The sequence below is a fragment of the Gigantopelta aegis genome, chromosome 6, assembly GCF_016097555.1.
Source record: "Gigantopelta aegis isolate Gae_Host chromosome 6, Gae_host_genome, whole genome shotgun sequence".
NCBI lineage: Eukaryota > Metazoa > Mollusca > Gastropoda > Neomphalida > Peltospiridae > Gigantopelta > Gigantopelta aegis.
Window position 1 is genome coordinate 58,393,863 of NC_054704.1, and position 114,348 is coordinate 58,508,210.

The 114,348-nt window shown below is 35.5% G+C and overlaps 2 protein-coding genes across 2 annotated transcripts; one reads left to right on the plus strand and one right to left on the minus strand.

Annotated features, from left to right (window-relative positions):
* Positions 1-12,763: 12,763 nt before the first annotated feature.
* Positions 12,764-57,266, minus strand: LOC121374646 (GPI ethanolamine phosphate transferase 2-like). Its single transcript, XM_041501753.1, has 12 exons — positions 56,973-57,266; positions 46,623-46,832; positions 41,494-41,682; positions 40,750-40,885; positions 39,821-40,030; positions 37,396-37,613; positions 35,797-35,916; positions 34,438-35,091; positions 33,768-33,994; positions 25,458-25,770; positions 17,938-18,128; positions 12,764-15,865 (listed from the first exon to the last, which is right to left on the minus strand). Exons 1-12 carry the CDS (start codon positions 57,117-57,119, stop codon positions 15,655-15,657), a joined length of 2,826 nt encoding a protein of 941 aa, XP_041357687.1. The 5' UTR covers positions 57,120-57,266; the 3' UTR covers positions 12,764-15,654.
* Positions 57,267-63,189: 5,923 nt separating this feature from the next.
* Positions 63,190-106,919, plus strand: LOC121375751 (protein KRI1 homolog). The gene is made up of 18 exons (XM_041503366.1): positions 63,190-63,304; positions 68,476-68,543; positions 69,430-69,529; positions 70,064-70,184; positions 71,855-71,935; positions 72,477-72,561; positions 76,207-76,284; positions 76,744-76,847; positions 80,486-80,606; positions 80,964-81,059; positions 86,377-86,547; positions 88,828-88,915; positions 89,872-89,963; positions 90,362-90,467; positions 91,085-91,215; positions 102,292-102,356; positions 105,264-105,362; positions 105,680-106,919. The coding sequence occupies exons 1-18, from the start codon at positions 63,208-63,210 to the stop codon at positions 106,341-106,343; spliced, it is 2,367 nt and encodes a 788-aa protein (XP_041359300.1). The 5' UTR covers positions 63,190-63,207; the 3' UTR covers positions 106,344-106,919.
* Positions 106,920-114,348: the final 7,429 nt, after the last annotated feature.

The following is a 114,348-nucleotide window of genomic DNA, read 5'->3' on the forward strand; positions in this document are numbered from 1 at the left end:
CTGCCTGATGCAATACCCAAGTTTGACCTTGTACATGCCTTTTAATCCTTATGGTGAAATCTTGTACATTTCATCTATGGACTTGATAGCTGTAAGGCTGTGCTTATGGTGTGTGTCTTGTATCATGATTTTATACTGATTTATGAGTGTTTGTCATCACAGACGTAGCCCAGTGGTAAAGAGGTCGCCTGATGCATGGTTACTCTAGGATCAATCCTGGTATTTGGGCCCCATTAGGCTATTTATCATTCCAGACAATGCCGCACAACTGGTATGTTAAATGTTGTGGTATGTGCTATTGTCACGGTACATGCTCTTAATTTGTTTCGCCTGTGGTGATTTTAATTGTGTTAGGGGGCCGTGTGCAGTTTATTGCCCGTAGCCCAGGTGGACAACTTGTTACGTAAGACTTCTGCGCGACCATCCTCGATCTGGCGTTCCAATATGCACTTAGCGAGGTGTGGAGGCCATGTGGCGAGTAGTTACGTAATATCTCCGGTAGTGCTGTTTATGGCCAGGAGATTGCTCGCGGTTGGCGACAGCCAGACTGACGATCAGAGAGAAATATACCGAGGTAGAATATGAGATGATACGTGAGGTGCCGCCTTGTTCCCCCAGGCCAATTCTGATTTTGGAATAAATAACTAGGATTTAGAGATATCGAGGAGAACGATTAGGAAGGCTCCGGAGGAACGTTAGTCCGTTTGGACTTTGGTAAATATCATTTCTGCTCTGTGTATAACCTTGATGTGATTGATGTGACTTAAATATTTTAATACTGTATTATACCAATATTCTTTAGACAGTGTCTTCGGTCATCTGACGAAGTAAATCGTAGACTTATTGTTCTAACATTATATGAGTATTTGGTAATATAAAGCTTAGCCAGTCATCCCAGCCGACCTGGGTAAACTGTAGGTTATTGTCTTTATTGTGATAAGTATTAATTCTGTGTTACAAGGTTACTGAATGAGTAGTTAGGGTTAATTAAAAATTAACCCGTTAGGAATAGAGCTGTAATTCCTTTATTAATTAAGTTCCCCAAGAAGCGTTCTAAATTATCACACGTTACTGAACGAGTAGTAAGGGTTAATTATAAATTAACCAGTTAGGAATGGTGTTGTAATTCCTTTATTAATTAACTTCTCCTGTAAGCGTTTCTCAATTATCACACGTGTGGGTGTGGTGTAACGGTGAAGTGATTCGCATATTGTGTAACTAGACACCTAGAGATTAACTAATTAAGTGATCAGTTCTGGGTTGTTATTATTGCTGTTATTAATTTACTACTACGGCTGTACATTTGTCAGCGTAGATTAATACAGATTCCAAAGTGTATTGTGTTTTTGTTGTATTTCTAGAGAACTAATGTGCTATAATAATATATACTTTATATAAGATCGTATCTCTGATCATACCTAGAGACGAGCCATACTAGGTTTAACAGCCTGTTACAGAGAGATCTAATAGATATACAGTTAGGAGAGATATTTTGATAATCGTGTTTTACTCAGTTACGGGAATTATAGAATCCCCGTGACAGCTATACTGCCATATTAAAAGATCCCTTGCTATTAATGGAAAAAATGTGGCGGGTTTGTTAGAGTTTATCGATACAGTGCATTTACATAGTACCGTTTCCATTTACCGGTTAGCAAGTGCAAGTTTTTTTTTAGCATGGTGAAATCATAAAACATGAAGCTTTTGGCTTCAAGTACACTTTGACAATGTCAAACTTTCTATAGTAATCCGCTTGAGAAAATGCGTGTGGAATCACATGTAAGAATTATCAAATGTTTGACGTACAATAGCCAATGATTAATAAATTAATGAGCTCAAGTGGTGTCATTAAACAAAACAAACTTCAAGGATACATAACACTAAAATTAATGTCCTGAGGATATTAAAAAAAATTGATTACAAGCAACATTGTCGTTACATCATAGTAATTTATTTGTCATCTGGGTAAATAACCAGTTGCTACAGAAAATGTAAAATAAATTCAATATCTGGTTTAAACCATGTTGGCATGAACAACTATAGTACTATCGGAAATAGAATAAAAATGATTTTCGTCAATTATTTCTTTCATATTAAACTGACATGTAAATATTTTGTAAATACCTATTTAATGATACTCTACCTAATTTAGCATTTACTTGTTTGGGCTCTCATTTATGTACAAGGTGGTGTTTACTCTTGAAATAAAAATAAAAATATCGGTAAACAGATTTGTGACCTTTATTGGAACAGACTATAACACATATTGATGGATATGTGTCAATTTCATTTACCCTTAAACAAACTTTTAATTTAAAACTGCAAGATAACGGATTATTTTGAATTGCAGCATAAATTATTAATTTTGACCAGCATATTTAGTGAATATAAATTCAATATAAATACAGTAGAAATTTACACAATCTTGCAACCACTTAAAGGTGCTATATCAGAAGTTATATGTGAAGCATCTGTTCATGATAAAGATTCTCCAATAAAAATGTATTTTCTACTAGTAGATAAAATCATTTCCTATAATCATTTATGGGCATATAGTTAAAGGTGTAGTCTTTAAATGTTAAAACAAAATTTACTTTAAAAAAAAACATGATTTGCAATAGCTGTCATTATGCAACTTTGAGATAGCACCTTTAATACCGGAAAATAGATCACAAACTCAAAATGGTTCTTTAGTTTTTCTCACAAGTTACTTATAATACTTTGTTTTGGAGAGGAATTGGGGTAAACCATCATCAGAAAGGGTCTCTCGCATATTGTAACAGCAATGAAATTGACATATGTTGACCAAACTTTGTTCCAATAACAAATCACCTGTTTACCGACATATTTCTTTTAATTTCAAGAGTAAACACCACCTTGTACATCAATGAAAGCCAAAACAAGTAAATGCTAAATTAGGTAGACTATAATTAAATAGATATTTACAATATATTTACTTGTCTGTTTAATATGTAAGAAATAATCGATGAAAATCATTTTAATTCCATTTCCGACAGCACTTTAGTCCTAGATGCCTTTTTGGCAACTGTACAATTCTGGTGGTGCTAAATTAATTTCCAGGTATATAGTTTTCACCAGTAAGTCAATTTATGCCCCCCCCCCCCCCCCCCCCCCCCATGTCAAGCACAGCAGCATCTTCTTTTGTTAGAAAAATTAACATTATATTATTCATGAAAGGGGTTGAAGGAAGAGTAAAAAATAACAAACTGATATTAAGTATTGCAACAATTTATTTACTGTATATATTTATTAACAACTAAAGTCCAAACCACATTGTTAACAACTATAATAAATTACTCTCCTACTTGTAATTACTATTAACATTTTGTCCAGACGGAAATCGTGAAAAAGACATTACATTGGTTAGATTCCATGTAACCATGTCATCTACATTGACTTCGCTGAGATCTCTTCGAACAAGAGTACCGGTGAGGTACATGATACGCCCATCAGGAGTTTGATGAAAAAACATATCTATATTAATGAATATGTTTCGGGTATGGTTCAATTCTAATTATGTAAAATGTTTGCAATGGGATGGATAAACAGTTTGTTTTGGACCAACCACCATCCCAAATTGTTCCTACATGTGGTTTGATGGTCCAGTATGCATCTGTATGCAAGATATGATCTGGACAAGGATTCAATGCTATGTGATGCTATGTGCAGTAGACCGTGAAAAGTAGGTCAGTGACCTAGTAATAGAACGTGATACATTGCCATCCCAAGTTGTTCCTACATGTGAGGTTTGATGGTCCTGTATGCAAGATATGGTCCAGACAAGGATTTACTGTTATGTGCAGTAGACCATGAAAAATAGGTCACAGTGACCTAGTAATAGTGCCATGACACACCCCCTTCCCAAGTTGTTCCTATATGTGAGGTTTGATGGTCCTGTATGCATCTGTATGCAAAATATGGTCCCAAAAAGATTTACTGTTATGTGCAGTAGACCGTGAAAAATAGGTCACAGTGACCTAGTAATAGTGCCACGACATACCGCCATCCCAAGTTATTCCTACATATAAAGTTTGATGGTCCTGTATGCAAGATATGGTCCGGACAAGAAAAAGGTAACAGACGGATGTATGGACAGACAACGTCATACCATAATACGACCCATCATAGATGGACGTATAAAAAGCATGTAATGTTTTTGCCGTCTGAAATTTTGCTTTTTATGGAATACTCTTTAAGAAGGGTGGAAGCCTCTGAAGAATGTAACATAATTAATATGACGTGATGACGACTGCCTATACCATAACAAAGCAAAATGGCACCTTATATGTTTTTTGTCTGGACAAAATAATGGAAAAAGTTAAAGGTAATTAAAGGGAGGAGAGTAATTTATTGTAGAAACTTTATTAACAATTTGTTTCGGACTTCAGGGAGGACAATACATTTTTAAATGAATAAATCTGTAAAAAGATACAAAAAATAACATATTCATTAAAGGGACTGTCCCGAGTTTGCAGCCATTGTAAGATGTTTGCGATAACAGAGCCTTGTAGGCGACTACTATTCCATACTAAAAAACATTTTCGAATTTAGAATACCAGTGTATGTATACTGACACACAATGAAAACGCAAAAACAACTTTTCATTGCAAGTAACGACAAACTATTAATAAATTGATGGATAGTGTGATATGACATTAATGACTGGTATTCATGAGATACATTCACATGGAAACATGGCCAGTTATCATCAGTAATCAAGTTGCAATCGTAATCGAAAAGTTCAACCCCCCCCCCCCCCATATCAAGGTCAGTATCTGGTGTGTCCACCATTGGCCCGTGAGCATGCGTGAAGACGACGGGGAAAGGATTGGCACAACATCTCAAATAAGCCACATGAATGTCCCTCCACTCATCCTGCAACACCTGTGCAAGCTCAGCGACGTTACGCGGTGGTGGCTGGTGGTGACGTACACGACGTCCTAACTCATCCCACATGTGTTCAATTGGGTTCAAATCTGGTGAAACGGCGGGCCAGTTCATAACGGTGATACTGGCTTGTTGCAGGAATACCTGGGTAATTCTTGCAGTATGTGGATGGGTATTGTCTTGTTGAAACAGAAGGGGACCTCCTGGTCTTCGATGACGGCGCAAAAATGGCTGGAGAACTGGTCTTAGAATAACGTCAACATAATGCTGGGCTGTAAGGGCATCGTGGACAATGATGAGATCACTCCTGAAATCACAGTTGATTGCCCCCCCCCCCATACCATCGGACAACCGCCGCCAAACCGATCACGTTTCCTCACACATCCGTCAGCGTACCGTTCATGGAGTCTCCTGTACACACATGCTCTTCCATCGGCAAATGAGACAAAGAAACGGGACTCGTCTGAGAAAACAATGCTCCTGTAAAAGGCTGGTGAATGATTACCATTCTGGAGAGCAAACTGTAGTCTCGCAGCACGGTGTCGCGGTGTCATGATGATACCATTGTACGGGCGTCTGCATCCGAGTCCAGTTGTTCTGAGTTGACGGATGATCGTCATCGGATGGATATGCCTTCCATGACGTCCTATCGTGTTGCTTGCTGTCATCTTTGCAGTTCTGAACCGGTCACAGAGGTGGTGTTGTCGAATCTGCCGATCCTGGCGTGGGGTTGTAACGGGACGTTGACCAGGTCGAGGTCGATCACGGACACTCACGGTCTGTTGATGACATTCAACAAGTCGTCCAATAGTTGATGGATGAACTCTGAAGGTCCTAGCAACTTGGCTTTGCGAAGTCCCCCCTTGAACCATGCCCAACGCTCGCTCCCTTTGTTCTTCTCGGAGTCGTGGCATTCTTAATGTGACGAGGAATATAACACCGTTGCGTGCCTTTTATGTGTCCACATACTGGCATTTCACGTGCATTGCATGCAGCATGATTGAGCATGTAGTGAACGCATTTCACACCATTTTGTGTGTTTCTGCTATTGTATGTGTAACGAGAACAAAACCAGGATTGAAACCCAGACAAAAGTACCAATCAATGGATTCCTCTCATAAATTGTTATTTTAAGTCCAATAAATATATTTTTTATTAATCACAACAAAATATGGAAAAATATCTGTTTTGCATTTTCATTGTGTATCAGTATATATCGAATGTGCTTGTATGTTACGTCATTGAAAAGGATCTATTGGTCAGAAACATTTTACAATGGTTGTAAACTCAGGATTGTCCCTTTAATCACACACTGTAAATGTGGAATGTGGGAGAAAAAAAAAGAGGGTATGGTTTGTATGCTTGTACAAATGCTGATAATAGGGTTATTGTGTATTTTATAGCAACCTCACACATACCATAGCAAACAACTACTGAAAACTGGGTGGTGCATTTACACTGGAGCTCAGTATAGCTTTACTGGATATAGTATAGCAAAGCAAATTTCAGACTGATCTGTGAAATATAAATCTTATAAATCTTTGAATTTTTGATGCTGAAAAAACTGATTAAAAAATATTTTAAATAAATATCACAAAATGTAAATGGGTTTAAAAGGCACAAACAATGAATTAATGAAAAAGTTAATAATTCACGACACCCCAGCACAAAAAATACATTATCTATTAAGTGTCAAACAAAGATAAATATATGAATGAATAAGGCACAAACAAATCATCAACTACATGTATTCAGATATCTAAACCAAAAAAGTAAACAATCAAAGTGTCGTGAACTGATTGTTCTTTTGTTTTAATTCATGCTCTAAAAATAGTTAATGATACAATGTGTGGGGCGGACATTCTCTCCCCCCCCCCCCCCCCAGTAAAAACGAATGTAGGGCAATTGCTCCCTGGACAATACCTCACTGGACAATTGCTCACCAATAAAGTGAGAAATAGGACAATTGCTCACCTTTAGGTTTTTTTTTATTAATAAAATGTTATTTATTATTTTATTAATAAAAAATAACCGAATTTTTAGAAGGCACTGGAGTTAGGTAATCGTGATCACCTTTGATATTTTCTCTTTTGTTAATAAAAAAGAACATAAAACATAGAATTTCTAAAGGCACAACTTCAAAGTTGTGTTAATTACACAATTCACTTAATTAAAAGTTTTTGAGGTTCCTATAATTGTTTGTTGAAGGAGGCAGTTACTTCTGACTGTAATTATGAACATCAAAAGCATATAACGTGTTTCAGGTATAGGTGTTAATTACTAATTACATTATATTTTTAGGATAACTACTCAAACAGTATTGTTGGTTTAGGTAGATCAAACTTTTAGAATTATGTGTTGTTTTTAGTAATTAGTTACTTTTTAGCCTTTTATTACTACTCTGCAAGACGTAACACTTTGACCATCAAAGCTTTAAAAAAGATTTGAAATATCACAAAAAAAATTAAAATTGATATGAGTCCTGGAACATTGGATTCTAGAGGCTGGTTGGTCATCAGCACCCTTCTGTGTGGACAGCTATCGACAGTCTACACAAAGACCAGGCACTGGTTTCCACCCTCATCCTCCAACATCAGCGAGGTGAACCACCTAGGAAGAGGGTGAAGAGGTCCACTCAGCAGATGTAAAGCAGACTGCAGAATTTGTGTCAGGATTTTGCTGATGGAAACAGGGGACTGGGAGATTTCCTTCGGAATATCTCCAACAATATTCATTTGTGCTGAACTATAATGTGCTGTTCAATAACTCTTGTATTGACATTTCTATGCTGAACTGATGTGCTGAACTTGTTTAAAATATAGCTGATTTAGAATTAATTTTGTTATTTTATTTAAAGGTGTTTAATAAACTGAGGTTACTATACCCACTGATAATATCAGAGATTCCCACTCCCACCCAACCATTTTTTTTTTTTATAAACAAATCAGCAATTGTGGTGAGCAATTGTCCTATTTCTCACTTTATTGGTGAGCAATTGTCCAGTGAGCAATTGTCCGTACTCCAGTAAAAACAATCTACAAATCTGTAAATACTGACACGGTCAAACATACCTCTCAAAATCATAAAACCAGGATTTAACTTTTTATCCTGCAACCACTTTCTATTGACAGATTATGATGACTGATTAAAGCAAAGTCATAAACGTATGCTAGCAGATTATGACTTGACGTCACATGCATAGCTACATTACAAAATTTCATTGTGGCAGAAATAACAGAAATAATAGCTTTTCCTCTATTTTTATGGTCTGCAGGATGAAAATAATAACTAGTTACTGACATCGGATATCTGCTTTATCCTGTTCAGGCTGAATGAGAAATTCCATTCGGTTGAGCCTCGCGGAATTTCCCATTCTTACCGTCACAGGATAAAGCAGATATACGACGTCATTAACTAGTTATTCTCTATATACACAGCTTTCATATCAAAATAAATTATTCTTAGCAATAAATAAGAATGAATGAATGAATGAATGAATGAATGAATGACGCCCTAGTATGAAAAATACATTGGCTAATGGGTGTCAAACAAAGGTTCTGTACATGAATCAAGTGATGACCAAATCAATATAAAAATACATTGGCTAATGGATGTCAAACAAAGGTTATGTACATGAATGAAGTGATGAGGCCGAAAAAAAAATATTACTGGTTTCCTATTACATGCTGGAAAAATATAGGGTAGGTAGGTAGGAAAAACATTTTATTTTGGAAAATAATTTTATTTATGGATATTAAATAAAGGTGTTGACTACCAGTATCCAAAATAACCTCTGCATGTATAGAAATGCATTATGCAAACCAACAATACCATTCATCACAGTGTTTTCCCTAGAAATGAAGTAAGCCATGGTAAAGTGACGTTTTGGGGGCATATTTTATGTGCAGTTTTAAATATAAGGGCTTTTTTTTCCATTATACAATTTTCAAAAGGACAAAAACCGTATGGCCATTTTATTTTCTATATTCATTTCATAACTTAATTAAAAAAAGGAAATATGTAGTACTATCCACATAGGTGTGTTTAAAGGCTTCCTTTTACATGGGCAACTTATAAATTTATAAAAGGCAAGGCATTTTGATTTTGAGGGCAACATGGTGCTAACCTATCTGTGGGAGAGTACATACAAAAGACCCCTTGTTGTTTAATACTAGGCAGAAGGTTTACTCTCATACTAACACTTAACTTCTGTACTGGTCCAGGACAGACTTGGTTGAACCTTAATTGGATAGAAACCAGTAAGTAAGTTTAACAATTTCTTTTAATGAAAACTGAAAAGAAGAGTTCTATATTTATCTGTCCAATAATAACATTTAAAAAAAATGTTATGAATATTATCTTTCCTAGGTGTATTGAAAATGGTCACATTTTTCAAAAATGATTGCCACACAACTGCTCGGCAAACTGCTGCACGCAGCCATATGCATGAATATGACGTCATGTTTTCTTTCTAGTTCAGCATGAACTTTTTTTAGCGGAAACCCACGAATTTCCCAGTGACCACTTACAAAAAATAATGAAACGTATCGAGATCTTACTGACATATTTAATCATTTGATCAGTATCGGTAAACATTCCCTCCCCTAGTTTATCAAAAGGTCACTAAATTTCTACAAGGCCAGTTTGTCACTGGAGTAAATAATTAAATATAGTTATTATTATTATTATTAATCGGAACACCTTGCTACGCTAGATGTAGAGTAAGTCGGAAAAGATCGCATATATTCGTGAAATTAGTGCTTGTGATAGTTTTGGAATGTTTTCGTGGAAATCGTTGTTATATTAAAAAAAAAACATTTTTGGATATACAAAAAAAGTTTTATGGTCGGCAGGTTCAAATTAGGGTCAGTCGGGTAACCGGAAACAAACAATATTTCATGATACGCCTGATACATTGGCTAATGGGTGTCAAACAAAGGTTCTGTACATGAATGAAGTGATGACCAAATCAATATAAAAATACATTGGCTAATGGGTGTCAAACAAAGGTTATGTACATGAATGAAGTGATGACCAAAGCAATATAAAAATACATTAGCTAATGGGTGTCAAACAAAGGTTCTGTACATGAATGAAGTGATGACCAAATCAATATAAAAATACAAGTTAAATTAAAACACAGTAAAGCAGTTTCCATATGCACATTTTCCATGTCCATGCTGATCATTAACTTATATCTGCAATACCTGTGAAAGACCCAGTAAAAACATCAGTCAGTTTAGACGTGTTGTCCATATTGATGTGATGCTTTCTTCCATATGACATTGTCTTGTGGCATTCCATGCATCTATAATCCATGTATCAGTAAAAAACTGCCTGTGAAGAGATTCCAAATTCACGTACATGGTTCACACAGTTTGTGGATAGCATGGAAATGTAAACGCATTATTTTGATAATTCACGGAATCACGTGTTCACGGACTGATAGAAAAGGACAGGAAAAATATACATATGAAAACAGTTTCAACAATAAATAAACTACTAAACTCTCAAATTGTAACTCGATTACATATGTATATGAAAATATAGAGAGAAAAAAAGAAGAAAGAACAAAGCAATAATAATAAATAGTAAAAACCCAAGTACTATTCAAGAATATACAATAATCTAAATAACAACAGCAGCCCATATTTTACTTCTTATTTGAAATTGAACAAAAATGAGAGACAAAGGAAGGATTGATCAATCGATTTATTAATTTATGCCAAAACTAACAAGATTAGCTTGAAAAATACATCTACATAAAACACACTTAAATGTGAACCAAATTTATACCTAAATCCTCTTTCCAACATATAATACTTAATAAATAATAGTAATAAGAAATGTGAATATACCAAACAATATAAATATATACCATAGTTTTAAATGTAGTGTTTTCCCTAGCTTGTTTTAGCATGGTGCAGCACCATGCCTCAATAGTCTAACACCATCTTGCCTTAATCAGCACCATGCTGCCCTGAGATTAAACAAGCCTTTTTCAGTAATTAATTCTAAAATTGCCTTTATAAAACACTGAAAAAAGGTATTATTAATTAATAAAATATGCCTTTTATATCTCTTGCCATTCATTTATTAAAGCAAGCACATAAATTACATTAATGTTTATTTCAATTAATTTTTGTGTATTTTTAATGAAAAACAAGTGCCCCAAAAATGGTGAAAATGCCCCAAAAGGTTTACCATGCCTTGCCTAATTTCTAGGGAAATCACTAAAATGTACAAGTTATAATGCTAGATGGTGTGTTTAAATTCACCTGAAGGATGAAGAGTGGTTAACATTTTCAGGACAATCACTTTATGGATTTCATAATATATCATGATATTAATTTCTGATTTGTATTTGATCATTGGAACACCGCTAATTTTAAAGTATTTTTTTAGGGACTGGACCACTACAAAAGAGGCTGAAGAAAACTGATGTGCCCCACTTATTTTCCTGGACCAGCAAATGTACAGAGAAATAAAAGGTGCAATAAGTGACTACGGTTGGAAGCGGAACGTCAAAAAAACAGCGAGACATTGCCTGGAATGAATTTGGAGCTGAAGAGACTGTAACTTCAGAAGAAAGCTGTGTTGCAGGTACAGGAAACATATTTGTTATCACACAAGATATTTGAGTGTTAGTATCCAAGTTAAGCAAAATTTTACTTATATATTTCAGGGATGGCATAAAACCACTTACTTTAGTTTGGTACTCTTTGATAAGTAAATATAAAAAAGAACAATGTAGTGTTACTTCTAAAGGTATTGCCTATTTATCAAAATAATATTTAATAAATCAGGTATCTGCAATTTTTTTTTTTTTAATCGACCTTGATAATTCTGAGTTCTGCCTTGAAAGTTATTTAATGCTGACATTTAATTTAACTAAATAACAAAACCAAAAAAAAAATTTCATCAAAGTTGCCAGACTATCCAAATTTATTAGTAACAATTGAAGGACAATCTAGTTATTGTTTTCTCTTTTTTTTAAATTCAGATGAAACACCACAGGATGTCTCTTCACAGACCCACAGAATCACCACAAAAACAACAGAGACACAGAGTGAGCCTGTTTCATTCTTTGCAGCAAGTCGGTTTTCGGAAGAGTCTAAGGCAATACATTTTTATATTGGCCTGGAAAATTATAAGAAATGTTGCCTTGTTTTAAATACACTGGGTACAACTGAACTATTTTCATTCAGTCATGCCATCCCTATGTATAGAGGATCAGTTTTTCCTAACTCTACTTAAACTTAGGCAACACAAAACTAACTTCGAGTTAAGTGGATTGTTCAACATTCGAGAAGATTTGTTACAAATATTTTTGTAATGTGGGTGAACTTCATGGCATGCCAGTGGGGAGAATTAGACTGGTGGCCATCGGGTGACATGGTACACTTTTATTCCCCCACAGATTATAAACAAAATTTTCCTTCGACTAGAGTTATCATAGATGGAATATAGTGCCCAATTAAAAAGCCAAAGGAACCAGTGGTGCAGCAGGCTACTTTCTCTACCTACAAAAACTGCAATACTGTTATTGTGTCAGTGGAAATGTCTCCTGGTGGTCTCATAACCTATGTATCGCCAGCATATGGGGGATCAGTCAGTGATCGGCAGATATGTGAAAGATCAGCACTGCCCCAAATGTGTGATCCTGGAGACAGCAACATGGCCGATAAAGGTTTTATGTACAGGATTTGTTTGAAGGGGCTATGGTTACAATAAATACACCAACTTTTTTTCATTAAAAAAATTAGACTGTCAGGAGGCGAATCATTGGCCTCTGCAAAACGTATAAAATATTGCAATAGCCCATGAATAACACTGAATCAGCAATGGCCACACAAATTATTCAGGTGTGCTTTTATTTGTGTAATTTTAGAAGTAACATTGTTTCACAAGATGCTTAAACATTCCTTCAAAACAAGTGTTCAATGTTGACAGTTTGAACAATGAAACTTCATTAGTAAATTATTTACATATGGAACTATTGTATAGCTTTTTATTAGACAAAATAAATTCCATAGTTAACTAAATCCAAATTTTAGTGATAAAATACATACAATGTAGTGCAGAATGAATGAATCAATGTTTAATAGTAATAATACACCCCAGCACAAAAATACACATGGGCTATTGGGTGTCAGAAAAGGTAAGTATATAGAAATGTGGTGCAGATATATTTATATTACATACACACCAGTGTCATGAATTTAATAAAATTTATAATGGTAATAGTTTCTGTACATGATTTTTTTAATCAATGTAGGTTGGAAATGTACAGTACCCGTACCAACACAATATCCAAAAAGGTATATACAACAAGCAAGCAAACTTTTCTGTTAATACACAGTAACTGTCCCTGAATCTGATAGTGATAATCATGGTTTGTATCCAATGTTAGTATATCACCATGTTCTTTTAAATAGGGGACAGTGAGGGGTGAAATATGTTTATTCTTACATGTGTAAGCATGGTGCTGTCATCTACTGTCCTATCTGGGGAAGCAGCAAGGTTAGGGTGGTTTTTACTGATAAATAATCCACACTGCTCAACAGCCACCTGTTCATATTTGGGTGAAAAATCCTGTTCGAGCACAATTGATGCCCTTTTGTTCCTGTATAAATTTATAATCGGTTACACTTTGTTAATTTTTAAAATATGTCATTACCTCAAAATAATGTAATTTAACATTTAATTGTCTTCTGTTTCTCTTCAGTGAACATTTTTGAACAGAATCAAGGCATTATTTTAAAATATGTTTTTTAAACAGCACCCTTTCAGACAGGAAACGGATATGAAAAAACAATACAGTGTTACTTGGCTATTTTGAAAGGATAATTCTATGATGAGATGGTTTTCTGGAAATGATGCTTAATAAGCAGTACGTTCATAAGGTAAGTTTTTTTTGGTCATTACCATATATATTACAGAACATCTAAATTGTGTTTTGGTTTTGGTTTTCCTTTGTATATTAACTAGGGGTTAGTTTTAAAGTTTAAAAATTGCACTGAAGTTCACAATATGCTTAAATGGTCTTTACTAATTCTAAACGCTGAAATGTTAATAAAAAGTCATTACCCCAACAGTCATTCCCAAAACGCAAAAAGACGTCGTGGTAAATACTGCATCGTTGCGGATTTCCCATCTCTAAATAAGTTTTAAGATTTTGTATTATATTAGTGATAAATCGTGTATATTATTAAAGCTACATGATTACAATAACAAACAAAACATATTAGTTAATTTTATATACTTGTAGGTTTTCCATGCCGCTTTCAAACATGGAACGTAGCCATTTATGGCGAGAGAGAACAAAACAGAATCCAACTAGATATGAAGCATACAAACAAAAAGAAAAAGAAAGATAACAAAAACGAACACTGATAGGCGACATTAAAAACGTAAATAATATGACAGCTAGAGAACATAGATTAAAAAAGAAACAATGGAAACAGAACCAACAAAACAGGCGGAAAAAATAAAAGACATTCAAGTTGCAACTGCGCTGAGTCCCCCTCCATCTCCAGTTGAACCTGTACAGGTAATAACCAACTACAAAAAGCGATACCAAAAGATGAAAGAGCAAAACAAAAACTCAAGATGCAATTAAACTCCAAATGAAGGCATGTGAAAGATATAAAAAGAGAGCATATAGAGCAAACATAAAAACAACTGAACCAGCATCTGTCAGTTCCCCTCGCAGTATGACAAAGATAATGTTACGTGGTTGCACCGGTAATATTCCAAATCGCATAACGAAAAAATTGCTCTTGCACAACACATTAACATCTGAATTAAAAGAATCACTGAAATGTTCAAGCAACTACAAGAAAAAGTCTGTGGTTCGAGTTCTAGCAGGTAAACTTCTTAAGAAATATCGGCTGATATCAGAGCTAAGCAAAACAGTTTGGTCTATGTCATCGTATAACAAAATCAGCTGCAACAGAAGATAATCAGCTTTCTACAACCAACCAGAAAAGAGAAACAAAATATGAAATTACCAAGAAGGACGTACTGAATTTCTTTTTGCGAGAACACAATAGCAAAAGTACTGCACTGAAGAAAGAAACTGTAACTCTCAAAAAAATTAAAAAGCAAAAAAGGTTCATAACAGATACTTTGTACAACTTGTACTTTAAATATCTGTCAGAACATGAGAATGCAATGAGAAGTAAGGTTTCTTCCAACTTTGTCCGGCAACAACGTTCCGTTTGGGTGTTAAAAGCATCAGTATGACCTCAAGATACCTGTCTATGTCCCAAACATGGACATATTTCGGAGTATCAAAAAAGGAGCATTTGAAAATTTTGTGTCATCCAACAAGTCTTGTTTACCCTAGTCAGTAATCAATGGTAGGTTAGTAACAGGGGCGGGGATAGAATTAAATAATCTGTTCATGATTGGGATTTATCCTGTGTTGTTCGCGCACCTATTGTGGTGGTGGTGGGCTTCAGGACATCAAAACCCTTCTGGGTGATCATTGGAATTTATTGTTTGTTTTGTGCAGAAAATCGAAAATCTAGACTTGGCCAATCTCATGCCAAAATTAAGGGAGGTAAAAATAAAAATGTAAATAGTCTTCAGTATTTGTCTTTTTTTTTAGTAGTATTGTCTAGATAAATAAGTTATCTCCCTTGAGTTAGGTGATAAATTAAAAGATTGGCCAAATTATTAAGAATTGATCTAACGAGCTTGCTTACTTACAAGTGTTTACTTACAAGTGTTGTCGTCACTTCAAGCTATAAGATCTGACAAGAGTAACAGTGTCCAAGAAAAAAGGCTGACTACAACTGTTCTTGTTCCTTCGTAGAGCAGTTTTGGAGAAAACACTGTCCACACAAAGAGATGGTATCTCTCTATGGTTACCATCACAGTGTACACAACCAGTGTCAGAGTCTGGGTCAGCAGTAGGGTGTGAGTGGCATTCCGATAACAGGACTTCAACCTGAATAACACAAGGAACCTCTTTAGCATGTTAAGGGGAAATGATACTCTTCGGTCAAAATTTAAAAGTCATTACACTTTCTTGAAATTTTCACGTATTATAAAGATATCCTTATACATGTATTACCGAAATGTCAAAAAACAATCATAGGTCACCAGACAAAATTTTGATCCACTGGTCATAAAGTGAATAGGTGTATGAATCACTATGACATTTCCTTTTTTCCGTGTGCAGTCGAATTAATCATGTTTTATATCCATTAACCATATTTAATTTTAAACTTTTCTGCAATGCAACAATGAGAACATTAGTTGTGTTGCTTAAAACAACATCCAGCAGATACACAAGTACATATCTTCACTCTGTTGGAACTAAAGGAAAAAGTGACTTTTTAAAGCACTTACCGACTATTTACTTTATAGTTGTATAATTTTTGCGCAGATAGTAATGATGGGTGAGTAAATTAATATAAGATTTTAAAAAATGTAGTCAATGATGAAACTTTTTTACAGTTAGAGCTTGAAATACCCCATATATAGATAAAAATTCATAAACATTCCACCATAAATCATTTGAGCACTTTTGTTTTAAAAACAGCTTCATTGGAGTGATCAACAATGTTCTTAAAAATACAAACAGTACAAATAGCATTATTGTTCATCCAAAATTCCATTGTGGGTGTGGGTGGGGCTGGGGTCAGGGTAGAGGATGGGGGGGGGGGGGGGCTGAGTCATTATTCCCACATATCTCTATGTACTGATACTAATGTTATAAAATCACCTGCCTGTCAAACTAATTCAACTAATATATGTGATATTTTATTGAAATAAAGCCAAAATGTCGGTCCTATGATTGCTGTTCATTTTAGGACCAACATGAAAATACACTACAGTTGCCTCAAATCATACAATTTTTGATAGAATTTAATTTAATTTAACAGAATATCTCTTTTTGCCAAAACTTTTTTTTTTTTCCCCTACGTTGACACAAACAAAAATTATTTATGAAAAACATATTTTGAAAACTAAGAGCAGCATATGGCTATAGCCTATATAGACAGACAGTAATTTGTGATGTCACTGTGTATTGTTCAGTGCTAAACCTATCATTAGTGATGTCATGCCACTGTTGTTATGCTAGTTAACAAGTCTACGGCTGTCAAATATAGTGGTGCGATAGTATCATTTCCCCTTAAGGCACACGAACATATTTACTTATTATTCTACAAATATCAGTTAACTCAAACAGCCTAAAGTAGTGTCGGAAACAGAATAAAACTGATTTTTGTGTTTCATATTAAACTGACAAGTAAATATTTTGTAAATATCTATTTAAAAAAATGAGAGTAAAGTTTGTTTTATTTAACGATGCCACTAGACCATACTGATTTTTTATCTTATCATCGGCTATTGGACGTCAAACATATGGTCATTCTGACACTTTTTTTTAGAGGAAACCCGCTGTCGCCATATAGGCTACTCTTTTACGACAGGCAGCAAGGGATCTTTTATTTGCACTTCCCACAGGCAGGATAGCACAAACCATGGCCTTTGTTGAACCAGTTATGGATCACGGGTCGGTGCAAGTGGTTTACACCTACCCATTGGGCACTCACTCAGGGTTTGGAGTCGGTATCTGGATTAAAAATCCCATGCCTCGACTGAGATCCGAACCCAGTACCTACCAGCCTGTAGACCGATGGCCTAACCAGTGAATCGGTTAATGAACCACCTGTTTGAACTGGTACTACAGAAATGTTCAATTTTGGTATGAAAATAAATGCTTATATAATGTATGTTCGCAATGGTGTGTGTTGTTAATTAGTGCCAACGAGAACCTGTTCTATTGGCAATCTTCATTTGAAGTTGGACAATTTAACATGGATTACAATGGCAGATGAAATTTGTGTAGTGAGACCCTAGAGAGCATGGAATAATAATGTACACATGATGACTACTCTATGGACACTGTAAAATTGATATATAAATGCAAAAGGTAACATTTTTACTAATACTATTGTTTAAAAACAAAACATGTCCATTACAAATTATGATAACAGTTGTAGTTGTCACCTCTGTTTGTAAGTTTCCAGATGTTGATCCATGAGCAGTGTATTGATGTACTTGAAGAATGATAACAGCCAGAAGACTGGACCAGCGTACGTGGCTGCAAACATCAGCAGACCGATGAGTAATGGCTGGTAGTCAACCAGACCAGCATACCCGGCTGTCACGTCCACAGATGTCAGGCTGTTGGAGTTGCCCTGATGTGACAAAACTATATACTATGAGACAAGCATTTAGTAAGTTTAAAGACATGAAATATATACAGGTAGAGGGTTTTTTTGTTTCTTTTTACACTATTAAACAATTAAAAATAAGGTTTTTTCACTTATAAATTTTACATAAATTACCATCTTAAGACAAATGTATAAGGAATGAATGAATGAATGAATGTTTAATGACACCCCAGCACAAAAAATACATCGGCTATTGGGTGTCAAACTATGGTAATGCAAATAAATAAAGTGATGATCAACATCAATATAAAAATTCAAGATTTAAACAAAAACAGTGTAAAGAACTGTGCCAAAACACAAATATCACAGATACTGAATTTTGTGCTGTATTGGCCATTCTCAAAGAAAATGTTTAAGGAGCAAAAACACAAACTAAACACTTGATTAATCAAAGCATTAGAACCTAGATAACACTGGGAAAACTGTTGCCTGTTGAGTATAACATTGTTTTAGAAACAAATTATTGCCTGCTTAGTATATGATTGTACAATCTTCTGGTTTAAACTTGTGTTCAGTATTTGGTCTGAAAACACCTTCTTCTTTAACCCCTCAGAGATAAGATCCACCCTTGTAGCTGGAACAAGAGTGGATTAGAATGGTGTTGTCTTGACAATGAAGTAACAATGGTAGTGGATCTGGGTCCAAAAGATGAACCAGATCTGGATAGCATATATGATTCAACCACATCTGAGCTACGAGTAACAGTCGACAGTGGAACTGTTGGACTCTCTGGAGCACCCTGGGAAGCAGTACTGGTGGAGGAAATGCGTAAGCGTCCAGACCTTCCCAACTTATGGCCAGTGAGTCTAGGCCCATTGCCTCTGGATCTGGGACTGGAGAGATGTAAACCCTGAGCTGACAGTTGAATCGGGTCACAAACAAGTCTACGTTTGGCATCCAATGTCTCTGACACACCCACCAGAGTGCTTCTGGATGTACCATCCACTCCTTGGTTTGCAGAGTGGATGGCCTGGATAACGTGTAAAGACCCCTGGAATGTGTCTTGCTCTTAGGATCAGCGAAGTAGCGTCAACCATCTCATACAGATATGTAAGCCACTACCATCACATTGTCCATTGCTACCGTAAGACTTGTGTTGATCAATCGCTGGCACGACCACGGCCCTGAAGTTGTCTGATCGCACAAAAGCGGTCCCCAACGAAGACCCAACAGACTTTGTTAATAATGCAACATCACAGGCCCATTCAAAACCCTGACAACAGACATCTGGATCTTCACCTATGTGTTGGAAAGCACCTGTACTCAGGGCTCGAGCTGTCGATAGCCAAATTAGCCATTGGCTAATTTTTTTTTACAAATAATGGCTAACAAAATTTGCAAGTGACTAAAATTTTGGCCAAAACGTTTCTATCTTCTGATGTGAACAAACGGTTACATAATCTATCCGACACCTCAAAGATAATAATAATACCAAATATTCAATTAGCGTAATAGCGACCTGTAACGAGAAACGGTGTCATCCAGAATACAGCGTAGGCCAAATGATGTTTGCTTATCTTAATAATCACGGTTATTAATTTTAACAGCATGCATGCAACATGTATGAAAGCAAAGTCTGGGATCTGTAACTTGTTATTTTAACTTTGTAAAGTCTTTGAACCAAAGTAATAAAAGCAGACCGACAATATGTGTCAATTTGAATACACATGCCAGTTCACAGCCGAAAGACATGTAGGCTATCCCAAGGTCTGAGTTCAGCCAGACTGAGCGAAAACAAAATGTCCGCTAGACAGGTTTATGCACTTCGCGTAAAACCGAATGGACACATCGGACAACAATCAAATAGTTTGTGAACATTAGGAAGAACGTTTGTTGGCTAAACTGAGGACAGCTCTCAGCACGAATATACGTCACGCTTCAGAGTCAGCTGACACCCACATGTAAAGAGACATTGTTGCGGACATTAAACAATACAATTAGACCCAAGTAAATCTTGATGTAAATTTGTTAAAAAACAATAGTTGTTCGAATCAATGAATACTTAACTGCAGTTTCATTTATTTCCTTTGTCTTTGTTAATTTCAAACCCATGGTTGAGAGCACGCATGCAGATCGCAATCGCAGGAAATTAACATGCAGTATTTAAACAAATTGCAGTTGAACATATACTGAATTAGTTTACAATGATCATAATATTTGTTAGATAATGTTAGATATAAATTTTTAAGACTGTGAGGTGACATTAAATAGGTTAGCTGGATTTGAAAAAGACCTTAAATTTTAATTTTATTAACGTTTTTTTAAAATATATATATATACAGTCAAACTTCGTTAACTCGAAGTTGAAGGGGACGACGAAATAGTTCGAGTTTCAGGGTGTTCGAAATTCGTACAGCAGACCTCAAAGTGAAACTGCATTGCAGTATTATCATTTCGTTGATATCGGATGTTAGCACATTTCTTCTGTGTATATGATAAAATTAAGTAAATATTAACAGAAACGAGATAAATCCGATAAATTTGACGTACATCTCTATGTACTTTTGTTGTATTAATTGACAGTAAAGTAAAAAAAAAAAAACGAAAACTGAAAGCACGTACTTACATATAACCAGAAGTAAGCGATAAATTAAAGTTGATATATTTTTCAAATGTGAAAACGAGGCGGAACGTAACGTAATAAATTAAAATACTGAATGTCGATTAGCACTAAGTACGTTTGTTTACCAAATAAAAAATACACAATATAAATAGCAAAATTATTGTAAATCACAAAACTCATTTTAAAAACCCTCACTAACATAGCGAGACATAACATAACAAATCAAAACGCTGTATGCCAAATAGCACTAGGTTATGTACTTTTTTGCACTCGTTTAAGAAAAAAAAAAAAACAGCGTTAATTGTTATTACAACAGTTCTTTGAAGATAACAAGACTATCCGTACTTTGTGTAATGAGGCCCGCTGCCGTGTACAAACACCAACAACCCAATGCAGGCATGTAGGATCATTTCGTTCCGCATAGTCGGCGATCTATTATTCTGTAATTACCGCGTGTATCATCGATAGCCGAGACCAGTCGGGGCACTCACGCTTGGCTTGGGTGACAATTAATTTTTCTTTAAAGTATTACCGGTACAGTTAAAAGGCTCAGTCACTCCACAAACTTCGAGTTTTGGAAGTGCAATATCCCTTATTTTTTTTATGGTGGGACCACAAAATTACTTTGAGAGATAGAGTTTTTCGAATGTTCGAAGTTTGAGTGTTCGAAGTCTGTTATTACTAGTTTGTATAGCAGTTCGGCCGGGACCGCCGTTTCACTTCGAGAGATCGACGTAAATGGAATATATAAAATGGAATAGTTGTAATACTGTGAAGTCAGCATTCTTAGCCTAGCTATATTACATATAGAAATCACAAGCATTTAACATGACACTGAAATTAACAGCAACAACATGGCGTAAATTATGAAATTGTTGGGGGTGCTGAAAAATCTAAGTAATATATTAACTGCCCCTACCCCCATTGCTGTCTTTGATTTTGATCAGGTAATATGGTTTTGTTATTCAGATTTATTCCAGTTTGTACACAATTAGCTGAAAAAGATGCATTTTCATATTCATATATAAATACTCTATAGAGTACTGCATAAAATAATTTTGGCTAAGGCATTTTTAATATGACTAATAAAAATTTCATTTGGCTAATAGTTTGGCTATAGGTATTTTTGATCCAGGGTGAGCCCTGTGTACTAGGCCCAGGTCCATTCACAGCAGGGCACCAGTGAACTGAAGACTCTGTGCTGGTAGCAACTGAGACTTGTGTTGATTGAAAATCCACCCGAGACATCAAAGGAACTGAAGTATGAAGTACAGGTACAGGTAACTTCTCTTTGCTCTGGCACTTCATAAGGCAGTCGTCGAGACAAGGATAAAAGCAAATACCCTTGCGATACAGGAACTGGGACATCAGAGGCGTGATCCTGGTAAACAGACAAGGAGTTACAAATAAACCAAATAGCAAAACCATCCATTCACAATGGACCCCACACTAACACTGCTATTCTATATGCCTCTGGAGAACCATTTCTTCAATACTTCTGAAGTCACCTTTCGACATTGTCATTCCGACTGGTGTTGTCTTCCTTAGATGTCAATGCTACAGACTCTGGAACTGACAGATGTGGTAAGCGACACGCAGAAGATCTTGGTAAACGTCACCGTTCAGCAGACCCATGAGCTGAGTGACGCCAATCCGATAATTGCAGGACATGTACAGTTGACCGGTCCATAGTACTCTTCACAGGTTCTCAACAACATCTCCACAGTGTACGTGGGCAGGACCATTTGGGTTGACAACCAGAACCGATTCATCATCCAGGAAGTCCCTCAGTTGACCGGTTCAGTGAACTGTCTCTAGGCCAATTCTGATAATACGATTGGAAAAATGAAGAGTACTGATGCTCTAACTTCTAGACAGATGACAGTGGTGCGAAAGACCCATGGTCGATTCCAGTAAATTCTCGTTTTGAAGACCCGTGAACATAGGTAAACTGATGAACCAAGACGAGAAGTCTCTTGATCTACGACCAGAATCTGATAGACAGGTAGATGTTTGAGCTGTTATAGTAGCCGAGACAGAAGGCGTAGCTGGAGTCCATGCGGTGATTGGTGCCGAACCTAACATCGATCTTCTGACTTCTGAAGCAATGTCATGGGTTCGCAGATGACAGTAGCGAATGGTTATACTGCAAGGATTGATGATCCGAACCATGGCACCCCGTTGTTTGCCTTGATCTGTCCCTCAGTCTACACTCTGTACGTCTAGAAGAAGCCGACCGGAAGCCATCCTGACAGACACAGAGACCTTCATGGAAGCTGCAGCAACCGGAGCTGGGACTGAAGAAGCTCTCTGACTGGAACTTGATGGGACCGTACGGGTAGAATCATCAGGTTGCTTGGACTGTGATGCAATCATAGCTGGGATACACGTTTTAATGCGAATCACCACAGGAGCTGGTATGGAAGCAGTCACAATGGTGTCTAGAAGAAACCGATATGGGAGCGTCATGGAGGTTATAACTGGAACCATCACCGAGGTGGAAGCAACAACTGGAGAAAATGCCATAGGTGGAACACCCATCGGAGCCATAGCTGGGACTGAGGCCGTGATGGAAGTCAAAGTCCAATGTGTCTTCAAAATGGTAGGTAGCATCATGTGGAGAATTTCCACAACCGAGTCTGTGATCAAAGGCTTGGCTGAACTAGCAAAATGATCAACATGGAAGTCTCTGAAGCTCGTCATTATTCTTTGGCCCATGAGTAATCTTCAATTGCCATTTGAAGAGTCATTTTCTCCAGACGACCTAAAAAAAAACCCCTCAGATATTCGAATACTTGAAAATACAGTGTACCCTCGATTTATTTCCCCCCGATTTAACGCCAATCCCGCCTAACGCCAACTTCTTTTCAAGTAATGTTTGTATCTTTTTAATTCCCTCGATTTACTGCCACTCTCGTCATCCGCAATCATCATGTTTACACCGAAATCCATTTAGTCATTATACTGTGTGGTCAGAAGTCAATCATAGTGCTTTAATTAACCTATTGATTGGTGAAAATCTAATACCGATGACCACTGGTAGTATACGGTAAATGTGCTTTGTGTTATTGAGTGGCAATTAGCAACAGTTGCTTTGGGTAGCCACTGTACAGGAACAAACAACAGTCTAATGATCACATGACAGACAGGTACATTCGATTCGTTATTTCATTTATGGATTAATTACTCCAGGTCTGGTAATGATCTCCAGTTGCCACTAAGTCACGGCATTTATTTGGTGAAACAAGTCTGGGACATTGTCAGTGCCATGACCATCAAAAACTGTTGGATTCATACAGGTCGGTGTTCCTCCAGAGCCTCATGCAGAGTTGCTTGAAGCACCAGCAAATGAAACGACAGCATTACAGGGATCTTGTTGGTGACATAACACACAGGGGGCCCATCACTAAACATTGTAAGTTTACGTCTGATACTTGCAGTTATACCGGTCGTGCATTTACTTGTGTTTGGCATCAATTTTACATCATTACGAAAGCTGAGTACTTTAAAGACAAAATAAAATAAAGTATGTGTTCTTCTAACTATATTTGTTGAACTATAATAGTAATAAGAATTGTGGTTTAGTCATAGATTTATGTTTACTTGCAAAACTAGGCTTACAATATTTTGTGAAATTGGGTCTTAGTGTGGATGGACTTTGATGATAAAGTTGATAAGAGGTTGAGACATTTGCCAGTCTCAGTGATAAGCAGATTGTTGAAAGTGTCGAGATCACTTGTGACAAAATATGCGATGACCAGGAAGAAGAGTGCGAAACTGAACCGGAACCCATCCCTTCAGTGGCCATGCAGTGTCCGGGATGACATTATAACATTAAATTGTCATTTTGTAGAAGGGAATCAAAATTCTGACTTACCATGTTTATAAATACATAAAATGTTTGATAATTTCTTACCTGGACAGGGTTTCTGCCAGAGAGTAAAACAGATAAAGCGCCATACCCAAAGTTGTATGCAGATTATATTTTTTTAAGTTAACCTTCTGACAAAATTAATTACTCTTATCATTACTGTATGATTTTCTTAACACTAGCCCTAAACATAACCAATTTTCTCCCTTGGGGAGGTCATGACTGTGGTTGCATTCAATTCCATAGCGCTATACCCAAAAATTTCTTTTAGGCAGAAACACTGCTGGATGTTGTTATTTTTGTTACTGTCTGTTAGTTTAATTTAAATCATGTCATTCTGTTATAATTAGCAACAAAATATGTTTGGTAGAAAACCCAAGGCACCCTCACTAAACTGCCAACTTGATATAACATTAACACAACAATTGTATTGGTACATTAGTGGGTGTTAAATCAAGGCTATACTGTATTATCAAAATATTTTGAATGGCAAATTAGTGAGCGAATATTCATACCAAACACTAGTTTATACTAAGTTTTTATAGAATTCAAAACCGAATTTTGTCTGATCACAACATAAATTTTAACTTTTTAAAATTAAAACCTAAATATGAAATTTGTAATTGTCTCGGCATGTATTGAATCAAACAGAAACGTCTGTTGTCATTATTATCATGTTACTAAACTGATTTACTAAGCAAATTAAAATATTAAAAAGGTCTAATTACAAATAACCACATCCCATCTAAGTTGATGTGTGTGATAATGTAAAACTATTATGTGATTTGTTCACAAAGGCTTAATGAGAAATGTTACCAACTAAAAACAGAGCAATAAATGAAATTAATGAAATGTTTACCTGAAAGAAGAAGGCAGCTTCGCCCATCCACATGCAATAAAGAAGCAGGAAGGAAGGCTGTTTTATGTGGTACACAACATATTTTGATACCATGGCATCGGTGACAGACAACATAGCCAGCACGGCAGAGTTGTGTGGTCGTAACAGAAGTGTAATCAGTGTAAGCCATATTGTCTGTACTCTATCCCACAACACCACAGCAGAGCGCGGCTCAGTCTGTACTTGTCGTATTGAGAAGTAGATCCATGTCACTAAAGCTTCCATTATCAAAAACACAATAGTCACATACGCCATCTGGGCCTCTAATGTTCCTCTGAAAGAAAAACAATGCTTTGTCTTTAACAAAACCACGACATGTTGCAATCCTGGCTAAAACACCACAGCAATGAGTTCCCTACACCACCACATGTTGCAATCCTGGCTAAAACACCACAGCAATGAGTTCCCTACACCACCACATGTTGCAATCCTGGCTAAAACACCACAGCAATGAGTTCCCTACACCACCACATGTTGCAATCCTGGCTAAAACCAGTGTTCGAGATTAATGGTATCCCGATATCCCGAGGATACCAGAATTAAATTTTGGATACCAGACTTCAAGAACCCAGTATCCCACCGGGATACCATATAATACTAAATTCTCAGATGGGATACCAGATTTTGAAATGTTAGTATCCAACTGGGATACTGCCCAAAATTTTTAATCTCGAACACTGCTAAAACACCACTGCAATGAGTTCCCTACACCACATGTTGCAATCCTGACTAAAACACCTGAGCAATGTGTTTCCTACACCACAACATGTTGCAATCCTGGCTAAAACACCACAGCAATAAGTCTCCTATACCAGGGTTTCTGTCAGAGGGTAAAACGGGTGGCACCACACCCACATTTTTTGCAGATCTAATTTTTTTTAAGTTAACCTTTTGACAAAATTAATTAACTCAATCGCAACTCCTAGGTATTCCGAATATTCACAAACTAAGACTATTGTGTTATAAAGACCATATTTATTTAACTCTCTAACCACGATATTTTTATAACAGTTTGCGATGAGACACCACTGATTTCGTTTTTTTTTGTTTAAGTACAACCATTGCTAAAAATTATGATGCTGGGGTTTTTTAAAATTAATTTTTACTTGTCCGCCGGTAAATTATGCTTGTCAAGTAAATTTTCACTTGTCGGGACAAACGGACAAGTGCTTATTTCGAACGCTGGCTGCATACATTTACAACGCTTAAACACCTGTGTTTAAAAAAACAGGCTTCATAAATTCGACCCTACATGTTTAGCATGTAAATCACACTTAATACCAGCCATCCACTGCTGAAGAATTAATTGTACAGGTTAGATAAGAGAAGATCCTATTGTTTTGGGTTATTAGCTTTGTAAATATTCTTTGCCATTTTAATCAATATTTTCAATAAAAAACATAAAATACAGGGCTTCTAGGTATTGGAGAATACACGGTTAACTGTCGATTCTTGAAAAATAACCACAATACTCTGTTATCTACAGGAAAGTTCAAATTTGTTTACATTTCATCTATATAATATCGGTAAATAACATCTAGAGAAGGCAGTTATTTGTTTCTACTACATAGAATTCCACTTTGTATTAATCACGTGCCAGTGTAAAATTTAATCCGGTATTTATTTTAAATGTCTGTCTTTCTACCCTCCGAGGGGGGGGGGGGGGGGGGGCACGGAGGGCAGCCGCCTCCGTGAGAATCTCACTTTAAAAAAAAAAATTACTCCAGAAAATAGCATACACATCTCAGGGTTTAATTTGTATAGTGTTTCATTTGTTTATAAAAAGTAGTGCCCACCCACCCCCAGGATTTTAAATAGGGTACGGTCCTGGCGTAATACAAGTAAAATGTTATCACGTTTCGCGGCTTGTTTAACAACGTATTTATTACTTAAAAGCTGTCTGGGCTTGGTGGATTGTGTTTATCCAGGACTGTCAGAGCTGTGTGTGTGTGGTGGTGGGGGGGGGGCAATATGCCCCCACTTTCTAAAATGTGTTGTTTACAAATTGGTAATTTTGTTATTCAGATGGCAAAAAATCATGTTTAAAGGAACCTCTTGTTTTTGGCAGAGCATGACCCCCACCCACCCCCCACCATTAGTCTTCTAGGGCGCTTCATACATTATTTAATAAATGCCCTGATTATTGACCACCCACCTCCCCCTACTAGGACGTTTTCAGTTACTTTGTACCGGGTTATGGATGTTATTTTTACATGCATATTTAACAAATTCATGTGTTGGTATTTCAGGAAATGCCCTTGACAACTACTTTGATTTGATAGACAAAATGCCCATCTTAGATAATGATTTGGATAGTTTTTCGATCTATAGAGATGACTTAGATACTGCTACATACCTGGAACTGGACCATGTTGAATCACAGCCGGAGCAGACTATTTCACTCATAACTGAGAAATCGACCTCAAGAATAAAGACTATTGTCGGTGATAAGGACATAGCAAACTTGGCGGGAAGAAGGTATAAAAATTCCAGTTGGCGCTTATTATATAATTTACGTTTTGCTCTTGAAACATATACTTTTATATGCGACATTCACCTTAAACTTAAAATACACATGAATGGTATACAGATCAGTAGTGTTCTATCAACGCTAAATCAAATACACTTCAGGAAAGCAAGTTATAACCTTTAAAAACAGCAATGTCATTTGGAGAAAAGATAACGGTGCTAACATGTTCAAACAACATAAATTATGTAAATTACATGCATGTATTTAAAAGTTTCTCCAAATACTTGTACTTTGTGGTTAATTTGCTAATGTATTTTTCTATATTTTTATTCAGTCTGTTGAAAAATACTGAAAACAAAGTGGCATGGGCAATAAGACTGTTCGAGATCTGGAGGACACAGAGGAATTAACTGGCTAAAAGTGATTCATCTATCAGCTGTACTGATCCATCCTTAGACGACATGACCCAGGATGAGTTAAATTTTATACTGTCTAGATTTGTGTGCGAAATTAAGAAAGGAGATGGTAGTGACTTTCCAGCATCAGCCCTATATGAGCTGGCTATTTCCATACAACTTTACTTTGAACAGAGAGGTAAAACTAAAAGATACAAGTTCCTAGGGGGCGATTATTTTGTGCAAATCAAAAACACCTTTGACAATGTAATGAAAAACAGGAATGCAGCAGGAATTGGGACAGATACTAAAAATATGGCTCAATGGACTTGTAGGGACCGATACACCCAGTCGCCTTTTAAATACATTGATCTATTTAGTTGGCTTACACTTTGCATTTCGGACGGCATTGAAACACAAAAACCTCTATTGGGAGAACCCCCGGCTAAAATTAGTCATATCTGCTCATGGAGAAGAATGTCTCCGATATGCTGAAGACGTTTCCAATCCAAATCAAAACAAGGCGGAATATCAAGCTGAAACATTTGTAAGAAGATCTTGTGTGCATATCCGAATGCTATTCACCCTGAGCATTGCTTGGTGAACATCTACAAGCAGTATGTCCAGCATTGGTAAGTACATCTTTGTATACAAATTTTATAAACATTGAAATATTTACTGATCATTATTAATTTTATAGTAAGCAAATTATCGTCTTAAAATAGTGTTTCGTTTTCCCTTGGATGCAGTTGCCACTTTTTTTTTCAAAACATCGCACCCACTAACCACACAAATTTCCTGGATACGCCACAGAGATGTCCAATTCATTTAAACAAGTAATCGCGGTTTGTTATAAACAACAAATATGCGCATGTATTTTTACAATTTTGTGGTGTGCCGTTTTCATTCTGGACCCTCTTTTACCAGAACGACTAGATCCCCAATCATTTATTGATTGGTAAAAGACACATGATTAACTAATGCCATAATTCAATAATACATGCAAATTTCTGAGACAACTTATTTTTATTTAATTTTTTTAAGTCCCATTTTATCTCCTGTCACAACACAAGAAGGGTGAAATTTGGTTTGGGACTGTGAATGTTGGAATGAATAAGCTCAGGAGTACTGTGACAGGGCTGTGTAAAGAAGCTGGGTTACCTGGCTTCTGTTTCAACTACTCGCTATGAGCAACAGCTGCGACAAGATTATATGAGTCAGGGGTGGAGGAGCAACTCGTTTCCGAAATTACTGGCTATCGGAGTGAGGCGATGAAGAGCCAGGCGAGCTCTGTTATTACTGGGGAATGTCCAGTGAAAATGGAACGTGTTGAACCAGCAGCTATTGCCACGACAAGCTCGGGCATGCAAATCAACATAAATATCAATTTACAGAAATAAACACCAACAGAAACAAAATCCATATACTATTAAATTTCGGTATGGCTAGACTTGTTTTGTTTGTTTGTTTGGGGTTTTTTAGGGGGAGGGGGTGTTTTTGTTTTTTGTTGTTTGGTGGGGGGGGGGGGGAGAGTTGTTCTTGAGCTACCCCAACATCACCACTCATATGGAAACACTGCTATTAATAAGAATAAACCAGGTTTTTTAGGAGTCCATTTTTTGCGCCCTATGAATGCACGTGGAATATTGCTTGAAGTTAGCAGTGTGCTTTATCTAGTTGTAGGTTATTTTTCACGAACGTACAGCTATCCGTGCATTATCTGACAAATAATCTACAACTAGAACAATAGTGTGACGTCAGAAGTGTAGTTTAAATTGTGGTAACCCATGGCTAGTTATATTCAATGTTGGGCTAGTAAATAAATACTATTGCCATGCCCGACGACTAGTGAAATATTTTGGTCAATATAGCAGTTTTATTTTGTAAACATGAATATCCTGCCCCCACCACAACCAGTGTTTTTAAGTTCTATCTCCGTTGTTAGATGACACATTGGATTATTACTATTATTTAGTAATATTGTAATGACTTAAAAGTAAAGTAGGCAGGGCTTGTGCTGTCGGTAGCCAAATTAGCCATTGACTAATTTTTACAAAAAATGGCTAATGAAATTTTCAAGTGGCTAAAATTTTGGCTAAGCCATTTTCTATCTTCTGATTGTGAACAAATGGTTAAATAATCTATCCAACACCTCAAACATAATAATAATACCAAATATTTAATTAGCGTAATAGTGATTTCGCGACCGGTAAAGAGAAACCGTGTCACCCAGAATACAGTGTAATGTTTGCTTATTTTAATAATCACTGTTATTAATTTTAACTGCATGTATTCAACATGTATGAAAGTCTAAAAGATCTGTAGCTTGCTATTTTAACTTTGTAAAGTCTATGATGAACCAAAGTAATAAAAACAGACCGACAATGCGTGTGAATTTTAATACACATGCTAGTTCAGGGTCGAAAGACAAGTAGGCTATCCAAAGGGCCGAGCGAAAACAAAACGTCCGCTAGACTAGTTTATGCACTTCACATTAAACCAAATGAACATGTCGGGAACCAATAAAATGTTGCGGACAGTAAACAATATGATTACACACAAGTAAATCCTGATGTAAATTTGTTAAAAAAAAAGAAAAAAAGTTGTTCGCATCAATGAATACTTAACTGCAGTTTCATTTATTTCCTTTGTCTTTGTTAATTTCGCACCCATGCAGATCGCGATTGCAGGAAATGAATATGCAGTCTTTATACAAACTGCAGTTAAACGTACACTGAATAAAATTAGTTTAGGCAAAAAAAAATAAAAAAAGGTGCGTTTCCGGTCGACCGACCGTCCCTAGTTTTACCCCCCCTCCCCCGACCCTAATTTTTTTTCTCTCTTAAACTGAAACAAAAATAATAAAAAAATAATAAAATAATAAAAAAAAGAAGTAAAAATAAAAGAGGACAACATCACCAAACAAGAGTATTTCCTTCCTTGCACATTGTTTACGTACTATTATACGATACATTTTGCACATGTAATTCCCTTCCGAAAAACATCGAGAAATTCTGGAAAAGCTTTTGTAATAGAGTTCCTTCCCCTGATTAGCTACCACCGAACAGCTTGGTCGGTCACAGAAGTAACCGAATGTATGAACATAGCCTTGGTACAGGTTATTTCGATTAAATATAATTGTATCAATTCAGCTTAATTCTCCTCTTCACTTAAATCAACAGGTCTTATTATTAATGCATCTCAAATGTTTGCATAAAGTATTTAAATTAAGAACAACGAAATTAATACAAATGTCCCATTAATTTAAGGAAATACACAAACAGTGCATACCAATACTACTACTACTACTACAACAACGACAACAACAATAACAATGATGATAAATAATAATAATAATAATAATTATTATTATTATTATTATGATAGTATTAAATTTTCAACAAAAAACCCACAACAAAAACACAACAAAAAAACCCTACCTACCTACCCTAATTTTTTGGGGGATGCAATCGGAAACACACCTATTTTGGGGGGGGCCTTACAATAATCATGATATTTCAGGGATTTACCTTGTCTTTCTGAAATGGGGGTCCCTTGGACTCACCTCTTTCTTTTCTTTCCCAACCTGAAAACAAAGGGTCCCAAAACCACACAAACGACAGAGAGCTGCAGACAACAAATCATGTGTAAACTATATGTAAATTTAACAAGCTGTGTTGTTGTTTTTCCTTTTGGGAAATCAGTGTCGGTATTCATTGTTTATTCTTTCAAAACCAACATTTCACTTTGATCTGTATAATTATTTGAACCATTTCCTGCAAGCTAAATGACACTCACAATACCATGCGTTGTTTATGAATCGTGCTGCAAATCAGAACATTTAACCAATTTGTTTTATTCGCCCGGGAATTTCCAATTGTGTTCAGCCTGTTGACGAGAAGTTCCGAATGATCACAAATCCACGATCTCTTTCCGGAAATTACCAACTTTACCCGATTAAGCGCAGCAAAGGATAAAGACGCAGTGTTCCCAGAGATTAAAACTTTTTATTTTCGATATGGGGAATCCCCTTTGAATACGCAGTTTATAGGTAGAAAAGAAATAGTGTGTTACACAGAATGATCGATCTTTGATAGTGGACAGGGTTACTGAAAATGTCAGCTATTTTATGCGTCCGACGGGACGCAATATCTCTATTTTTGCGGGTCCAGTTAAGTTTTAGTGCGTCCTATACGCAAGTTTTGTGCGTCCGGTAAATCCCTGATATTTGTTAGATAATGTTAGATATAAATTTGTATGACTGTGACATCTAATAAGTTAGCTGGATTTTAAAAAGACAGCAAATTTTAATTTTATTTTATTTTATTTAATAAATGGAATAGTTGTAATAACGCGAAGTCAGCATTCTTAGCCCAGGTGTTTTACAAGCTGAAATCAACAAAGCATTTAACATGATGCTGAAATCATAGCGCAAATTACAAAATTGTTAGGGGTGGGGAATTGATGGGTTTGTTTTTTTTAAAAAAGAAGAAGAAAAAAAAGCAATTCAAATAATGAGTTCTATTTGAATTTTTTTTATTAGCTCTAAAAAATTTATTTGGAAAAAAGGAAGAAAGAAAAAATAACACCCTCCATAAACATTCACCCATCCTCATATTTTTGTATGTTTGTTGTCATAGGCCTTAGAAGTGGGGGTGGGTGGTTGCAGGGGGTACTGACTTCCAACTCTGAAAATAATGCATCCCCTGCTGAAAAATCAAAGTGATATATTAACTGCCCCTAACCTCATTGCTGTCTTTGATTTTGATCAGGGAATATAGTTTTGTTATCCATATTTATTCCAGTTTGTACACAATTAGCTGATAAAAATGCATTTTCATATTCATATATAAATACTCTATACAGTACTGCATAAACAAATATGGCTAAAACATTTTTAATATGGCTAATAAAAATTCCATTCCATAATTTTTTGGCTACAGGTATTTTTGATCCAGGGTGAGCCCCGAGTAGGGCTAGTAAATTTTTTAAATCACCGATTCCATGGCTAGTGGATTTTATAAAAAATTCTAGAAGCCCTGTAAAATAGAAGTTAATTTAGCTGTCAAGTAAAGAGTTTTCATGAATAATGGATTAACTCAACTCTACGGGGTTTGTAAACTATTTTTCATGAATCCGCACTTCCTCATACATTCTCCACTAAATCTAAACTAGTTTTTATTTCAGAATTGTAGGCAATGTAGCACACCACACAAGTTAAACATGTTGAAAATATACCACTTGTGTAAGCTCACCCAGTATACATGACATGGTTAATTAAACTTCACTTTAGAAGGAACTAGAAGGTGGTGGTGGTGCAGTCAATAATTCGACTAAAAACACCTACGTGTGAAATTAATATTATTTAATAATTCAGGTAGTATTTGTATGAGGGAATTTACATACTTGGATGTTCCATTATATATTCCTGGGAAAGAGACTGCACCATTTGCAGCTCGAAAACTGTAAACGCAGATCATGGCCCAGATGAAGAGACTAGTCTGGAAAGGAGACCTGTGAAGACATCTTGTAGTAACAATGCACAACATCGAAAAGATGACTGTTCCCGACAAAATACTTTTATTTTCGGGCCTGCAAAAGGAACATATATATTTGTATAAGGTACAGTTAATCTACAAAAATCTGTTTCGCTGGAAATATTTTCAGTTTTATTAAATAAAGTGTTCAACCTTCTGACTACTGCAGACGAGATGTCTCGCCCGACATCATGTAAGTCAACATACTGTACACATACAGCGCATTCCCCAATTCATGTTTCTGGTCAGAAAAACAGTTATTGGGAGTAATGGATATAAATAATGGACATCTGGCCACAAATGCCCATAAATAAACGTGACTTTTTAAATATTTTTTTATCTAAAATATCATATAAATTTGAAAAAAACGAGAAAAATAATACATATCGCTTCGAAATTTGAACTCTATTTTATATATTTATAAAAATTTAAGTGGATATATGTGAGTAAAAGTAATTTGTACCCACTCATCATGGTTTTTGTCAAAAATTAATCCAGTAGTCCAAAGGTTAACATTAAAATGTTGTAAGAAAAAAAAGCGAATAATAAAAAAGAAAGTAAAAATGGATACAAAGTAATTTGTGTTGATGTCGAAATGACACAGTATTTAAACTAGTGCAGACTAATAAAATAAAAAACAAACGGTACCTCACTAACCAGTCACCAACATCTGGCAGATGGTGCCACTTATCTCCAGTCTGGTTCCAAGTCCGCAGGATGCGCAGTAAAACCAACACAAGCCACAAACACAAGATGGCTACCCCTGATGAACACTTCCCAGTGTCTCTGGATTTACCAGTATCAGCCACCACACTGTCATCTTTCTGTAGACACTCTACTTCACCACAGTAAGAGGAATCAGAATATACTGGATTTTGATACTTCGTGAATATACCATCTTTGACATCTTTTTCTAACTGGTAATTTTTCTCCACTTTGTTTTCTTTATTAGAATGCGGTACACTAGACTGCTCTGTGAGTTGGCCTGTGGGCAGTGTGCTCTGTGTGACCTGCTGGTAAGACAGTTTTGCAAGAATCATCACGTGAATGGTGGTGCTGTAGAAATACCATGTCTGATGCTCCTCTTCAACAAAACTGCTCGACAGAAGACTTACAGTGTGCACAAACGTCCCTATCATGAGAAACGTATCCAGACTGCTCACCGATTTAAACTGAAAACAAAAACAAGGTAGCTGTTCGAGTAATAATAATAATAGCAACAATATACTTTAATTTTCAATATAATAGTTTTGTTTTTGTTTAACGACACCACTAGAGCACATCAATTAATTAATCATCGACTATAGTCAATAGAGGAAAGCCGCTACCTTTTTCCTAATGTAATAAGGGATCTTCTATATTCACCATCTCACAGATAGGAAAGCACATACCATGGCCTTTGTCCAATTGTGGTGCACTGGTTGGAAAAACCCAATCAGTTGAATGGATTCAAGAACCGTAGGTAAGCGTTCAACAGACTGAGCAAAATCCCGCCCATTAAATACAATATGTCATTGAAAAGTAAAACGTTGATTTCAATGAAAAAGTAACATGTATATCTTGCTTTCTATAACTTGATCTATTGCCTAGGCCATAGATGCTAAAAACATCATACATTATTCACTATTTCTCTTACCCGTATACTGCTATCATTAGATACCATGTAATAATCCCTATTATTGTTAAGAAACAAAAATATGCCTAACTTTACAGACTAAACATAATCCTGTACAAAATTGAGACAAATTATTTACCTGTAACGAATGACAGTAGTGCCTTGTGTAACTGAAGAGGAGAACACAAATACTACAGAATACTGCAATTGTTAGAAGTTGTAAAACAACTGATAACACATCTGTCTGACACACAAACTCGCTTTTGTGAGGGCTGGTACAAACAGTCACATGTCCAATGAGTCCAAGAATGTAGCAGATGCCAAATGCAGCCATTTCATTGGATGATATTCTGTAGACAAAAGTCTCTGGTGCACAGATTAAGATGCACAGTGAGAGGAAAACCTGAAAACGTCACAAAACTGTGCTATCATGTGAGTTCAGTAATTCACTCACATGAATTGTACAAACTATCATTATTAAACAAAGTAATTAAAGTTCACAGCCAAAACGTACTCAAATTATTTCCCTTATACATACATACAAAATGTAATATTTGGTTTATATTCCAAAACCAGTATCTAAAATTGTAAAGATGCACAAGCATTTATAAGATAGGCAGTCTCATAGAAGAAACTTAACAATTATTAAACATATTAAAAAAGATTTTTTGTTTTTTAAAACCACTACTAGAGTACATTGATTAATTATAATCAGCTATTGGATGTCAAACATTTAGTAATTCTAACATGTAGTCTTATGAAGAAATCCTCTACATTTTCCATTGGTAGTGACCGAGCTAGATCCCACCCCTGGACAGAAAAAGACCATAGAATCATGTGTACAGAAGGTTGTGAGTAGATCCTCAGAAGACATATCTCTGTAATTCAGAGCTTTAGATCTCACTAATTTGGGCACAATGGGCACCTTTGTCTTTTCTCAGTGCAGGAAGGTTGTTTTAGTTCAGTACTGCTAATGCTGATGTAGAGTTGTCAATATTCAGAAATGAATTTCAATTTTTTAAAATCTAATTAAATTTAACACTTGGCAGGATGTTGAGGTGACATATCTTGAGATCAGTTTGTACTTAATTTGGTTATTTTGTGCATATGTATTTTGTGCACAACGCTGATGCAAGCTAAAGCCATGGTAATTACTGTTACATGATTAAATACATAAGTCATACATAAGTCGATTAAACAGTTTGTTTTTAAAATCCCATTTTCACCACGATATTCATTCAAAAACAGTTTTTTAACAAACCAAGTGTGCTTTCACCATCAGTGGATATCATCAACTTGCTTGATGCAACAACAAAAGTCACCTAATCACTAATTTCTGATATGTCACACTTGCAGCGTGTTGACAGGGTCAAAAGTGGATTTATTAAACCATTTCAGGGCTCGAACTTAACAATATGTCACCCACAGCATTAAAAAAAATTGTTGTGGGTGAAATGGCCCACCGACGGCAATTGAGCCTGTCTATGGCAATTTTTTAAAATGTGACTTTTACAGCAAATAAATATGACTGAAGGTTATATTGTTGCATGTAGACATATTTAAAATGTACAAATGTTTAATATTGACAAATACACCAGATATATTCATTTTGCTGCTGTTAGACGTTTTAACAACGGCTGTAATTTTTATCCTGGGGCACAAAAGTGCCACCAGTGATGCTCCCAACCCACGGCAATTTATATCTCAACGGTCAGTATTTGCCGTCAGTGTTGTCATTAAGTTTGAGTCCTGCATAGAGAAAATAAAAACTGAATGATAGGACATGGGGTAAATACTTTACAATTTACACTTACAGGCAATGTCAGCAAAGTGCAATAATTTGTGGTAATAAAGATTTTTGCAAAACAAATAATTAATTTACCATAATCAGGTAAGCTATTGCAATGATCATACTGTAGAGGTCATATGTGGTAGAGGTTGCACTAATTCGAGAAGCCATCTGACGTACACTGTGCTGGTAGTCGGCAATCAGTGTGTGGCCAAATCTGTCCCATGATGCCTTGCTCACATTATTCTTCATGTAATTCAGCCATTTGGCATGCCGCTTTTCAGTCTGTTTATAAACCTGGAAACCATCATCTATTTAGAAAGTAATCAAGGCAATTAAACGGGGTATGTACACGGTTTTGTTAGGACCTACAGACATAAACAGTTAAAGTTGTAAACTACTTGATTATGAATATAAAATATACAGACAGAAGATCAAAATAAAAAAGGAAATATCTAATAGAGAATCTCTTTTAAATACTATAAACCAGAATTTACAAATAAAAAATACATTCTCTGCAGAAACAGTAGAATTACTTAGAATATTGGACAATCTTTTGAAAACACTTCAGGACATGAGTTAAGCGTTCTAGTTTCAAAAATCTTCTGTCTACCTTAATTTATGTTTTTAAGTATAAAAATTATTAATATAGTTTGAAAACATTAATCATATTATTTATAGATAAGTATGATACCCGGTAATAATTTCAGGCTCCCAACTCTGACATCATAAATTATGTTGTAAAAAACCCCAAACACACACAAAAACGCAGGGGAGGGGGAGAGAACGACAATTGTGGGCTTGTACCAAATGTTGTTTATCCAATATGTTGCTATCTGAGTTACAATCAAGTCTGATTAAACATTTTTGTTGTACACCCAATAAGTCTAATACAGTTCAATCATATTTAATAAAATTAGAATATTTGTAGGCATTGTCACTTGATAAATATTAGAACAATTTTAATTATAGCTGGTCTAATGTTGTAACAAAATAAATGTCATAAAATTGAATGCTTGGCTTAAGGGGAAACAATGTTTATCCAGGGTTGAAAAGTAACATGAAAACCATGGTCGCCAGGAGGGCCAGTTGAAGACAAATCTTACTGGACCTTCGCAAATTCAACTAGCCCTCTAATTATCACATTGTAATTTAAATGCACAGCCAAAATCAAAACTAGAATATTCTTTGTGGAATAATAATCATGTGCTCACCATATATAGTCTGTTTTCTTCAAAGGGAAACCGATGAATTGGCATGCAACTTTATAATGAATACAGTTAAAATTCTTATAAAAACATGTTATTACGTTTTAAACCTATACCAACTCAAATAACATTTTTTGAGACAAAAAGAAGGACATCCAGTATAAATAAAAAGAATTCTTTACAAATTACCATTAAATTATGATTAAATCTCATTTTTAATACAGGGGTGAAGACAAAATGCTAGAACAGCCAAGGTATAGAGCTTGACTTGCATTGCAATACAAAGAGAATAAAGGTACAACTGTGCGTGCTTTGTTATATTAACCTAGTCTTGGGATGGCAGTCCTCTTTATGGTGATGCTAGAAGGGGTACAATCTCCAGTATTGGATTTCCTTGGGAATGGACGAAGCACGCACACGTGTGCGTTTAATTTGGATATTGTAAATGCTACAGTAGTAGGCTACTAATAAAATAAATATCAAAAGAAAAATAAATCTGTAAAAAAAACCCAACATTTTACCAAAATATACAATATACTTAGTTATTATATTACATAGCATAAGGGTGTACTTATTGTTTAATACAATAACATTTGGACAGTTATGTCATTATGCAAGTCTTGGTGTCAAGACTTTAGATTTGATATGTTCTTATGTAATGCAAATCGCTTAAATTTAAAACAATATCGACAACGACAATCAGTTAAATGACCTTTGGAGTAAGCCCTGGGCTGTAGTAATTGAAATTAGTGTGAGTTAAAACTACAAGATAGATTTTGATTTTGTCCCAGAATAATGTAAGCTAATTAAATATGATTCCTTTTTACCATAACAATTGTCAAATAGTAGCTCTACTAGATAATTATGGAGCGCCAATCCATTCTAATAAGCCGACGACTTGTAGATTTAAAAAATACATGCAATGTCTTCAGTACATTTTGAGCTCCATTTTTAGAAAACCCGGCTCAAAGCCACAGAAGCTGAACTTGGCGCTGTTAAAATATAGAGCATGTTCTATGTCTTCTGTTGCAGTAGTTCGTGCCAACACAGACGAGATGTGTTTTGTCACATTCGATTCAGTTTCAGTGTCTTTGTTTTTTAACTTGTACCATACTAGCCAGACCCTAATATCGATGGTCGCCTAACAGACTACCTTTGTAAAATTCTTAAGTCGCCCATAGCCAATAAAGGTCGCCACAGGCAACTGCTAATTTTCAACCCTGTTTGTCTAATATGGTATATTTGAAACAATACACAATCTGACTGAACTCAGCTAATTTCCTATTCTGATATATAATGCTGATAGATACCTCTGTCACAGTTATGGATATTCTGTTGAAGTATCTTTGAAACTTGGAAGGCATTGATTTGAAATGCTCTGACCTTATCTTCTACAGTGTAGCCAATCAGACTGGTCAATATAATTCGACCTAGATTGTTCTTGGGAATTGGAACTCCCATCACAGTTGCCATAGTAGGAGCTAGATCGGTCTGAAATATTGCTTCTGGATTCTTGTTTTCTGTTAAAATACAAAACATCTAAAATACAGTAATGTGGACTGAAAACGTAACAAAGAGAATTTTAGTAATATACAAGCCTTGAAATACAAGTTAATTAAACTGATCAATTGCCTGCCAATCTCTTCAACTACTTCTGGTAATAAAATTTAAGGAAAACAATTAATTATTTTCATTACAAATGATAGAACGGTGGCCTTTGATAAGTGGTAGAGGTGGAAAATAACCAGTCATCAAAGCTACACCTTGCTCCCACTGAATCATAGAATGGAAGGGAAAAGATTTTGTTTCAGACACACAACCACACTCTTTAATTGGGGTCATTAATTTAATTTTAATGTTCTGTTTCAAGAAAAGAAGAAGTTCTATGGCAGTGAAACTGTCTACTTTCCCAATAACTAGCAAAAACATCACACACTACAGTGTATAAGTGCAATGTAATGCAATGCAGTATCAATCACTCTTGGTGGACATGCCATGTTTCTCCTTGTCCTAACCAATGCCTCATGACTGGTATATCAAAAAGCATGTTACACACCAAACAGTGAAAGTTTCAAATGTGCTGAGGTGTCATTAAAAAAAAAATCCCTTCCTTTCTGATATATCTGTAGACACTCCACCAGTGCCACATCTAGCCAGCTCCCAAAATGAGTAAAACAATTAAATCCTAAAACATATTAGACTTATTTCCCCTAGCAACTGTATTAAAAGATACTGCCACCTGCATTCAGTGCTGGACTGGCAAGGATGACAGGAACTGTGGTCTCTTCCACCGAGGCCCCTCCGTGTCCCCCTTGGTTGCTCATCCCATGGTCTCCACAGATCACCAACAGACTGGCTTTAGATTCAGTTTCACTCTAAAATGTAGCACCAAATCCATGCAAGTGATTTGTAGCAACATTCATAGGCTTAACTAAAGGCTGAAATGGGTTTTTTTTAATAATACATATAATGTTCAAGACAAGTCACAAATTAACAGAGTTAGCCATTTAAACTAATATAAATATTTTCCACTAAGTTAATATTAATAAAATAAAATAGTATGTGTCTTTTAAAAACGTTGGACAAGGAAAACAATTTGAAAATGCAGAGGGGTTTGGATCTCAATAATCTGGGCACAACAGGCTTTTTGTCTGTTCCCTTTTGTCAGTTCTGAGCACAACCAGTGTTTTTAGTGCAGTAATGTTACTAATAGCTTGTAAAAGGTTGTACATATTCAGAAATGCATTTCAAGTAACATTCCATTGATTTTGAGGTGAAATGTTTTGAGGTTAGCATGTTTGTACTTAATTTGGGCTTGCTGATTTTGGGCACACCCTTTATCAGCTCAGCATTGGTGCAATCTAAAGACCTGTAAGCAAGAAGAAAAAATATATCAAGACATTGTATATTTCGAACAACTGAGATTTAACTATGTCAGCATCACATTTCAGGTCTACATATGAAGCAGTACACAAAGACCTACCCATTTCTCCATTGCAGTATATAACTTCTCAACTATAATATCCATCTCAATGAGTTTTGGTGCTATCAACGGACTGGTAGGTCCACTCAGATGACCGATGTGGTCAAGACCAAGGTAATGAAGAATCATGACATCCCAGTCGGGATCGACCAACTCCGAGTCGAGGTGACGTGTCACATTGTTGTCAACCTGTGAATAAAAACAACATATTCCAGTCCAAGGCTCAAAATCAAATGGCTATAGTAATTCATTCTAGTGAAGTGTTTTATTTAGAGATATCAGGGATTATAAAATATTATTGTAGAAAGTGTGTTACTTGCACAGTTTTAAAACAAATATAAATTTTTATTCATAATTTAAATTGATCAATTGTATATTACAAATGATTATTTTTAGTACATGTAATTATTACCAACTTCCCAACTCTGATTAAATCTGTTTCCTGTAAAGCAAAATATTGTTAACTATAAGGATTTAACACAAATTAAAAAAAAATTGTTTTAAATCCTTATAGTTAACAATAAAACACAGTGACATTATTCGTATTCTAATACTACACCTATTAGGAGCAGGCTCTAATTTTGCCAGCTAAATGAGTGTGTTTTTATCTGAAAATCAGCTCAAATCACCAAGGTATCAGCAGTAGTGAGAAGTCAAAGTCACCATAACATTCTGGACCTAATCCGATTTAAAAAATGAAAACACACAACATACGTCAAGACCCATACTGGTTTATTGTCATAGCTCATTGTAGGACAGTGTTTTAACTTTGGCACCAGACTGCATCCTCGAGTAATCGTGAACCTGTCTATTAACGGGAAATGGTTTCTGCCCCAATCTAATTAAAATTAGCTCCACTATTACATGTGGTTCTAACAGCAGCCCGTTGAAGCTCATGTCCAGTTGACCTTTCATTCGACCAATCAAAACTTTACTTGCAAAATCATGCCAGTGATTTGAAAAGAATTTGAAAAAATTTGGGATTATGCCGAGGGTATACGAAATGATACAGGTGAATTACGAAGTATGCCGGAAACTAATTTCAATATAATTTTTTTTATAAAATTTGTTTCAAAAAAAAAAAAAAAAAAAAGTTATGGTATAGCCATAAAATCTGTTTATACCAGTATACAATCCAGAGTTTATTACTGCACTGATCCCCCTGTTTTTTTCAATGTTGAAATAGACCAACAAGTTCGCCTATTGCAAAAATAGTCTCGCCCAATATTTTTAGAATTTGTATGCTCCTGAATAACGCTATAAAAGGCGAAGTGTAATTGGTTGATATTTAAATTGTTATTTATAGATGAAATGTCACCTGACATGGGAGTCCATGCAATGCTGTTAGATCTACTGGTATATACCAGTAGAGCTAATTTAATCAGATTGTTTCTGAGCATGTTTTACCATGTTCAATTTATTATAAAAATCAACCAACAAATGTTAATGCTCATGCCAGTTTCTGTTGTGAAGAGATTAAATATTATTATGTCATAGTCTAATGATGACATTCTTCAGATACACCCGTAAACCGGGCTATTGTTTCTCAAAGTGACGTGTGTTGCGTTGCGTGTTGTGACCACTGAAGTGTTGTTAATCCTCAGCTTCCTTCATTTCAGTAATGCCATAAAATACTAATTAATACTTTAATTTTAACATTGCAGCACATACTTAACAATATCATGTTTTTAATGAAACATAGAACTGTTTTGTTTAAATTTTATTACCGAAAGTAGTATTTTATATAGAAATATTACAATTAGAACAGAGTTGTAAAATTAGGAATTTTTTCAATTGAAAATGGAAACTGGTGAAACATTACAATATGTAATGATAAATGTTCACTTCGCCTATTTTTATCAAACTTCTCCCCTTTCTTCTGGGAAGTGAGATGTCACTTCTCCTACTTTTTCAATTCTAGATTAGGGCCTCAAGGAGTATCTCTAAAGACATTTTATTGTGTTTTTATTTTTAAAATCCCACAAATCTTAAAAACCTAATTATCTAAAGTACACATTGCTTAATTAATCATCGGCTATTGGATGTCAAACATTTGGTAATTCTGACACGCAGTCATCAGAAGAAACCCGCTACATTTTTCCTAATGCAGCAAAGGATCTTTTGTATGCACTTTCCCACAGGAAAGCACATACCACAGCCTTTGAACAGTTGTGGAGCACTGGTTGGAACGAGAAAAAACAGTTGAATGGATCCATAAGGTGGTTCGATACTGCAACACAAGCACCTCAAGCGAGCACTCAATCGACTGAGCTATTCTCCATACAATATTCAATGAAAATGCTTGTAATAAGTAACAGTATGATGTCATCTTTTTTATTCCTCTTGACATGATGTCACTGACTTAGAAGCAAACTAAATGGCAAATACTGTAGTCTGTAAAAATTGTTAGCTGTTAATTTCTATTGCACATGCTATGAATATGATTGAACTTAACATTTGTGAAGTGGTGTTTCAACCTTAAATTGAATTATTTCGAAAAAATCACCTAGATTAATTTTGGACAAAAGAACATTCATGGGGTAGGTCTACAAGTCTATGCCTTTTACTAACATATTTTTACTTTTTTTTTTTATACAGACATAAAATAATATTCATTTATGAAAGGGTAAGTATTTTTTTTTTTTAAATACAAATTATAGCACTAGCAGTTAATGTTATTTAAAATTGTGTTTAAAAAATTGATAGTTATTTCCATCTTGTCTTCTTTATCAACTGTATTGTCCAAAAAAGTATGTTCTAAACAAAAATGGTGCATTTTAGATTGTGATACAATTATTTCTAATGAACTGTTGGTGCCATTTTGTAAACACAGACTACAAGAGCAGACAAGACGCAGTGATCGACCAGTGACTGGACCTTACTTAGGGTGGGTGGGTGCGATGTGTGATCGATCAGTGACTGGACCTTACTTAGGGTGGGTGGGTGCGATGTGTGATCGATCAGTGACTGGACCTTACTTAGGGTGGGTGGGTGCGATGTGTGATCGACCAGTGACTGGACCTTACTTAGGGTGGGTGGGTGCGATGTGTGATCGACCAGTGACTGGACCTTACTTAGGGTGGGTGGATGCGATGTGTGATCGATCAGTGACTGGACCTTACTTAGGGTGGGTGGGTGGGTGCGATGTGTGATCGATCAGTGACTGGACCTTACTTAGGGTGGGTGGGTGGGTGCGATGTGTGATCGATCAGTGACTGGACCTTACTTAGGGTGGGTGGGTGCGATGCGTGATCGATCAGTGACTGGACCTTACTTAGGGTGGGTGGGTGCAATAGTGTGATTGATCAGTGACTGGACCTTACTTAGGGTGGGTGGGTGTTCATTTTTGCCAACGAAGTGTTAAAAATTACAATGGCACGAAATAATAATAAAATAATAATAATGGTAATTGTTTTTAAAATTATTTACCGGCATATCAACGTTTAAATATAATGGAAGATGCAGAATTAATATACTAATAAAAACACCACACATGAGGCTAAGTGACAGCATACTGGATGAGTTCTCAGAATTTTGTCATTGTGGTAAATGCTGGTTGCCCACGACAGCATACATATATCGTCCGATTTATCATGACAATTAACCAATGGAAAAAAAAAGAGTTTTTATACCAGTTGTATTAAGAATTTTTACCTGGATATGGTGGATGGGTTACACAAGCAATACTATGAGAGGGCAGAGAGGTTGAAAACATGAACACTTAATTTGGAAATACAGTCAAACCCACTTATTTGCATAGCCTCCGTGTAGCTCGATCATATGCAATTATCGGGGTTAGTCGATTAACCGATAGTACCGACTTTCACTTTGTAACATCCATCAAACTACAAAAAAGCACGGGAGACAGTCTAGCACAGTGCAGTACTTCATACCTGAACTATTATAGTTAACACATGCAGTTGGATATATATAAATGTAAAAAGAAATAATAATAATTAAAAAACTAAAAATTATAATTAGTGTGACTTTTTTGTTTTAATCTGCCTGTAATCAATATTATTTTTTTAACATCTTTGTTACCTGTAGTGATTTTAAATTTCATATTAACCAATATATCTTTTCGACTTGCAAAGATGATTGGGACGGTGCGGTTGCGAATAAGCTTCATTCTGTCAAGGCAGTCCTGTGAGAGTGGCAGTCATCCTACAGGCGATGCAGGAAGGATGAAGTAGTCTTATGCCGTGCCCGCATCGGCCATACATATTTGACGCATTCATTTATTTTAAAGAAGGACCCTCCTCCTCAGTGTGAACACTGTCAGGGTACACTGACTGTGCGGCACATTTTGTTGGAGTGTGATCATCTCAAGCCGACAAGAAATGATATATTTGGCAACAGAAATGTTTTGGAATCGTTTAAATTCCATCCAATGTTAATTGTAAAGTTTTTAAAACACTTTGACTTCTATACAAAATTTTAAGATATACTTAACAATTTTATATATTGTATTATACCCCCCCCCCCCACAGCTCCTTACACTGTGGTTTTACATGAGTCTATACAAATATGTTCATATACTTACCATTTGTGACACCCAATAGTCGATATGTATTTTTGTGCTAGGGTGTCGTTAAACAAACATTCAATCAATTGTTACCTGTTATTATTGGGTGTCATTGTCTTTTAAACACAAACTATGTGCATAAAAAAAGAAAAAGGTACTGACCATCCAGTAGTGTAAACAAAGTGTATTATCCATGTAGTTAATGAGATAAACTTAAAACAACAGAATCATTACACAGTTTATCGGTGCACATGATTACAAAATTACATCAGTTTCCGGAATTACGGGGGCCGTTAATTGACTGAATGCACCATGACCATGTACGAGTTGCAGTGAAAACTGGTCTGATGTTCTTTTCATCACAAAAGGTGTGGCAAGCTTTGGCATTATTTGTGATCCCCAAAATAATGACTTGGCTATTGTTAAGCAATTAAAAGTTAAACTCGGCAATTAACCGGATGTTTTGTAGTGTTATATATAGGCAAATGGTTCTATGTTGGGTGAAAATAGTCGATTAACCAAAATTATGCTATAAACCGATCTGCAAATAACTGAAGTTGACTGTATATTATTACCAAATCTCATCCATGAGAATCGTAAGTACCTCTGTGTAGTCAGTGACAAAAAAAGACGTAGTTCCATCAAATCGGAGAAAGTGGTTCGGGAACAGACTGATCCAAGTATCGTCACCAAAGAACACTTGGGACATGTTTGCCATCTTGAACTGTGTAAGAATATTATCATCCTGAAGACCACTGACGCCGAAGTTGAGTACCACATCAACAAACCCAGGTATATCTCCAGTTGTAATAGCCTGAAAAAAATATAGTTTAACACCATACTTTACTATACTGACAAAAATTACACTTTAACAAGTAAAAATATATACTTATAATACACCTTTAATGTAAACCAAGATGATCTTACCCCATACCAAACAAGGTTACAACCTCAATAGATCCTTGTGTATTGTACAAGTTGTATTATACTCACAGTTGACTGCATATCTCTTATCCACTAACAGTACTACTTTTCAGATTTCTAAACATTTGCCCTAAACATTAATAATAATTGGAATAGCCCATAGCCCATATATAATTTTAAATATTTTTACAGACTTCAAAATTGCAGCAGAACACATATTTAACATACCAGTATATTGGAACATGTTTGACTGTATAGAGCCTTTCTCTGTGAAGTGTACAAAAACAATTCACTTTCAACAATATAACTGTCTTAACAGATAGTCTCTTTACCACATGCAAGTCTTCCTTGCCACCACCTAAAGTGTCTACATTTGAAGGGATGTCACATGTAAAATTAGTTTTTATACTTCTACTCATCTCACCTCAGTGGAACTAAGCATCATCTGAACCAAGGAGGTTTGCATCATCAATGTTAATATTATGAAGTACTTAGAAAATAATGAACGAGCTATGCAGAATTATGGATTATCTGTTCCAAGTGAATGAATGTTGTAAATCCGAGTCTCGGGTGAGGGTTTTAACTTTTATAACATTCATTCACAAGGGACAGAGAATTTGTAACTGCTCGTAGTGAGTTGGTAACTCTATTACCCATTGTCACTTTTAACTGGTTTTTAATATAAAAATTCCTCTGCCATCTACAACAAAGCCATCAGCTATTACGTCATGTGTTACGCACATTACATGACGTAATATATGTGAAGTCATGACATAACGATATTCTTTTTACTGCCAAATGTTTACAATACAAAATAAAACGACTGTGGATGCATTAGACAATTCTTATTTTTCTATGCTTTTAAAGCTAATGCTTATGAAAATATATGATTTAATTTTTATGAAACATACGAATGATATGAACGTTCAAATGATCACTTACCAAGGCAAAAGCTTATATTGTGGTACAAATAACTTCCTCAAAGACAATCAAGTATATTTTATTAATGATTTCAGAATTATAGTATGCGTATTTATAAAATATTGGATAATACTAGTAATACTCAGTTTTTGTCTTCCTCATGTGAAACAGACCAATTTCTTCTGCTGGCCGATAATGATTTTCATTGTCATACTGAGTTATAGATGCAATTTTGTATCAAAACAAAATTGTAGTAAGCCTTTTAAAGCACACAGCCAAATCTGTTGTTCTCATAACAAAATGAAGCCCAACTATTTATACTACTTATTAAGAGAAGAAACAAGTAGAATTAATAAACCGGCACCAATTAGTAACTGTTTGACTGCTGCAAAAAATCTTATAGCTGGCCCTTTAGCTATGGACCAATATATTTTTGTGTGCTGGGGTGTCAATAAACATTAATTAATAGACCTCTTTCACATTCCCATTGTGTATGTGTGCAAAGAGTTACGCCCTTGCCGAATTAGATGGTATCGAGGCTATATACAAATTGGGGAGCATGATCGACAGTTGTCATGAGCGTCGTGATTAGCTCTGTAGGAGCTGTGAATCTCTAGCGACTAACGTACATATTTCGTATAAGATGGTAAAATGGCTCTGAAAAAAGGTCTACTAAAGTTTACATCGGAATGGATTAAGACCAAAAGCAGTGAAAAATTAACTTAGACGAAGTCTCTGGAGCCGCCTGTCATTGTCAATGGTTTTTTAACAACGCAAAATTAAAAGATTCATACAATAAAATACTTTTAACAATTAGAATTATAGTTAAATGTTCACGCGGATTTCCAATGATGCTTAATTCTCCACATGTATCAGTATTTAAAATTTAATCAAATATGCCTCCCCTTTCCCCTAAAAAAACCCTAACTTACATAGACCTTTATCACAGCTCTATTTCCCCCTTATAGTTTCATTTAAAAAAAGACTGTCATACAACTACTAATCAATGTTACATGTCTAGTCACAAATTATTTATTTATTTATTTATTTTATTTTCATTATCATTTATATCAGATACATACAATTTCACTTGAAATAATATATTTACTGTTTTAAAACATATATATTTATTTATCTTATTATTTATATATGTGTATGTGTGTGTGTAGCGCTGTGACCTTATTTATTATTTTATTTATCTTATTTTACTTATTTATTTTATTATATTTCTTTCTTTCTTTTACTTTTCACTATTACTTATATCAGTCACATACAACTTAATTTTTTAAAATATTTATTTATTTATTTATTAGGCCCTATATTTTCTTTTTCATTCACTGTTTTAATTATTTCGGCTTAAATTCAGACTTGGCCTGTTTACTTTTGTTGATTGTCCGTTGTCCGAGGCATGGTATTTAATATGTTTGCTTCCAACATTCAAACAAAATACCTTATGACTGTGCATAATAAACCCTCATGAGTTTATAATAAAGAGACCATCTTGAGTTTGTAGCCATATTATCAAGCTGTTGGCTAGTCTAATCTGTTATAAATAAAACACTCATGTTTTTTAGGCTAAATAATCTTGCTTCAAATTTAAATAGCTGTATATGCAATACAATTATATTTCTGACCATTCTCAGGTCGGTAACAACCGAGAAGTCGGGTGTGTGCATCTGTAGCCCCAATTTTATAAACCTAGTTTAAAATTTGGCTTTTACCCCCCCCCCCCCCCCCCCCCCACCAACTAGATTGAGTCCCTCCTCTACAGATTGTGCCCCATCCCCTCCCCCAATTCCAGATATCATCCATACGAGCCTGATTCTAATGTTTTATAGTACCATAGCTCAAATTTCATATGTATCATTTAATTGTATTCCAAATACCGAACAAAATTTTAAATAACTTGGTGAAAAGAAATCCCAACAAGAATCCTGAATGTAGTTATCTGTATAATGCTTTATAAATATTTAAATCATGTTAAATACAATAAATATCTGTATACATACACGCGCGCACACATTAATATTATATCAGCCCATATCTGATATTTATGAATCTGAACCGATGGTTTCGCAGGTTTTAACAACCAAATATTTTTTATTTCGTGATAAGCAATAATTCACAAATGTCTCCAATAAGTCTTGTTGGATGTCAACAGAATTTTCGGGTTCCCTACTGATAGAATAATTAATCACAGAGATATTCACATTTCTATTGCATGGCCTCTCATTATCTATGCCCCCCAACTTGTACACAGGGCTATTTTTGCGAGATCTTGTGTGAGTTCGCGGTTTGCATCCTCGAGTTACCCCACAATTGGCACATGTGCAGTGGAATGAGAAAGAGGTCTATTGGACGACGAAAACAGTCCTCATCATGATCAAGTGAGTTTTATATTAGTGTGAAATAAAAGTTTTCATTGAGAGCAAATTAAATTTTAATTAAAAAAAATATACTGGACATACTAGTATATAGAAAAGAAACAACAGAATTACTAAAGGTTATAAGCTTTAACAGTCAGTAGTGCATCTTACTTTTAGCGCCAAACACGGGTGAAGTCCAGGCTAGACTGCAATTCTTTGAGTCTGTTGCATGATTTAATTTTCTCCTATCCCTAGCCATGCAAGACAGGTGTATTCCATGACATCAGCCCATGCGGAATAAATCGATCTTGCATGACCACGTGACATCTGTTGTTTGAGCTTATATTAAAATTATAATAAAAAAAAAATGTAGGTTTTTCATGTTTTCCCAAAATGCTTGTTTTTCATCTACTGGATGGGAGAAAAATAATCCTCCATTATGTATCCATGTGGGACAGGGCTATTCCACCCTCGGGTACATAATATTATGTCGGGCACGAGGCTTGCCTCGAGTGGAATAACCCTATCCCACATGGACACATATGAAGGATTCTTTTAATGTGGCGCCAGAGTGTTGCTTTGAATTCTTTTGATACTTAACACTTAATTATTATCTTTGAACAGATGCCCCTCGAGTTCTTCACCATTCAACTGCGAGTACGATGGAAGTGTTCCAGAGTTTTATTACCTATGTTTTTAGACTCAGATAATCGGCATCATTCCCCACCATTCACAAAGGCTATGTGTAGTACCCTGAATTGTAATAAATTACCTGAATTTTAATACCTGCCTTGAATTGTAATAAAACTGCCCTGAATTGTAATAACCTAGTGGACTTTAATTGTAACAAAGAATTGCCCTGAATTGTAATAACCAGAGCTGCCTTGAATTGTAATAATACACCGACTTGAATTGTAATAACACAAAAATGGAAAGGAACGTGTGCTTGAACGGGATCAACTGCGTAGATTGTAGGCCCCATGCATGTGGTTGAGTTAAAAGAGCATCCTTTTTATGTATGCCTCAATAGCTCAGAGTGCATCGTGGTTAGTCTTGCAATTTGCGGGCGATTCAGTGCCACAGGTTCAAGTCCCAGCAACGGCATGGGACAATTTGTGAGGCCAGAAAGGATTTAATTATCCCCTGCGCCAGTGTGTTAATATACATGTATGTAACAGTCAACCTAGACATATATACAATATATAGATATTCATATATCAATACACACTAGCCAGTGCCAGGTCTGCCCACTGTTTCATGCACCTAAGCGGGATCGACTGCGTAGATTGTAGGCCCCATGCATGTGGTCGAGTTATAAAGAGCATCCTTTTTATGGATGCCTCAGTAACTCAGAGTGCATCATGGTTAGTCTTGCAATTTGCAGGCAATTCGGTGCCACAGGTTCGAGTCCCAGCAACTGCATGGGACAATTTATGAGGCCAGAAAGGATTTAATTATCCCCTGCACCAGTGCGTATCTAACAGTCAACGTCGACATATATATACAATACATACATACATACACACACAAATTCCAACAAACTAATCCCGATAACATGCCAATATTTAAGGGAAGGCATGTATACACTACAATAAATGTCACACATATTTTATTTTCTTATCTAGTGGTGTAAAACATAATTTTTGTTATGCTATTATTAACTGAATAAATAATTGAATATATATACTAGTATGTGTATATATATATATGTATGTATGTATTGATGTATGAATATCTATATATTGTATGTATGTCGAGGTTGACTATTACATACATAGATGTTAACGCTCTGGCGCAGGGGATAATTAAATCCTTTCTGGCCTCACAAATTGTCCCATGTCGTTGCTGGGACTCGAACCTGTGGCACCGATTTGCCCGCAAATTGCAAGACTAACCACGATACGCTCTGAGCTATCGAAGCTTCCATAAAAAGGAAGCTCTTTTAACTCAACCATATGCATGGGGCCTACAATCTACGCAGTCGATCCTGCTTACGTGCACGAAACAGTGGGCAGACCTGGCACTGGCTAGTATGTATTGATGTATGAATATCTATATATTGTATGTATGTATGTATGTTTGTATGTATGTATATTATATATATACTCTTCAAAAGAAGAAACGCAAAACCACATTGTCGTAACATTTGGAGAATTGATTTAATTATTGAATGGTGAGTCCGATAATTACCAAACGTTGCAGGATTGTTCACAATTCACTCTAGTCCATTGTGAGTAAGTGATAGGACACACCACCAAGGTCAAGGTCATCTAGAGTCAATACCGGGTGTGGCCTCTTCGTGTGTTGACAACTGCCTGGCACCGCCTGCCCATTGAAGCAACCAGAGTACGGATGACGTCCCGGGGGATGGTGGCCCACTCGGCCTGCAAGGCTGCTGCCAGCTCGGGCAGGGTCTGGGGCTGTGGTTGTCGCCGTCGGAGGCCTCGGTCCAACTCGTCCCATAGATGCTCAATTGGGTTCAAATCCGGTGATATCGATGGCCAAGGAAGGACATTAATGTTGTTGTTCTGTAGGAAAGCCGTTGTGAGACGTGCTGTGTGAGGCCTGGCGTTGTCATGTTGGAACACTGCGTTGGCGTTGGCCATAACTGGAACGATGTGTGGCCGGAGGATCTGGTCAATGTAGCCCTGTGCATTCAGGTTGCCCTGCACGTGGACCAGGTCAGTTCTGCCAGTGTGTGAGATGGCTGCCCACACCATGACACTACCCCCGCCGAATCTGTCCACTTCCTGCACGCAGTTTGCCACATAACGTTCACGACGACGCCTATACACGCGACATCTTCCATCATGACGTCGGAGCAGAAATCGGGACTTGTCACTGAACCACACCTGTCTCCATCGCAGTTGAGGCCATTGTCGATGAATCTGGCACCACTGCAGTCGGAGTCGACGGTGTTGTGGTGTTAAGATGACACCTCGAACTGGACGTCTGGCACGAATTCCTACCTCACGTAGGCGGTTCTGTACGGTCTGGTCGGATATCCTGCGCAAACCTGGTACTGCTGCGGCTGTGGAGGTTGCAGTAGTCAATCGTTCCCGAAGATGGCGTACCCGGATGTAGCGGTCCTGCCCGGGGGTAGTGACCCGTGGTCGACCGGATCTAGGGAGGTCACGTGTTGATCCATGTTGCTGGTAACGGTCCCACAGTCTGGAGATGGTGCTTGGGGACACATGGAATGCCCTGGCAACGGCCGTTCTGGATTTGCCTGCGTCTAGTCGGCCGATGGCATTGTTTCTCTGCGGTTCACTGAGACGTGGCATGTCCTGGATTGTCAACTGTCGGCCAGATACAGAGGCCAGGCAAGCGAACACCCTGCACTTTTATACTGTCGGTGTTCATGTTGCACGTGCAGACAACGCATGTGCAGTGGTGACATGGTTTGCACGTGGCTGCGTTTTTGCGAATATTCACATTTTGGAACTTTATTGTACAGTAGCTGTGTTTTATCGAATGTAACCGTGGGAATGTGTTTGGGACATGCAATGACCTTATATTCACAAAGCATGAACCGGTAGGAAACATAAAATCGGAGTTATAACCCATTTGTACCCTTTTGCGTTTTTTTTTTTGAAGAGTATATGTATATACACATGTATATATTTTAAGACAATGTTTAGAGTAACACGTGGCTAATTAATGTGTATACCAATGGTATGCAGTTACAAAATTAGTTACGGGGAAATGTCCAAAGGTGCCGAGTTGTAACGGTTGAATAGTTGGTAAAGGATTCCCTGCCCAGCACAACCCAGATTGATAACAGTCAAACCTGTTGAGCAGCCATTTATCCTAAATGGCCACCTTATTGTACTCCCAAATCATCTAATATAAAACAAACTGACCTGTATGAAGCAGCCACTTGTCTTAAAAGGCCACAATTTTTACTCCCTTGGGTGGCCGAATAATACAGGTTTGACTATACATAATTAAACACACACACACACCCATACATATACATAACAACAACCCATATACTTTGTATAGTACTTTGGGTATCTAGGTCTAAATTATGGCTGTGAAGTGTGATACTTGGTATAGGCGTGTGTAGGAAAGAAAGAAAGTTTGTTGGATTTAACGACACCACTAGAGCACATTGATTTATTAATTATCGGCTATTGAATGTCAAACATTTCGTCATTGTGACACGTAGTCAGAGGAAACCTGCTACATTTGTCCATTAGTAGCAAATGATATTCATAGACAGGACAGTACATACCACAGCCTTTAATATACCAGTCGTGGGACACTGGCTGGGATGGGAAAAAGCCCAATATGAAAATTGTTCCACCAAGAGGATTGGATCCTGTGACCAACTCACCTCAGGCGAGTGCTCTATCGACTCAGCTAGATCCCGCCCCCGACATGGTTAAGGGCAACAAAGATACTAAGATAGAAAACATGCTGCCTCCACTCCTTGTGCTACTCTTGGCAATTAACAGCAAGGGATCTTTTATATGCACCATCATATAGACAGGATAATACATACCATCACCATGCCTGTTGTGGAATACTGACTGGTATGCCAAATAGCCCAGTGCGTCTACAAATGTATTTGCTGATAGTTGAAAGGAGAAGCCTATGTGGCAGTAATGATCGTCTTAAATACAATAAACTCAACAGCCTCAAATTGAAGAAATGCGGTGCGGTATCATTCAAGCACATGTTCCTTTCCATGTTTGTGTTATTACAATTCAAGTCGGTATCTTATTACAATTCAAGGCAGCGCTGGTTATTACAAATCAGGGCAATTCTTTGTTACAATTAAAGTCAGGTATTACAATTCAGGTAATTTATTACAATTCGGGGCACTCTACTATGTCGTTTTTTATTCCCAATTTTGGACTAAAAAATTCCCAATCCAAATGTAAATAATTAGTTTTTATTAAGATATATTTTTTAAAACGACACAGAATACCTGAAAACACCCCTTCCCACCAATAACATTTCATAATGCAAAATCAATATATTACTTTGAATATATTATATCACTCTTAATTTTAACTTTTGAACCTGAAAATTCCTCTTTTTCGTAAATTATGACACTAAAATTCCCAAAATAGGCCTACATACTGAGACGATATAGGGGAGAATCGGGTAATTGCAGACACTCTTTGCTTCCACTTGGAAACAGAACACTACACAATAACACCTACCTAAAATTTAAATGAACTTGATTGGCTTTTTGTCCTGTCACTATACATCATTAGGTAGATTACAATTTGTTACCGTAAATTACAATTATATACAAATGGTTAGAGGAGAAATGTGGACATGTCGGTAAAATGCAGACATGGTCAATGGATACAATTTTCTTTTTAATCCACAACATTTTAAACATTTATTTGTTACAGAATATAAATAATTAAATAAAAAAATCTCTAAAATTATCTTTGATCAACTTCTGAAGAAATAAACAGAGTAAAACAATAATTTTATGCAGTTAGGTTAAAGTTATTTTCCGATCCCAAATTTTTGTTTATTGTGTCATTCAAACCGCATTGATCCACATGTTGCTATTTCAAACACAACTGAAATGAAGTAAAATGAGTTTATTATTATTAATAAAAATATTGATTTAGAATAGATCCCTGCAGTGCTTATTATGTTAACATAGTCCATAATTAAACTGCTGTGGTTTATGTAGTCATTCAACTGCAGACAATGATATTCTGTTAATTTTATCAAACAATTATTATTGTTAATACAATTTTATTTTTTTCTCACAATTTTTATCCTCATTCTGAAACATTTTACTTGTAATTTGGTAGACATATCCAGTGAAAATGTTTGAAGAAATAAATTATATCACGTGACATGAAATACTATTTTTGTGTGTTATTTGTTTTTATTTTTAAAGTGACACTGAGATAAAAATAGAAACATGGATTTTCAAGAGCTGCAGTTCTGTCCAATGTATCGGTGCATCCAAGTATTTATAGACCATTTTCTATGTGAACACTGTGAAATACATTAATAAAATGTGTCTCTCACCAATGAAGCAGTACATAATCTGAAATACACTCCAAATTGTTTTTTGTCTGTAGTAAATAACCATTTTAAAATTGTGCATAAATGTAGGCACCCCCTTGTATCCAAAACGATTTGCATATCCGGTGATTCGGCGCAGTAGATGTGGATTGGTGACCCCGCTATTTATATACCGCCCATGACCTCACTCTGTAGCCCATAAATGCTACACTATTGTCCTGGGCAGGATTATTATTTTATTTTTTTGTCTTGTTAAAAATATTACTATAAAAATGAACAATCACACATGACCCATCTCATGATCAGTTTCAGAATAGTTTTTTTGAGTGGCACAGTACTGCAGATGCATACCTGTTCATTGTAATGCATAGATGCTGAACTGGAATGACTGTCAATTAAGGTGCACAACTTTCGATTTGTTTGCATTTGTCTGGGTTTTTCTTTTCAGTTTAAATAAAAATAAACAAAATTTTTTTAATACCGTTTACTATAATTAAAAAAAATGCTGGAACAGTGTTTTTAGAGTAATTTTAACATTCTTAATATCAATAGAAGCGCTGATATATATACCACTGTTACCAGCTATATATGTGGTCTCATTTGCAATTTGCAAACAATAAAATTAAATGTTTAATGTACGAAAATGGAATGTAGCGGCAGTATGGTCGAGATTGTTCACATTTTGCCAATGTCTACAATTACCTGTATCTCCCTTAGATGTTTGAACTACCCACCTTTATTCTTGGCAGTGTCACTGTTGGTGGGTGTACTTTCGCCAAAAAAGGCAAAGCTCTTCCTTTCTCAGTCAAAGAACTTACAAAATGCATTGACCCATTTTGTAAATTCAACACAAAATCTGCTCTCAAGGAATCAATAATCATTATAATAATTCTACTGAAACAACGAGTTGTTACTGTCAACGATGAGACATCTTTCTTTGCTCTTCCAGGAGATGCGGGAACTTCAAAAGTTTGGGCAAATCCTGAAAGACCTTTTTTAACTGGAAAGTAGCCCTTCAGAAATACGGAATAAAAAATAAGAATTATGACGGAAAAGTAAAACAAAATAAGATATTTACGTATTTTAATTTCCATATTAACAAACAAGAAAATAAAACAAATTTAAATAACATCAAGCATGGGCGCCGACATATTTTCCCAGAATTCCTTTGTTTAAGATCGTAGAGCATATTAGCTATTTTACCGGTAACCGCTTTTTAAGGGGAAATCAACTTTTATCTGCCAGAAAGACCTTTTTGGGTATGGCGCTATGGAATTGAATGCAACCACAGTCAACAGAGGGTATGAGTTACCTCCCCCAGAAAGAAAACGGGTTAAGTTTGGGGTTAGGGTTAAGAAAAGCATAGAATAATGATAAGAGTAATTAATTTTGTCAAAAGGTTAACTTAAAAAATTAAAATATGCAAAACAAATTGGATATGGCGCCATACCCGTTTTACCCTCTGACAGATACTCTGGTTACAAGCTGTACTTTACTATCAGTGTCGCAATATGGGGAAAATCTAAGAACAGTAGCTAGACGTACAAAATTTTACTCTGAGTCTTTGTTACCCTCTGGAATAATATACGGTCGTGGAATGCATAAAATTTATGTTAAAATTCCGGAAAGCTGAATCACTGACATGTTTTAAAATTCAATTTTAAAAATCAGACAAAGCTGTTCCAAGATATTTTAAATAAAGGGTTCTAGACACTGTAAACTTCGCCTAGAAATCATTATCTTAATTATCATAAATTATTTCGATATATCTCAGATGATCCACAGGTCTTGTTCTTGTGGGCATCCTATAATACGGGATGCAGTCGATTCGTCCACTGGACGATTCGTCCGCTGAAAATTCGTCCACTGAGGAACTCGAGACGATTCGTCCACTACAAAAAATCAGTTCCGGACGAATAAGCAATACATACAAAACTAATTTTTGATAATATACAGCTGGAGAAAGGAGATGGAGGCAAATATCATGACTGTTAGTAAACTGATCTATATCAATATGCCTTCTGCTAGACTACACATATTTAACCGAAGTTGCTTTTAACCTGGGTTAAATTGTATAGATGCATTTATGTAGCATATTAGAGGAAAATGTATTAATGAGATGGTTAAATGCCATATTCTCCATGTCGGTGTTTTTAGAAAGAAAAACAAATATAAGATATGGCAGATGAACATTTTATTGCAGGTAATTACTGAAGCATTTTGCACACACACACACACACACACACACACACACACACACACATAAAACAATTTTAAAGAAATAATTTCCTTTTACATGATCCATGTAAAAGGATTTTTAAAAATTGTTTTAAATACATACAGTGATACACATGTACATACTGTACATTTGTTTTCGTTTATTATCTATCTATCTATCTATCTATCTATCTATCTATGGCTATGTCTATATATATGTATGTCTATGTCTATATCTATCTATCTACATATATATATATATATGTATGTATGTATGTATGTATGTATGTATTGATGTATGAATATCTATATATTGTATGTATGTCGAGGTTGACTGTTACATACATAGATATTAACGCACTGGCGCAGGGGATAATTAAATCCTTTCTGGCCTCACAATTTGTCCATGCCGTTGCTGGGACTCGAATATATGTATGTATGTGTATGTGTATGTGTATGTGTATCTATATATATACATATACATATACATATACATATACATATATATATATATACACACACACATACAAGTAAATACTAAACACAGTCCATTATTGTAGTTTCAGAGATACAAGTATACCTTTTTTGTTTAATACATTATACATTTGGGCTATTACACGTCCGTAGGAACAATATCTGGAGTGAGGGAGGGGCAAAATCTCTAGTAGTAGGTATAGTCTTGGGAGGGGTGGGGGGAGAAGCCATATATATATATATATATATATATATATATATAGAGAGAGAGAGAGAGAGAGAGAGAGAGAGAGAGAGAGAGAGAGAGAGAGAGAGAGAGAGGAAGAAGAAAATTTAACCTATATTTTCGTACTGTGGGCCTGCTACAGACACATTTGCACACACACACACAAAAACAAATTATTAAAGTTTAAGCAAGAACTTATATTATAATTATTTTATATATGTAATTTAATGATATATACTTTTATTTTAAAAATTATAAATAAATAAATAAATAAATAAATAAATAAATAAATAAGATGTAGTAGCCGAAGTATGGCAAAATAAATACAAGTATAGAGAATGTCCAAGTTACTATAAAATTAGATTAAATGAAAAATGATGACCACACAAATTTGATGATAAAACGAGTATACTCTTTATTCGAGAACTGGATGCATCCGTTTCGTTTTTTCCATGTCGATGGTATTGTGTATTTTATTTATAGTATAATGTGGAAATTTTATCATTGCACTTGCTTTAACCATTTTGGTTGCTATTAACGTCGGTTAGTGTCGACAAGCAATAACATTAAACTCAACAATCACATTCTGTGTGGGAAGCCATGGCGTTCCATCAGGTTTGTCACGTTTTAGTGCATCTACCAAGAAGCGGCATCTGGCCCCGTGCCTATAAACCTTAAAGTCTAGACTTTAATAAAGTCCAGAATTTAACGTCATGGCAACGCCATTCAAATAGCATTACGTTAAAGTCTGGACTTTAATAAGTCTAGACTTTAAGTTTTATAAGCACGGGCCCTGGTCTCATCTTTTCGAAATTTATAAAACAATTTTTTTTTAACATCATATTATGATCTATGCAACCAACTGCGAAACATTTTGTAGGCAACTTGGCCGTTAACTGCTGTAAATGATCGACTAAAGTTGCCTCATTTCACTATCAAACCATAGGTAACTAAGGAAAAGCTTTCACCGCGTCACGTGACAAACAATGGCGGCCAGGGGTCGAAGTACCCGTATGTTCGGTTCCGAGAATACAAACAGTTAATAAAAATCTGGATATTAATGTTGAATTCTAACTCTATTTTACTTTTTTGGTTATAGTATACCACAAATAATGTTAAGAAACGATTACAATGTCAAAGAAATAACTATTAATATGTTTGAAAAAAATGCAGTCATCGAGTGGACGAATTGTCCGAGGTGAATCGTCCGTGGACGAACCGTCTGGAAAGCGAAGATACAGTAATTTCATGCTCTACTGTACGGTACCTTGTACAATGAACAAAGAAACAATTTCATGTCAAACTATTTACATCTAAATTATGAAATGATTTTTAGTGAACACGAAAATGAAGAAATTATTAAAACTACTTTAAAATTCATAACTGCTACTAAACGTTTTTGCTAAAGTTAACACATAAATTTATGCTAGACATCACCCAATCCAATGTAAAAGTTCTGCAGTTTTATACCCCTCTGTTTCTCTACCCCTTCTTTTTCTCTTTCTTTGTTCAAGTCTATGCAAATCTGTAGTAGGCCTATTTTAATATACATATATCCTCTTGTAAAAGGTAGGGAGAGGTCAGATAGGCAAAGCCTGTTGACCAATCCAATTTTGTTTTGACAAATAAATATTGTTTAACACGAAGCACTGCGTCCAGTTAGCAACCCGTGGAGGGGAGGTCGGAAGCATACTGGGGCGAATTGGTAGGGGCGAGTAAGTTTTATGGTGAGTTTACCTGCTCTTAAAACAGTTGTCTCTAGTTGTGGGTATCTAGTTCGCCCACATGTACATAGCTACGGTCGTGGTATGTGCTGTCCTGTTTGTGGAAAAGGAAATATTATAAATCCCATACTGCTAATGGAACAATGTCAGCGTGTAAGCTGTATTTAAAAACCATTGATTTCACTTGTCCTATCCTAACCGCACGCGTACAGAGCGACAGATAAATCTTCTAAAATAATTGCTTAGTAATCGAAGTAGTTTGTTTTGTTTAATGACACCACTGGATCACATTGATTTATAAATCATCGGCTATTGGATGTCAAACATTTAGTAGTAATTAGGGATATAGCACATACCAGAATTTAGTGAATAAGATAATGAAGAAATGATTAAAACTACTTTAAAATAACACACACACTTTTTATGCTAAGGTCCTCCCCCTAAATTTTGCGACAGTTATTTTTTTAATTTTATATTCTAATTTGTTACGTTGGAGAATCCGAGGAATCCCTTCAGGAACGTTTGTAGCTTTCGGCCACATCTCAATGCCCCACCTCCAATGGATTTTTGGATCCGCTACTGAATGTACAAGTTCTACAGTTTCCTACTCACCATACCACCCTTTTAACTTCTTTATACCTTCTCTTTTTCTTCATCTTATGTAAGTATGTTAATTAATGTTTTGTGTAGGCAGCTAGGCTATCCTAAAATGTATCCGCTTGGAAAATGTATGGAGAGATCTTAATTAAGCCTGTTTAAATAAAAAAAACAATACAATAAAATGCGCCATGGACGGGCGTGTCATGCATATACTTTAACCATAGGTTTTTGCATGTGAACCTGGTATACGCTGGACCGGCCATCGCATATCTATAGAACAATGTGATAAAATAATAAAAATTAATTTTAAAAGAAACACAGCATTAAGAATGTAATGGCTGCCTGTACTCCAATCTAAATCTAAATCTCATTTTAAATTTTAAAAAATCTATTCAGACATTTATCCACATTTGTTAAAAACTATTAAATATTGCATTTACGAGGACGTGGTTTAATACAGAGACAAGAAGTCTGATAATATCTAGTCGGGCTTTTTTTTTCTTCTGCTTTTTAAATTGAGACGCCTTTTGCTACCAGGGTTAAAAACCTGTTGCTTTCTGAGTGGGCGGAATTTAGCTCAGTCAATTAAGTGCTCGCATGAGGTGCTTGCGTCGCAGGTTCGAATCACCTCGGTGGATCGAATCATAGTCACTTCAAACCCAAGTCATATCGTACCATCCATTTCGTACTCTGCTGCGTACCATTGTGAAAAGTCATTTCGTACCCCCGACATTTCTTACCCTAGTCATTTCATACCAAGCCTATATAAAAAACGAATTATACCAGTATATAAAAAAACGAATCGACTATAGCATAAAAGCAGTGTTTTAAAAAATAACTTTATTTGGACAGCTTAAAATTCAGAACACGTTACTGTTCAGCATATCGTTATTGATACCCATAATACCTGTCAACTGTTATATGCTTCAAGTCAAGCTGTTTTCAGTGAACACTATCTATTGGTCTGAAAATTAATCAATATATTTTACAACTTACAAACATTTTATGATTTTATTTTCAAAAGAAGATTTTGATGTAATTTATTGCACAGAGTATAGACCCTACACTAGGCCTACCATAACAAGGACAAAAATAGAAACCCAATGAAACTATCGAAAAACCCCCACATGACGATACATAAACAGGTTAAGTAATAATTTTATTTGTAATATTCTAGTTGGGTTTTTTCAAATTGTTATGCCATGGTACGATATGACTTTCAATTATGGTACGAAATGACCAAGGTACGAAATGACTAGGGTACGAAATGATTTTTTTTACAATGGTACGAAATGACCAGGGTACGAAATGACCAAGGTACGAAATGACTTTTTGCAATGGTACGAAATGACCAGGATACGAAACGACCAAATTAGGTACGAAATTACCATGGTACGAAGTGACTACAACCGGTGGCTCCATTCAACTAAATTGTTTCTTTTTTTCTCTCTTTCAAACCAGTGCACCACAACTCATTCAACTGGTCAAAGGCCGTGGTATGGGGTTTCTCTGATGACTACGAGTCAGAATTACCAAATAATTGACATCCAATAGCTGATAATTAATTACTCGATGTGCTGTAGTGGTGTCATTAAACAAAACCAACTTTATTGGTTTCTACTACTGAGCAGGTTAATTTTGGGCAATTTGTTTTGATAATTTTTCCGGCCCTTCGGCCCAATAGTAACAAAGTCAACTTCCGGGCACGACTTCCGACTTGGAACAAGTATGGACGACAGCAGTGATGATGGTAGTGATTTTAAAATTAACAAAGCATACGCTAAGAAGTATAACAAATGGAGACAGAAAGAAGAACTTCAGAAATGTACTAATTATTTTTTATGATAAATTTATGAGGTTAAAATGTAGCTTGGACGATGTACCCACAAAAACAGGTCTTATTCAATCGCTGCTAACCCAAAAGCCAAAGCCAAAGGGCAAGGCTGAAACAGTTACGGTGAAAGGGTGAAGACAGGGCAAAATATGCGCCCGCCCTCCCACCACCCCTTCATTCATTCAATTATAAGCCCCATAAAAAAATCACTCTTTACATTGATGAGGGAGGGTGGGTGGGAACCTGGGCCCCGTTCCACGAGCGAATTGTAGCTACGGTTAATTGTAGTGATTTAAGGTGAGTTTTACAACTGGCACCGTAAACTTTACAGCAGTTCCACAATGCAACCTTGTATGGTAGTCGTAAGTGCCCCTTTAATTATTAATAGATTCTTTGCAAAGAAGTGCGAATTAGTTAAATTGTTTACTGACTTTTTGGAACATCATCATGTTGGATGTATTCATTGGTATGGTACAACCATGAAGTAACTTTGTCAGTTTATTCGGTAAGCGATATTTCCTGAATGCATAAGACATGAGAGTTATCTCCCTTATTTTCGTGTGAAGGTCGTTAGGCTTAGACTGTTTTTCATTGATCACAGAGTTTTATAAAAGGTATTTGGTATATATTGGATCCATTTTTCCACAAAGAGTTAGTATCCTTCTTAGAAAATTATCAAATCATCATCTAACTGCCATTTGACAGCTACGTTAGTGGCTTACAACTGCCTCGTACCAATTGTAAATTTTCACTGTAATTTACGACGATAGTAAGCTACGCCGCGTCGTGGAACGGGCTGACGATCGTAGAAAAAATTTAAGGTCTCGATGGTAGGTATTTACGACAATAGTAGGGCTAAGATCGCTTCGTGAAACGGGGCCCAGGCGGATATTTTTGTTTGTAAACAATTTTGAGAGGTGAAAGTAGTTCACCAAGGTAAACATCTACGGTCTGCTTTTTAACATTTTGACATTTATTGGACCTCCGGTATTTATGAGTTTAACAGCAAAAACAAGCGTGTGCTTTCCACCCAGATTTCAGGCGGAATCAATACAATCATGGAATTAATTATTTCGTGGCGAAATATGAGGTGTACCAATAAATATAAACACTTACTGTATAAAGAAAACTTCCTGAGTTATGTTTTACGCATAAATAGACAGTTTGTCCAAATACTAATCCTGCATTAATCCAATTTTCAGTTACAAACAAAATCTCGAATATTCCCGCTAGCCATTGTAAGTACATTAAAAATGTGATTGAAAACTGTTGGCAGAATAGGATTATTTTTACAATTATTTGTCTCAGGTTCACGATTTTCTTCCACAATATACAACATTTAATGGAATATCACGTTTCATAACAATAATAATAATATTAAATAAATAATAATAAATAAACTAATTAATTAATATTTTTTAAAAATCAATTAATAAATAATAAATTATTAATATTAATAATAAAAACTAAATAATATCATAAAATTAATTAATACTTAATTGATAAATAATAAAATAACAATAAATAAATTATTGATTTAATAATAATAATAATAATAAATAAAAATGTGCTTTTTTCATTTATAAATGTTTCCTTCGCACGCACGCACGCATACGCACACCTTTTCCCAGAACTTGCTATAAAAGATTAATAGAAATATTAAGAAAGACTAATGAAACTATTATAATCAAAGAGTTTTTAGGTTGTGGGGTTGGGGGTTGTGCAGGTTTATTAAAAAATATTTATAATAATATTTTTTTTTTAATGAATAAAAACCTTAAAATAAGTCCTAATAACCAGTAATTATAACTAAAAACATAAAAAAAAGAAGAGCAAAAATTAATAATAAATAAATAAAACCCTTAAAATAACTAATGACCTGCAATAATAATTTTTAAAAAAAAGAGAAGAGAAAAACCTTTGAAACACATGTAACCAATGACCTATAATAATAATATTAAAAAAAAAAATCTAAAGGAAATAATAAGTTTTAAAGTAAATAAATGAAAGCCTTAAAATAAGTAATGACCTGTACTGACAATAATACATTTTTTTTATAATAATAAAAAATAATAATACCCCCCCCCAAAAAAAAAACCCCACCCCAACAACAACAAAAAAACAAACAACCTTTAATGGCATAAATATTAATAATGCATATAATGCAACCCACACAAAGCACATATATAGAAACAAAAATAACAAAATGAATAATCAGTTCCAATACCATTCAGTTCCGAAATATTTCTTTTTATTGGCTGTATGTAAAATGTTTGATACGAATAATTGTCGTTCCGCCATATTTTCATTTCGCATTTTCGATGTGCCAAAATAAAAATAACTTTTAAATGTGAAAATGTGTCATCTTCAAACATCTAATCCTGGAAAGGTTACCAAAAGTATTGTAATTAATATTTTAGTCTAAAATTTATTAAATATATGTTGAGGCTCTTAAATAAAGCACATATGCCTGATTTATTAAATCGTGATTGCAAATGGAAAATTCTACCCAATGGATAAACGTTACGGCACAGCAATAAACATCACAATAATGAATATCGTGCCGGAGACGTTTATCTTGATGAACTAAGGTGAAAGTAGTTCTACATCATCGGTATGTAATTTGCATACTTGATACTACAACATATTCATTGTTAAGGGTACAATTAATTTTCTTTTAGAATTATCAATAATTATATCATAATTTCAAAATAAATCATTCACCTGCTTTCGTGTATATAAACGCGAAGTAGGTCAGCCTTATTTATATTAAGAATGTTAAAATCAGTCTTAAAACGGCTTTCATGCATTTTAAAAATTATAGTAATTATTTTTTTCGGTTATTTTTATTTAAACTAAAAAGAAAAACACAGACAAATGCAAACAGAACAAAAGTTTCACAATTCACAATTGTCACGTTGTTATAAAAAAAGAAAAAAAGAAAACCGAAATAAGATCCATGTCGTGTGTGCACAATCTACCCGAGAAAAAATCCATGTAGGCCGTCTTAGCCATGCATGACAATGAACATGTATGTATCTGCAGTACTGTGCCACTCAAGAAAACGATTCTGAAACTGATCACGAGATGGGTCATGTGTGATCATTAATTTTCATAGTAATATTTTTTAACAAGACAAAACAAAAAAGTACTAAAATAATCCAGGGACAATTATAGTTTAGCGTTTATGGGCTACAAAGTGAGGTCATGGGAAGTTTATAAATAGCGGGGTCACCGATCCACATCTGCTGCACCGAATCACCGGACATGCAAATCGTTTTGGATACAAGGGGGTGTCTACATTTATGCACAATTTTAAAATGTTTATTTACTACAGACATAAAACAATTTGTAGTGTATCTCAGATTATGCACAGATAAACATCTTCACTATAGAAATAGGACACAATATGCCCTTACACATAACAGAGAATTAGACATAACCATTTGTGGGCGGAAAATTGCAGTTTGTGTGCATACGTCTGACACCATGCATATTTTCCCCTATGCACTTAAAGTGACATAACGGAATAAAGTTTATATATAACAATGGTACCCTAGTTGATTCTTACAATGTATACGTAACAATAAAAAGTTCTGGAACTTTTTATACATTTATGTAATGCTTGGCTGAAGTGTCTGAAATGTACGTCCGACACCACCGAATTGCCCATATTTTATACCAGTAACGTCGATATCACTTTCGGGTCCCCCTCTAAATTTATGTAATGTCCCCACGCACTCCACCGAGGGGTGGAGGGGCTGGGTTTTATCTGGGGATTTTTTTGGCTATACAAATGTAATATTAATGTGTGTGGACACACACAAATGACAGGCTGAACTTTCCCCTGCATGTAGAACTGGATTCAACTGGGTTAAGTTATAATCAAGCCAACCTTTGGACGGAAAAACATGCAACAGTACACTGGGTTTTTAACGCTATACATTAAACCGAATGACCATTTTGCGAATCAGTCAAAACAATTTGCAAACATTTAGCGAAAAAACTACTGTCTGGACATTTTCGAACTGAGCACCGTCTAGACTCCTGCTTCTACTAAATTCTGACTCGGGATGGGCGTGTTCAAAACCCTAGTGGTATATGGGCACGTTAAACTAGTTATCATCATCATCATCATCATGCACACGTGCCTGCAGTGATACTGTGTGTGGTAGCTCTGTAAAAAAAAACGAAAACCCAAAAGACAATTATTTTTTTTTAAATCATATTAATAATTTTAAAAATTGTAGTTCATGTTCCGACTGTTTATTATTTTATTTCAGCGTATTCGCCGTTATTTAGTTATGAAATGATATATATTTTAATTATTTGCCATGTATATAGCCGGCTCACATTTGCCAAGTCTCTGTACACTGTAGTTGTATATATAAAATTCAAGGATACCATACACTGCTGTCGTGCATATAGCCTCATCACTACGAGTTGGTTTTGCCGTACGTTTTATGACTTTTCACAAAAAGAGTTCCAAAATTTTAAAATGAAGTGTATCATGGAATTCCCTCGATCGTGGTTCAATTAAAATGTTTTGGATGATACAATAACAAGGTTTGGTATGCCAAATGAATGTAATTTCCATTTATAATCCACATTTAGAGAAATACGGCTCACTAAATCCGTCACTGAGAGCTTTTAATAAAAAAAAACAACTTTCCAATTTCTTCCACGATATCTGTCTTTTTGGACCCTTTTGTCAATTTCCTCCAACTCTCTGAGCTGTCCACACCATCGCCTACCTGTCTCAACTTCCTCCACGGGTGCCGTCTCTGTACTTCCCTGCACCCACCTGGTATCCTTGTCGTCTGTCGCTAATAAAGCTGGTCTGACCCACCGCACTAATGACCGCCGTGAATGACAGATGTGTGCCACGGATAGCCACAAGAGACAAGCACCTGTCACAGTTCGAGACACAAGGACTGGGATATGTAGGTCGACAACGAAAGAACTTGAAAGATAGGAGGAGTTGCCAGATCGGGAAGAAATGAGATAGAATTCAGAGAAGTAAAAGGAAAGGGGGCAGTGGGATAAAAAAGATTTTTTTTTTTAAATTGTATATTTATGTTTCCTAATATATGATTTATGTTATAGGCATGTCCAATGCTTTAGCAAAGTAGTTATGTCATAAATGTATATTTCTGTTTTAGTGAAAGATCTGTATGGAAGTGATGAAGACACAGATTCTGATTCGGAAACCGAAGATGAAGATGCTACGGTAAATGTATTTCTAAAATTGTCAGTCATTTTTATTTTGCCCTGACTGTCTTTCCTGATGGCGCTTTTGGAAGTTGTGACAAACATATATTGTTTTAAACAGACATGTATTACAGGGTTGAAAATTAACTCATGGTCGCAAGCAGGGCCTGTTGAAGAAAAACTTAACACGCCCTTCTCGAATTCAACTATCCCTTCAATTAATGCATTAAAATTTAACTGCATAGCCAAAATCAAAACAAGAATGTTCTTTTTTTAATATTAACCATGTGCACATTAGGGTTTCCACGAGTACTTGTTCATGGGCCGAGTTTATCAAGACGCAAGTCTTAAAATTCAAATATTAATACATGTACTACATGATTATTGTAATAATATATCATTCCACGCAATTTACCACATTTGAAATTGTAAATTACTTACCACTAAATTAAAGATTAAATCAGATATAATTATATTTTTAAAAAGTTACTTATTGCAATATTTGTAAACAAATGGTCTACAAAATTTACAAAATGGAAGTTACTAACTTACTGTGAACTGTAATATGCTTTCTTAAATGTCAATAAATGTGCAGTGACCTCGGTTAATTTACATCTTAATTTGCAAAGTTATTAAATTCTGAAATTATGTGATCTGAAAAATATCACATACTTTGATTACACTGAATATGCTAGCTATTTTATGATAAATACTAGGACGATATTTTTTGTTGTACATTATTATATCACTAGTCCACATATTACTATAACATTAGACTACCATAAACAAATACTGGTTTTATATAAACTTTTTAAAATGTACTTGTACCCCAACCATCACTTCACGTATCATTTAGGCCTTCTAGTTTATTATGTTCGTACAAAAGTAATTTTCATCTTTTACAGGCTCTGACAGCTCAAGTGGAGAAGGACTGGTTACGTGCTTTTGCTGCAGTCAAAACAAAAGATCCTCGTATTTATGAAAAAGATAACAAGTTCTTCCACAGTGAGTAGACATTTGAAAGAAAGTTTTGTTTGGCTAGTTAAAAAAGATATTGTAGCAAAACAAAAAAAAGTAGTTCTCTGGTCAGACCAAAGTTCCAGAATTGATGCATCGATGCAACTTTGCCTTCTTTTTTTTTAAAGCATGGATTGTACAGAAAAGGTGGGTATATTTGATACCAAAATAAGGGGCATATTTAAATTGAAATCAGAATGCACGTCCTAGTTCATGCGCAATGACATTTTGGCTCCAAATGCGGTTTTATGTCATAGCAAGAAAAGCCAGCAAAAGTCATACCACGGGAAATAATAATAAAAAAAATTTGATTATAGAGTTGGCCAAAATGATAAAAATTAATTAGAGCAATTTGTAGGAACTTAATATTTGATTAATATTTAATAGTCGCATGTTTTGACTAAACGTTATGTTTCAAGCTCAGTTTTCTGGACACATCTTAGCTATGTTGGACGTTTGGCAAGGACTGGAGTTAATGTTTAGTAATAGATGTTGACATGTTTTCATTTCTGATTATTTGAGGTGGCACCAGTGATTCAAATGAAGATGAAGCAGTGTTGAAGAAGAAGAAAAATAAGAACAAGACCGAGAAGCCATTGTTTCTTAAGGACTACGAGAGGAAGCTCATCCTTGAGAAAGATGGGTTAGACATTACAGTTTTATTTATGTATGCAGAGAATAACTGACTAATAACTTATGGATTCAGTTAGTGCTATGGAATATAAAAAATGGGGATATGCCATACAGAATTCTTCATTTGTTATGAACAGAATAAAACTTCGTCCCAACGAAAACAGTGGGGAAAACATCTTTATTATTAAGATCAAGGAATAGTCACTTTTCGCACCCTTGTTTTGCCTTCGTACCTAATAAATATAGCATATTCTACCACAGTTTCACTTCAGTTCCATATTTTAGTTTGCCTTGAGATATTGAGCTGAAATTTTGTGCATTTCTACCATGTACAGTTAGAGATCAAGTTTGACTTTCATGGCAATTTACCCATTTTTGACAGTTATGACCCGTAAATTTATGAGATATGGAAAAAAAAATTCCAGTCTTTATTTTGTGCAATACCTCAAGGTAGCACACACATTCCCCAGACTGACCACTTCGGAGAGTGTTCAGTGATTACTTCTGGCATTGTTAAGAGGCACCTGTAACCACCTACTATGCACCCCTACTACTAGCGGTCGTTAGTGCCATGGGTCAGACCAGCTTTATAAGCAACAGAGGACGAGGATGCCAGGTGGGTGCAGGGAAGTACACAGAGACTGCACCTATGGGAGAAGTTGAGACAGGTAGGTGATAGTGTGGACAGCTCAGAAGACAGAGTTGTAGGAAACTGACAGAAAGGGTCAAAACCGATTGATATTGTGGGAGAAATTGAAAAGTTTTTTTATATTAAGATAATAAGAATGATATGCAATTTACCAATTTTTAACAGTAGTTATGGCCCCTGACTTGGAAGATATGAACAATTGTTTTCCAGATTTTATTTGCAATGCCTGAAAATATTGACATCGAATTTTGTATATAGCTTTATCATGTGCTGTTTTAGACCAAGTCTAGCTTTCACAGAGTTATGGCCCTTGAACTTAGGAGATCGGGAAATTTGTTGATCCTGGTAGGGGACATGTAATGCTTTAGCAAGTACTCTCAGAATGCTTGTTTTTTATTATAAAGAGCTACAAAATGACATTCAAATTCAGAATTAGCTACATATATATTATTGCAATTTTCACCACATTAAAATAAAAACTGGTCTACTTACATTGACTCCTGTCAAAATAGTTACAATTTCTATTTCTATCAGACAATGTTGTTTACAGGTCGGTATGTTTTTATTTTTCATAATTGTAGACAAAATATTAAATTCAAGTTTTAAAAAATGAAAGAAATAATATATCATATAAAAATTATTGTTGGATATATTATATTTATTGTGTACGAAGCCAAAACAAGGTTGCAAAAAGTGAATGGCATCAACCTTAATTTTTAACAAATATGTTCCAGTATGATTTTAAACAAGCAAGATGTTTACAGTATGATGTCATACAGGTATCATGATGTCATTCTTTGTATTATTTTAAGTTTATCATTTAAAAAATAGTTGTACGGCTCGTTTATTAATAAATAAATTTATTACTAAGTATTGTTACATTTATCATAATGAAACACTTTATTATTGAAGAGGTAAACAAGTTGTCAGGCAGGCATATGTCAAGAGTAGTTGGTGTAGTTTATTATTGCAGTAGTCTGAAGGTTAACATGTACATTCTGCAAATATTGAAATGTTTAGTTATTTTGTAGAATTGCAAGTGATGAAAGTGAAACACAGTTAGGCAAACAGCAGTTGAGCTACTTTGAGGAGCAGGACAAGATTAAAGAAAGGTAAGCATCCCACTTCCACACTAAACCTAGCTGATGTCAAGTGTTTGTACCCCACTTGAGATCCCACACTGATATATGTAGCCCAGTGGTAAAGCGCTCGCTTGATGCACGGTCGGTTTGGGATCGATCCCTGTCAGTGTCCCATTGGGCTATTTCTCGCTCCAGCAGTGCACCAAGACTGGTAAATTAAAGTTTGTGGTATGTGCTATCCTGTTTATGGGATGGTGCATATAAATGATCCCTTGCTGCTAATTAAAAAGGCTAGTCTATGAAGTGGCGACAGTGGATTTTCTCCCTCAATGACTGTGTGGTCCATAAGCATATGTCCGACGCCATTATAACCGTAAATAAAAGATGCTGAGGGAATCCCCAAATTCAGTGCCTTTGACAGTGAAGCAGCTGTATTCTGTCATCATCAACATTTTATGTCATGATATGAACATTTAACACTTCATAATTAAGTATCCACACTGTTCTAGTGCATTAAATAAAATCTATCTTTATTAGTGGTTCTGTACACTTTCTTTGTACATTTTTCCAGCTTCAAACCAGCTCTAGAAAGTTCTGAGAGCTCTGACAGTGATACAGAACTGTTAACCAAGAAGCAGGCCACAGAAGAAGAGAAGGTAATTATTCTTTTTATGTACATAGCCTAAGTTCATAAAATAACCATTCTTCGTACTTAGTAAATGAAATTTGTAATAACATTTAAACTTACTAAAATGTTGGTTCAGAAGCTTCCTGTATAGACAACAAACTGTAAATATTGGAGTTTCAGTTACTTACACTGAACAAAGATGAAGATAAAGATCAGTTTATTGATTGATGTGTGTATATTTATTTGAAGTGAATGTTTTTAGACTAGCAAGTTAAGGATCACATAGAAAGAAAGGAAAAGTGGAGAATTTGGGAAAGTTACATGGCCGATAGTTACAAGATAATCACAGGATTCGCTTTTGCCCAGTAAAGATAATATTTTTCTAGAATAATTCCAGCTGTTGACCCTGAATACTCACATTAACGCCTTGAGTTGTACTTAAATGATAATGTGATTTACTAATAAATGTATTTTTAAACTGGAATTTGTTTACCAATGTTGTGTTATTGTTTACTATGATGTATTGGTATTGAGGTACAGATGTACTGATATACACATGTACTATCTGTGTATTGGTATTGAGGTACAGAGGTACTGATATGCACATGTATCTGTGTATTCGTATTAAGGTACAGAGGTACTGATATACACATGTATCTGTGTATTGGTATTAAGGTACAGAGGTACTGATATGCACATGTACTATCTGTGTTTTGGTATTACGGTACAGAGGTACTAATATGCACATGTACTATCTATGTATTGGTATTAAGGTACAGAGGTACTGATAATACATGTACTATCTGTATATTGGTATTAAGGTACAGAGGTACTGATATACACATGTATCTGTGTATTGGTATTAAAGTACAGAGGTACTGATATACACATGTACTATCTGTATTGGTATTAAGATACAGAGGTACTGATAAGGTGTATCTGTGTATTGGTATTAAGGTATAGAGGTACTGATATAAACATGTACTATCTGTGTATTGGTATTACGGTACAGAGGTACTGATATACACATGTATCTGTGTATTGGTATTAAGGGACAGAGGTACTGATATGGTGTATCTGTGTATTGGTATTAAGGTACAGAGGTTCTGATATACACATGTACTACCTGTATTGGTATTAAGGTATAGAGGTACTGATATGCACATGTATCTGTGTTTTGGTATTACGGTACAGAGGTACTAATATGCACATGTACTATCTATGTATTGGTATTAAGGTACAGAGGTACTGATATATACATGTACTATCTGTATATTGGTATTAAGGTACAGAGGTACTGATATACACATGTATCTGTGTATTGGTATTAAAGTACAGAGGTACTAATATACACATGTACTATCTGTATTGGTATTAAGATACAGAGGTACTGATACGGTGTATCTGTGTATTGGTATTAAGGTATAGAGGTACTGATATACACATGTACTATCTGTGTATTGGTATTAAGGTACAGAGGTACTGATATACACATGTACTATCTGTGTATTGGTATTAAGATACAGAGGTACTGATATACACATGTACTATCTGTGTATTGGTATTACGGTACAGAGGTACTGATACACACATACTATTTGTGTATTGGTATTAAGGTACAGAGGTACTGATACGGTGTATCTGTATTGGTATTAAGGTACAGAGGTACTGGTATTATACACATGCACTACCTGTATATTGGTATTACGGTACTGAGGTACTAGTATGCAGATGTATTTGTGTATTGGTATTAAGGTACTGATATACACATGTATCTGTGTATTCGTATTAAGGTACAGAGGTACTGATATACACATGTACTATCTGTGTATTGATATTAAGGCACAGAGGTACTGATACGGTGTATCTGTGTATTGGTATTAAGGTACAGAGGTACTGATGCACACATGTACTATCTGTGTATTGGTATTACGGTATAGACGTAGTGATATGGTGTATCAGTGTAGTGGTATTAAGGTACATAGGTACTGATATGGTGTATCTGTGTATTGGTATTAAAATACAGAGGTACTGATGTGGTGTAACTGTGTATTAGTATTACGGTACAGACATACTGATATGGTGTATCTGTATATTGGTATTACCGTATTTTCCCATGTATTATACACACTTTTTTTTCAGAAAATACAGGTTAAAAATGTGGGTGCTCACTATACGTAGCAATAGAAAAAACTATCTTTTAAAAATATCCAGCGATCACCCATAAAAAATCGTCGATTGGTAGTTTACGGTACTTTATAGGTTATTCAACTTATTGACAGTGTTCATTCAACTAAACACCAAAACCCTCTTAAAAATCACTTGTCACTTCTGATGGTTGTAATAAATGCAAAATAAATCTACAAAAGTATCCATACATCGCCAAAAAGTGTGCAAAAATGACAAAACTGGACTGTAAATATTTTTAATTTCCATGAGATTTAATTCAGCCATTTCCATCAAACCGAAAATATGCCACACTACTATAAATTTAGAAATCTCGTGCATTCACTTTAGCCACGAACCAAATGTAATATGCTATATTTTTGTTTTCATTTATTTATTAGTCATTTATGCATGTATGAGTCTGTGACATGTAAGTACGCAAGTACTAGGCTATGTTTAATATGACATGTAGGTCTATGTACTCAAGTACCTAATTTAAGTTTTGTTTCTTGAACATACCTCTGCTTTCGCTTTTCGTTAATTTGGGTGACATGGGGGAAAAAGTACATCTTGCATTCACCCTCGATTTTGTGGTTTAAAAAAACGGCGCGTATTATATTGTGGTTCATGTTTTTTTGTCTTCTTGGAATAAACATTCAAAGTGGGGGGTGCGCATTATACACCGGTACGCATAATACATGGGAAAATATGGTAAGGTAGAGAGGTACTAATATGGTGTATCTGTGTATTGATATTAAGGTACAGAGGTACTGATATGGTGTATCTGTGTATTGATATTAAGGTACAGAGGTACTGATACACACATGTACTAGCTGTGTATTGGTATTAAGGTACAGAGGTACTGATATGGTGCATCTGTGTATTGGTATTAAGGTACAGAGGTACTGATACAGACATGTACTATCTGTATATTGGTATTAAAGTACAGAGGTACTTATATAAACACATGTACTATCTGTGTATTGGTATTATGGTACAGAGGTACTGATATGGTGTATCTGTGTATTGGTATTAAGGTACAGAGGTACTGATACAGACATGTACTATCTGTGTATTGGTATTAAGGTACAGAGGTACTGATATACACATGTACTATCTGTGTATTGGTATTAAGGTACAGAGGTACTGATATGGTGTATCTGTGTATTGGTATTAAGGTACAGAGGTACTGATACAGACATGTACTATCTGTATATTGGTATTACGGTACAGAGGTACTTATATACACATGTACTATCTGTGTATTGGTAATTAAGGTACAGAGGTACTTATATACACATGTATCTGTGTAGTCGTATTAAGGTACAGAGGTACTGATATATACATGTACTACCTGTTTATTGGTATTGAGGTACAGAGATACTGATATGCACATGTATCTGTGTTTTGGTATTAAGGTACAGAGGTACTAATATGCACATGTACTATCTATGTATTGGTATTAAGGTACAGAGGTACTGATATACACATGTACTACTTGTTACAGGCCAAGCAAGAGGAGGATTATTTAGAATGGCTTAAAGGACATCGAGACACACTTGACAAAAATGTCCAACTTGAACTGGTAAGATTTATAAAGTCTACAATAGTGGAGACAATCAGCCATTTCTTGCTCATAGAAAATCACAGAAGAACAGAATTATAACAAAGTTTCATATTGAGTAATTACTGCCATTCCATATTACAGGGAGCGAGATATAGTTCATTGGTTAATCGCTACTGGTACTTGAAAACATGTGCCTTTGAGAAAATGCATATAAAAGATCCATTGCTGCTAGGTGATAGGGGTAGTTTATGTGGTGGCATCAGGTTTTGTCTTTCATTCTAGACCAAGTGTCAAAATAACCTTATGGTACACACTAAATAACAAGAGTTTAAAATGCAAACAAGTCGTTTGCAAAGAAGTTGTTTAACAGTTATTCCTTTCCATTTTATAGGAGTGTTATTATTCACTACAAAACATTTAATATTTTATTATGTAAGTGGTATAATATCCTGGATTTGTTTTAATTCCTGTCTTTAGGAACCCTTGAAAAGTTACTGGGATGATCCAAACTTGGATGATGGAGAGAAGTTCCTTAAAGACTTCATATTAAACAAGCGCTACATTAGCAATGAAGACAATGAGTGAGTAACAATGGTTTCTAGAGTTTGATGTAGACATTTTAAAGATGATTAACCTGATAAAATACAGTCAGACATTTTTATCTTAATGTTGAAGAAAGAGAAGCAAATAGCTCTAGATTTTGGTGGCTGAAGATAAGCATAATAGTTGTCAGTGAAAATTATGTTAACATGGTTTTTATCTCATGAAATACCACACAGGTTTTTTCAACTTATGTTATGTGTAAGTGTCTTTGTCATCATTGTTAAGAATGTGGGATGGTGGGTGGGGAATAGTACTGTTACACTATAAAACATATATTGTATTGGTAATGAGTGTCCAGATTGTGTAAGTATGGAAATGAGACCATGTTTAACTTTAATGTGGTATTATAAGAAAATTGAAGTGGCATACTTCAGAGTTCGACAAATCTGCTAGCCCGACGCCCGTGGCTAGTGGTTTTTAAGTTCGGGCTAGTGAGAAACGCAAAACCACTAGCCCCTGCGGGCTAGTGGTTTCCCCCCTCCTCTCGTCATCGCTCGATCGTGGGTTTTTTTCTTTCTTTCTTTCTTTCTTTTTCTCTCGGCTGAAATTTCGTTTAATAAATTTGATTGTGACGTTTGTCATCGAATAATATCAACAACGCAATGAGTATATAATAATAATCCACTTGAGCTAGGTCTGCAAACTGCAGTAACATGCTATCTCTACATTGTCACAGTTACAGCATGCATTGTTTACCTTTCCCTTTCAAGTTTCTGGCACAGGAAATAAAGTCTAATGACATGCGTGTTTTGATTGGTTAGACACGTCACGTGGTCGTTAATCTCGCACATGTTTTAGGCTAAGAACTTGGAAATCACCAATCACGACGACAGGTTAATCTCAATCAAGTAAATTTCAGTGTTTATTTTATTCTAATTTAACACTTCACTAACATGTGGTTATCGGCAATCAGGAAAACAATTTACTTTAATGGTAACCGCATATGCAATGACTCGGCTTGGCCTATTACGTGTATCGGTTTGGATAATACGTCACAGCTGCCGATACAAGATAATACCTTTTTTGTTCATCAATTAACAACGGATTAGATGTCGCCGTTATATTCTTTTGATATCGGTCTGACACGGAATAATGCCCTGTATTTGGCATCACCGTTCCTGGCGACATAAATAGTAGGCCCTAAATATATAACCAACTACCAAATACACAGAACCATCTATTACCGTGTGTCACACTGTCGTACCATCATTTAAATTTAATTATTTTGATAGTGTTTTTAGATACCAACCAAGAGTTTGCTCAATTATTTTTCCCCGGGGGGAGGGTAAAAACAAAAACGGGACAATGACGATGGATCACACTTGACAAAAGACAAAACGTACGACATGACAAAAAACTGAAAGTTACAACATGATTTAAGTGTTTGTTTTATTTTACTGTTATACTCGTAAATGTGTAATGTTACAAAAATTATATAAAAATCCAGTTATAATTGATCAGGAATTTGGGCTAGTGCTTTATCTTGGTGGGCTAGTGGTTTTCACAAACCCACTAGCCCTGTGGCTAGTGACTTTTCAAAATATTTGTCATACTCTGCATACTTCAAGTCTAGTAAAATTTCTTTGAGCTTAACTTTGTTTAACACAGAATACTATTTTATTTGGTCACTAATTAACCTTCTGACTACTGCAGGTGAGATATCCCGCCCGATGTCACGCCAGTCAACACATTGTACACTGTATACAGTGCATTCCCCAATTCATATCCCGCTGTTTTCCACACAACACTCACCCGAAACAATTTTTTTAAAACAGGAAACAGTTTGTTTGACAGAATGCTAGCTTTTGTTTGTTGTTTTTTAATGGAAAATACCTTGGAATTTTGAGTTTTCGACATGTATTTTCACTTGACAAGTATGGCGGCACGTTGCGATCATTTTCAGGGATCAATAGCTGATTGTGACAGCTAATTTGATAATAAATTTGATTGTTTTACCAACAATGAAAGTCACCAAATATTGGGATTTGAATTATAGTTTGATTAAAAAAACCCCACCGTTATTGGGAATAATGGACATAAATACTGGACAGCTGGCTGCAAATGCCTGGAAGTAAACAACTTTAAAAAAAAAATTGCATAATTTTAATCAACATTAACTGATTTAAAATATCATAAAAATTATAAAATTCCACGAAAATAATACATAGAGGATTCATCAAGATTGTTTTTTAATATGGAAAATATCAACCGAGTCTATGTTAATGAGTATTTGTTGAGACTCTGCCGAGACAAATACCGATTAATGAGACACATTTTATTTTTTCATATTAAAAAACACGAGTAGTGAATTCTGTTTATCCTGTAGCACTTCTAAAATAACATTTTAATTTAATTTCTAGTAAATCACAGTAATAAAGTCGCTGCCATCGGTAATATGACAAATTACTTTTACGTCAAGCATTTGTACTTAATATTTGAAACACTTATTCTCAGGTATACAGGTCTTGTTGGCTTGCAAGCAAATGATGCATTCACAACAACACATACCTGGAGACCTTACATATCTGCATACCATTATCAACCGGGTTAATACACTAAATTATCTCATGGGTTTATGACATGGATATCATGGGTAATTTATTTTATGTATTTATAAAACATTTAAGTGAATATGTGTGTATTTTTGTGGTGGGGTGTCATTAAACATTCATTTATTCATTCATTCATTCATTCATTTGAAATAGTTTCAGTGTATAAAGTACTACCCCGCAAAATGTATGGTCTGCCATTAATATTAGCATGACAGTTTGTGTGCAAAACTCCAAAAATGGCAACTATGGCTCATTTATTATTATTACTTTATATTTATTATTATTATTATTATTATTATTATTATTATTTTAATAGTTAATTTTGAAGCCACTGATCCTAGTTTTTAAGCATTATAAACTGTTTTTAGCTGTTTATTTTTACTATTAACTTACACTTTAATTACAACTGTTTTTAGCTGTTTATTTTTACTGTTAACTTACACTTTAATTACAACTGTTTTTAGCTGTTTATTTTTACTGTTAACTTACACTTTAATTACAACTGTTTTTAGCTGTTTATTTTTACTGTTAACTTACACTTTAATTACAACTGTTTTTAGCTGTTTATGTTTACTGTTAACTTACACTTTAATTACAACTGTTTTTAGCTGTTTATTTTTACTGTTAACTTACACTTTAATTACAACTGTTTTTAGCTGTTTATTTTTACTGTTAACTTACACTTTAATTACAACTGTTTTTAGCTGTTTATTTTTACTGTTAACTTACACTTCAATTACAACTGTTTTTAGCTGTTTATTTTTACTGTTAACTTACACTTTAATTACAACTGTTTTTAGCTGTTTATTTTTACTATTAACTTATACTTTAATTACAACTGTTTTTCTCAAATTGTGAAAAATCTAATGTGTTTCTGGTGGTGTTTGTAAAAATTATATGTCTCGAAAACTGGGTCAGCAGCTTTGAAAGAGAAGGGTGGTAGTATTTATATCTATCGTGCTACAGTCACATGTTGGCTTCATTGTCTATGGGATTTGATTTTAATGTGGCACCCAATACATGTATATCTGCATTTTCAGTGAGCTTTTTGTCTGTTAATTCAGTGCAGATTTTGAAGATTTTGATGACGGTGCAGGCTTTTCAGAAGAAGAGAAAGAATTGGAAAAGGAAGAAAATTTTGAAAGAAAGTATAATTTCCGATATGAGGAACCAGATCCTGAGTTTGTAAGTTTACTCATGAATAATTAGCATTGACATATTTGTATGATATGTTGCAATGGCATTATTTTTCATTTCAGTTGTAATTAATTAGCAACAACACTTTATGTATTTGATATATTGCAATATTTCAGTTATGATTAATTTAACATCAACATTTTCATTTGGAAACATAAATCAAAGTGTTTTTTAATTTCGACTTAGTTTCTTTAATATGAATACTCTCAATTTTAATATAAGCACTCCCAGTTTTAATATAAAGACTCCCACAGTTGTGCTTGTGATTTCATGTGGATTTTGCAATTTAAAATATTTTAGGTTTTTTCCTATAAAATATTTATTACTATGTTGATTTGTTGATAGATAAAAACTTACCCAAGAACTGTGAATGATTCAGTAAGGACAAAGGACAATAAGAGATCATTAAAACGGAAAGAGATTAAGCTTCGCAAGCAGGAGGTATGTATATATTTGTATATACAATCGAGCACTGTTGTCGAAACTGTAGGACCACATAAAAATATTGAGTTTATTAAATATCGAGTCCAAAAAAGGTAGGCCTGCAGACAAAAAATGTCATTTATTCATATATATCAAAAAAATATACAAATGTATTTTTATCAAATCACACATAAAATTAATTTAACCCGATGAAAATTGTTATGCTGTGAAAAATAAATGTATTAATCAATGAATCAACCAATCAGTCATACCACTGTAATGTTCTGAACAAAATGAATCATCTTTTAAAATTTCTACAAATTGTAGAATTAAAACCACTGAATGTTAGAACAATCTAAAATTTGGTTTTAACAAACTTGAATTTAGAAGAAAGTTTAAAATAAATGTTTTGTGGAAGAACAAATAAAAAATCCACCACCTAATTCACAATCTAGTAATAATGTTTGTCATGCATTGAAAAAGTTTAATTCTCCATTTGCAAGGACAGGCATAGATAGCTCTGGTTATTGCCGACAGTATTACTTTCCATGTCAATCTTCGTATCAACTTCAGATACAGCAGGGACACAGGCTGTCATCTAACATGAAATAATAGGTGCTAGGCCGTTAAATATGGGTTAGAGCTGATAATCAACAAATATGTTAAAAGTGGACATCGTAGGCTCTTCCCATGGACAATTCATATATATATATATTTCTCCCATCCTCAGCCATGCAAGACTGACCCATTCCATGACGTCAGCCCATGCGAATTAAATTTGTCTTGCATAGGCTATGACGTCATTGAATTTAATAAGGGGACTATTGTGGCGTTGGTAATATATGATATCGTATCAATACGAGTTGGTTAGTTTTAGATTGATATTTTGTTATTAAAACCTTCATTATAAAAGCTATCTTGTATAATCTAGATTTTTTTTTAAAGGTCTCTTTTTGCTGAATTGGGAAAAAGTAACATTTCAAATATAAACAAGGGGATTCTCAAGAATATCAAATTAGTGTTTCTGTTAGGGGATAATATCACTTTGTTTCTTGTTAACTATAGGTTCTAATAGACCAAATCAATTCCTATTGCCGATAATATTAACATTTACTAATAAAACTGATATTAGCAGCATTTCAACACAACCAGGAAGTACAGCAATAGAAAGTGTGGCACCTCACATCTAATCTACCTGCAAAAAAATGTGGGGTCACGTATCATATAAGAGATTTAATTAATGTTTTTAATAGCAACCGTCATTTTTGCTGAAAATTGCAGTTCCATTATTGGGAGTACCCCGCATTAGTTTCAACCTCTGGTATATACTGCATAACAACTGTATAACAAATAAAAGTGTATTTATTTATTGTCAATGGATAATAGTATTTGCACAAATAATCAATGTCATATATTACTACCAATCACACCCACAGCTGCTTTTACTCTGTAAATATTTGACGATGCACATTTGACGATGCACATTGAACTTTGACACAGAACTCTTTTCTTTGGTACTATGCAACCTATACCAAAAAACAGTATTTTTAAAAAAGTGTCCAATTGGGTGTTTGCATGACTATCAGGATCTTCTTTGTTCTGATATGATGTGACAACATAACTGAAAGTGTTGTTCCTACAGTGCAACCTGATTTAATGTACACCTCAGGAAGCATCAGTGTTATGCAAAGTTGTATACAATGCAATGTATCATATTTAAAACAAATAATAAATAAAAATACTACTCTTGAAGATACATACTATGGGTTGGTTGTGTATGCTTAATTGTATATGTAGTGTGTGCATGCATAGTCAGAGTCTCATTTCCAATAAATAATTACCTTAAAACTCATTTATTGCAGTGACCCTGTGTTTTGAAAGACTTTAATGGGCATATGATAAGAACTTAACTAGAAAAAAAGCATATTACATGTGGCATCTAAAATGATAAATAGCCTGGATACAGTCTAATTCGGCATGGGCGTTACTCTTCATGTGCATGCGCAATAGGAATGTAAAAGAGGTCTATTATAATTGTGTGCATCAAATTATCTGAATAGTACATATTGAAATTAAAAAATCCAATTGTCTGCATCAGTTTATGTCATAATTATATTTCTATAGCACTGCTCCTACAATTTTTAAATAATTCCATTCCCGAAAGGGAAAAGAAGGAAGGAATTTTTTTATTTAACGACGCACTCAACATATTTTATTTACTATTATATAGAAAGAAAGAAAGAAATGTTGTATTTAACGACGCACTCAACACATTTTATTTACGGTTATATTGCGTCAGACATATGGTTAAGGACCACACAGATGTTGAGAGAGGAAACACGCTGTCGCCATTTCATGGGCTACTCTTCGATTAGCAGCAAGGGATCTTTTATGTGCACCATCCCACAGACAGGATAGTATATACCACAGCCTTTGTTAAACCAGTTGTGAAGCACTGGCTGGAACGAGAAATAGCCCAATGGGTCCACCGATAGGAATCGATCGTAGACCGACCGCACATCAAGCGAACACTTTACCACTGGGCTACGTCCCGCCCGAAAAAAGGGAAAAGAAGTCAGACTACACTAATGAAGCAAACAACATAAAATTAGAAGAAAACATCATTGGTTTATTGGTTAATTTTTGCAACATATGTCTCTACATTTATATGTACCAATCACTTCATAAATTAATAATGCTTAGTTTTCACTCACCTTAGCATTTTGATGAGTGTGATTTTTCACTTGCCTAAGCATTTTGAAGTGTGCGATTTTTCACTCGCCATGGTTTTTCAAAAGCCAAGGACTGGACATAACAATGGGTACAGCTATTATTTGAAGGAGTAAATTGCACATTTGAAAGAAAGTTTTTCACTTAATTTACAACTATTGTAGTAAATTTTTTAAAATTACATAAATAGTAATACAGTAATAATTAAAAAATGTTTGAAAAATAAAAAGATAAAAAAATGTACACACCTTTGCACAGAATAAGATTGTCTGCTTAAAGGCATCAGAGTTCGACAAATCCGCTAGCCCGGCACCCGTGGCTAGTGGTTTTTAAGTTTCGGCTAGTGAGAAATGCAAAAACACTAGCCCCCCACCTCCTTATCACTCGATCGTGTTTTTTTCTTCTTTTTCTCTCGGCTGAAATTTTGTTTAATAAATTTGATTGTGACGTTTGTCATCGAATAATATCAACAAAGCAGTCAGTATATAAAAATAATGCACTTGAACTACGTCTTCAAACTGCAGTAACATGCTATCTCTACATTGTCACAGTTACAGCATGCATTGTTTACTTTTCCCTTTTAAGTTTCTGGCACAGGAAATAAGTCTAATGACATGCGTGTTTTGATTGGTTGAACACGTCACGTGGTAGTTAATCTCGCACATATGTTTTAGGCTAAGAACTTGGAAATCACCAATTACGACGACAGGTTAATCTCAAGTAAACCCCAGTCATGCTTTGAATTTCAGTGTTTGTTTTATTTACCTATTATTTTCTAATTTAACACTTCGCTGACATGTGGTTATCGGCAATCAGGAAAACAATTTACTTTAAGGTAACCGCACATGCAATGACTGCTTTGCCTATTACTAGTATTAGTATTACGTGTAGTGGTTTGGATAATGCGTCGTTCTATTCTTTTGATATCGGTCTGACACGGGATAATGCCCTGTATTTGAGCAATTGGCATCACTGTTCCTGGCGACATAAATAGTAGGCCCTAAATGTATAACCCACTACCAAATACACTGAACAATCTATTACCATGTGTCACATTGTCGAACCTTAATTTAATTAATTTGATAGTGGGTTTAGATACCAACCATGAGTTTGCTCAATTATTTTTCCCCGGTGGGGAGGGCAAAAGCGAAAACGGGACAATGACGATGGATCACACTTGAAAAAAGACCAAACGTACGACACGACAAAACTGAAAGTTACAACATGATTTAAGTGTTTGTTTTATTTTACTCTTATACTCGTAAAAATTATATAAAAATCCAGTTATAATTGATCAGGAATTTGGGCTAGTGCTTTATTTTGGTGGGCTAGTGGTTTTCACAAACCCACTAGCCCTGTGGCTAGTGGCTTTTCAAAATATTTGTCATACTCTGGGCATACTGTCACGGATTTAAGAACCATATTTCTCAAAAAATGGATAATAAATAAAAATTACATTAACTGTTGGAAACCAAATCTAGCTATCGCATAACCTTAATTGAACCATGATGGAGTGAAATCCATGTCATCCCTCATGGCAATTATAGTTTTTGAATTATGGACCATTGCCATAATTCAATTACTTTTACAAAATGTCATTAATAAATGAAGTATAGTGGTTATGAAAATGGTTTAATGAAGTACATTTAGAGACAAATCAAATTAGTTTTGTTCAGGTAATACTTTGTTAGACCATTAAATAGGTCAGTGGTCTGTGACAATATGCCTTTAAAATAGCACAGCAAATAGCAGATTGGATGTGTTTCGGTAGATCCCAAATGATATATGTTAATGCAAATGGATAAATTGAAACAAAAAATTGTATTCTTCTACCAAAAATGTATTATATCGAACAATGTAGGCATATTACTAAAAACTACGATACAACAGATTATGTCGAAACAGGATAGACCTAATTAGCATATCCAGGTCAGACTTCCATGTCATAAACCTATGTGATACTTTAGTGTATTAACTTGGTTAATAATGGTATGTAAATGTTATCGGTGATAATGTGTTGCTGTGAATGGGTCATTTGTTTACAGCTTATACAAGCCATTAAGACCTGTATACCTGAGCGTAACATGTTCATAAGATTTAGTCAGAGTGCTTTAGTCAAAGTAATTTGTGCTCATGTCATATTACAGACTTTAGTACTGTGACTAAATATCAAATTAAAATGTTATTTTAGAAGTGATAGGATAAATTGAATTCACTACTCATGTTTTTAATATGGAAAATATCAATCTTGTCTAGTTAATCGGTATTTGTGTCGGTAGAGCCTCGACAAATACTGATTAACATAGACTTAGTTGATATTTCCATATTAAAAAACACTCGTGACGAATCCTCTGTTTACTAATGTTTTTGGTGTATAATTTACTTTAGTTAATAAAAAAATTGTATTTGATTTAATAGCCATTGTTAAATATTTGTTATAATTTAATAAATGTTTTTAATACGGGTATGAGATTTAACTTTTATAATATTTAAAACTAAATTTGTGATATTACTTTAATGTGCTGTTTATTCATTTTATATTCCATTATCATTGTGTACTTTGGTTGGTGTTAATATGAAAGAATTCATAAAATATTAATTTTAGGAAAAGAATAAAAAACGTGAAGAGCTGAAGCAACTGAAGAATTTGAAGAAACAAGAGATTCTTGATAAGATAGAAAGTTTAAAGGAAGTGACCGGTAACCCAAATATTGGTTTTACTGACCAAGATCTCGAAGGGGACTTTGATCCGGAAGCTTATGATAAAATGATGCAGGTAAGTGTAATGCATCTCAAACATGTACAGTGAAACCTGTCAAAACAGGACCCTGAACAAACCGGAATCCTGTCAAAACCGGCTAAGTTTCATGATCCTGAAATTTATAAATTCTAAATTTTTCTAATAGTGATCTATTTCAGTCCAATCTGTAATCCTGCTTAATTAGCATTACTTAGATGTTATTTAAAAATGTACACTGGTGGCACCTAAGCATTTGTATTATATTTTAATGTTAAAATCTTTCTTTAAAAATATTTGTTTCACCGCCACAGTACAATAAACGTGTTACTACTGAAAGTTATTTTAATTTTTAATTTTTTTAAACTCAAGTAATGAGCACATTTTTAGTGGCACCCCCCTGTATTTACTGGTCTGCATGACGGACCATAAATCCGCACAGCAAACATTAAAACAACCACTTCTGTTGCTAATGTTCACAGAAACAACAACAAGTAATGGGTCAGACTTTTCATAAGTTCTAGACTACAAACTCTTCCTATTATAGTCTGTTTCAGGAAAATTTAGATTATGCAAATGAGATAAATATAAATGGTGTTCCATGCTCCTTAGTTTGGATAACACAAAATGACAATATAAAAAAAGCCAATGTCAAAATGTATTATCATTATTTAACAAAAGTGGTCTTATTAACATGTAAATAAGCACAAATAGTGTTTGTTAGCCATATAGAACAATCAATGATAACTTTTATGAAACAGACTGTAGCTAAAAATAGGCCATGCTATAAGCTTTATAACCTGCGCAGGCATATTGGTTGTGTTGTGTCACACGGAGGGAAATTCAAAGTATGTTTGTATGTTTACAGTAACAGATAAAATAAAACATTTATTTAATTTATGGATTCATAAATTGTATTGAATCTTCTGAGTAAACTTGTGTAAGTTGATATCAAAGCTTCTAGATTATGGTAGCCCCACTCCCATGGCTAGTGATATTCAATATTGTTTGGGTCAAATGTTGCAGTTAAGTCTATTTTGTAAATATGAATATCCTGCCCCCCACCCCAATCCCTCAATGTTTGTGTTTTTAAGATCTATCTCCCTCTTTAGGTGACATATTTGATTATTACTATTATTTAGTAAAATTGTATTAACTTTAAGTAAAGTAGGGCAAGTGAATTTGTAAGGGTGGTGAGTAAATTTTTAAAATCACTGTTCTATGGCTAGTGGATTTTTATAAAAATTCAAGAGCCGTGAGATATGCAAGGTTGATCATTACAGCGGTGACAGACACATGTTGACAGGTGATACAAAAGTATACTTTTAGTGCATTAATTCAGAGGTTTTTTAAATCACATTGTTATCTACCAGTTTCATACATATATTCACAATCAAGATGTGTTGTTTTACAATTGTTTTATGAATTAATTAACACTGTTTGTTTACAAACATACTCCAACACTTGTTTCAAGACGTAATGTAACATAATTAACATGCGCAGACTTTTGTGCCATGAGTGTATGTGTTATCCCATTGTACTGTAAGTATTATATATGCTACCATTCTTTTGGCAGCTGATCTAGAAATGAAGTTTATTGGTAGTTGACATTAGTTGGTAGTTGACATTGAGGGTATGTGTTACAGATTTGCTTGTAATAGTGAAAGTACTTACTACATTGTAGACCGGCCTCGGTGGTGTCGTGGTTAGGCCATCGATCTACAGGCTGGTAGGTACTGGGTTCGGATCCCAGTCGAGGCATGGGATTTTTAATCCAGATACCGACTCCAAACCCTGAGTGCTCCAGAAGGCTCAATGGGTAGGTGTAAATCACTTGCACCGACCAATGATCCATAACTGGTTCAACAAAGGCCATGGTTTGTGCTATCCTGCCTGTGATTCCTTGCTGCCTGTTGTAAAAGAGTAGCATATGTGGCGACAGCGGGTTTCCTCTGTTAGAATGACCATATGTTTGACGTCCAATAGCCGATGATAAGATAAAAAATCAATGTTCTCTAGTGGCGTAGTTAAATAAAACAAACTTTACTTTACTTTACTATATTGTATGTATACTCCAATCCATCATCAGCTATAAAACTGTGTAGAAAATCAGCTAAAACATTAAAAAAAAATAAGCAGTGAACCACTTTTCAAATGAGTTGTGCTTGGGATTTAAAACAAGTGAAGCAGTGATTGTGATTATGCATTGTTTATAAAGTATTCAATGATGCATTGTTTGTAAATCACGACACATTAATCTGTATATATCTGTGTTGATAGTCTAGAGATTTTAAACTGGAACTTTGGACATTATTACAGAAACACTTTGGTTCCAAGTACTATGATGAAGCAGGAGAAGAAGAGAAACTTTCATTTCCCAGTGACGAGAAGCTTGGCCTGGACATAGGTCAGTGTTACTACATCAACTAGCATCGAGACGAGTGTACTTTTTAATAGTATATCAGTCATAAATGTTTCTTAAAATATTGTCCTTTGTTCCCTATATGTAAATTTCATGTGTTTCTTCCCAGAAGGAAGTAAATAAGAACTCATTTTTCATGCACCTAAAGAAGGGAATGTGTAGATCCAATGCAGTTTCAATGAGAAGATCATGATATGATAACGGTCGCTGATTTTACGTGACTCGGTCGACAAATGAATAGTTCTGTTGGACATTAGCCTGTTGCTGGATCAAATCAGAAAAACATCCAAACTTAAGACAAGATAAGTTCATTTCTTTTTTATACACCCGTCTGTGACTGGTTGTATTATGGTATAGCATCCGTCCGTCCTTCCTTCCTTCCGTATGTCCGTCTGTTAACTTTTTCTTGTCCAGACCATATCTTACATACAGATGCATACAGGATCATCAAACCTTACATGTAGGAACAACATGAGATGGCAGTGTGTTGCACACTATTACTAGGTCACTGTGACCTACTTTTCATGGTCTACTGCACATAACAGTAAATCCTTGTCTGGACCATATCTTGCATACAGATGCATACAGGGCCATCAAACCTCACATGTAGGAATAACTTGGGATGGTGGTGTGTCACATACAATTACTAGGTCTCTGTGATACAAATAAGTCAAATAATTTGTTTATAGTCTGAACATCATATGGTTTTCCATCAAACTCCTGACGGGCATATCATGTACCTCACCGGTACTCTTTTTAGTTATATAAATTGAGAACAATAAAGTTAATCTAGACAGATTTATTGAATACTGCTATAATTTAACCATTTACAATTATTATGTTCACTGATATAATTAATATGATCCTGGTTGAAACAATACTTGTTTCAATGAGAAATACATTGAATAACATGTCATTGATTGTGATTGTCTGCATTTTAGAAAACTGGGATGCCTGGCAGGGGGTTGAAGGAGAAGATGAGAAATACTCGGAAAATAATGAGGGTCCTTGTGTCGATGATCCAGACTTTGTTGTAAGTCAAGATACCTGTTAGTTTACATGTACAAGTTGATCATGTAATATGCTGGTTATTTTCAGTTAATTTTAACCTTTTTTTTTTTTTGCTTCTGAGATAGTGAGAGCATATGATAATGTTACAGTTGGGAAGTCGTTAATCTTTACCACATACAGTTATTCTACAACAAGGCACATTGAAGATTTAACTAAAATTCTCTTTAATTTTAAAGCTGCAATCTCGATCATATATAGTTCGACAGTTTGGGAGTAAAGCACTCAGCGATACAAGTTGGAGGAATTGACATGATTATGTTTCCATATATTCTAATACATATACTTTGAAATTAATTTTCATTTTAATGCACAAGGTAATGTGGAAATAAAAGTTAAATAAAAAGAAATTATTATATGCAGATGGATGCAGACTATAATCCAGGTGAAGATCTGCGACCTGGAAAGAAACGGAAGCATTCCAAGTTCTACCAGGCATTGGTGAAGAAGAAACCAGTTTTTGATCCAAGTATGCAGATAATTTCTCACTGTTCATGTGTTTCAGCAATGGTTCACATTAACACATTTAGAACATTTAAAGGAGAATCTATGGTCTTTTGAATGATTATACACTGTATAATCTAATATGAAATAATAGCATGTTCTTTCTGTCTGTAGTTTCTATAAAAATCTGATTGATTGAATGGTACTTCTTTTTGGCATTAAAATCTCTAACAACACCAAAAACATTGAGCTACATAACCACAGACTCGTGCCAATTCACACTAGTGCAGCATTATATTTTTCTGGATTATTCAGATAACTGTATTTAGATTAATTTTTTTTAAGAAAACATGGAATATACAAAAAGCAAAATACAACTTCACAGTGCACTTTTGTTTAGATGTGGTAAATTAATTGAAATAGATATTGCAGAGTTCAAATTTTCATTGATAAAAAAGATGTTGCAAACTAAACGACGGGATGAAAGTTCCTATAAGAAACTTTCAAGCAATTTGCTTACATCTGTTAATGAAAATGAAATTAATACAACTATTTTTATTAGCTCTGTTTTAACACTGTTATATGGGATAAATTCTACATACAGCAGTCTTTGGTTTGTTAGAAGTGTTAAATGTTTTACAGAGGACAAGACGTTTGAAGAGTATTTTGATGAGTATTACAAATTGGATTATGAGGATATCATTGATGGTCTTCCGTGTCGCTTCAAGTACAGGAAATCTCTGTCCAATGACTTTGGACTGTCAGTAGAAGAGGTATGTGAGTCATTCTGCAGTAACAGGGCAAATTTAGCATTGAATAACTCTCTAAAACAAAAATGTTCAAGTAATACTTTTATTTTATACTTTTATACCCTGTGATCTTAATAAAAGAGGCATGTCTTTTTAGTGTGTCTAGACACAGTGTCTGGGGACCATCTAAATATACACCTGCCAATCAGGATCCACAGGTACAGGCCACGGAAAGAAAATACCAATTAACCAAGAACACATTCCGATTATTATTTCAGTACGTGGGTTAATTTATGTACAAAACATAATATAGTTATTTCAACACTTTGACAATGGTAGATATTTTGTATTGAAAAATAAACCACATATACACGTTGCTGTGTTACTGGGATGGATATTATTACAGAACATTGCGATGCATCCGCAAAAATCAGGTATGTTTTGTTTCTTCAGTTCGAAGACTAATTCCTGACGTGACACCTTAGGTATTACATAACCACCAGCTCGCCAGAGGGCGTATTCACTGGGATGGTACAAAATGGCTGCGCCCGTTATATATAATAGCCGTCACATTTAACCGTTTTATTAATTAACTATACAATTATACTTGTTGATATTAAGCAATAATGTGCATTATATTTAGTTGAATATGCATACCAGGCCTTAATTGTCCCCTCCTTTAATAAGTACTGAGTGGATATATAATAATAATAATTATTATTATATATATATATTTTTTTAGTCTCTTTTTTTTTAATGAATTACAAACGATGGGTTACAAATATCTGCTGAACTAGTCTGGTGAATACCGTGACCTACATTATTTTCAATAACCAATCACAAAACATTCTCGTTGCGTGTCACACACAATCATGTGGCGGCACAGGTTTTTTGTTTTATTATTGAAGTACACTAAAGCATGTACCACTTACGGATCCAAGGATTTTGTGGGGATGGGGATGGGGGGGGGGGGGGGGGGGGGGGGCGAGAGCGCCGTGCATGGCTTTTATGAATAAGTTAGCGTATATAAGCAGTGAATGTTTTGTAATTTTATTTTTTGTATGGTGGTTGACCATTTAAAAAAGAAAGAAAAAGAAGTGTATGCTGGGATTTTAGGTGGGGGTGTCTGGAGAGTGAAGTTTATAGAGGATTTCAATCATTCTTCACTGGAACATGTATTGAATGTTTTTTTAATGTTTTTTTATTTTTTAAATCTGCTCGAGCAGGGACCGGGAGGGGGGACGGTCAACCCACTCCCTGTACAGGCATCTACAAATGTTATAAAGATAAAATAATCATCATGAGGTAAACTGCAGTTGTGTTGGATCTATTGTGTTTTTATAAATATATTAGTACCAAAAACTAAAATTCGAGCAAAAACAACAGATATTCGGGCAAAATGAGCTGGTCTGAAACCTTTTCATCGTGTACTAATATTTCCATCATTTCTCCCATAATATTAGTTGTAAAAATGTGTAGTGCTTCGTTTGAAACCCTATATTATATATAACTGGTTGGCTGTAACGCTAAAATTAATAAATGTTGTTTTTCAGTTTCGGGTATTTTTGTACAAAACAAAACAGGATCCTGTACTCTTATGATTAGTACATCAGGCATGTACTAATGGATGTGGGTGCGTTGGGGATGTACACATCCTCACCGCAAAGTCCAATTTGTTTTCCACGCAACAGTTATTGACCGTTTTTTAGAACATTGACATGGTCCTTTATCGTGTTACGCAACACCCACCCCCCAAAAAAAACAACAACAATTGTGTGTTAGGTATGAACCTATGTAATATGTGAAAATTACCGCAGGATAATGGTTTGCAATAGATTTAGAGTAATTAATTGCATTTTTTATTTTAAAAATATGGTGATAAATAAATTTTAAAAAATTAAAAATTACTATGTGCTTTAGCAGGGCAGACGCTCCGTTGTGTAAGCAACAACCCGAAACATTGTTTTTGTCTCAAAAATCGTTAAACAAATAATTTCATGCAAATAAAATGTATTCAGGATGTAATAATCACAAATCATAAAACGATGCTACATTGTTGATAAAAATATCAAAGAAAAGTTGCAAAAACTTCAAAGTGTAGTTGACCTTTATTATCACTGGTTGACCCAGATACAATACTTCGCAGGACCAACTGCCAGTGATTTCTTCTTCTTTTACTTCCTCTATAAACATGTCAGAAGAAGTTGCACAAATTTAAATTCATGATTCCGATAATAATGTTTTCAACATTCACTTGTGTGACATCTCGAGTGATCTATTGCGGTAGGGTGCAAATTTTCTCGGACTACCGTGTGTCATGCATAAACATTTCACGTTTTTGACTTCTCAGAAATGTCTTCATCAGTTCCAACTACATTTTGTGCCACACATAAACCAATTCTGACCACCCCTCTCCAAGGGCCTAAGCGACAGGGCCCAAAATGAAAAAATGAAGTGGCATAAGTGTACGGGCTCCCATTTTTGTTGGGGATGCAGACAGATTTTTGCCAGAGTTAAAAGAAGATCTTAGAATCTGGATAACAACAATTACTCATATTAGTTTTACTGTTAAAGAGCAGGAGCCAATTTCACTAAACATCGTAAGTTACGTTTTGCACTTAAACATAAATCTACGACGGAAGAGCATTTCACAAAGAAGTGTAAACGTAAGTTACGAGTAAAGTTAGATGTAAATCTAAGAGTGCCCTCGACCACAACTAGTCGCACACGTAAATTGCTACATCCACTTTGATAATTCATAAACTGGTAACACTTTTGATTTTTGTAAAGTGTTTAACAAGTTAACTCCCTTTATTAATCCAGTGATAACCAGTTTTGTTACCTGTGTCATTTGAACCACTCAGGGCGGGATTTAGCTCAGTCGGTTGAGTGTTCGCTTGAGGTACCAGCGTCACATGGTCGAACCACCTCAGTGGATCCATTCAACTGATTTGGGTTTTTTCTGGTTCCAACCAGTGCATCACAGCTGGTCAAAGGCCATGATATGTGCTTTCCTGTCTGTGGGAAAGCGGATATAAAAGATCCCTTGCTGCATTAGGAAAAAAATGTAGCGGGTTTCCTCTAACAACTACTTGCCAAAATTACCAAATGTTTGACATCGAATAGCCGATGAATAATAAATCAATGTGTTGTTAAACAAAAGCAATTTTTTTTAATCCACCCATTTTACAAATTTTTATTTTTCAAATAAGCTAATAGCGTTCAATTAAGATGATATATGCAAATGTATGCAGCAAAAACCCAGACAATATTTTTTCCCCAGTACCTATTTCTTGTACCAGCTCCCATTAAACGCAGGGACGTACCGTGGTCTGGACATGGGGGTGTAATAAACTGTCCTGAAAACGCCTCTCTTCTCGTCTTCATTACGAATATATGTAGATCCCTTTCAGACCTCGGCTCATTTGCCTTGCACAAACTCAACCTGCTCCTTTTACAATTCTGTCACACCCCTCTCCCCTTTACAAATGTCTAGATCCACCCCTGCTATCAAAAGTATTATTTTAAAACTTATATTAGACGCACTGTACAATGTTTTACTTTCATCTTTTTCAAATTCAACATCATATTTTCTCTACAATTTAGAAATAAAAGATATATCCATACACAAATGACTGCCTGCTCAACTGACTATTATTTTGATAGGGGTGAAAGTTGTCTAGACAAAAAAAAAAAAAAAAAAAAAAACCTCAGCCAAAATACACCTGAACAGTGGCGTAGCGTGGGCGGGGCTACCAGGGCAGTTCTGGAGTGGTGGAAGAGACTCGGGGGAGTGCTAACAGTCCACTGGTTAGGGGTGCAATACTTGCCTTGCCCCGTCATCTTGCATTTTGTCTACACAAATAATAAACTTGTTCATGACGTTGGGAAAGTTTAGTTGCGGATCCAAGGGGTGGACATGACATTTTTTTATACAGACCCTTTTTTCTACCACTTTGTTGGAAAACACGAATTGAAATCCCCATATTTTTTTTATTTTTTTTAAAGTGCATATCGACTTGTCAATTGGAAGGGGGCCGGGGTGGTACGTGCCCCCCTCCCACTTGTGAGACTTTTTTTTATCACATTAATGTTTACCATTGTAACAAAATCTGATATATATGATTCATCAGTGCCTACCCCCCCCCCCCCCCCCCACCACCACCACCACACACACACTCCCAAAGCAAATATAGGGAATTTACCCATCATATAGTGTTTTTAACTATATAGGTTAACATTGTCGCCTATAGGATTTTATTTGGTACAGTACAACCATGTGTTGGTATACCGGAAACGGTGGTTTCCAAACTTTATCTAGTTTATTCGTTCTTTCGTTTAAAAGTTATAAGTTTGTTTTATTTAACGACCGTACTAGAGCACATTGATTTATTAATAATCGGGTTTGATTGTCAAATTTCTGCTAAATGAGCTGCAAAACAAAACAGACGTAGATTTACGTGCAAAGTAAGTTAGTAGTATTTCTACGACCGGCTATCAATGCTGCCACGGTTCCTGGAACTTTGGCTACGGTCACTTCGGTTGACCTAATCTGTAGCTGCAGTGAATCCAATGAATGGCACCGACGGTGCACCCGAGTATCAGGTCTACAGCGACTTCCACTCAACAATCATTTCACTTGTCTCGTGATAGACTCATCTCAACTCATCATAGTACAGAACGCAGCCGATCCCCATGGGCCATTCCGACAGACGGCGTTGATTCAGCCAGCCAGATTTTCTTGGTTCTGACGGGACCATCCACTGTCTAGTTCGTCACGGGTAGCCGCTCACCACGGTCTTCCGCTGATCAGTCTTTCATGGCGATACAGAGCTTCCGGTCAGATGTTATGGGTTCTGACAGGACCATCCACAGTCCGGTTCACCACGAGTAGCCGCTCTCCATGGTCTTCCATGACGACACTGTGCTTCCAGCCAGATTTTATGGGTTCCCCACAGGTAGCCTCTCTCCACGGTCTTCCACAGGTCGGTCTTCCATGACAACACAGTGCTTCCAGCTTCCTTTCAACCTTCACGCTGTTTGACAGATTCCACTGAGATCGATATGTCTGCGCTAGATTCCTGAGCGGATGACGAATCCCGGTACAGTCCTTTGTCTATGAGCGGCCCCGACACTTTACCTGACAGCTGATTTTCTGTGATGGCCAGTTTTTCCAGATACACTGTTGATCGTCTGTTCGCCGCTGTCGCTGTTGAGGTGGGAGGACGATACCTTACTTCACACCTTCTGTTCGGGTTGCTTTGCTCGGGATGCGCTTCCAGCTGCAGTTTTCAGTTACAGCTTCCGTATAGGTTACCATAACAACTCAGTGTGTTGCGGTAAACCTCGCTACACGGTCTTCGTCACACAGCCAATTGTGGGAAGTCATCATGGGGGTTTCGCATGATGTCATCGGTTCAAAGTTACAAGCATTCCGGTTTCGTGCTGAAGACAGTCGGCTGGACCGGTCATCTGTGTTGGGACCCCGTGCATTGGTCCGTCTGTTGCTCGATGAAGTTACAAATGAGAAAATCGGCAGGTTGATCACTACATCCGTTGGTGCTGCAAGTCAGTCACTACTTCCACTGGCTCCGGAAGTTATCTAGTTGCCATCACACGGTTTGGAGGTTTTACCACGACCGTTTTACTTCGGACTATTGCCGATTATCGACCCACTGACATTCACTGTTGTTACCGCCAGCGTTTATGTGTGATGGTGAGAAGATTGCCTTGCATCGGGTGGTGTGACTGCCGTGGATACCAGTCGTTTAGTGTTTGCGTTGTTTCACATCCACTTATATCGGGAATATTGCTTAGCGGCCCTCTCTGCCATCGGTGGCTCTTGACTGTTTAGCAGGACCACTGCTCCGATGTCCCGGTTCCTGCATCACTGCACTACTGTCTCATGAAGTGCCATAGCATGATGACATTAGCAGTTCATGTTGACTCCATACTTAGTTCTTGCCATGTCTTCATTGGATTGTTGTTTGCAACTATTACCAAGTCGTCAGTTCATTTGAGCCCTGCTGTGTATGGACATGGGACTAGTACAGGTTCCCTCCGTCAGATGAGACCAGATTCATTCTGCGATATTCACAGTCCTGGCAAAACCTATAACATTCAACTTTTGGCAAAGCATGTTGGGTCTCTTGCCGTCAGCTCCTGCTATGATATTCATGGACGTCTACATTTGACAGATTGTTGCTCAGCCTTCCCAACGACCTCCGGTCCAGTCTCCATTGGTAGCTGATTCCGTCGAACGTCTTAGTCAGTGTCTTTTTGAGGCTGTTTCGAGCAACTCTCCATCTGTTATCGATGCATCACTGGAATGTTGGGGAGCTCATTTCAACACTCAACAACTCTGGACGGTGGTCTTCAGTCTCCTTCAACTGACGTATCACCTTTATGAGCTAGTCGACAGGATTCCTCTGCACCTCCATACTTGATACATTCCAGGGGTATCCAATGTGCTCGCAGACTCCGTGTCTTGTCCATCGGCACCTCAATCGACGGAATGGATGCTACATCCCGAGGCCTTTCAATGGGTGTGCAACAGCCTGTGGACACCAAACATCATCCTCTTTGCGACACGTTTCAACCACCAGTTGCGGATCTGTGTGTCTCCTGTACCAGATCCAGATGCCATAGATCTCGACGCCTTGGCCATCAGCTGGGATCAGATGGACGCTTATGCATTTCCACCACCAATCTTACTTCCCAGAATGCTGCAGAGATTCCAACAGTTTCACTGTCAGCTCCTGCTAATCGCACTGATGTGGCCAACCAGAGTGTGGTTTCTGGATCTCATCAGGCTTGCATATCCATATCCTCTTCCTCTGCCAGATTGGGATCATCTGTTGCTGCATCCCACATCGAGGTTATACCATCCACAACCGTGCTAATTCCAACTGCATGAGTGGACATTATCTCCAAGGGTTTGAAAAAGAAAGGTTTTTCTTCCCAGACCATGCCAGCCATCTTGAAAGCTGACCATTCATCTACAACTGCGGCTTACAATGTTCGGTAACTGTGTTTCCACCGATGGTGTGTTAGGCAGAAGATCAAACTGCAGACTATTCCAGTGCAGAGACTGGCTGATGTTTTGATGTACCTTAGAACTTCTTTGCAGCTCAAGGGGTCGACTATTGTGGGCTACCTTTCGGTGATTGCCACTGTCCGTGATCCTGCTACAGGAACGACGTTGTCTGCTATCCCTGAGATTCATGCGATGATCAAGGGATTCAAGCTTGAAGATCAAGTCCAGCATTTTCGACCACCGAAATGGGACTTTAATCTAGTTCTAAGAGCCTTGTCTACAGCACCATATGAGCCTATAGCTTCGGCTTCCTTAGACGTTTTGACACGGAAGACGGTCTTCTTGCTGGGGTTTGCCACGGCTGCTCGTCTTTCAGAGATCCATGTTCTAGATGTTGCTTTGGTTCGGTTTCACTGAGATCGCAGTTCCGTTACCTTGGGGTTGCTTATGAACTGTGTAGCGAAGAATCAGCTGCCAGATCAAGTGCCCTGTTCGTATGTGGTCCAAGCCTCTCCTACATTGTGGGTCCAGCGGATGTTGAGTACTTAGCTCTGTGTTCTGTACGAGCCCTGTACCACTATATTGAGAGAACTAGATCTTTTCGCCAATGTTGCAAGAGACTTTTCCTCTCATGTAACCAGAGTCACTTGAAGGATATTACAAAGAATACCATTTCCACTTGGATTCGATCTACTATCCTGTGTGCTTATCAGAAGGAAGGTTTACCTGATCCTTCAGCTACTAACCCGCATGAGTTACGTGCCTTGGCTGCCACAATGTCCCTGCACTGCATCACACACACCCATTCACCACATTATCACTGGTTGTTTCTGGGCTATGGATTCCATCTTTGCAAACTACTATTTGAGGGATGTCTCCACTGAAGATGTTGAAGGTTTTCATCATCTAGGTCCTGTTGTTGCTGCACAGACTTCGTCGCTGAGGTTGCTGTCGGATTCTGGATTGCACATCGAGATGTTCGTTGAATCAACAGGTGATGACTTGCCTTGGCTTTGCGATGTCAACATCAACATTTACGTGTTCGCTGGTGCACGAATGTACAGGGGTGGAACTTGGGAAACTGGCGACGAGTATGGTTCAGCGACGAGACACGTTTTCTTGTACAGCGACGTGATGGACGACAACGTGTTTACAGATGCCACAATGAACATTTTGCCAACAACTGCGTCGCCCAAGTTGACAGATTCAGTGGAAAGAGTGTCATGACGTGGGGAGCCATCTCATACACCGGCAGAAGTGAACTTGTGTTCGTACAAGGCAATCTGACAGCTGTACGCTACCGGGATAAAACAATTTGCTGTCACATGCTTCCCATTTTGGATTGACAGTGAGAACTCTTTCAGCAGGACAATGCCAGGCCGCATACGGCACGTGTAACAATGGATTTCCTACAGAATGAGAACATTAATGTGCTGCCATGGCCATCAAGATCACCAGATCAACAGAGAGAACTCTTTCAGCAAGACAATGCCAGGCCGCATATGGCATGTGTAACAATGGGACAATGAACATCTGGGACGAGCTGAACAGACGTGACCCGGAGCCTCAGACGCTTCCCCGACTGTCACATGCACTGCAGGAAGAATGGGCTAGGATTCCACATGCCAGAATTCAGAGACTCATTCAGTCTATGCCAAGGAGATGTCCGGCAGTGATTGCTGCTGCTGGTGGCCACACAAGGTACTGATTTCAGCACCCTCGTGCGACACTTTTTGGTGACGAAAACGCCTCCACTGCCGTCAGGCCATAGCAAGAACATTGTCACATACTCATGTCAAATTTGACTGATACGATCATAAATAACGAAATTATACCACTTTGTATTAAAGAGATAATTCCATGAATATTGCCTGTGTTTCTTTTTTGACAGAATATATATATAATTTTATTTTTAAATTATGTTTCTGATATCACACTACTGAAGAGTGTGTTTGACACAAATACGAAACCTGATTCGGATTGTTGATTGAGAACTGAAGTTCTCAGTCTTCTGGTTCAGGTAAATCCGAATCAGAGTTCCAACACACGCTCAAATCAAACGCATTACACATTTGAACCAAAATCACTGGCACTAATTATTTGTAGTGTGTCTCTTAAACATAGGGGTCAAGAAATAGTATTTAAATTCAAATGTAATTTTGTAGTGACTACTGTCACTGAAGTTGACTTTTGTCGATGTCACGCATGTGCTTGAGTACTGAAGGTTGCAGTTGAATAGGCTCCACTATTTCCTGTGCTTTCATTATGGGAGGAAATGATGTAGAGCTAAACTATTATTTTTATTTAGCTGTCAAAATCTCAACTTTATATTGAGTTTGAACACGTGTCTCTTTGCACAGATTTTTGCAATAATTTAAATCAGTAGTATTAAAAATGGGTTCCCATGACTTCTTTTCACGGAACCTAAAAAACAATTTCCGATGGGTTCCCATGATCACAAGGCACGGAACCGAAAAAAAATTTCACATGAAATTTGAAATTATACGGCCTGCCTACTGGGACATCAGATTCAATTATGTCTGCCTTCTGACACGCCTTTACGATGATACAGTTGTCTACTGCGTTCCATGCTGTGACGACCCAGTTTACAACTTGCCATAAGTTTCTCTATGCATGTGCCGGGTTTTTGGGTATGTATGCATGCCCTCGCTCATCCAGCTCTTCCATTTTCACGCACTTTCACATTAAACACATGATTAACAGTCAAGTCAAGTGGCTGGAGTTTTTTTCGTAAGCCCACCTGGGATAATGGCAATGTCAGTGTTCAGAGTTTTTATATAATTTTTAATGCTCTCCTGTTTGTGTGCCGTCATGCTATCCATAACCAGTAGGGACTGGGCTTTATTAAAAAATTATCCGGGCCATGTTTTGCATACAAACATTTCATCTTCATTCATCCAACCTTCTTTATTACATCGAACAACAACATCGTGGGGAAATTTATCCCTTGAAACTATCAACCATTGGGCAGAGTTTTTTACCATCAGCCATACAAGACAATACAACAGTAAAATTGTTATGACTACTGACTGTATCTACTGTTCTATTAGGAGGGGCATCCATATTTCCAATCAAATTTGGAGCCAACTTGTTATTTGCCTTAAAACGGCAAATAAAATCGTGAAAACTGGAAATTTTCTCCTCCCAATCGTTGAGTAGAGCCTGGCCAACAGTTGTACGATTTCTAACAGACAGATTGTTACGTTTCATCAATCTATACACCCAGGATGGCCCACCCTTAAAATTATAAATTTTCATTTGTGCTGATAGGGTTTGGACTTTTAGTCTTACAAGGACAGTTGATACAGACCACCCATTTTCACATAGACTTTGAACCCTTTTCAATACTTCTTCCAATTTTGTACCAAACCATCTCGCTCATTTTGCTCTGGATTGTTTGGATAATAACGATTTATTTACTCACCACTGTCTTACACACTTTTCATCTACTTCAAGAACACGCCTCTCTATTTCTATGCTCTTCAGCATAAACTACAACTTTAAATTCTACTGTATTATGTTTTTGTTTTCGTTGCTTTCCACTCATCGGACTTTATGGAAAGACTGTACTAATGATACTAATTCAGTCATAGCAAATCAAAGGCTGGTGTTTTTCTCATCAGGCGTTAACCACTCAAGCTAATGTGGGCTATGTGTCGGAGCTGGCTATCTGATCATCTTTTTTACACAATAACCATTTATTACCTTATGCAGCTTATCTGGTGCAGCAGGCTATATGTGTAAAGTTACGATAGTCTGTATTGCTCCTCTAATACTTACCGTAAATATAATTTTACATGAATTATTCAAATGATAGCTTTAGTTACATTTATTATCTTTTCAGTTCAGATTTTAAACTAATAGATACATGTATTTTCGGGTGTGGAGTGATAAAAATGTTGATACAAGCCATTTATGTAAATGTTTTGATAAGTCATATATCTATCATGACTTAAGGGAGGACGATGTTTTAATGTAATAAATATCAGTCTCTGTTTAAAACCATAAGGTAAATTTTCAATGTTATTGATTTTGTTTTTCAGGTTCTCAAGTGTCCAGATCGTGAACTGAATTCATGGGTCTCTGTGAAAAAGATGAGCCAGTACAGGTATGTTTATCAATACACTTAAATTAAACAGAAATTGTTGTTGGGTTTATCAGTAGCAGGTAGCTGATATTTTGGATGGTGTGATGTTATGTACACTACAAAGTTCATTTCACTGTTGTTAGTTTGTGTGACCCCTTCTTAATTTTTATAGACCAGGGCCTGTATTTTCAAAGCCATCTTAGCTATGATATATCGTAGCTAGTTAAGAGCAAAATACAAATGTTGTAGATTTAAGATACGACAGATTTTCGAATGTATCGTAAAGTTCTTTTAGTGTGTCATGATTTAAGGTATTTTTCTTAAACAAAAATGGGAACCTCTCATTAAATGGAGATAGAAAAGATGGGGTATTTCTCGGTGACTCCTTCAAGGAAATTCCCTCTAAACGTCATCTCGGTACAGCTGACTTTCCAGATACTATGCAAGCATCTGAACCACCGACAAAGACTAAGGGAACTAATCTTCCATAGAAGTGGACATTTTAATATTGGGTGTGAGGAAGAAGTCCAGCATTCTTTTCTCTTCTTTTGGCTGGATAACAGTGAGTAGGCTACAGTAGTCCCAGAATAAAAGTACTATATATACACATAAATCAACTTTTAAAATTATTTGATTATGAATATTTTTGTTGAGTGGTAAAGCCCTAGCTTTATGTGCCGTTGGTGTGAGATCGATCCCCATTGGTGGGTCCATTAAGCTATTTCTCGTCCCAGGCAGTGCACCACGACTGGCCATGGTATGTGTTATTCTGTCTATGGGTGGTGCATATAAAATATTCCTTGCTACTAATGGAAAAATGTAGCAGGTTTTCTCATTAAAACTATATGTCGAAATTACCAAATGTTTGACATCCAATGATTAATAAATCAATGTGCACTGTTGGTGTCGTTAAACAAAACAAACTTTAATTTTATACTTTAACAACAAAAAAAATCACAAATCCAAGAAGGAAAATGGATACAGTTCAAATATTTGTGTCAAAATTAGACACCCCTGTAACACTAAACCATACACCCCACAATTTTTTTTAATTATTTAAAGCTGGGAGACAACCTCCATTTCCAAACAAGATTTGGTTTGTTTTGCGATTTGGAAAAGTGCTGATCAGTGATATATGGGGCGGGGGGCACAGGATCATGCCACCCCCTTCCCAATCAAACCTTTTTTTTAAATTATTAAATTTTATAAAATCATACATACATACCTACATAGTGTGCCCCCCACCCACCCCCAAATATGGGTTACCTGCATATACAAGACATACATATCTGCGCCCTTCATAGCCAGGATTTCATATTGGGGGGGGGGGGGGGGGGGGGTGTTGTTGGAGCAATGGTATATTTTTGAACCATATTGGGGGTGGGGTTGGAGCAGTATAAAATCATGGCTACGCTAATGCCGCAGATATGCATGTATTTCAACTCGATCTATAGTTTGTCCCATCCTCCTACAAAAATGTTTTTTTAAAAATAATTTCAGTTTGGTTTTACTTGCCAAGAAAAGTAAAAGTGTTTTGGATAAAATTCTTTTTTCACTATTTTTGGGTGCAGTTTAGAAAACAATCACTTAGAAATAAATAATTTATAGTAAATTTCATAGTATGAAAAAGTTGTTCCCTGTGGGAAGAACTATAGCTATAACTACCTATGTTAAACACTGTTGCCATGACAATGTTTATGAGAAGGTGAAAAACACATTAAAAAACAAGCAAAATATTTTAGTAATGAAAAAGTGTGTTACATAATGTTGTTCAGTACACTCATCCCATGTAACCTTACATAATGTTTGTACATACATCCACTCACTCCCTCACGTGTTAGGTAATATTTGAATGGCCCTAAGGTTGTCACACAACATATTTTACTATCTTAATAATGCAGTATAAATATTATTTAATAAAATAATATTTTATTTATAAAAATAAAAAATCTTTACATTTTGCATGTACCAGTAAGATATTTCAAATATTAATTTTGGAAAAGTTTCATGTCTATTTTTTATTACTGTAAATAGTGAAATTTTTTCAATTGGGTTAACTTCAGTAATATTTCTTTTATTTGGGCTTTCTGATACATTATTTAGGTGCATATCACATTTCACACATGTGCCTTCTTCAACAACCCCGATCAGGCCCCATTATATCGATTGGTAAATTTTCTGAAATAGGTAGCGTAACAATCAAAGGTCATGGTTGCAATACAATGTTTTAAAGTTTTGACTGCAAAATACTTCAAGTTTACAAAACTGGGGAGCTATATCTTCGTCATTATCATGAAATAAGAAGTAAGACGCCATATTAGTTTCTAGTCTACGACAGGTAAGAACCTGTTGTTGGATGTACGATGTATTTTCGAAAATACGCTACATTTGCCGCAGTCACTTACAATGGAATTACGACATATGGTGGCTAAGATGGCTTCGAAAATATGGGCCCACTTTCCAAAGCATATCTTTCTTATGAATTTATATAAGATCATCAAACAGGGCTAGCTTTGGCACTCGCCAAATTTGCAAATTGCAAATTTTGAAAGCAGTTCATGAATTTTATTTCACTTTGGCGAAAAAATTTCATGTAATAATTGACATTTTAAAAAAACACCTGTTGATTTCTGCAATTTTTCAAGTTTAACAGACAATTTGGTGAAATATTTTGCTCACCCAGAGCTAGCCCAAATCAAACCATGCATGCAAGTACAACTTAGAATGGTGGTATGTTACATACCATACATGTAACTAGGTCATCCCAGAAATACTTAAAATTCATAATAAAATGTTGATGTTAAATTATGAATTGTTCTTGTCACATACTTTTTAGAAATCTGACTGGTATGGTGTTCAATATGTAAATAATGGTAAAAAGAAATTCTACATCGTTATTAAAATGTTTTTTGAAACATGCACTTACAGAAGTGAAGAGGAAGAGATGAGGGACGTAAAAATATACCAGAAGAAAGCACAAAACCTGGTAAAGAAGACAAATATTCTTCCTAGTCTTCGAGAGAAAAGGTTTGTCATAATATTTCTTTAATTGTGAAGTTCTTTGTAAAGTGATAAATTGCATTAAAATAACATTTTTAACATTATTAATTAAAATTTGGTTATGACTAAATTTCTTGGAGATCACAAGAGATAAAATATTTTTTAATATGTAATATTTAAATATTCTGGGTTTAATTGTTTTATTCTGGAGCAGTTTATAACTCAGTTTGTGGATTGCACAAATATAACTTTTAATAAATTAACGTTTGAATATCTGTTGGGCAATTAGTCATAATAAAATAATGCATCAAAGAATGTAATCCTTGAATTATTTCTATTTTTAGTGAACCAAAGCAAAGTACAAGTACAGATGGAGAACCAACAAGTAAAAAGCAGAAATGGAACAAGAAAAATAAAAATAAATATGTTTCAGATCTTTCTGTGAATAATCCAGTTATTGCTGCTAGCCATGAAGATAAAATGCAGACTGTAACTAGTAATGATACTCTGTTGGAATTCGAAATCAAACAAACAAAAACACCACAACGAAATACAGAAGAAATGAGAGTAAAGAAAAAGCAAAGAAAAAAATATAATATTACGAACAGAGATGGGAAAATGAATGAAGAAACAAAATCACAAAACAATAACAACTCTTTGTTAAACTTAAAACAGACTGAGCCGTTAAAGAAAGCAAAAGCCAGAAAAAGAAAACGAGAAAAAGTTGTAAATAATTCAGAAATAAGTGAGCAATTAGTCAATGTAGAATGCTGTTCCAAAGCTAAAGAGTTGAAATCTGAGACTGGTACAAATGTGACCAGTGAAAGAAATGCTCATGTTGAAACTGCAAAAGACCTGGTTGAAAAAACTGATCCAAAGACGGTGCACAAGAAAAAGAAAAAGAAGAAAAAGCCCAAATCATTTGAGATATCTGATGAGAGACTAAAAGCTTATGGCATTAATCCTAAGAAATTTAAGTACACAAAATCCAGATTCTTGACTGTCTGATTCATTTATCTTCATCATCATCATTATCTGTCAAAAATCTGTTCAGCCAAGTAATTATGTAATTATTAATGAAATTGTGAATGAATAATTATAATTCCAATTTGTGGAAGATCCAAACAATAGTTGCAAATTGCATTGAAAGCAAGAAATGTAGGCATTTTTTAAAAACAAACCTCAGGGAATTTTATTGTATCCTAAAATTGCAAGTTTATTTACACCTATAAAATACTGTCCTGTCTATAGGAAAGTGCATATAAAATATCCATTCCTGCTTGTCAATAGGAGCTGCCTGTGGCAGTAGCAGATTTCTTGTCTTGATCAAAATGACCATATGTCAGATACCAAACAGATTAAACATATTCCAAACTCTCTCTTAACGAGTATTTCTTTATTTTACTGGCATATCATATCCTGTGATAATTTAGACTTGTTTTAGTAAGTCAAATATCGGGAAATAACTTTTCTGCAGGCCAGCATTTTACAATGTGTTAATTGATATTATAACAGTTGATTATTCAATAAATAATATGTATATATGCATGTGTATATAATATGTAAATAAAACCGTGATCTCAGTAATGGTTATTTGGTTTCTGGAAATATCCTATTATGTGCAAATGTAGATTTTTGTAATTATAACAGTAAATTTTAAAATTTCAGAAAATGAAATTTTCAAAGAGTATATTGACAGAACAAAAAGAGTACTTGTACTAAACTCTTTTGTTTCCAGTACACATGCAGCAATAAAACTATGAGTTGCATGCCATCATTCACTTTTGCCTAACATTTCAAAGCATTTGAAATCAGAATAAATTATATGTAAAATGTCAGACATACCTTGTATGATTCTGCCATTTTATGTACCATAGTACAATTAATTAGTGACTGACATGCCCCCAAAAATCAATATACCTTGATCACAAATCTTTGGAGTTACCCAAGCTTACAGTTTTTTATATGTCTGTCTGAGTCCATCACCATCCTTCTGTCTGTCCGTCCGTCCTACATATAGTTTTCTAGATGGGGTTTTTAAGAATGCCTTGATATATTGAGCTGAAATTTTGTGTATAGCTTTATCATGTACAGTTACAAATCAAGTTTGACTTTCATGGTGATTTACCCATTTTGACAGTTTTGGCCCTTGAACTTGAGAGATATGAATTTTTTTTAGTCTTTTGTTTTGCAGTTTCTCTTGAAATTAAGAGAAAATTTTGGGTCAGGTAGGGACATGTACTGCTTCAGCAGTACTCTCAAATTACTTTTTAAGTTGGGTTATATAAAAATTAGGTACACTGATTTATAAAACTTGCTAAAAATCTTGACTTGCACCTATGGTGCATTTCGTATACAAAATAACAATGTCTGGGAAGATCCATTTGAAAAGTGGCACAAATAGTATATTCACCATTTCTATGATGGAAAAACTAAATCCTGAAGCCAGCAAATGACCAATTTTTATTAAATTTGGGACCGGTTCAATTCTTTTGAGAACCAAAATGCACATCTATTGATTAACATAGATAAATAAACATGTGCAAAGACAGTGCCAATAAACAGATAGGAATTTGTTCCAATAATAGAAACGGACAGGTGCTTGGCATCAACAAGAATGACGTAAGTGGAACAGGCAAACAAACGTTTAAAAAAAAAAAAATTGGTCTTGGAAATCAAGAATTGGTCCAAGACGCTTTTCTCCACCCTTGATATATATATACATATATTCATCTTCCAAGTATACGACTCCAATGCCCTGGTTGAATGATTACCAGATACCTGGCAGACATTGGAGGTTCTATGTACCCTTGGCTCAGGATTTTTGATGATAGTTCAATTGACAGCCGGCATTTGAAATTAGTCTATAACCTTGTTAGTCCAACTGGAGAGAATTATGTTTTATCTCCAGCTGACCATTTGTCCCACTTATAGATTTACGGATAGGTTTTTTTGCACAATGCCTTGAGATATTGATCTGAAATTTTGTATATAGCTTTATCATGTAGGCCTACTGTTACAGATCAATTTGACTTTTTTTGCAATGCCTCAAGATTGCCACGAAAATGTAACGGCTACATGACTGAGGTCCCCCAATTTCACAATCTCCCAACAGAAATAACAACAAATAAACAAACCATTTCAATATATATATTTCACCAAAACTACAGACTTCTCTAAGCTTAGATTTTATAGAAATATAGTTATGATAGTTCAGTAATTATAGTTAGATATAGTCCTATTCAAACACTGGTAAATGCTGAATACAGTACAGTTTATCACACTAAACTCCAGACCACAGTCTTTTCAAACTTCATATACTTGAACTCCTCAGTTCACACCAGACACCAGACCACAGAGTATTTTCAAACTCTAGATACTTGAAATCCACAAGTCAAGGTCGTAGTCATGAACAGGGTTACGGTCTCCAAAAAGGTCGATCAGTCCTTGCAACCATCACCAAGGTTAACACCACTTTGGCGTTCCACCATCAATACGACCATCCATCTCATTGACTCAAACGGCGACACAAATGCTGCTGGCAACCCTCAGAACCATATTACCAGCTTAGAACCAAAAAACGACCTGATAAATAAAACAAGTTAACAATTCAAGGTTTACATTTGACACGATCATCCATAATGACGTACATACTGGTTTCCGTATATAAATAATACATTTCCAGTAACAATGACTATATCCATTGGTTGCATATTTACAACACATTGCATTTCATAACAATTCCAGATTACCAATAAGTTGCACTATTACTAGTAAACAAATATATACAATGAACTATCAAACTGCGTTAAATGTCCGATATAGGCTAATAACCACTAAACACATAATAACCTATATTGGTAATTAGCACTTGTCACTTTAATTTATACAAAATATAATACTGTAAGAAATTTCACTAGTTTCCTTAATTTACAAGTAAAACAAAATACTTACAACATAATGCAACTCCACGTATATAATACAACACTATAAATAACCAAAACCGTACTCACCCGTTGTTCATGGCAAACCCTTCCACACCAAGTTACCAGGTGTCCACACACACATCCCCGCTTGTGCACAGTATGCCACACTACAGGTTCTACTCTGGTAATAACTGAACAGCACTTTTAACATAGTGACAACCAAAATAGAACAGTCTGCAGCAAGCTTTGCCCATGCAGACCAAACCATTACAAGTGCTACAGTATTTGACTCTGCATATGAAAAGGGACCATACAAACACTGCAAGTAAATACATAATATACACAATTATCTACACCCCATTAACATTTATACAATAAAATATGGTTGTGACAAAGATATTGAGCTGAAATTGTGTGTATAGCTTTATCACATTCTGTTCAGATCAAGTTTTAATTTTGTAGTGATTTACTCATATTTGTTGGAATTATGGTTCATGAACTTGGAAGATATGAAAAAAAGAAATTCCTTAGTTTTTTTGGCTACTGCTTCAGCATATTCAACTGAAATTTTGTATATAGCTTTATTATGTTCTGTTACAGATCAAGTGTAACTTTCAAGGTGATTTATCAAGTTTTCAGTTATGACCCTTGAATTTAAGATACAAAAAAAAAATTGGGCCCAGTAGGGAACATGTATTCCATATAATCTACCCATAATACAAACATGAAATTGGCCGTTTAAATTCAGCACCAACCTTAAAATGACTTAAAAGGCATATTGTCACAGACCACTGACCTATTTAATGGTCTAACAAAGTATTACCTGAACAAAAATAATTTGATTTGTCCCTAAATGTACTTTATTCAATCATCTTCATAATCACCATACCATTTATTAATGACATTTTGTAAAAATAATTTAATTACGGCAATGGTCCATAATTCAAAAACTAAAATTGCCGAGAGGGTTCACATGGATTTCACTCCATCATGGTTCAGTTAAGGTGATGCAATAGCTAGATTTGGTTTCCAACAATTAATGTCATTTTTATTTATTATCAATTTTTTGAGAAATAAGGTCCTTAAATCTGTGGCAGTATGCCTTTAACCTCTTTCTCAAGACTAGTATTGCTCAGCTCTCCCATTTTGTATATATCATCATACACTGTAAAATATATTTCTGGAACCCAATTGTTTTTATCCAATTTCATGGCCTTTAAAATGGATTCCACAATACAAAATAACAATTGTAGAATTAATTATTTGCACTCTGGATTTACTGTGGAATCTCCATATATAAGCTAACAATTATTTGTTTATCATGGGACCTTTAGGGGATGTTCAAATATTATGTAATGCAATTTTTGTCAAAATTAGACAAACTCCTCCCCACCCCTGCAATGCTAGACTGTACACCCCCAATATATTATGCAATGCTTGAAGTTACCCACCTCCCAATCATAGGTGTACAGGCTTCCATTTTTGGGGGGGGGGTGGGGTGGGATGGGCACTGGTTTTTGCCTGAATTAAATGAAAATGCCCGAATCTGGATAACATTTATTCATATTAGCAGTACTGCCAAACAGGAACCCAGTGGTAGAACTTGTTTGATGCAGTCAGCCGAGAATCGATCCCCATCGGTGGGCTTTGTTGCTCCATCCAGTGCACCACAATTGGTATAGCAAAGGTCGTGGTATGTGCTATCCTGTGTCGGATGGTGCATATAAGATCCCTTGCTACTAATGGAAAAATAGGTTTCCTCTTTAAGACTGTCGAAATTACCAACTATTTAACAGCTATATAGGATTACAAATGAATCAATACCAAATTTAAGCCCATCTCATAAGCTTATGCTCCCATTCGCAAACAAATTATAATTTTTACATATTACTTTGTGATTTGGGAATAGTGTTATGTAACACTACATCATGTTTGGACCTATATCCATCCACACTCCTCAATATATAGTTGTGAATTAAAATGTACATATTTAATATTACCTTTTCATTAAATTTTTCTCTAATATTGCAAATTATACCTACGGCCCAGATTTGTACAAGCAAAATTAAAAAGCTAACCCCAATCCCAAGTCACAAACAAGACAGTCATGAAAAATGTTTTGCATGATTTTATTTGTCAAACTGAGGAATGATTATGACAGTGAAAAATCATTCTTGCTTATCACACAGCACAATACATTTCATTAATAATACCATCTACATTCAACTACCATCTAATGAGCTACCTGGAATTAAAACCACAAAACACTCAACACAAAAGTAGTACAAGTCTTGAAATATTCCAAGCACACACACAAACTGTCACTGGTTAACTTTGTTGAGGCATCATGCACAGGTGTCGAACACAACATATAATTTAGAACTACATTTCGAACATATGGTCAACTAATGCAAACATGCAGTAGCATTTTGAAATACTTGGTAGCCTGCAATTTGAATGTAATAGGGTGGAAACCAGATGATCATGGCAAACTTGATATACTGAACACGGGCAAGTTCTCCAATATTAAAATACAATTATGAACACTAAACCTATAGTATTTGCACAAGACAACATGCTTTTTATTATACTTAATGCCTAACCCAGTTAAAGTTCAAGCATGCTGTTCTGGGCACATGATGCAGCTCCCTGTTCAGGACCGTGGTTTAATGGTTAGTAATATGTATTTTAAAAAACATGTCGAACATAGCTGTCTTTGCAAGATCATGATAAATAAAATAAAGCAGAATGAAATGATCAGTGTTTATCACACTTGTGTCCTAAGTGAAAATTATTTCACAAGGGACATACATTGAGTTTAATGTTCCATTTAATTGGCTATTTCCAAGGATGTGAAAGGAGCTGGAACATCATAAACTTGAAAACATGCAAACGAACCGTGTGTGGTCAACAGTATTAAACGTCATGTTTATGGGTTTTTTTTAAAAGACGAAATGGAAAAGTGCATTTACGCGTAGCTCTCACATCCATGTATTTCCATTGGTCTTTTCTTGAGGTAAATCTTAAAATCCAAAGTACAAGTGGTAAATCTTAAAATCCAAAGTACAAGTGGTAAATGCAACATGTGACATGTTGGATTTTTACTAAATTACCCAATAACATAATATGCTATTTTCTCAGAAAATATATTTTAAAAATTAAATTAAGTTTAAACTACGGGAAATATTATTCATTGCGGAAAAAGGTTCCTGTGGCCAAAATGCATGTATCATGCAGGGGTGAAGAATGTACTCTACTGCTCGCCAAATGAGAGTAAAAATTTTTTGGGACAAATAAAAAAAAATGCAAACTACCAATCTGATGGGCGATCTATCTTTTTCTGATTGGTTGTATTATAATTTTATTTATTTTGCATTGAATTCCAAACCATTCAAACAAACAGTTCAGAATGATGTTGAAATACACAACAATACATGCACCACAATGCCAATAGACAACTTCGGAGTTCCAAACTGCGCAAGCGTGACATTCCATAAAATGGTTTAAACTTATAGCGAAAACAGAACCATGGCAAAACGGCCCCAAACGAAATGGAACCAAATTGGACAAAACGAAACCAATCTATGGCTATATGACAAAAACGGAATAATAAAAAAAAATGTATGGCTAAAATGGTATCATTACAAGTTGTGAAGGTATCTTCAATAAAACAACAGCTATATTAATCATTTATGATTGTTTTATTGTTATGACTATATAGGGGAGGTATTAGCAGCTAACTAGAAGTCAGTGAAATGCAATCAATTTTACCAATGCATTGAAATGTCATTACAGCTAAAAATAAACACCAAACAAAACAAGGTATCATTCTCGCCATTACATTGAAGTGCCATTATAGCTAAATCAGTTTCATTTTCGCAAACAAAAATGGTTCCGTTTCGATACTGGTTCCGAGTCAGCCTAATTCCCAGAAAACGGCCTACTAAAGGTCAATAGTTCCTAAAAATGATTTGTTTATGCTGAAAGTATGTTGCCGGTATGTTTTGAATAGATTCTTCCATTAAATACTTGCAGGATATCACTTGAATTTTGTAAATCTGTATGAAAGAATATGTGAATAACGTTGTCTTGATCAGAATATTTCAACATGTATTGATTTGTCAATCAAGGTTTGGAGTTTGATTTCATTCGTTTGCCACATGATGTTGATAAACTTGCCAAGTGCCTTAATATTTTTAATCATTAAAAATATATATATATATATATATATATTAAAATATTGCTAAACAAAAGTATATTTTCTATAGGCTGGTGGATTAGTAGAAATTCTGGCAGGCTAGTATCTTTTAGTTGGTTCTGGTCCGGTGGGCTAGTAAAATATTTTCCATTTCTGCACCCCATGCTGTATTTATTTTATGTCTTGCCATGAAAAAAAAGAAAGAAAAAAATATTGTGTAATTCGATATTCCAGGTGTTCTGTCATTGCTACTCACACTTTATGCACGTTTTGGGTCACATACTCCTATTTAACATCATTGTCCTTATCATTCGATTGCAAAATGATTGTATGGCTTGTCATCACTCAGAAAAACATTTCTGGTGGTATTTGATTGTCATCAACTTAATATCATGCCTCGGAAAATGGACATCTTCTAGCGATTGGTATGCTTAAAGTTGGCATGTCACAAAACATTGTCGTTGGATGTTGTGGTGTTCTGATGAACACCATACAGTGCTTACATGTGACGTCATGTTTGCAAAATGCTTATACGAGGCTAGAACACCTATAGAATCATTTGGAAACCAGTCTGACATCCCAAAATTACCCGTAAGACCAATTAGTGGAAGAACTGTACGCAACCGGTCACATGATTACAAAAAAAAGAGACCATGACTGTTCAGCAATACGTTGTCCTATTCCATTATCAATGACAAATCAAGCATAGTGTAGACTGCACTTTAGGTTAAGAAGTCATGACTGGTTCACAAAAGGTTTTGATTTATTTAAAAAGTGCAAGTATTACTGAGATTTTAATGATACACAGGAACTTTTTTCCGTTAGTATATTTAATCCAGTTATGTGTCCACTAGGGGATAATAACTTCATGAGGCTTAAAATATTGTTC

What these genes read in the sequence shown, in the direction of transcription:
- LOC121374646 (XM_041501753.1), bottom strand. Translation starts at nt 57,119, where the DNA reads ATGATTATTGATTCCTTGAGAGCAGATTTTGTGTTGAATTTACAAAAT. An exon ending in ACTTTCTTTTTTATTATTCG is followed by an intron (nt 33,995 to 34,437) that starts CTTTTTTTTCTT and finishes AGATTTTTGTAG; the next exon opens with ATTAACTGTACCTTATACAA. An exon ending in AAGCTGCCTTCTTCTTTCAG is followed by an intron (nt 18,129 to 25,457) that starts GTAAACATTTCA and finishes TTGTCACATCAG; the next exon opens with GGCAACTCCAACAGCCTGAC.
- LOC121375751 (XM_041503366.1), top strand. Translation starts at nt 63,208, where the DNA reads ATGGACGACAGCAGTGATGATGGTAGTGATTTTAAAATTAACAAAGCA. An exon ending in CAGGACAAGATTAAAGAAAG is followed by an intron (nt 71,936 to 72,476) that starts GTAAGCATCCCA and finishes ACATTTTTCCAG; the next exon opens with CTTCAAACCAGCTCTAGAAA. An exon ending in TTGGACTGTCAGTAGAAGAG is followed by an intron (nt 91,216 to 102,291) that starts GTATGTGAGTCA and finishes TTTGTTTTTCAG; the next exon opens with GTTCTCAAGTGTCCAGATCG.